The sequence below is a fragment of the Eleutherodactylus coqui genome, chromosome 2, assembly GCF_035609145.1.
Source record: "Eleutherodactylus coqui strain aEleCoq1 chromosome 2, aEleCoq1.hap1, whole genome shotgun sequence".
NCBI classification, from domain to species: domain Eukaryota; kingdom Metazoa; phylum Chordata; class Amphibia; order Anura; family Eleutherodactylidae; genus Eleutherodactylus; species Eleutherodactylus coqui.
Window position 1 is genome coordinate 485,747 of NC_089838.1, and position 144,179 is coordinate 629,925.

Below are 144,179 nucleotides of genomic sequence, written 5' to 3' on the forward strand. Positions count from 1 at the left end.
TCGGCAGATTGCAGCTATTAACCATTTAAATGCCCCGAACATCCAGCACGGCCCCCCTGTAGTGAGATTGGCCGCGTCCGTAAGAGTCCGATCTATCAAAGTAGCGCATTATTTACCGCACGATGAACGTCGTCCGAAAAAAAAAACAACGCCAGAAATGCATTTTTTCAGTCACCCTGTCTCCCAGAAAAAACGCAATAAAAAGCGAACAAAAAGTTGTATGTATTCCAAATTGGTACTATCAGAAACTACAGGACATCCCGCAAAAAATGAGCCCTCGCTCAACTACGTCGACGGAAAAATTAAAAAATTATTGCGCGCACAAGATGACTGCAGAAAATATTGAAAAAAATTAAATGTCTTTGAAAATAAAAGAGAGTTGTGTAGTAAGAAAAAACCTCGAGAAGTTTGGTATCGCAGGAATCGTACCGACCCGCAGAATGACGTTATCAGGGCATTTTTGTTGCAGTTTGTGTGCCGTACAAACAGAACGCACTGAAAGATGGCGGAATGTCGTTTTTTTTTCATTTTACTCAACTTATAATTTTTTTTGAAGTTTTTCAGTACATTATGTGATACATTAAATGGCACCATTGAAAACTACAACTCGTCCCGCAAAAAACACCAAGCCCTCATACAGCGACGGCGATGGGTAAATAAAGGAGTTACGATTTTTTGGAAGGGGGGAGGAAAAACGAAAATGGAAAAAGAAAAAGGGGGCCGCGCCATTAAGATTAGTGCTCTACTTTTAGTGATAAAAATGGGCGAGGGGGCGTTAATCACTCCCACTGGCGAGAACTACCATGAGTATAACCCTATTTATCTGCCATGTTTTCCCCGCTTCCAACAGGAAACAATCTAGGGTGATATATCGCGTGCCGCACCAAGACAGAAGTGGCTGTGGTCACCGAAGCTTTATTAGACACTGTGATACACACAGCTAGACGATAATCTGGTGGTTAGTGCCCACGGCTCCTGGCATCCCCCCAGCTCAGATCTGCTCTGATCACAGCACAAGCATTAGTGGACGTCTGCATTGGTGATTGCAGAGACCTCCCTTCAGACTGAACAGATTCACAGACACCAATGTGCCTGCTTGTTGTTCTCACGTGGCTGCTGACTTATTGAGCGGCGTCACATATCGTTACAACTAAATGTTAGATGAATTAGATAAGGCCGTCTCTCATCATGACTGTCTGAACCCTCAACATGTCTCTGCCGTGATCATGGGCTCGCCAGCTCATCAGGATGGCATGCAGACACAGCAGCCTTAACGGTGGGCTGTACAAGCAGCACATGCACACACACAACCTCTCAGTATCAGTACAGCCTGATGTCTGGCAGAGCTGCGCCCAGTGTGCTGTATCAGTGAATGTGTCCATTATAGCGCCCCCACATGATATCTATGTGGTATTACTGGCCATGTTGCCATAGGTTTGCAGACCCTGACACAACGACCTACATTAGAGGGTCCGTACTTATATTAAGGAGCGTAAGTCGGGATCCCCCCGTGGGTCCTGCGGCTCTAGTCATCATCTAGATACATGTGTGATATTTTAGTGCTTCCCGCCAGTGACATCAGTCAAGAAATAAAGGGGAATCCATGTGTCTCTGCGACCGGCTGATTTCATTGGGTTCGTTCGCATTCACGGATTTACCTGCGCATTGCATTCACACAAACCGCAGCTTGCGCTATTTTCCTGCTCATTTCCGCACCAAAAGTTCCCATAAACGTGAACGGGGAGGCGCCAAGGCATGCAAAATACGTTAGGAGATTAATTAGCCATTTCATTGGTGCAAATGCACACGCCAGACGCGCAAAAGAAGTGTAATAAAATACGGTAATGCATGTGCAAAATAAGCATTCTGCGTTCCGCAAAACGCTACGCTCATGCCTAACTAGGACTTTTCTAGCTGCAGCACAGAAGGGACTTATAGCTCGGGCCGGGAGCTGGATTCTAGGCACCCCCACCCCACCATGTGACCTGGTAATCATGGCGTCTCCTGGCATAATACAACGGCGCGGCCTCTTCCTGCCCACGCTGATAAGCTGTGATTACGGTAATATAGTGGACGCTTCCACCTTCTGTCATGTCACCTAATATGGGAACAGATGAGATGCTGGCGTTACACCAAGATGGCTGCCCTGGCGCCTCATCACCTGACCATTCCATACTTTGTCCCACACGGCCGCAATTATTTACAAACAGCAAACACAAAAACAATCTTGTAAAGGGTATGAATACTTTATACACCTTGATTAAAAACCTGTATCCCCCCCCCCCAGGGTGGTTTGTGTCCTCCTCGCCCTCGGGGGGCGGCCTGGCGGTTGGAGGGCTCTGCGCAGAATCCTGGCTGCTCCTAGACTTGCATCCTGCCGTGGGATCTGTTGATCAGAAAGGATAACGCTTCTCCTGAGGCGTCTTTCACATGAGCGCATACTGGCCACCGTTTGCATGGCCGGCCGATATATGCTACGTTGGGGGAGAAAAACGGGCGCACAAATCAAACGTTTGTGCGCCCGTGCATATGGCCTGGTGAGGCCGACCTCACCGGGGCATCTCCCATTTCCCCTCCCTCCCCATCACAGGCTCACCTCTCATTCCTTCCCACTTGTTCTGTGCAATGGGAGGGGGTGAGGGCGGATCCGCCCCGCCCCCTCTCATTGATGGCTATGGACAAGGGGTGGGGACAGGTTGGGTGCTTAGCTCAGCCCCCGCCCCACCCCTTGTCTATAGCATCAATAGGAAGATTCGGGGCGGACCGGCCCTTGCCCCCCACCCCCATCCCGCCCCCTCCAATTGCACAGAACAAGCGAGGAGGAACGAGAGGTGAGCCTGCACTGGGAGGAGGCGAACAGAGGGAGGGAGTTTAGCAACCGCTGCCATGGTTTCTCATCAGAGCCCATGCAGCGGCCGACGTATTCCGGCCCAAAAGATAGTTCCAGGACTATCTTTTGGGCTCGACAAAAAACGCCCGGCGCTATATTGGCCGGCTGGCGCTTTTACGTCACAGGAATACGGCCATGTGACCAGCGCATTTCAGCCGGCCGTGAAAACAGCGGGCCGATATGTGCTCATGTAAAAGAAGCCTTAGGGAGAGCACCTAGAAAGCTACCCATGCTCCTCTGGGAAATATGCAAATGCCAAGATGGAAGAATACCTCTACCGCGCCACCTATTGGAAGGCAGCATTCCTGCAAGTCAGTGTCAGATCTTTTAACACGCCTTGTAAGAACAGCGGGGAATTATGCGCCAAATCTGGAATCTTTTCCAGAAAGAAAAGATAAGCATACACAGACAGCTATGTCGGGTGATTGCCCGTCATCAGTGGGCAGTAGTGAAAGTCAATGGGGCCGCCAAGATACCCGAGCGACACTAGGGTTGGGACATCGACACAAAAATATCGATAGTCGATAGTTTGTTCAGCGATAGTTGATACTATCGATTATTGTAAAATATTGGTGAAAAACTATCGATATATCGACTTTTTAAAATATATATATATATATAAAGATGAAAGCCCTCACTCACTGACTGACTGACCGACTGACTCACTCGCCACTAATTCGCCACTTTCCTGATGTCATAGAAACATGAAATTTGGCACGAGCATTGATTATGTCATAAATAGGAAAAGTTAATAGGTCCCAACTCGATTATTCAATTCTAAGCGCCAAAGAATTAGCGTCCAAATTTTACGTACGGAATCTAAATCTCTCACTTCCCAATGTCATAGAAACGTGTAATTTGGCAGGAGCATTGAATATGTCATAAATAGGAAAAGTTAATAGGTCCCAACTTGGATTATTCAATTCTAGCGCAAAAAAACTGGCGTCTAAATTTTACATACGGAATCTAATTCTCTCACTTCTTGGTATCATAGAAACATGAAATTTGGAACGGGCATTATGTCATAAATAGGAAAAGCTAATGGGTCCCAACTCGATTATTCAATTCTAAGCGCAAAAGAATTAGTGTCCAAATTTTATGTACGTAATCTAATTCTCTCACTTCCTGATGTCATTTTATATAAAGGAAACGTCGCATGGTTGCCTCCCCGTGGTATTTCCTGGGTAACGCAGAGAACTATGCAAAATGGTGAACATATGTTTTTCCAGTATCTCTAAAGTAACCACGACTTCATAAGATTTTCCGTGTGAACACCAGATAAACACCAGTACCAAATTAACTCGGGCGAAGCCGGGTATATCAGCTAGTCTATATATATAAAGCTGAAAGCCCTCACTGACTCACTGACTGACTGACTCACTGACTGGCCAAAAGTTCTCCAACTTCCCAATGTCGTACAAACATGAAATTTGGCGCAAGCATAGATTATCTCCAAAATAGGAAAAGAAATTGGGTCCCAACTCGAATATTCAATTCTTTCTGCAAAAGAATTGGCGTTAAAATTTTACGTACATAATCTAAATCTCTCACTTCCCAATTTCATAGAAACGTGAAATTTGGCAGGAGCATTGATTATGTCATAAAAAGGAAAAGCTAATGGGTCCCAACTCGATTATTCAATTCTAAGCGCAAAAAAATTAGCGTCCAAATTTTACGTATGGAATCTAATTCTCTCACTTCCTGATGTCATTTTATATAAAGGAAACATCGCATGGTTACCTCCCCGTGGTGTTTCCTGGGTAACGCAGAGAACTATGCAAAATGGTGAATATATGTTTTTCCTCAGTATCTCTAAAGTAACCACGACTTCATAAGATTTTCGTGTGAACACCAGATAAACACCAGGACCAAATTAACTCGGGCGAAGCCGGGTATATCAGCTAGTCTATGTCTATATATATATAACTCGGGCGAAGCCGGGTATATCAGCTAGTCTATGTCTATATATATATAACTCGGGCGAAGCCGGGTATATCAGCTAGTCTATGTGCATATATTGTGATTCGGGCTCCATGGAGTCATTGTTCCTGCTGTGTATCAGCTAGCGTATATAAAATAAAACAGGTCTGGATAATAAAGCAACAATCAACAGAAAAAAATATAGTTTTTTTTTACACTTTAAACTGCTGAATTTCTTATTAACTTCTAACTATTAATAAAAGGAAAACAGATTAACGTTCCGGATGGAACCTAGAATTACAATGAGGTCTATGAAGAGAAGTGTTATCATGGGCCCCGATCACCGTTATCTAATGAGCCAACAAACAAGGTCCTGCCAGAAGATGGAGCTGACGGGAGGTGACCAACGGTCTCCATGGCAACCTGTAAACAATGCAGGGCCTGGTAACGCGAACACTATTGTAATTGCGTTAGATGGGCCTCCTATCTTTTCTATGGGCGCTGCGTTCGCATTAGACGCTGAACGCACAACATGTGGCGTCTCCTCTTCTGGCCGCGACCTTCGTGCGTTCAGTGCAGCCCTCCATCTTTCATTTAGACAGCATTGCCCACAGCCATGGCGTTAGATGCCAGCGTTCAGAGCCTCGTCTGACGCCATGAACAGACACACATGGAGGAGGGGCCGAAGACCCCACTATTCTGAGAGTCGCTGGCCTGGAGCAAACCTGATTCGTCACAAAGAGTCACCTGACACTTTCCAAAAGTTTCTAGAACTTGTTTATAAGTTCATTAGTGCCGCGAGCAAAACTCCATCCTGTACAACACAAAGGAGAGAGAGAAGATCCGGTCACCGGACCGCAAGACGGGCTGCTGCTTTACCGAAATCCACATTGTATCGCCTTACACTATCGGTCACCGATATATCGGACATAGCCGTATCCAGGGAAAGCATCAGCCATCCAGCGATATATCCATGTCCCAACCTTGAGCGACACCCACCTGGGTATTTCCATCAGCCCCATTGAAGTGAATGAAGCGCTGACCTGCATGCTGACGTCACTGCGACCCCTGCAGGGCGGGCAGGATGAGGCACAGGAGTCCCGTCCGGCGTCTCAGCAGTGAGACCCCCGTGGATCAGCAGGCGCCCCCTGTAGATATCTATCTCATATGTCCGTCCGATGCCGCGTGTCGGCTCATCCCGCAGTCGTGTTATCCTCCGGTTGGACTGGCCAAGGTTCCTGTCCTTCCTAACGAGGGCGATGAAACGTATTTTGTATCTTGTATGATGATTGGCGCTCGTTTTGTTTTCTTTCGCACAGCAAGTGTTTTTATGATCGTCGAAAGCCGTTTGTCTCAAAAACGTGAAAAAACTGATTTCAGTCTCTTCTCGCACCGAGCAGCATTGGGGATAGTCTATGTGCACAGAGGTGATACTAGTGTTGGGGTGGGAAACCCCCAATCTATCAATGTTTGTCTAGAAGGCGGGGGGAGGTAAGGACACTGCTGAGAAACGGCTGTGAGTAGTGAACCATAGAGGAGCTTACCACCCAAGAGTTAGGTACCCGTATGACGCTGCCATCTACATTCCACCTACATAATACCGCCAAGTAGTGCTCATATCATAATAACACACCACCTCCAGATAATGGTCTTAGACAGAAGCTAAATAACACCGCCACACACAATGTCCACATTATACCCAGAACCTAAATAATACCACCAATGAGTTAAATGCTCGTCGGGAGGTCCGCTATGGGGGGACTACTAACACTGGGGCTAGTAATGGGGGTTGCTATGACTACTGGGACCACTAATGGGCGACACTATTACACTACTGTGGCCACTACGGTACTATGAGGCTCACTATTACTATTGGGGCCACTAAGGGGCACTTTTACTACAGAGGTCACTGCTACTACTAGGGCCACTATCGGGGACTGCTATTATTGGAGCAACTATGGGGGTCACTATTACTACTGGGGCCACTATGGCGGACGCTGTTACTATTGGGGTCACTGTTATTACTGGGGCTACTATGGAGGGCATTATTACTACTGGGGTGACTAATGGAGTCACTACTGTTACTACTGCTGGATTAAGGAGTCACTAAGACTGTGAGGGGGTCACTAAAGGGTACTATTATGGGTGTGGCTTTGCTTAAAAGGGGGTATGGCCTGTCATAAACATTGTGCGCCCCTACAGTTGTCAATCTTTTCATTGTTCAGAAGTTGGAAGGCATGTATCTGTAACCCCAGAACTCCTGGCTCGTGAATAGAATGCGAGAACTACAGTGAAGACTGACACTATGAAAGCCAAATTCATAGAAGAGAAGTAGCAGTGGTTGTGTGAAGGGGGCAGGGTGTAGCGGTTGTATGCCAGCGAGCTCCTGACTTTCCAGGGTGTGTTCTGCTTCCGTGACAAATGATGCCATTAAGACCACAGGAAAGGACTTTCTGTTTTTAAGGTGGACTGTGAGACTACGGTGGCGCTCCACCCCGAACGGCAGCGCTGAATTCCTGTCTGATGATGCGACGTCTGCTGTAAAACATCCATATGGGTATTTATGGTGCGGCCGCCCCCCTATTAGTGCAGCGAAATATTACACCGCGCCCGGGATATACCAGCATGCAGACAGGAAACCTTACTCAGCTCCTGCACGCTACTAGGCGGATCCACGCCCCAAGGCTTTGTCACTCGCCTTTCCCAGACTCCTGAGCGGCAATGTCTGAGGAGCAGCCAATCAAGCAGCATGTGGAAGTCACAGACTACCAGCGCTCAGAGCGCATCAGAGAAGAGGTGCGGCCATCTTGGTTTGTCTGGGACTGGAGAGGCGCTTGTAGGGTGCATTCACACGGGCGAGAAAATGGTGCGAGTTTGTGCGTTGTGAGACATACAATGAGGTATTTATATGGGCAGCGATGCTGCAAGATGTAAACCGTCACAGCATGATCAATGTGCGTGCGACAATAGAACACGCAGATGCGCGGTCCCCACCCATCGCACACGACACGGAGGAAGTGTCCGTGTGCTGCACCATGCAAGTCGCGCTCGAGAATGTCCGCCATGACTCGCTCTCACCTCTGTGAACGCACACTAAGCCTTTCTAAGTTTAATAGGCGAGCTTTAAAAATAGAATATACTGCAATGCTGAAATACTGCGGTACGTTGTAGAAGCGATCAAATGATCACAAGTTCAAGTCTCCCAGTGGGACAATTAAAATTAAATTAAACATTAAAAAAAGTGCAGACAAAAGTTTCCAATTTTTCACACAAAGTCTAAACAATAAGAAAAAACCATAATTAGTATGGCCACATCCAGAGAAGCCCGAAGTGTCTAAGAGTGCATTATTAATCCCACACAATAAAAATACAAGGTCACAAAGGCATTCTTAATTTTTTTAGTCCTCACAAACACAACTACAGCCCATTCCACAAAAACAAGCCCTCCCACCGCCCCATCGACAAAATCATGTAAAACACGGTCTGGACAGACAAGAATGAAAACACAGAAAATAGCTGGGAGTTAAAGGGATTGTTCAAGATTCCAAAAACAGCTGCTTTCTTCTAGACGCAGCACCACACCTGTCCGTGGGTTGTATCTGGTACTGCAGCACAGCCCTGTTCACGTAATTGGAGTTGAACTGCAATACCTGGCACAACCTGTGGACAAATGTGGCACTGTTTCTAGAAGAAATCAGCCATGTTTTTTCAAATCCTGTACGGTCAACTGATGTGTGAGCAATAGGTATAAAGGAGGGGATCACACAGAAGACCCCAGTACAGAAACAATCAAATGCTGACAACAGGGTCTGGTGGGGGGATGTCACCAGGTGGAGGGATAACAACGGGGTCCGGTGGGGGGATGTCACCAGGTGCAGAGCCGACAACGGGGTCTGGTGGGGTGATGTCACCAGGTGTAGAGCCGACAACGGGGTCTGGTGGGGGGATGTCACCAGGTGTAGAGCCGACAACGGGGTCTGGTGGGGGGATGACACCAGGTGTACAGCCGACAACGGGGTCTGGTGGAGGGAAGACACCAGGTGTAGAGCTGACACAGGGTCTGGTGGAGGGATGACACCAGGTGTAGAGCCGACAACGGGGTCTGGAGGGGAGATGTTACCAGGTGTAGAGCCGTCAACGGGGTCTGGTGGGATGATGTCACCAGGTGTAGAGCCATCAACGGCGTCTGGTGGGGGGGATGTCACCAGGTGTAGAGCCAACAACGGGGTCTTGTGGGATGATGTCACCAGGTGTAGAGCTGACAACGGGGTCTGGATGTGGAATGTCACCAGGTGTAGAGCTGACAACGGGGTCTGGTGGGATGATGTCACCAGGTGTAGAGCCGTCAACGGGGTCTGGTGGGATGATGTCACCAGGTGTAGAGCCATCAACGGCGTCTGGTGGGGGGGATGTCACCAGGTGTAGAGCCAACAACGGGGTCTGGTGGGGGGGATGTCACCAGGTGTAGAGCCATCAACGGCGTCTGGTGGGGGGGATGTCACCAGGTGTAGAGCCAACAACGGGGTCTGGTGGGATGATGTCACCAGGTGTAGAGCTGACAACGGGGTCTGGATGTGGGATGTCACCAGGTGTAGAGCCGACAACAAAGTCTGGTGAGGGGATATCACCAGGTGTAGAGGTGACAACGGGGTCTGGTGGGGGGATGTCACCAGGTGTAGAGCTGACAACAGGGTCTGGTGGGGGGATGTCACCAGGTGTAGAGCTGACAACAGGGTCTGGTGGGAGGATGTCACCAGGTGTAGAGCTGACAACGGGGTCTGGTGGGGGGATGTCACCAGGTGTAGATCCGACAACGGGGTCTGGTGGGGTGATGTCACCAGGTGTAGATCCGACAACGGGGTCTGGTGGGGTGATGTCACCAGGTGTAGAGCTGACAACAGGGTCTGGTGGGGGGGATGTCACCAGGTGTAGAGCCGTCAACGGGGTCTGGTGGGGGGATGTCACCAGGTGTAAAGCTGACAACAGGGTCTGGTAGGGTGATGTCACCAGGTGTAGAGCCAACAACGGGGTCTGGAGGGGGGATGTCACAAGGTGTAGAGCCGACAACGGGGTCTGGAAGGGAGATGTTACCAGGTGTAGAACCGACAACGGGGTCTGGTAGGGGGGATGTCACCAGGTGTAGAGCCGACAACGGGGTCTGGTGGGGGAGGGATGTCACCAGGTGTAGAGCAGACAACGGGGTCTGGTGGGAGGATGTCACCAGGTGTAGAGCTGACAACAAGGTCTGGTGAGGGGATGTCACCAGGTGTAGAGCTGACAACAAGGTCTGGTGAGGGGATGTCACCAGGTGTAGAGCTGACAACAAGGTCTGGTGAGGGGATGTCACCAGGTGTAGAGGTGACAACGGGGTCTGGTGGGGGGATGTCACCAGGTGTAGAGCTGACAACAGGGTCTGGTGGGAGGATGTCACCAGCTGTAGAGCTGACAACGGGGTCTGGTGGGGGGGATGTCACCAGGTGTAGATCCGACAACAGGGTCTGGTGGGGTGATGTCACCAGGTGTAGAGCTGACAACAGGGTCTGGTGGGGGGGATGTCACAAGGTGTAGAGCTGACAACGGGGTCTGGTGGTGGGATGTCACCAGGTGTTTAGAGCCGAGAACGGGGTCTGGAGGGGAGATGTTACCAGGTGTAGAGCCGACAACGGGGTCTGGTAGGGGGGATGTCACCAGGTGTAGAGCCGACAACGGGGTCTGGTGGGGTGATGTAACCAGGTGTAGAGCTGACAACAAGGTCTGGTGAGGGGATGTCACCAGGTGTAGAGCTGACAACCGGGTCTGGTGGGAGGATGTCATCAGGTGTAGAGCAGACAATGGGGTCTGATGGTGGATAGTCACCAGGTGTAGAGCTGACAACGGGGTCTGGTGGGGGGATGTCACCAGGTGTAGAGCTGACAACGGGGTCTGGTGGGGGGATTTCACAGGTGTAGAGCTGACAACGAGGGTCCTGTGGGGGGAGCTCACCAACTAATCAGTACGGACATTGCAGCTTCTGGACCTTCCAGAGTCCACTGTTGGCCATATTATTAGGAGATGGAAGCCATCCGGTGTGTGTAGTGCCACCACGTTCAGGGAGACTTCGTAAACTGACAGAATGTGGACAACGAAGCCTTGTAGGAGCTGTGAAGACATCACACACATCGTCTGCCCTCGCTCAGGAGGTCTCACAGGACATTGGAAGATCTATTAGTACCAGAACCATCCATAGGGAACGGCATGTGAAGGGTTACCATGGACGAGTGGCTGCACAAAACATCACAACAGTGAATGCACAGCAGCGCCTGCGATGGGGCTCGGAGCGACGGACTGTAAGTGAGTGGAAGCAAGTGTTGTGGATGAATCACAGGACACCATCTTCTGGTCGGATGGCGCCATTTCGGTTTGGTGGTTGCCTGGAGAGCGGTTTCTTCGTAACTGCATCATCCCAACAGTGAAGTATGGAGGAGGTTCTGTTATGGTGTTGGAGGGGTTTCTGCTAGGAAGGACTGGGGTCATTGGTTATAGTAAAGTCCACCCTCACCACCAATGGGTACAGAGACCACCCAGACAATGTGGCATCGCCTCCCCCTGTGGTAATACTCTGGTACAGCTCCATGTCTCCACCAACAGGACGAGCGCCATGTCATACGGCACACAGGGTGGAGGAGCAGAACGTCTGCACACTTCATTGGCCCAAAGTCTGGATCTCAATCCCATCGAGTGGGAGGAACTAGACCGCCGTATCCGTGCGCCCTTCATCCATCACCCCCCATCACTATCTGAGGCTCCTCCAGGAATGTAGGTAAATCCCCCCACACATCTGTGTGATCTCATCAGCTTCTATGTGTACCCCACCATCAGAGTTGGGGTTACTTCCAGGGAGGCTAACCTGAACAGTTTCCATAACAGAATTTTACATGGACAGGGATCGGCAGCGGTGAATGTGCCCTAATGAGACATTGCCCCTGTGCCCGTTACTTCAGTGCCCTGTGTGTGAGCCTCGCACGCTTTACCCTGACCTTATAACAACTCGATTATTCGCCGCGGTTGAAGATGGGCGAGTTCTTCGGGTTGCAGATATTTTCCTTGCTGCCCCCCTCCTACAAGCGGATCACGCCTGCCGCAGTCCTACACAATGACACAAGTGTTCTTGGCCGCTGCAGACTCCTTCATGTTCCCAGTGAGGTCCCCGACACCTTCTTAAGGGAGCCTTGGAGGATGCTGACGTCTGTTCCACTCTAACTACTAGTCGTCTGGTTCCAGCACGGCCCTGGTAGGGAGGGGCGACGATAATTTTGGGATACAGTGTGCCCCTTGTGGAAACACCAACTCCATAAAAACACTATTGCGAATGCCCGGGTGTCTGCAGGCGAGCAGAAGCCCTACGCTGCTACTACAGCTAGAATACTAATTCATCATCAGCCAGAGAAGCTGAGAACGTGGATGAGATACATGTGATGAATCACCCTCTCATTGCGCTCTTACCGAGGGCTCATTTTTGGGCATGGAGGAGGGCAATTGAATGTAAGAATAATAAGGCAGATGTTCCTGAGGTCTACCTGATGCCTTAACCACGCCTCCTGCACACCTGTAATACCCAGATGTCATAACCACACCTACTGCAAACCTGTAAAATACCCAGACGCCATAACCGCACCTCCTTCACACCTGTAAAATACCCAGATGCCATAACCACTCCTCCTGCACACGTGCATAATACCCGAATCCCATAACCACACCTCTTGTGCACCTGTAATACCCAGATGCCATAACCACACCGCCTGCACTACTATGCAATGCCCAGATGTATTGACCACTCCTCCTGCACACCTGTAATACCCAGATGCCATAAACACTCCCCCTACACACCTGTATAATACCCGGATCCCATAACCACACCGCCTGCACACATGTATATTGTCCTGATGTAATAACCACACCTCCTGCACACCCATATTATACCCAGATGCCATAACCACACCTCCTGCACACCGGTATAATACCCGGATGCCATAACCACACCTCCTGCACACCGGTATAATACCCGGATGCCATAACCACACCTCCTTCACACCGGTATAATACCCGGATGCCATAACCACACCTCCTGCACACCCGTATAATACCCAGATGCAATAACCACACTTCCTGCACACCCGTATAATACCCAGATGCCATAACCACACCTCCTGCACACCTGTAATACCCGGATGCCATAACCACACCTCCTGCACACCTGTATAATGCCCAGATGCCATAACCACACCTCCTGCACACCTGTATAATGCCCAGATGCCATAACCACACCTCCTGCACACCTGTATAATGCCCAGATGCCATAACCACACCTCCTGCACAGCTGTAATACCCAGATGCCATAAACACGCCCCCTACACACCTGTATAATACCCGGATCCCATAACCACACCGCCTGCACACATGTATATTGTCCTGATGTAATAACCACACCTCCTGCACACCCATATTATACCCAGATGCCATAACCACACCTCCTGCACACCGGTATAATACCCGGATGCCATAACCACACCTCCTGCACACCGGTATAATACCCGGATGCCATAACCACACCTCCTTCACACCGGTATAATACCCAGATGCAATAACCACACTTCCTGCACACCCGTATAATACCCAGATGCCATAACCACACCTCCTGCACACCTGTAATACCCGGATGCCATAACCACACCTCCTGCACACCTGTATAATGCCCAGATGCCATAACCACACCTCCTGCACACCTGTATAATGCCCAGATGCCATAACCACACCTCCTGCACACCTGTATAATGCCCAGATGCCATAACCACACCTCCTGCACACCTGTAATACCCAGAGGCCATAACCACACCTCCTGCACACCTGTATAATACACAGAGGCCATAACCACACCTCCTGCACACCTGTATAATACCCTGATGTAATAACCACATGTACTGCACACCTATATAATACCCAGATGCTATAACCACACCTCCTGCACACCTATATAATACCCGGATGCCATAACCACACCTCCTGCACACCTGTATAATACCCAGATGCAATAACCACACTTCCTGCACACCCGTATAATACCCGGATGCCATAACCACACCTCCTGCAGACCTGTATAATGCCCAGATGCCATAACCACACCTCCTGCAGACCTGTATAATGCCCAGATGCCATAACCACACCTCCTGCAGACCTGTATAATGCCCAGATGCCATAACCACACCTCCTGCAGACCTGTATAATGCCCAGATGCCATAACCACACCTCCTGCACACCTGTATAATGCCCAGATGTAATAACCACATGTACTGCACACCTATATAATACCCAGATGCCATAACCACACCTCCTGCACACCTGTATAATACCCAGATGCAATAACCACACTTCCTGCACACCCGTATAATACCCGGATGCCATAACCACACCTCCTGCAGACCTGTATAATGCCCAGATGCCATAACCACACCTCCTGCAGACCTGTATAATGCCCAGATGCCATAACCACACCTCCTGCAGACCTGTATAATGCCCAGATGCCATAACCACACCTCCTGCAGACCTGTATAATGCCCAGATGCCATAACCACACCTCCTGCACACCTGTATAATGCCCAGATGTAATAACCACATGTACTGCACACCTATATAATACCCAGATGCCATAACCACACCTCCTGCACACCTGTATAATACCCAGATGCCATAACACCTCCTGCACACCTGTAATACCCAGAGGCCATAACCACACCTCCTGCACACCTGTATAATACACAGAGGCCATAACCACACCTCCTGCACACCTGTATAATACACAGAGGCCATAACCACACCTCCTGCACACCTGTATAATACCCTGATGTAATAACCACATGTACTGCACACCTATATAATACCCAGATGCCATAACCACACATACTGCACACCTATATAATACCCAGATGCTATAACCACACCTCCTGCACACCTGTATAATACCCGGATGCCATAACCACACCTCCTGCACACCTGTATAATACGCAGATGCCATAACCACACCTCCTGCACACCTGTATAATACGCAGAGGCCATAACCACACCTCCTGCACACCAGTATAATACGCAGAGGCCATAACCACACCTCCTGCACACCTGTATAATACGCAGAGGCCATAACCACACCTCCTGCACACCTGTATAATACGCAGATGCCATAACCACACCTCCTGCACACCTGTATAATACGCAGAGGCCATAACCACACCTCCTGCACACCAGTATAATACGCAGAGGCCATAACCACACCTCCTGCACACCTGTATAATACGCAGAGGCCATAACCACACCTCCTGCACACCTGTATAATACGCAGAGGCCATAACCACACCTCCTGCACACCTGTATAATACGCAGAGGCCATAACCACACCTCCTGCACACCTGTATAATAGCCGGATGTAATAACCATACCTCCTGCACACCTATATGATACCTAGATGCCATAACCACACCTCCTGCACACCTATATAATACCTTGATGCCATAACCACACCTCCTTCACACCTATATAATAGCTAGATGCCATAACCACACCTCCTGTACACCATTATAATACCCATATGCCATAACCACACCTCCTGGGTATTATACAGGTGTGCAGGAGGTGTGGTTATGGCATCTGGGTATTATACAGGTGTGCAGTACATGCGGTTATTACATCTGGGTATTATACAGGTGTGGTTATGGCATATGGGTATTACAGGTGTGCACAAGGTGTGGTTATTGCATCCGGGTATTATACAGGTGTGCAGGAGGTGTAGTTATTGCATCCGGGTATTATACAGGTGTGCAGGAGGTGTAGTTATTGCATCCGGGTATTATACAGGTGTGCAGGAGGTGTAGCTATTGTATCCGGGTATTATACAGGTGTGCAGGAGGTGTGGTTATGGCATATGGGTATTATAATTGTGTACAGGAGGTGTGGTTATGACATCAGGGTATTATATAGGTGTGCAGGAGGTGTGGTTATGACATCAGGGTATTATATAGGTGTGCAGGAGGTGTGGTTATGACATCAGGGTATTATATAGGTTTGCAGGAGGTGTGGTTATGGCATCTAGGTATCATATAGGTGTGCAGGAGGTATGGTTATTACATCCGGCTATTATACAGGTGTGCAGGAGGTGTGGTTATGGCATCTGGGCATTATACAGGTGTGGTTATTACATCTGGGTATTATACAGGTGTACAGGAGGTGTGGTTATGGCATCTAGCTATTATACAGGTGTGCAGGAGGTGTGGTTATGGCATCCGGGTATTATGGAGGTGTGGTTATGGCATCTGGGTATTATACAGGTGTGCAGCAGATGTGGTTATGGCATCTGGGTATTACAGGTGTGCAGAAGGTGTGGTTATTGCATCTGGGTATTATACAGGTGTGCAGGAGGTGTGGTTATTGCATCTGGGTATTATACAGGTGTGCAGGAGGTGTGGTTATCTCATCCTGGTATTAAACAGGTGTGCAGGAGGTGTGGTTATCTCATCCTGGTATTAAACAGGTGTGCAGGAGGTGTGGTTATGGGATCTGCACACCTGTATAATACCCAGATCCCATAACCACACCTCCTGCACACCTGTATAATACCCAGATGCAATAACCACACCTTCTGCACACCTGTAATACCCAGATGCCATAACCACACCTGCTGCACACCTGTATAATACCCAGATGCCATAACCACACCTCCATAATACCCACCTCCATAATACCCGGATGCTATAACCACACCTCCTGCACACCTGTAATACCCAGATGCCATAACCACACCTCCTGCACACCTGTATAATGCCCAGATGCCATAACCACACCTCCTGCACACCTGTATAATAGCCGGATGTAATAACCATACCTCCTGCACACCTATATGATACCTAGATGCCATAACCACACCTCCTGCACACCTACAGTATATAATAGCTAGATGCCATAACCACACCTCCTGCACACCTGTATAATGCCCAGATGCCATAACCACACCTCCTGCACACCTGTATAATAGCCGGATGTAATAACCATACCTCCTGCACACCTATATGATACCCAGATGCCATAACCACACCTCCTGCACACCTATATAATACCCTGATGTCATAACCACACCTCCTGCACACCTATATAATAGCTAGATGCCATAACCACACCTCCTGTACACCTGTATAATACCCAGATGTAATAACCACACCTCCTGCACACCTGTATAATGCCCAGATGCCATAACCACACCTCCTGCACACCTGTATAATAGCCGGATGTAATAACCATACCTCCTGCACACCTATATGATACCCAGATGCCATAGCCACACCTCCTGCACACCTATATAATACCCAGATGTCATAACCACACCTCCTGCACACCTATATAATACCCAGATGTCATAACCACACCTCCTGCACACCTATATAATAGCTAGATGCCATAACCACACCTCCTGTACACCATTATAATACCCATATGCCATAACCACACCTCCTGCACACCTGTATAATACCCAGATCCCATAACTACACCTCCTGCACACCTGTATAATACCCGGATGCAATAACTACACCTCCTGCACACCTGTATAATATCCGGATGCAATAACTACACCTCCTGCACACCTGTATAATACCCGGATGCAATAACCACACCTTGTGCACACCTGTAATACCCAGATGCCATAACCACACCTCCTGCACACCTGTATAATACCCAGATGTAATAACCACATGTACTGCACACCTGTATAATACCCAGATGTAATAACCACATGTACTGCACACCTGTATAATACCCAGATGCCATAACCACACCTCCTGCACACCTGTAATACCCAGATCCTATAACCACACCTGTTGCACACATATATAATAACCAGATGTAATAACCATATGTACTGCACACCTGTTTAATACCCTGATCCCATAATGACACCTCCTGCTCACTTGTAATACCCAGATGCCATAACCACACCTCCTTTACACCATTATAATACCCATATGCCATAACCACACCTCCTGCACACCTGTATAATACCCAGATCCCATAACCACACCTCCTGCACACCTGTATAATACCCAGATCCCATAACCACATCTCCTGCACACCTGTATAATACCCAGATCCCATAACCACACCTCCTGCACACCTGTATAATACCCAGATCCCATAACCACACCTCCTGCACACCTGTATAATACCCGGATGCAATAACCACACCTTCTGCACACCTTTAATACCCAGATGCCATAGCCACACCTTCTGCACACCTGTAATACCCAGATGCCATAATCACACCTCCTGCACACCTGTAATACCCAGATCCCATAACCACACCTCCTGCACACCTGTATAATACCCGGATGCAATAACCACACCTTCTGCACACCTTTAATACCCAGATGCCATAGCCACACCTTCTGCACACCTGTAATACCCAGATGCCATAATCACACCTCCTGCACACCTGTAATACCCAGATGCCATAACCACACCTCCTGCACACCTGTATGATACCCAGATGTAATAACCACATGTACTGCACACCTGTATAATACCCAGATGCCATAACCACACCTCCTGCACACCTGTAATACCCAATGTAATAACCACACCTCCTGCACACCTGTATAATACCCAGATGCCATAACACCTCCTGCACACCTGTATAATACCCAGATGCCATAACCACACCTCCTGCACACCTGTATAATAACCACACCTCCTGCACACCTGTATAACACCCATTTCCCTTTATCCACACCTGTAGGAGGTCTCCATTACGCCGTTATAACTGTCGGACCCGCCCCCAGCCGCTACGTTCTGCCGCCAGAGTCGCTCTACACAGCTCTAAAAATAATACATCAAAAAGGTTTCTTCACCAACCCGTCTGCTTGTACGTTGCGCTGCGGATGACGAACGGTTCCGGTGACTGGAGACCCGTTATCAGGCTCATGTGCTTCAGAGATCCTACTGTGGAGGGGTGGCGGGGGTCTGCCTATCAGGACCCTCATCTACTCACCAGAGCTCACCGCTGGGTGACTGCGTATTATACCCATGGCTCATGCCAGCTGCGCTTTAGGGTGCGCTCCCACATAACAGGGTCGCACTTCCATTGGAGTCCAGCCGGTACCAGTTACCACCACTATGTGGATGGCTCACGTCTCACCTGATCCTTGAGTACCGGGCAAGCAGTGTGCTGCATGCGCACGTTCACGCAACGCCCGGGGGACGCGGTGAAACGAACAGATTAATGAATAAGAGGAAGCGGCTGAGTCATTACGTGCCTGCGGCTGGAGGTCATCCTGCAAGCATCATCCGTGTGGTTGGTGATCTAGTCAGCGACCGGCATCATCCAACCGCTGATGAACTGCAGCTGCATCCCCCTCCTCTGCTAGATCCGTGGTCCCTGGTCAGTTGCTCTGCAGCGCTTCGACAGGCCGGAAGGTGAACTGCTGTAGAGGAACTTTTTGGGGGCGGAAGAGGTTTGTGAACATTTAAAGAAAGTCAAGGAACCTGATCCCTTAGATGGGTGACCAGATGTAACCCCTTCATGCCCACCTGATGTAAGGGTGTATGGGGCCAAGTCTGCTGCCAGCAACTGTCAAGAGTTACTGCGTTAGACGGTGGGCTGTCAGCAGGAGGCGCTGATGAGCTCGGATGGCAGCGCAGGCCTATAGAGGGCCTCCAGGCCTGCTGAGCATGGATGAATATCAAGCCTTACCCGTGGCAGGGCTTCTCAGACAGTATTAAAAAGAACTAGATAGTGCAGTACTAGAAGTACTGCAGTGTACAGTGCAGCCATTACATGATCGCTGCGGGGGGCGCTAATGGTAAAAAGATTAAACAGTTAAAAATATATAAATAAAAATTAGAAGTGTTCAAAATTCCCCATGAAATAAATCTGAGCAGTTAAACCCCCCATAGTTGGCGGCATCTCCATAAGACTGCAGAGCCCAACTGATACAAGGGGCCACCACTCATGATCGCCGCCGATCAGCTGATTGCATCGTGTCCATTGGTCACATGACTTCCTTCATGCGATGCCGCAGCTCCCACTGTAATCAGCTATGGTTGTCCCTTAGGGCATATTCACACAAGCAGCTGTGCTCGGCGTAACATGGAACACGCAGCCAATAGCCACCTGTGATTCCTACGGGCTCGGCTACCTGCACCCAGAGCGCGGCCCGTATATTGCATATTGCGCAGGTGTTTATTTGCAGCGCATACAAGACGTGCGTGCGATTCCCGCTCGTGTGAAAGCAGCCTTACGCTGGCTGTCCACGGGCGAGCTGTCATGGTGAGGTCTGTGGGCCACTTGTCACATGACACAGTTCATAGGCGAACTATGGAAAGCGCAGCCAGGCCCACGAGCGAAGGATCATAGCGATTCTCCACCTGTGGGATTCAAATTCCGGCATGCTGCGATTTGCCGCGGTGAGCCCATCTATTGGACCTGTCAGCGCTGCCCCCTGGTGGCTAGTGATGTTCCGTCACAGCCGTGGACGAGAGCCGGAGGAGACTTGGACCTGTGATGCCAGTTCGGCACTAGAATCGCTAATCATGATCGGAGGCCAATGAGATGACAGAAGGAACGCCCTCCCTCCGTGGACCCTCAGAAGCTAACAGCAGGGAACCCACCACTGTTACAGCAGGCGGCGCTATCATGGTGTACACCCAGGGGGGGGGTATCGGCTTCCCAGCCATGGCATATATTTACACGCTGGGGCAGTAAAGAGTTAAAGGGGTGTCCAGCCTTGACCTATGCCGACGATAGGTCATCAATAGCGGATCAGCAGGGGGATCCGCTTACCGCTAAGACATAAACTATAGATAGCCTATTATTATCTGTGACCCCGGCCCCCTGCTGAACAGACGTTTGTCAGGAAGCAGACAGCTCCGTTCTTCCTGCAGTGGCCAAACTCGGTATTGCAGGCCAAGTTACCAGTTACATGAGTGGAAACTTTGCTTGCAATACCAAACCTGGCCACTGTAGTAAGAATGGAGCTGTCAGCTCAGTGCACAAGCATGCTAGCTTTAGCAAAGAGCTGTTCTTTTGGGGAAGGTGGTTCCAAGCAACTGACCCCCGATCTACTATTAATTACCTGTCCTGAGGAGACGGCATAAATAGTGCACAACTGGGCAACCCCTTGCTAAGCACAATGGTCTGCAACAAGAACGCTGCCTGGAGCAGTCTGGGTAAACGCCACAGATATTTATTGAATGTTGGGGGGTTTGAATACTTTTGCAAGACACCGTCCAGAGAGGATAAACCGAGAATTACTGAGACAAACATCATTTTGACCCAATTGTTCGGTTTTATTATGAAAATCTTTATACAAAGAGTTGCTGCAGCGGCGGCCGAGAACCCATAAGACGGGATCTGTGTGCGTCCGTCCTCGTGCCTCCAGCAACATTCATACAGCGCCACCTACTGGGAGTGAATGGGAAGGACGGGGTGAGCAAATTTAAGGTAGAACTGCACCTTCCTAAATGTTAGCTCTGCCTGACGTTTTGATTGCTGGGGTCCGACCGCTGAAGCCCCGCTGATCGCTAGAAGCAGCAGCTTAAGGGGGTTTCCAGGCACAAACACTACTGATGACCTCTCCTCTACATAGTTCATTGCCGGGGGCCGTCGTGGCCCTTCAGCTTAGCGTGTGCAGATTGACAGCACCGCTATACACACGGGTCAGAGCGGAAGCCGCTGCCCCAACCTGTGTGGTGGCCGCCGCTTGTAACTGCAGGCACGGCTCCCACTGATTTCATCTATTACTCAGGGGTCAGAGCAGCAGACTGCGCTCCAAGTCCCGTGTATAGCGGAGCTGACAGCATGCGCCTGCTCAACTGATCCCCCAGGGACCCAAGAGGCGGACCCCCGGTAATGAAGTATGATGACCTACCCCGAGGAGAGCTCATCAAGGGTTTGTGCCAGGAAAACCCCTTTAAGCAGAATCGCAGAAAAACGGGAGATCCTGCGAGAGAAGAAGATTCCAGCATCGCAGTAAGAAAAACCGCGGGCGTAAACAGATCCGCCGCGAATATGGGGTCCGGATTCACATCCCACAATACGCAACAGTCGCATGAGAAAAACCGGCCGTGTAAATACGGCCTAAAAGAATGGCGCTTCTGTCCTGGCGGGGGAGGAGCCTACACGAGTATTAGGGCCTATCAGAGTCCGCTCACATGTAGCAGGAAATGGGGCGCTTCTACCGCAACTGAAAATGTGCCTAATATCGGCGTCCGGGGGAGGGGAGGGGAGGATGTAGGATCGGCGCAGATCATGTCAATTGAAGGGAAAACAATAAAAAATCCATCAGCTATGGAGACCCCAAACCGCTCCGTAACGCGCAGATGATGGTGGTCTTGGTACGGATGCTGTGCTACATGTAGACGTCCCCTTACGCTACCGTCACACGGGCGAGCGCGGTATCGGACAGAGAAGCCCGGCCCGATGTATCGCACTCGTTTACCCACATCTGCGACGAGTCCTTCATGCAAAAACATCACTTCTGGGAAGCTGCGATCCCCGCTGATTGTTTGATGCCGCTGATCTCAGCGGGAAACAGCGCATTGCACAACGCATGATCGGCGCACTGACAAGGGGCGATGCGTTCCGAGGGACACAGTGGCTTCTCACCGCGCAGCGTCGTACGACTGCAGTCAGAAGAAGGAGTTCATATTGGCACGTTCTAACTGGTGGCGTTCCTCAGAAGGCAGCGCCCGTTGTGCTCAGTGGGACAGTAAAGCTCATCGCACGCCAGTCTAACGCGGGGCTTAGGATGAACAACGCTGATCCTCTAACCCCTCAAAGCCGCGCCGGAGGATCGCTACTTCACAGAACTTATGGGAAGCACTAGTGCCAGAAAAACACCTCGCATCATCGGGAAACACACGTTGGCGGGTGCGAGATCGTGCTCGCCCGTGAGGAGGTAAGAGGGGGTTCACACGGGACGCCGCGCAGCAAGTCTGCCCGCCGCTTCTGATCCCGGGATTAGTCAGCCATGTTGATGAGATTTTGCAAAAATCTCATCCACACAGGGGGTCAATCCGTCGCGGCAAAGCCGGCCGGAACTGGCAACGCGGCACAGAATTGACAGCTGTGGCACGTCAATTTTTTTTCCCCGTTCCGGCCTCTGTTCTCTATGGGAGAGAAAGCCGTAACAGAATGCCGGCAGCCGAACCGCTCCACAACCTGCAGCGAAATGCTGCAGGTTTTGAAGCTGAGGCTCTACCACGGAAATCTTGCAGCTTTTCGGTGTGGCCAAGCCGCAAGATCTCCGTCCGGGGGGAACCCAGCCTTAGGGGATCAGTTTCCTGTACAGATGGGAGGCTACAGAGAGTCCCAGCAAACATTGGCTGCTTTAGGACCCTGCAGTCGACACAGGTTGCCAAAATGAGCAGCCTATATTCTGCTTAAAGGGGGTTTCCACTGAGATGCTCCTGGGTAGTCTACAGGCTGCTCAGATCAGGGTCCCTACATCTGGCCCCCTCAGTAGCGATCCGAAGTCTATCAGAACGCTCCGTACGTGAAGCAACGCCCCGCCGTCCTCTAGCGAGGCCCTAATAGACAAAAGTAGGTTGGCCCACATGAAGTATTCCACGGCACCGATGGACGGTTTGTTCTAAGTGCGGCTCTCTGCCGCCGCCGCTCAGTGCGATCAGTTCTAAGGCAGGACGGCGGCCTCCGCCGCTAGCTCTCGGACAGCGGTTGCATCTGGATGATGCTTCTGGTCTTCAGCTGAGACTGGGCGATGTCGGCTAGTGCTGTCTGGATCTTTTCGAGCAGCATGTCCCCTCGGTACACCACCTCCTCCAGGCGGGCCGCCGCCGCGTGGTTCTCCTCTTCCAGCTGGTACAGGCTGGCGGCCTGAAACGAGACGGTACAATAATGCGGCAACGGTAATAGGCGATAATGAGCTGAGTGACCCGGGGGGGGGGGGCTCATTAGCTACGACCGCGGTTCATTTGTCCCAGAAAGAATGGCGCAATAACTACATTATATGATGGGAATAAAATGCCGGAAAGGAACAGAAATGGTCTCCGAGCTTCGGCCCCCGTGTCAATAGGGGCGGCCCCCCGAGCTAGGCACAGCGGTCCACCTGCACCGACACAGTGTGACAAGAACCCCAGCTGTAAAGAGTGTTCACATTCACTGACAGAAAGCAGAGGTGTGGAAGTTGTGAGGCATTCAAAGACCCCGATTCATCGAAGCGCTTCTACTAATATTATAGCGTGAAGAAGGGCACTTTCTACATGCCAAAACAAAATGGCGAGCGTTGAGGGCCTTTACGCCATTTTGGACGCTTTGTAAATATAAGGGGCGCGGCTCCGGCAGAGTTACTAAAACATGTCAGACAGCTTATGGCTGCTCACAGCTGGTGCTCAGACTGCTGGCGGTTTATAGTTGGAGGTCCGGCGATCTCTGACAAAGGGGTGGGGCTTCTTACTCCGCATTGCAACATATATACACCGTATTTCGGGTGCCCCAAGAGATCTACGATGCCGCGAGTTTAGGTTAGTGGATCCAAGGTCGGACTGTGACCCACCCGTAACCGGAGCACAAGGCCCCTCGTACAGCGCGCTCACCCTCACCTGTAAGCGCCCGGTCCCACACAACAGTCGGCCCGCGCCCCCCCACTGACGCAGGTTCGTGCGGCTTGCTAATGATTTATGTGTTTACAAGCTGCCGTATCAACAGTTGATCGTGGGGGTCCGCTGCGGATCAGCTGATTGAAGGGGCAGCAGCGCTGGGTAAGTGCCGCAGCCTCTTCTCAAACCCGCGACGTCCCAGTCGTCAGTCACATGGCCCGAGGGCAGCTCAGACCCACTCAAGTGAATAGAACTGAGCTGCAGTACCAAGCACAGCCACCATACAATGTACAGCGCTATCCCTAGCTCACACACCGCTGTCACTTCAATTAGCTGCTCGGCGGCGATCTTGAGCAGCAGATCCCCAATCATCGACTATTACCGCCACAGGACGTAAAGTCACATCCTGGCAGGAGGGAACTTCACGGACGCAGACTTACATTCTGTAGATGGCGCACGATCAGAAGTGATCCCACTCAGAGGGAGCCGGCAATGACCGACAGCCGACCTCCCAATACAACACAGGGGATGGTTGTGAATGGGCCCCAACACCGGGGACACCCGCAGAGCGTCTCACCTGCAGCGCAGCTGTCGATTCCTCACTGGGCAGAGATTCAATGAGAACATCAATGTCCTTTGCGGTGCGAGCGATGAGGGCGGCGAAGAGCTGGGCGTATTCTGGGAGACGGAGAAAGAAAGCAGAGAGGTCACACGAGAACGGGCGTACAACACCATCAGTCCCATGTAATACAGAGCTGACAGGGACCGCAGAGCGCCCCCTAGGGGGAGGACACAGACACTCATCTGTACAAAGTCAGTTTATATCAGCTTCTGGGAGAGCTGAGTGCTAACCAACATGGCCGCCCTTATAGAGCCCCACAGCGGAGCCACCCAACCTTCCCAGACTCCTGAATGTGAGGGCGGCCATGTTGGTTGTCACCCTGCTGAGAAAAGCAATTAAAAAATATAAATAACTTGACAAGAAAGTAAAACTGGCAGATGGGTCGGTCCGGAACGCCGAGAGGAGATTACAGCCGCCTGATTGGGTGGAGATCCCTGACCTCTACATGGCGGAAGAGCGGCGACCTGCAATGTGGCACCACAGAGACTCTGCACTCACCTTCCGTGGGGTTGGAGGGCTGATCCTTGTTTACTGCAGTCTGAATGTTATTGAAGGAGGCGGGAGGAGCACATTGCTGGAGCACACCGATGGCGTTACAGAACTGATCTGCAAGCTGCAAACAGACATACATTACTGATCCTGTGTTATACCCCAGAGCTGCACTCACTATTCTGCTGGTGGGGTCACTGTGTACATACATTACTTATCCTGTACTGATCCGGAGTTACATCCTGTCTTATACTCCAGAGCTGCACTCACTATTCTGCTGGTGGAGTCACTGTGTACATACATTACTTATCCTGTACTGATCCTGAGTTACATCCTGTATTATACTGCAGAGCTGCACTCACTATTCTGCTGGTGGAGTCACTGTGTACATACATTACTTATCCTGTACTGACCCTGAGTTACATCCTGTATTATACCCCAGAGCTGCACTCACTATTCTGCTGGTGGGGTCACTGTGTACATACATTACTTATCCTGTACTGACCCTGAGTTACATCCTGTATTATACTGCAGAGCTGCACTCACTATTCTGCTGGTGGAGTCACTGTGTACATACATTACTTATCCTGTACTGACCCTGAGTTACATCCTGTATTATACCCCAGAGCTGCACTCACTATTCTGCTGCTGGTGGAGTCACTGTGTACATACATTACTTATCCTGTACTGATCCTGAGTTACATCCTGTATTATACTCCAGAGCTGCACTCACTATTCTGCTGCTGGTGGAGTCACTGTGTACATACATTACTTATCCTGTACTGATCCCGAGTTACATCTGTATTATACTCCAGAGCTGCACTCACTATTCTGCTGGTGGAGTCACTGTGTACATACATTACTTATCCTGTACTGCTCCTGAGTTACATCCTGTATTATACCCCAGAGCTGCACTCACTATTCTGCTGGTGGAGTCACTGTGTACATACATTACTTATCCTGTACTGCTCCTGAGTTACATCCTGTATTATACCCCAGAGCTGCACTCACTATTCTGCTGCTGGTGGAGTCACTGTGTACATACATTACTTATCCTGTACTGCTCCTGAGTTACATCCTGTATTATACCCCAGAGCTGCACTCACTATTCTGCTGCTGGTGGAGTCACTGTGTACATACATTACTTATCCTGTACTGCTCCTGAGTTACATCCTGTATTATACCCCAGAGCTGCACTCACTATTCTGCTGGTGGAGTCACTGTGTACATACATTACTTATCCTGTACTGCTCCTGAGTTACATCCTGTATTATACCCCAGAGCTGCACTCACTATTCTGCTGGTGGAGTCACTGTGTACATTACTTATCCTGTACTGATCCTGAGTTACATCCTGTATTATACTCCAGAGCTGCACTCACTATTCTGCTGGTGGAGGCGCTGTGTACATACATTACTTATCCTGTACTGCTCCTGTGTTACATCCTGTATTATCCTCTAGAGCTGCACTCACTATTCTGCTGGTGGAGTCACTGTGTACATACATTACTTATCCTGTACTGACCCTGAGTTACATCCTGTATTATACCCCAGAGCTGCACTCACTATTCTGCTGGTGGAGTCACTGTGCACATTACTTATCCTGTACTGATCCTGAGTTACATCCTGTATTATACTCCAGAGCTGCACTCACTATTCTGCTGGTGGAGGCGCTGTGTACATACATTACTTATCCTGTACTGCTCCTGTGTTACATCCTGTATTATCCTCTAGAGCTGCACTCACTATTCTGCTGGTGGAGTCACTGTGTACATACATTACTTATCCTGTACTGACCCTGAGTTACATCCTGTATTATACTGCAGAGCTGCACTCACTATTCTGCTGGTGGAGTCACTGTATACATACATTACTTATCCTGTACTAATCCTGAGTTACATCCTGTATTATACTGCAGAGCTGCACTCACTATTCTGCTGGTGGAGTCACTGTGTACATATATTACTTATCCTGTACTGCTCCTGAGTTACATCCTGTATTATACCCCAGAGCTGCACTCACTATTCTGCTGGTGGGGTCACTGTGTACATATATTACTTATCCTGTACTGCTCCTGAGTTACATCTGTATTATACCCCAGAGCTGCACTCACTATTCTGCTGGTGGAGTCACTGTGTACATACATTACTTATCCTGTACTGATCCTGAGTTACATCCTGTATTATACTCCAGAGCTGCACTCACTATTCTGCTGGTGGAGTCACTGTGTATATACATTACTTATCCTGTACTGACCCTGCGTTACATCCTGTATTATACTGCAGAGCTGCACTCACTATTCTGCTGGTGGAGTCACTGTGTACATACATTACTTATCCTGTACTGCTCCTGAGTTACATCCTGTATTATACCCCAGAGCTGCACTCACTATTCTGCTGGTGGAGTCACTGTGTACATACATTACTTATCCTGTACTGACCCTGAGTTACATCCTGTATTATACTGCAGAGCTGCACTCACTATTCTGCTGGTGGAGTCACTGTGTACATACATTACTTATCCTGTACTGATCCTGAGTTACATCCTGTATTATACTCTAGAGCTGCACTCACTATTCTGCTGGTGGAGTCACTGTGTACATACATTACTTATCCTGTACTGCTCCTGAGTTACATCCTGTATTATACTGCAGAGCTGCACTCACTATTCTGCTGGTGGAGTCACTGTATACATACATTACTTATCCTGTACTAATCCTGAGTTACATCCTGTATTATACTGCAGAGCTGCACTCACTATTCTGCTGGTGGAGTCACTGTGTACATACATTACTTATCCTGTACTGATCCTGAGTTACATCCTGTATTATACCCCAGAGCTGCACTCACTATTCTGCTGGTGGAGTCACTATGTACATACATTACTTATCCTGTACTGATGCTGAGTTACATCCTGTATTATACTGCAGAGCTGCACTCACTATTCTGCTGGTGGAGTCACTGTATACATACATTACTTATCCTGTACTAATCCTGAGTTACATCCTGTATTATACTCGAGAGCTGCACTCACTATTCTGCTGGTGGAGTCACTCTGTACATACATTACTTATCCTGTACTGATCCTGAGTTACATCCTGTATTATACTGCAGAGCTGCACTCACTATTCTGCTGGTGGAGTCGCTGTGTACATACATTACTTATCCTGTACTGATCCTCAGTTACATCCTGTATTATACCCCAGAGCTGCACTCACTATTCTGCTGGTGGAGTCACTGTGTACATACATTACTTATCCTGTACTGATCCTGAGTTACATCCTGTATTATACCCCAGAGCTGCACTCACTATTCTGCTGGTGGAGTCACTGTGTACATACATTACTTATCCTGTACTGATCCTGAGTTACATCCTGTATTATACTCCAGAGCTGCACTCACTATTCTGCTGGTGGAGTCACTGTGTACATACATTACTTATCCTGTACTGATCCTGAGTTACATCCTGTATTATACCCCAGAGCTGCACTCACTATTCTGCTGCTGGAGTCACTGTGTACATACATTACTTATCCTGTACTGCTCCTGAGTTACATCCTGTATTATACTGCAGAGCTGCACTCACTATTCTGCTGGTGGAGTCACCGTGTACATACATTACTTATCCTGTACTGATCCTGAGTTACATCCTGTATTATACCCCAGAGCTGCACTCACTATTCTGCTGGTGGAGTCACTGTGTACATACATTACTTATCCTGTACTGACCCTGAGTTACATCCTGTATTATACTGCAGAGCTGCACTCACTATTCTGCTGGTGGAGTCACCGTGTACATACATTACTTATCCTGTACTGATCCTGAGTTACATCCTGTATTATACTGCAGAGCTGCACTCACTATTCTGCTGGTGGAGTCACCGTGTACATACATTACTTATCCTGTACTGATCCTGAGTTACATCCTGTATTATACCCCAGAGCTGCACTCACTATTCTGCTGGTGGAGTCACTGTGTACATACATTACTTATCCTGTACTGCTCCTGAGTTACATCCTGTATTATACTGCAGAGCTGCACTCACTATTCTGCTGGTGGAGTCACTGTGTACATACATTACTTATCCTGTACTGATCCTGAGTTACATCCTGTATTATACCCCAGAGCTGCACTCACTATTCTGCTGGTGGAGTCACTGTGTACATACATTACTTATCCTGTACTGACCCTGAGTTACATCCTGTATTATACTCCAGAGCTGCACTCACTATTCTGCTGGTGGAGTCACTCTGTACATACATTACTTATCCTGTACTGATCCTGAGTTACATCCTGTATTATACCCCAGAGCTGCACTCACTATTCTGCTGGTGGAGTCACCGTGTACATACATTACTTATCCTGTACTGATGCTGAGTTACATCCTGTATTATACTCCAGAGCTGCACTCACTATTCTGCTGGTGGAGTCACTGTATACATACATTACTTATCTTGTACTGACCCCGAGTTACATCCTGTATTATACTCTAGAGCTGCACTCACTATTCTGCTGGTGGAGTCACTGTGTACATACATTACTGATCCTGTACTGATCCTCCAGAGCTGCGCTCACTGTTCTGCTCGAGGAGTAGTAGTGAACGTACAATGCCCATATAATGAGCCACGTATAACAGATAGCAGTACTATATGTACACAGTAATTTCCCCTATCACACTACGCCCCCCTCCGGTGCAGTTACGACGGCGGTAGTAACCGATAACTCCGGCGGCACCGGGGAAATCACTCACCGAATTCAGCGCGTCCTGCAGCTGCGTCAGGCGATCCGCCATCTTTGATTCGGGTAAAACTGAAACTGCACCCAGATACGCGACGTGCCCTCCTATTGGCCCGTTGCTTTTAGGCGTGTCTGAAACGCATGGCGTATGTTTTACGACAATGTATGTTTTTTCTGTAATAACTTTATTGATAGCACGCAAAACGAGCAGTGGGTCTGTGTGACTGGGAAGCTTGTATTAACCCAGTCGGCGCCATAAAGGGTAATATTGGTGTTATTGCTGCGCTGATAATGTGTCACGTGACTCTTATATCTCTGTATCTGCTGCGTGGATATAATCCTCCTTTAACCCCTTCCTGCTAGGCCCCTTTATAATTGCCTTTATTCCTCCCACCTTGTATTTTGCGCTGACGGCTCTACGCGGTTTTTGCAGACAAGTTGTATTTTAACGCGCCGTATAATGTACTGGGAACGTAAACAATTTATAAGCGGGGAGAAATGAAAATGCAACTGTACAATTGTTGGCGACCGCCTACAACACGAAGAGCCTTTATTCTGCGGGACGCGCGATTACCGCGATACCACATTGATATATTTTACAACGGTACGACTTGAAGAAAAAGCAAACCTTCGCCGTCTTTTGACCCCCGTAACGTTTTATTTGGCATGGGGCTGTGTGGCGCCTCACTTGTTTTGCGCGGTGACACCATTTACGGTACACGCCACTTTTGGCTCGCTGTAAATCCCATTTGTCGGTCCTCGTTTCATGGTAGCGCGCTCGCCGGTGTGAAGGCGCCCTTACATGATCTACATGTGCTTCTCTTAGCGCGTGGTCCTTGTACACGCAATATCCATCACGCGTCAGCCAGAAATTACATCAGAAAACCACGTAAACCGCGTTCGGCCTCCGCGGAGGAAAGATGCGACAGCTACTAGTAGTGCCTGACGGCCGGAGCGTTGGCCGCAGACGCGCACTGAACGGCTCCTTTATAGAGCCCCCCAGCTAGCGGCGTGTGGTCTTCAGAACCGCCACAATTCACTGTCCACAGACATCCGAGGGGCCAGGGGCCCCAAGATGGCCTTCACCGCACCGTAACTCCACCAGCCGGATAGGGAGGGTCAGCAGTTCATGCTGCTTGCGCCAAATTCTGCCCTCCCATCAGCAACAGACATCTGGACCCATCCGACCAGGAGATGTTTTTTCGCTGCTGACCCCCCCGCTCCGCAGCCCTGCCTTGTGTCGTCGCCCGCCCCTCTGCACGCTCGCCCCTCTGCACATTCGCCCCTCTACACGCCCGCCCCTCTGCACGTTCGCCCCTCTGCACGCCCACTCCTCTACGCACGTCTACCCGTATACATGCCTGACCCTCTACATGCCCGACCCTCTACATGCTCGCCCCTCTACATGCCCACCCCTCTACACACCCGCTCCTGTACACACGCCTGCCCCTCTACACGCCCGCTCCTCTACACGCCTGCTCCTCAACGCACGTCCGCCCCTTACACACCCGCATCTCTACAGGCCCGCCCCTCTACACGCCCACTCCTCTACACACGCCCGCTCTTCTACACGCCTGCCCCTCTACAACCCGCTCCTCTACACGCCCGCCCCTCTACACGCCCGCTCCTCTACACACGCCCGCCCCTCTACATGCCCGCTCCTCTACACACCCACCCCTCTACACGCCCGCTCCTCTACACACGCCGGCCCCTCTACACGCCTGCTCCTCTACGTACGCCGGCCCCTCTACACGCCCGCTCCTCTACACACGCCCGCCCCTCTACACGCCAGCCCCTCTACACACGCTCGCTTCTCTACACGCTCGCCCCTCTACTCGCCGGCTGCTCTACACGCCCGCTCCTCTACAAACGCCCACCCCTCTACACGCCTGCTCCTCTACACACACCCGCCCCTCTACACGCCCGCTCCTCTACACGCCAGCCCCTCTACACACGCCCGCTCCTCTACGCGCTCGCCCCTATACTCGCCGACTCCTCTATACGCCCGCCCCTCTACACGCCCGCCCCTCTACACGCCCGCTACTCTACACGCCCGCCCCTCTACACGCCCGCTACTCTACACGCCCACTCCTCGTACCTTTCTGGAAAATTCCTTTAATATCTGTTTAATAAAAAGTTTTGTAATGTTCTAGCAGACTTCATGTTCCAGCGGTCGAACATGCGCACCATGCAGCGAACATCAGCGGGGATCCTCTGCAGGGTGTCCAGGCGATCTCCAGGTCTCTCTACAGGATTGTGGGACATGATCAGACGTGGAGCGATCGCTCTCCCGCCGCCTCGGGATGAAGATGGACTCTGGACGATGGTCAGTACCAGCGGTGAGCGATGATCACAATATTCAGCTCAGTGCTGATGCCTCGCAGTGCGGGGGTCTTAGGCTGAAATCCCATCAAGGACAACATGTGCATTGATTCTAAAAAACGCCATGAGGACGAATAACCCCAAATAGAAGCTAAGAGCGCCATGCAGATGTTGTCCTTGCTCTGATTCAGCCATAGAGCTCCAGCACTGCAAGGTAGCAGTACTAACAACTGAGCCACCACTTTCCCTTCTCCAGAGGAGCAGAAGATGGAGAAGAATATCCCCAAATCGAAGCTAAGAGCGCCATGCAGATGTTGTCCATCGTCACCCCTGAGCCTAGAACCTCAGCGCTACAAGACAGCAGGCGGACGGCGCAGTCATTAGCCCCGGCCTCGGACAACATCTGCATGGTGGCTCAGCTCTTAGCGCTGCTGGTTCAAATTTCATCAAGGCCAACAACTGGATGGAGTATTTCCAGGCCAGCATTCGAGCTCCCCTTTACTTGCTGCCATGTTGTTACCGCCGGTCCGGCGGCCGACCGCCCTGACTGCAGGAGATGTCACTGCCTTAAAATGACAATCCTTCAGAACTCTGTGGAGTTTCATCTCCTTTTGAGCCTTTCTTCGTAGCGCCATTTTCTCTGCCCGGCCGCGTACCGGCTGTCACCAACACTTCTGACTGATACAAATGTAGCTTTTCATACAGTTTGCTGCTTCACTGTTTTTAGGGTGACGGAAAAGTGCAATGTACTGACGATGTTCACCATTCAGGACAGATATTGCGTTATTTTCACGTTTCTGGACGCGGCGATACAAAAAAGGTTGTTTTTTATTTTAAATATGGGAAAAGTGTTTTTTAACCCTTTAATATCCTTTATTTTTTTACAATTTTGACCTTTTTTTCAAATCCCCACAGGGAGGGTGAACTTCCGCTCATTGGATAGATCATACAGTATAATGCAATACCCCATAAGACAATGCTGGTCACAGGTAGAAGCGCCGGTCGCTCATGTATACAGACCTGCTAAAGGTGAACACACAGGGGGGAGGAAGCAGCGCCAGAGCTGCCAGGCAGACGCTTATCTCCGCTGATCAGTAGTTATGTACTGGACAGAATCTGCCTTTAACCCTTTTCTTGCTTCCTATCCCAGCCCGTCACTTCTTGACATGGAAAGAAAATGATGGTCTCTGCAGTGTGGCGGTCGCTGATCCTACTGCTTTGGCCTCTGTTGGGGGTCAGTACAATAAGCAGGTAGGGGCAGTTATAGCCCCCCTTGGCACGCCTGTCTCTGTGGGACATGTTATTGTGATGTAGATGAGACCTTACAATCCAGTACTGCCAGGGGAACAGGTATAACAACTTCTGTGGGCCATTTCCACCAGACATAATGAGCAGTCAGTGATGACTGTGGAAGATAGAAGGGGGGTGGAAAATGGACTGCGGCCCCATCTTATGGTTAGCAGAGCCAAACACATCAGCGCCTCTCTGCAGCACTACTTTTTACGAAATTCTCATGCTATGACATCACTGGATTGTCCTTGTACTGTGACATCACTGGATTATCCCAGTACTGTGAAATCACTGTGTGTATTATCCCTGTACTGTGAAATCACTGTGTGTATTATCCCTGTCCTGTAACATCACTGCGTGTATTATCTCTGTGCTGTGACATCACTGTGTGTATTATCCCCGTCCTGTGACATCACTGTGTATTATCCCTGTCCTGTGACATCACTGTGTATTATCCCTGTCCTGAAACATCACTGCGTGTATTATCTCTGTGCTGTGACATCACTGTGTGTATTATCCCTGTACTGTGACATCAGTGCGTGTATTATCCCTGTACTGTGACATCACTGTGTGTATTATCCCAGTCCTGTGACATCACTGTGTATTATCCCTCTACTGTGACATCACTGTGTGTATTATCCCTGTACTGTGACATCACTCTGTATTATCCCTGTACTGTGACATCACTGTGCATTATCCCAGTACTGTGACATCACTGTGTGTATTATCCCTGTACTGTGACATCACTCTGTATTATCCCTGTACTGTGACATCACTGTGCATTATCCCAGTACTGTGACATCACTGTATTATCCCTGTACTGTGACATCACTGTGTGTATTATCCCTGTACTGTGACATCACTGTGTATTATCCCAGTACTGTGACATCACTGTGTGTATTAACCCCGTCCTGTGACATCACTGTGTGTATTATCACAGTACTGTGACATCACTGTGTGTATTATCACAGTACTGTGACATCACTGTGTATTATCTCTGTACTGTGACATCACTGTGTATTATCCCTGTACTGTGACATCATTGTGTATTATTCCTGTACTATGACATCATTCTGTATTATCCCTGTGCTGTGACATCACTCTGTATTATCTCTGTACTGTGACATCACTGTGTATTATCCCTGTACTGTGACATCATTGTGTATTATTCCTGTACTGTGACATCACTGTGTATTATCCCTGTACTGTGACATCAATGTGTGTATTATCCCTGTACTGTGACATCACTGTGTATTATCTCTGTACTGTGACATCACTGTGTGTATTATCCCTGTACTGTGACATCATTATTATTCCTGTACTATGACATCACTCTGTATTATCCCTGTACTGTGACATCACTCTGTATTATCCCTGTACTGTGACATCACTGTGCATTATCCCAGTACTGTGACATCACTGTATTATCCCTGTACTGTGACATCACTGTGTGTATTATCCCTGTACTGTGACATCACTGTGTATTATCCCAGTACTGTGACATCACTGTGTATTAACCCCGTCCTGTGACATCACTGTGTGTATTATCACAGTACTGTGACATCACTGTGTGTATTATCCCTGTACTGTGACATCACTGTGTATTATCTCTGTAGTGTGACATCACTGTGTATTATCCCTCTACTGTGACATTACTGTGTGTATTATCCCTGTACTGTGACCTCACTGTGTGTATCATCCCTGTACTGTGACATCACTGTGTGTATTATCCCTGTACTGTGACATCACTGTGTGTATCATCCCTGTACTGTGACATCACTGTGTGTATTATCCCTGTACTGTGACATCACTGTGTATTATCTCTGTACTGTGACATCACTGTGTGTATTATCCCTGTACTGTGACATCATTATTATTCCTGTACTATGACATCACTCTGTATTATCCCTGTACTGTGACATCACTCTGTATTATCCCTGTACTGTGACATCACTGTGCATTATCCCAGTACTGTGACATCACTGTATTATCCCTGTACTGTGACATCACTGTGTGTATTATCCCTGTACTGTGACATCACTGTGTATTATCCCAGTACTGTGACATCACTGTGTATTAACCCCGTCCTGTGACATCACTGTGTGTATTATCACAGTACTGTGACATCACTGTGTGTATTATCCCTGTACTGTGACCTCACTGTGTGTATTATCCCTGTACCGTGACATCACTGTGTATTATCTCTGTACTGTGACATCACTGTGTATTATCCCTGTACTGTGACATCACTGTGTATTATCTCTGTACTGTGACATCACTGTGTATTATCTCTGTACTGTGACATCACTATGTATTATCCCTCTACTGTGACATTACTGTGTGTATTATCCCTGTACTGTGACATCACTGTGTATTATCCCTCTACTGTGACATTACTGTGTGTATTATCCCTGTACTGTGACATCACTATGTATTATCCCTGTACTGTGACATCACTGTGTGTATTATCCCTGTACTGTGACATCACTGTGTGTATTATCCCTGTACTGTGACATCACTGTGTATTATCCCTCTACTGTGACATCACTGTGTGTATTATCCCTGTACTGTGACATCACTGTGTATTATCTCTGTACTGTGACCTCACTGTGTGTATTATCCCTGTACTGTGACATCACTGTGTATTATCTCTGTAGTGTGACATCACTGTGTATTATCTCTGTAGTGTGACATCACTGTGTATTATCCCTGTGCTTTTCACCCTACGGGCATAGAACACTTTCTCTTGGGCACCGCTACACTCGGGAGTACGGAGCAGGGTTGCGACCGAATGAGGGGAAATTTCTTCTCCTTCGCCATCTTTTCAAAATCTGCGCCAGAGCATTAAAAAAACCCAGCGATGATGGCCTGCAGATCTATGGGGGTCAGAAGAGACCAGCAGCCCGCTGCGCCTCCATTCAGCGGCAGCGCGGGGTCACACCGGCATATGTTCATTCCAGATGACAGCGTATGGCTTCACGGATCCACAGGCTATAACGGGTTAACACGGTCAGTCTGATGCGCTCACGCTTTTGGGTTTTTGTGGGATGGATGGCGTCTTTCTGGAGTGGAAACAGTTTGTTATGTTTTCAGTCCATGGAAACCGTGTAGAAGCGCGGCGGCAGATCTGCGGGCGCTTGGGGCAAATACCGTTTAATGTAAGGGAAATAGCGCAAAACTACAAACACGACTGGAAAAAGAGTTCGCAGCGAGGAGGTTGGCTGGAAGCGTTTACAAAACGGGAGCGTGTGCCTAAACTGCCTGCGTTCTTACACCAAGTCTATGCGGTAGGGGCGGGCCCTTAGTGGTCCCTAGGTTGTGGAGGGCGGGGCTACACCTTTCGCTCAGCGGGACGCTGTTCCGGTTATGTTCCCATCATATGTGTTTCCTCCGTAGTATGTTATTACATCCCCAGGACGCGTACTATAATACAAGCGTGAATTATCGCATGGCTTCTATACACACGTATGACGCGTGCCGTATGCTGCGTGAACGGCCGCGTACAGCTGAGAACCCGCAGGGAGGCTGGCAGTGCCGGGCAGCAGGGAGGCTGGCAGTGCCGGGCAGCAGGGAGGTTGGCAGTGCCGGGCAGCAGGGAGGCTGACAGTGGCAGGGCAGCAGGGAGGTTGGCAGTGCCAGGCAGCAGGGAGGTTGGCAGTGTCGGGGCAGCAGGGAGGTTGGCAGTGTCGGGGCAGCAGGGAGGCTGGCAGTGTCGGGGCAGCAGGGAGGTTGGCAGTGCCGGGCAGCAGGGAGGCTGACAGTGGCAGGGCAGCAGAGAGGTTGGCAGTGTAGGGGCAGCAGGGAGGCTGGCAGTGTCGGGGCAGCAGGGAGGTTGGTAGTGCCGGGCAGCAGGGAGGCTGACAGTGGCAGGGCAGCAGGGAGGCTGGTAGTGCCAGGCAGCAGGGAGGTTGGCAGTGCTGGGCAGCAGGGAGGCTGACAGTGGAAGAGCAGCGGGTAGGTTGGCAGTGCCGCGCAGCAGGGAGGCTGACAGTGGCAGGGCAGCAGGGAGGCTGGCAGTGCCGGGCAGCAGGGAGGTTGGCAGTGCCGGGCAGCAGGGAGGCTGACAGTGGCAGGGCAGCAGGGAGGCTGGCGGTGGCAGGGCAGCGGGGAGGCCGGCGGTGCAGGGGCAGCGGGGAGGCTGGCGGTGCAGGGGCAGCGGGGAGGCTGGCAGTGGCAGGGCAGCGGGGAGGCTGGCGGTGCAGGGGCAGCGGGGAGGCTGAAAGTGGCAGGGCAGCAGGGAGGCTGGCAGTGGCAGGGCAGCAGAGAGGTTTGCAGTACCAGGGCAGCAGGGAGGTTGGCAGTGCTAGGGCAGCGGGGAGGCTGGCAGTAACAGGGCAGCAGGGAGGTTGGCAGTAGCAGGGCAGCAGGGAGGCTGGCAGTAACAGGGCAGCAGGGAGGTTGGCAGTGCCAGGGCAGCAGGGAGGATGGCAGTGCTAGGGCAGCGGGGAGGCTGGCAGTAACAGGGCAGCAGGGAGGTTGGCAGTAGCAGGGCAGCGGGGAGGCTGGCAGTGGCAGGGCAGCGGGGAGGCTGGCAGTGCCGGGCAGCAGGGAAGTTGGCAGTGTCGGGCAGCAGGGAAGCTGGTAGTGTCGGGACAGCAGGGAGGCTGAAAGTGGCAGGGCAGCAGGGAGGTTTGCAGTGCTAGGGCAGCGGGGAGGCTGGCAGTAACAGGGCAGCGGGGAGGTTGGCAGTAGCAGGGCAGCAGGGAGGTTGGCAGTGCTGGGCAGCAGAGAGGTTTGCAGTGCTAGGGCAGCAGGGAGGTTTGCAGTGCTAGGGCAGCGGGGAGGCTGGCACTGCCAGCCACCAGCACACACGTGACCTCCTGGACCGCTGCACGGAGCCCTGTCAGGAAGAGGCGCTGTGTGTGGCCGCCAGGGGGCGCTGCAGGCCCGGCCGGCCGCTCGGTGACAGCAGCTCCTCCACCCAGAGGGCGAGCATTGTGCGCACACGAGCCGGGGTGAGGGGTGATGCCCAGCGCCGCCATGCTGCCCGGGGTCGGGGTGTTCGGCACCAGCCTGACGTCCCGGGTGATCATCCCGCTGCTGAAGGACGAGGGCTTCTCGGTGCGGGCGCTGTGGGGCCGGACGCCGGAGGAGGCGGAGGAGCTGGCCAAGGAGATGGCAGTGCCCTTCTACACCAGCCGCATCGACGACGTCCTGCTGCACCAAGACGTGGACCTGGTGTGCATCAACCTGCCGCCGCCGCTCACCAAGCAGATCGCCGTCAAGACCCTGGGTGAGTGCGGGGCCGGGCTGGAGCCCTTAGATCCGCGGGCAGTGCCAGGCTGGAGCGCCCAGAGCCGCGGGCAGTGCCAGGCTGGAACCCCCAGAGCCGCTGGTAGTGCCAGGCTGGAGCGCCCAGAGCCGCGGGCAGTGCCAGGCTGGAGCCCCCAGAGCCGCTGGTAGTGCCAGGCTGGAGCCCCCAGAGCTGCTGGTAGTGCCAGGCTGGAACCCCCAGAGCCGCTGGTAGTGCTAGGCTGGAGCCCCCAGAGCCGAGGGCAGTGCCAGGCTGGAGCCCTCAGAGCTGTGGACAGTGCCAGGCTGGAGCCCCCAAAGCTGCTGGTAGTGCCAGGCTGGAGCCCCCAGAGCTGCTGGTAGTGCCAGGCTTCAGCCCCCAGAGCTGCTGGTAGTGCCAGGCTTCAGCCCCTAGAGCTGCTGGTAGTGCCAGGCTGGAGCCTCCAGAGTCGACGGACAGTGCCAGGCTGGAGCCCCCAGAGCCGCTGGTAGTGCCAGGCTTCAGCCCCCAGAGCCGCTGGTAGTGCCAGGCTTCAGCCCCTAGAGCTGCTGGTAGTGCCAGGCTGGAGCCCCCAGACTCGCGGGGTTACCGTTCACTCTCCAATATCTTGCACACCCTGGCGAGTATATGTGTGCGCACATACGAAAAAATACTCTGAAATGGCATTTCATTTGCGCTCCGCTCTTACGGTGGCATTTACGCCGCGGGTTTTTTCATGCGACCGCACATTTCATGAAAATATGCCCAGCGGGTCTGTTCCCTGCACAGATCCGCTGATGTGAATGAGCCCTCGGGTTAGTTGGCATCAGCGCTGTGAAGGGTGATCACGTGGGCATGTGCCTTTTAGCGTGTGTGCGGGTGGGACATGAACAATGCGCCATTTCTCCTCTGTATTTACATCCGTGTTCTTCAGTATCTACAGCGTTTTTCACGCACGTCAAAAAATAAATAAATGAAGGTCCAACTTATGCGCCATTTATGTTTCCCGCCGTCTGCGGCCGTGTGCGTTGGATTACGTTCACACGCAGCGACAGCACCAGAAACCGCAGCAGCGTCGCTGCCTCAAGATCGGCATCGGTGGAGGCGAAAAACAGACCGCTGCGCGCTCATAGGAAAACTATGACTGAACCCGCTGTAGTCGCGGATCGCCGCTCCCTCCGTATTCTGAGATACTGCGCCAAAGATTCTCAGGCGCATCTCAGATGGGACGACACGCAGACGGGCGCCATCATCCCCGAGGAGTCGCGCTGCCAATGTTTTTACTCAGACTGTCCAAAAAAAAAGAAAAAAGCGCGTGCGCACGCCGCCTCTCCGGTGAACGGGCGCTACTTCTATCCGATTTTACCATCTGAAAGTTGGACAGACCGAACGCTGGCGCGCCGTCAGGCGAACTTCACGCCGGCTGGGATTCTCAGCCCGATTTCGCGCTCGCCAACATGCAATTTCCCCGCAGGCGCGAGCCGTTTTTATAGGAGACCGCCCCCACCACTTCGGGGAAGTTTCCCTCACTGTTTACAGTCGGAGACCTCGCGGTGCGGCCGCCATTGCAGACCATGGGTGACGCGATGCCGGGGCGCGGCTGAGGGTAGGACGTGCCGCCATTACTTTCCTGCTCATGTGCGTATATGACTCCATTAAAGAACGGGGTTCATATTTGCGCGTCTCGCAACTCACAAATCTTGCGCAATTTTCTTGACAGTGTAGAAGCGGCCTGCGGCAGCCATATTGTCGCTGTGTATTGGGGCCGCCATACGCAGTTAATGTAACTCTACGGCCAATCACATGGCGGGATATTTTACAGCCATTTTTCAAAAACGCAGGATGACAGATTTTTGTGTTTTTGACTGTTTTTGTAATCTTTACTATTTGGCAAAATCGGATCGGTATTCGCTCAATAGACACAGCGGCAAATGTGGACCCGCCGGCGCCGTAGGGTGGAACGTCTTCTGAAGCCGCTCGACGGATGCTTCTCACATGACGGAAGCGCAGCACAGCGCAGGCTGGACGGGCAGGGAAGTCCCGGTCGGCCGATGACCAATTAATACACCTGCGACTATCTTTAGGTGCGCTGAAGTAACGCCACCAGTGAACGGATCCTCCCTCCTACACGTTCGGTGGGCGCGGTTACACGGAACACGTGTCGCTTACATGTGAAGGATAGTCGCCCCGTGTGGCGTCACCCGTAGGGCGTAGGTATTCACACAGGTGTATTTTCTGTCCGTGTTTTTCACGGGCGCGTCTGGCGTGATTTGCCCGTGTGGCTTTAGGAAAACCAATTTAAAGACTGCTGTAGTTTTCTAGTTCCTGGCGCTGGTTGATATGGCGCTAAACTTGGGCATGTGACAGCACCAACAGTGGCCCCCGCCAGGAGTGCTGCCCGCGGAGGGACTAGTTCTGTGACAGCACCAACAGTGGCCCCCGCCAGGAGTGCTGCCCGCGGAGGGACTAGTTCTGTGACAGTGGCCCCCCACCAGGAGTGCTGCCCGCGGAGGGACTAGTTCTGTGACAGTGGCCCCCCACCAGGAGTGCTGCCCGCGGAGGGACTAGTTCTGTGACAGTGGCCCCCCACCAGGAGTGCTGCCCGCGGAGGGACTAGTTCTGTGACAGTGCCAACAGTGGCCCCCCGCCAGGAGTGCTGCCCGCGGAGGGACTAGTTCTGTGACAGCGCCAACAGTGGCCCCGGCCAGGAGTGCTGCCCGCGGAGGGACTAGTTCTGTGACAGTGGCCCCCCACCAGGAGTGCTGCCCGCGGAGGGACTAGTTCTGTGACAGCGCCAACAGTGGCCCCCCACCAGGAGTGCTGCCCGCGGAGGGACTAGTTCTGTGACAACACCAACAGTGGCCCCCCGCCAGGAGCGCTGCCCATGAAGGGACTAGTTCTGTGACAGCGCCAACAGTGGCCCCCCACCAGGAGTGCTGCCCGCAGAGGGACTAGTTCTGTGACAGTGCCAACAGTGGCCCCCCGCCAGGAGTGCTGCCCGCGGAGGGACTAGTTCTGTGACAGCGCCAACAGTGGCCCCCCGCCAGGAGTGCTGCCCGCGGAGGGACTAGTTCTGTGACAGCGCCAACAGTGGCCCCCCGCCAGGAGCGCTGCCCACAGAGGGACTAGTTCTGTGACAGTGGCCCCCCACCAGGAGTGCTGCCCGCGGAGGGACTAGTTCTGTGACAGTGCCACCAGTGGCCCCCCGCCAGGAGTGCTGCCCGCGGAGGGACTAGTTCTGTGACAGCGCCAACAGTGGCCCCCGCCAGGAGTGCTGCCCGCAGAGTGACTGGTTCTGTGACAGTGCCAACAGTGGCCCCCCTGCCAGGAGTGCTGCCCGCGGAGGGACTAGTTCTGTGACAGCGCCAACAGTGGCCCCCGCCAGGAGCGCTGCCCGCGGAGGGACCAGTTCTGTGACAGCGCCAACAGTGGCCCCCGCCAGGAGCGCTGCCCGCGGAGGGACTAGTTCTGTGACAGCGCCAACAGTGGCCCCCGCCAGGAGCGCTGCCCGCGGAGGGACTAGTTCTGTGACAGCGCCAACAGTGGCCCCCGCCAGGAGTGCTGCCCGCAGAGTGACTGGTTCTGTGACAGTGCCAACAGTGGCCCCCCTGCCAGGAGTGCTGCCCGCGGAGGGACTAGTTCTGTGACAGCGCCAACAGTGGCCCCCGCCAGGAGCGCTGCCCGCGGAGGGACTAGTTCTGTGACAGCGCCAACAGTGGCCCCCGCCAGGAGCGCTGCCCGCGGAGGGACTAGTTCTGTGACAGCGCCAACAGTGGCCCCCGCCAGGAGCGCTGCCCGCGGAGGGACTAGTTCTGTGACAGCGCCAACAGTGGCCCCCGCCAGGAGCGCTGCCCGCGGAGGGACTAGTTCTGTGACAGCGCCAACAGTGGCCCCCGCCAGGAGCGCTGCCCGCAGAGGGACTAGTTCTTGAATGCCCTGCTTAGGTTCTCCTAGTATTCAGTTTTCCGTTTTTTATGTTCTGTTAGGTCCGTCCAAAGAGCGCCCGGCGGCGCCCAGTAGCGGTGGAGACACGGCCCAGCTTCCATGCTTTCACTGCGCTGGGCGTTTTGTGCAGATGTGAACGTGGGGCCTCCATGTGTGGTTGGTATCATATGGAGGGGTCCTTGATGGGTTCTACTCACTGCATATTACACACGCAAAAAACACGCTTGTAATATGTGGCGTATTTATGCTCATGTAGATGAGGCCTCAGAGTGCGTTCAGACGGCGCCGATCTGCAGGTCAGAAAACATATGATTGGCAGCAGAATATCCGTGGTGCATTAGGCCTGCCTGTCCACGGGCGTAGGGATACCGATCAGCGGACCCCCGCTGCGGGAACAGGAGCCTGCTGACGGATCTGACAGGCTCACCGCCGAGAATCATGGCACTAATCAGCATGCTGCGATCTGCCGGCCGCGATCGGGGAATCGCTATGGTTCTGCGCCCGTGGACAGCGGGGCTTAAGTGAAGTTTTATTCCTCCATCTTCAGTAAAGATGAAGACGCGCTCATCCATTGCTTGATGAAGACCGCCGGACGGTCGAAACGTCGCCTGTTCACTTTTATTGAAGATGAGGGAGCAAAGCTTGAATTTAATGCCCCACGAATATTCTGCCGCCGGCGACACGTTCCTGGAGCGGCGGGGCAGATAGGTAGCCCCCTGAGGAGGGGATTGGATCCGTTGTGAAGCAGCGGTCTGCAGCAGCGTCGCCCCTGCAATTAGAATTCAATTGAAAGAGTAAAATGCGCGCCACAATTTGCAGCAGATCGGCGCGGTGTGAACGCCCCGGGGGTGTCTTCACATGTAGCACCGCATGCTGCAGCAACATCCGCAGCGTTTCCACACACAAAACCCCCCATTGGTGCGGCTTTTGACTCGATGACTGGCGCATCACCTGGAGGCCGACGATGGCGCTCAGCAGCTGCGCTGCGCTCTGGTTACTGCAGTGAAGTATCAGGAGCCGAGAGGAGCGCAACGCAGGCTGAAATCCACTGCCGATCCACAGTTGATCTCAAGGCAAAATCCGCATGAATGTGTGTGACCGCCAGACACCCGTACCCGCGGCCGCCAGACACCCGTACCCGCGGCCGCCAGACACCCGTACCCACGGCCGCCAGACACCTGTACCCACTGCTCCGCCTGACCGCTGCTCCACAGATTAGCAGGTGGCTACAATGTAACGTATCACATCAGTCCGCAGGTTTGCCATTTGCTTTGCTTCTGTTCTCCCCCCCCCCCCCCCCCCCCCCGTGTCGTGATGTCCCACAGGGGGCTTCACCCCTGACATCTGTGTACCCCTGTGTTGGCACGTCCCGTGGGGGGCTTCACGCCTGACTTCTGTTCCCCCCTGTGTCGTGGCATCCTGCGGGGGACTTCACCCCTGACTTCTGTGTCCCCCCATGTCGTGGCGTCCCTCGGGGTGCTTCACCCCTGACTTCTGTGTTCCCCCGTGTCATGGCGTTCCTCGGGGGCTTCACCCCTGACTTCTGCCCCCCCCCCCCCGTGTCAGGGCGTCCCACGGGGGGCTTCACCCCTGACTTCTGTGTCCCCCCTGTGTCGTGATGTCCCTCGGGGGGCTTCACCACTGACTTCTGTGCCCCCCCCCCCCCCCTGTGTCGTGATGTCCCGCGAGGGGCTTTACCCCTGACTTCTGTGTCCCCCTGTGTCGTGGCGTCCTGCGGGGGACTTCACCCCTGACTTCTGTGTCCCCCCATGTCATGGCGTCCCTCGGGGTGCTTCACCCTGACTTCTGTGTCCCCCCATGTCATGGCGTCCCTCGGGGTGCTTCACCCTGACTTCTGTGTCCCCCCATGTCATGGCGTCCCTTTGGGGTGCTTCACCCCTAACTTCTGTGTCCCCCCGTGTCATGGCGTCCCTCGGGGGGCTTCACCCCTGACTTCTGTGTCCCCCCCCCCCCTGTGTCAGGGCGTCCCACGGGGGGCTTCACCCCTGACTTCTGTGTCCCCCCTGTGTCGTCGAGTCCCACAGGGGGCTTCACGCCTGACTTCTGTGTCCCCCTGTGTCGTGATGTCCCTCGGGGGGCTTCACCACTGACTTCTGTGCCCCCCCGTGTCATGGCGTCTCGCGAGGGGCTTCACCGCTGATTTCTGTGTCCCCCCTGTGTCGTGGGGTCCCACGGGGGGCTTCACCCCCGTGTTCTGTGTCCCCCCCATGTCGTGGCGTCCCTCGGAGGGCTTCACCCCTGACTTCTGTGCCTACCCCCGCCCATGTCGTGACGTCCCTTGGGGGGGTTTCACCCCTGACTTCTGTGCCCACCCTTGTCCATGTCATGGCGTCCCTCGGGGGGCTTTACCTCTGACTTCTGTGTCCACCCCCTTCCCCACCATGCCATGGCGTCCCTCGGGGGGCTTCACCCCTGACTTCTGTGTCCACCCCCTTCCCCACCGTGCCGTGGCATCCCTCGGGGGCTTCACCTCTGACTTCTGTGTCCCCCCATGTTGTGGCGTCCCTCCGGGGGCTTCACCCCTGACTTCTGTGTCCCCCCGCGTCGTGGCGTCCCTCGGGGGGCTTAACCCCTGACTTCTGTGCCTACCCCCGCCCATGTCGTGACGTCCCTTGGGGGGCTTCAACCCTGACTTCTGTGCCCACCCTTGTCCATGTTGTGGTGTCCCTCGGGGGGCTTTACCCCTGACTTCTGTGTCCACCCCCTCCCCCACCATGCCGTAGCGTCCCTCAGGGGGCTTCACCCCTGACTTCTGTGTCCACCCCCTCCCCCACCGTGCCGTGGCGTCCCTCGGGGGCTTCACCCCTGACTTCTGTGTCCCCCCGTGTTGTGGCGTCCCTCCGGTGGCTTCAGCCCTGACTTCTGTGTCCCCCCCGTGACGTGGCGTCCTGCGGCGGGCTTCACCCCAGACTTCTGTGACCCCCACCCGTGTCGTGGCGTCCCGCGGCGGGCTTCACCCCTAACCTGTGTGTGATTATCACTCAGTGTAGACGCACTGCGACCCAACAGCGAATACGAATGTGTTTGCTCTTCATCTGGCTGAAACAGGCAGTTGTTCCCTTATGACCCACTGCCTGTTGACTGTGGACGAACGATCCCCGGCCGCTCAGCCGCCCGCCAGTAGCAATGATGGTTCCCATGTAAAGGCACAGGAGTGACTATCGCTGGGACGGCCGGTCCTCATCTGACCCACAGGTCGTACCATGTAAAAGGGTCCGTAGGCCGGATTTCCATTGCGGAACCTGCAGTCGGCGTCCGCAGCAAATGGCGCGCATCGGAGGGAATGTGGTTACACGTTTTCCTTCACACGCGTGGAAACTAATTGCAATTTCCGCGAGCAGAGGAAAAATAGCAGCATACTCTGTGCAGACCATCAGCCCGTCCGCTATTGGCATCGTGGGGTCGCCGGCCAGAGCAGAGCTGGGGTCCGCTGTGAGCTCCCGAATGCCCTTGTGAAACTGGCCTTACTAAGACAGGTTGGTGGCCCGCGGAGGAGGCGAGCTGTTACTACTGTAGGTAGGTACTGTAGGTCCTCTGGAGATTATTGTGCTAGTAGAGAATCCGTGAATCGCCCTCGGCTGGCGGCTCAGACGCCCGGCGGGCAGCCGGTGCCTCAGGGTGATGGCGGCTTGTAGACCGTCTGCAGGCGATGCAACTCCTTACTGTTGTCTGCGACCTTCTTGTGGTTGTTCGCCTTCAGCCGTCCGTCCGCTGAGACGCCTCGTTACTCTGACCTTTAAGAAGAAACTTTGTAAGACGTATTTCAAGATGATCTCCAGTGAAGGAGCACAAGAGCCGCGGTGCCTTAGGCCCCGTTCACACAGGACAACCTGTCGGGCATAGGTGCCTAACAGTTCGCCCCAGCGATAACCGTTCCCGCCGGAACAGTCGCGGGCTGCGTGCCCACATGGCTTTCAGTCGGTCGTCCTATGGTGTTCTTGGCGTGCCGCAATTGCAAGTTATCCCCTATCAGCTGCATAGGAGATAAATTACTGACCGATGGGGGTCTCGCTACTGAGACCCCCGCTGATCTCGGGAACAGGGGTCTTGTGCCCCCCATCCTCCTCGCTGTGGGGTTTCTGCAGTGTGGAGGTCTACAAGTGCACTAGCGCTCCATTGACTATCAGTGGGAATGAGGAGATACCCAACGGCACCCACAGTGACAGTTACTGCGGGACACGAGATCGGCAGGGGCTTCAGCAGCAAGGCCTCCACCAATCGGCAAGCTGCCCCCTATTTCTGCAGTGGATATTCATATACGAGGGGTGCTGATGAGTCTTTGGCCTTAACCAGAAATAAACGAGATAGGAAGATGACACTTCCCATTTCTTCCCATCCTCTCCACTGATGCCAACACACTTCTTACATCGGGATTCCAAGTTCTGTAAGCCTTGCCAAAAGAAGGATTTGGGTTGTGCCTCAGACCAGTCATCCGTAGCAGCCATGGCATCAGGAATGGGGGGACATTTAGGTGTTTCTTCTGGAAACAGATGATAGTCGGAGGGAGCTAGATCTGGTGAATAAGGTGGGTGGTCAACCAGCTGGAAGCCTAGCTCCACCAGTTGTGCCATGGTCGCTTGTGCAGTTTGAGCGGAGGCGTCGTCTTGCAGGAACAAGATTCCTTTGGACAGCTTGCCGCACCTTTTGGCCTTCAGAGCTGCCTTCAATTGGTCCAAAAGTTCCATGTAATCCCTTGCATTGATGGGGGAACCATTGTAAAGGTCGTCCACTAGCAGCACGCCCTCCTTATCCCAGAACACAGACGCCATCACCTTAGTGGCTGACAACCACTGGGCCTCCACTCTGACTGCTCCCCCTAGTGGTGGCTGTATATATCTGTATGCAGTGAGCTCCCCCTAGTGGTGGCTGTATATATCTGTATTTAGTGAGCTCCCCCTAGTGGTGGCTGTATATATCTGTATTTAGTGAGCTCCCCCTAGTGGTGGCTGTATATATCTGTACACAGACACCATCACCTTAGTGGCTGAGGACCACTGGGCCTCCACTCTCTGACTGCTCCTTGGTATCAGGGTCATACACATAAATCCAGGTCTCATCCATAGTGACCAGTCCATCCAGGAAGTTCTTATCAGTCTGGAAACGCTGACAAATGGACCGGGAAGTTGTCACTCCATGCTCTTCTGATCTGTTGTCAGACATTTGGGGACCCACTTTGCAGATGGCTTCTTCATGGATGATGACACAAATACGTTCACCATAAACCCCCATGATGTCGGCTATTCCTGCAGCCGGCCGATTCTCCAGTATGAGGTTGTGCGCAGCATCGGCGATCTCCGGAACAACAACCCCTCTCGGTCGTCCAGGACGTTCCCCATCATTGGGGCTGAAGTGGCCCCCAGTCCATAACTGTAGGATATGAAGGGCATTGATCCCCCGATGTCTGCCACATATCACCAGGAGTATCCTGCGCCGACTTTATCACTCCTCTGCTCTGATTGGCTGTGAATATCGCCTTAGACTCCGCCATGTTGTTTTCCCGCGTGCCGAGATCACTGTGGCCATAAGCTACACACACCTATATTAGACACATAAGGCTTCATGGGATGTAACATTTGTTACCATAGAAACAAAAGAACACAAAGCCAAAGCCTTATCACACCCCTCGTATAACGCCAGGTTCGATGCGTATTTCACCCCCATTTTTGAAGAGATGAAATCTTTACTGAAAATCCACAGCATAAATGAACAGACTGCAGATTTAAAGGGGTTTCCCGGGCAAATACTATTGATGGCCTGTCGGCTGCTGCGGATCCCCAGTGACCAGCTGATCGCCCGGCTCACTGTCAGTTCAGCAAGGCGAGACGTAGTCATCGGGGTCGGAGACGAAGAGTAACAGTCGGCTTCACTCCCTTTAAGATCCACCCTGCAGGCCAGTTTACAGTATATGCGGTCCACGCCGCTTCTGCATCTACTTCTGACCCCACCGATCCCACGAGCGCGGCGCGGAAGCTTCCCATCATCCCATTCATTTCAGTGACTTTGGAGATCACCGAAGGTTTGCTTGTATTCGGCAGTATCCGGCGCTCTGCTTGAAGTTAGTGGAATGGTTGCGCGCCTGTAACCTTCCCTCATATGGGGACCCCCTTCCTTGGGATTGGAGGGGGTCAGATTGGTTGAATCTCCACCAATCGTATAGCTGTGGGGGGGGGGGGGGGGGGATAACCTTGACATCTTAGATAGCGATACGTAGGGGGTCACTCTCCTTATTTACACATTGCTGATCTCGGCTCCTTGGCAGTGTCTGTTTTTTTCAGTAACCTATGAATTGATTTATTGGATGGCGTATTATTAGACGTATCCTCTATACTATGAGAATTAATAGCTGATATTCCCGTCTTCGCCCAAGTTAATTTGGTGTAAATGTTTATCAGTCGTTATCACGGAAACTTTTCATGAACTCGTGGTTACTTCAGAGGAACCGAGGAATATAATACGCCTACACATAGAGGAGCGGTACATTCTCCTCAGTCTGCATGTACTGATGTCCCGCTGCAGAATGTGCCACCTCCCATTCTACTCACTTTATACCCTTAAAGGTAACGTCCCTTTTTATTAAAAATTACCCCAAGACTGGAGGTCACAGCCCCATCTTAGCCTTAAAGTCTCCATCCCTGCAGCCCCTGGCCACTTCCTTATATACATTACAGCCTTTCAGTATATATAAACATAGACGGGAGGTAGATTCTTCGCAGTATATACACACAGAGAGGTGAGGTAGATTCTCCTTAGTATATACACATAGAGGTGAGGTAGATTCTCCTCAGTATATACACAGAGAGGGGAGGTAGATTCTCCTCAGTATATACACATAGAGGGGAGGTAGATTCTCCTTAGTATATACACATAGAGGGGAGGTAGATTCTCCTTAGTATATACACATAGAGGTGAGGTAGATTCTCCTTAGTATATACACATAGAGGGGAGGTAGATTCTCCTCAGTATATACACATAGAGGGGAGGTAGAATCTCCTCAGTATATACACATAGAGGGGAGGTAGAATCTCCTCAGTATATACATATAGAGGGGAGGTAGATTCTCCTCAGTATATACACAGAGAGGGGAGGTAGATTCTCCTCAGTATATACACATAGAGGGGAGGTAGATTCTCCTCAGTATATATACATAGAGGGGAGGTAGATTCTCCTCAGTATATACACATAGAGGGGAGGTGGATTCTCCTCAGTATATACATATAGAGGTGAGGTAGATTCTCCTCAGTATATACACAGAGAGGTGAGGTAGATTCTCCTCAGTATATACACATAGAGGGGAGGTAGATTCTCCTCAGTATATATACATAGAGGGGAGGTAGATTCTCCTCAGTATATACACATAGAGGGAAGGTAGATTCTCCTCAGTATATACACATAGAGGGAAGGTAGATTCTCCTCAGTATATACACATAGAGGGGAGGTAGATTCTCCTCAGTATATACACATAGAGGGGAGGTAGATTCTCCTCAGTATATACACATAGAGGGGAGGTAGATTCTCCTCAGTATATACACAGAGAGGGGAGGTAGATTCTCCTCAGTATATACACATAGAGCTGAGGTAGATTCTCCTCAGTATATACACATAAAGGGGAGGTAGAATCTCAGTATATACACCTAGAGGGGAGGTAGATTCTCCTCAGTATATACACATAGAGGGGAGGGAGATTCTCCTCAGTATATACACATAGAGGTGAGGTAGGTTCTCCTCAGTATATACACATAGAGGTGAGGTAGAGTTTCCTCAGTATACACACACAGAGGGGAGGTAGATTCTCCTCAGTATATATACATAGAGGGGAGGTAGATTCTCCTCAGTATATACACATAGAGGGAAGGTAGATTCTCCTCAGTATATACACATAGAGGGGAGGTAGATTCTACTCAGTATATACACATAGAGGTGAGGTAGAGTTTCCTCAGTATACAAACACAGAGGGGAGGTAGATTCTCCTCAGTATATATACATAGAGGGGAGGTAGATTCTCCTCAGTATATACACATAGAGGGAAGGTAGATTCTCCTCAGTATATACACATAGAGGGGAGGTAGATTCTACTCAGTATATACACATAGAGGTGAGGTAGAGTTTCCTCAGTATACAAACACAGAGGTGAGGTAGATTCTCCTCAGTATATACACATAGAGGTAAGGTAGATTCTCCTCAGTATATACACATAGAGGTGGGGTAGATTCTCCTCAGTATATACACATAGAGGGTAGGTAGATTCTCCTCAGTATATACACTGAGGGGAGGTAGATTCTCCTCAGTATATACACATAGAGGTGGGGTAGATTCTCCTCAGTATATACACACATAGAGGGAAGGTAGATTCTCCTCAGTATATACACATAGAGGTGAGGTAGATTCTCCTCAGTATATACACTGAGGTAAGGTAGATTCTCCTCAGTATATACACATAGAGGTGAGGTAGATTCTCCTCAGTATATACACATAGAGGTAAGGTAGATTCTCCTCAGTATATACACATAGAGTGGAGGTAGATTCCCCTCAGTATATACACGTAGAGGGGAGGTAGATTCTTCTCAGTATATACACATAGAGGGGAGGTAGATTCTCCTCAGTATATACACATAGAGGGGGGGGTAGATTCTCCTCTGTATATATACATAGGAGGTGAGGTAGATTCTCCTCAGTATATATACACATAGCGGTGAGGTAGATTCTCCTCAGTATATACACATAGAGGGGAGGTAGATTCTCCTCAGTATATACACATATATGTGAGGTAGATTCTCCTCAGTATATACGCATAGAGGTGAGGTAGATTCTCCTCAGTATATACACATAGAGAGGAGGTAGATTCTCCTCAGTATATACACGTAGAGGGGAGGTAGATTCTCCTCGGTATATACACATAGAGAGGAGGTAGATTCTCCTCAGTATATACACATAGAGGGGAGGTAGATTCTCCTCGATATATACACATAGAGGTGAGGTAGATTCTCCTCAGTATATACACATAGAGGTGAGGTAGATTCTCCTCAGTATATACACATAGAGGTGAGGTAGATTCTCCTCAGTATATACACACAGAGCTGAGGTAGATTCTCCTCAGTATATACACATAGAGGTGAGGTAGATTCTCCTCAGTATATACACAGAGAGGTGAGGTAGATTCTCCTCAGTATATACACATAGAGGTGAGGTAGATTCTCCTCAGTATATACACATAGAGGGGAGGTAGATTGTCCTCAGTATATACACATAGAGGGGAGGTAGATTCTTCTCAGTGTATACACATAGAGGGGAGGTAGATTCTCCTCAGTATATACACATAGAGGGGAGGTAGATTCTCCTCAGTATATACACATAGAGGTGAGGTAGATTCTCCCCAGTATATACACATAGAGGTGAGGTAGATTCTCCTCAGTATATACACATAGAGGTGAGGTAGATTCTCCTCAGTATACACATAGATGTGAGTTAGATTCTCCTCAGTATATACACATAGAGGGAAGGTAGATTCTCCTCAGTATATACACATAAAGGTGAGGTAGATTCTCCTCAGTATATAAACACATAGAGGGGAGGTAGATTCTCCTCAGTATATACACATAGAGGGGAGGTAGATTCTCCTCAGTATATACACATAGAGGTGAGGTAGATTCTCCTTAGTATATACACAGAGGTGAGGTAGATTCTCCTCAGTGTATACACATAGAGGGGAGGTAGATTCTCCTCAGTATATATACATAGAGGTGAGGTAGATTCTCCTCAGTATATACACATAGAGGGGAGGTAGATTCTCCTCAGTATATACACACAGAGGTGAGGTGGATTCTCCTCAGTATATATACATAGAGGTGAGGTAGATTCTCCTCAGTATATACACATAGAGGTGAGGTAGATTCTCCTCAGTATATACACATAGAGGTGAGGTAGATTCTCCTCAGTATATACACAGAGAGGTGAGGTAGATTCTCCTCAGTATATACACATAGAGAGGAGGTAGATTCTCCTCAGTATATACACATAGAGGGGAGATAGATTCTCCTCAGTATATACACAGAGAGGTGAGGTAGATTCTCCTCAGTATATACACATAGAGGTGAGGTAGATTCTCCTCAGTATATACACATAGAGGGGAGGTAGATTCTCCTCAGTATATACACATAGAGGTGAGGTAGATTCTCCTCAGTATATACACATAGAGGTGAGGTAGATTCTCCTCAGTATATACACAGAGAGGTGAGGTAGATTCTCCTCAGTATATACACATAGAGGTGAGGTAGATTCTCCTCAGTATATACACATAGAGGTGAGGTAGATTCTCCTCAGTATATACACAGAGAGGTGAGGTAGATTCTCCTCAGTATATACACAGAGGTGAGGTAGATTCTCCTCAGTATATACACATAGAGGTGAGGTAGATTCTCCTCAGTATATACACATAGAGGTGAGGTAGATTCTCCTCAGTATATACACAGAGAGGTGAGGTAGATTCTCCTCAGTATATACACATAGAGGTGAGGTAGATTCTCCTCAGTATATACACATAGAGGTGAGGTAGATTCTCCTCAGTATATACACAGAGAGGTGAGGTAGATTCTCCTCAGTATATACACATAGAGGTGAGGTAGATTCTCCTCAGTATATACACATAGAGGTGAGGTAGATTCTCCTCAGTATATACACAGAGAGGTGAGGTAGATTCTCCTCAGTATATACACATAGAGGTGAGGTAGATTCTCCTCAGTATACACATAGAGGGGAGGTAGATTCTCCTCAGTATACACTGTCCTGTGTATCGCAGATACATGAGATTATGTTTGTGACACATTTTGCGTTATGATTAGAGTTGAGCGAACGTACTCTGCCGATCTTGATGCCCGTTTAAGCGTTAGCGTACTCGATGGTGCTCGTTACTCGAACGATCATCAAATCGTGTTCGACCCCGCCCCAGTCTTTGGCTCCTCCCCATCCTGACGCAGCACGTGTCATTGGCAAATTTTTTGTCTGGCAAGAAGAGGGGGTGGGGGGGGTGGGGGGGGGGCGAAGGGAACCAAGAAGAAGAAAAGAAAAAAAAAAGCTCGGCACCCGGCGGCCCCCATACAAAAATGCTCCAGTCTCCCATTGTAGTCAATGGGGTTCGTTACTCGAGTAGAGCTCTCGAGTTTTACGAAAAGCATGACTCGAATAACGCGGACCCGAGCATTTGGGTGCTCGCTCATCTCTACTTATGGTACATTTTTGAGTGTTTTGCGTGTATTTAGAGAAAAAAATGTAAAATTTACAGAGAACTATCATTTTTCATAATGTGAGCCGTTGTGATCCTGCAGATATTATAACGCCAGTACTTGGTAACTTTCTTATTTATGAGATGATCTGCCTGACCTCCGAGATGGCGGGGAGCGCATGGCGGTACTTTGTCCCAGTGATGCCTGCACACCACACTGATGGGTCTCCGCTGTCACTGGGGTGTCACATCTGGGGGCTCCTGCATGGCGGGGGGGATTCTCATTAGGGACATAGTAAATTGTCCTGAGATGGTTAGGGCTGCCTGGACGTTTATAGTCTATGGGCAGTCCTGAAGTGGTTAACAAACACAGGCATGGCTGCCCTTATGTGGTCACACAGGGTGCTGGTCACCAGTTTGTAGGGTGGGCAACAGGTAAATGTAGGCTGAATTATCCTCCTCCTGACTTCATCTCTTCCCCTCTGATGTACGGACACACTGCTGTTAACCCTTCAGCGCCATGCAACACAATCACTTAGTTTTGCTACTGAATATAATGAACTTGGTTCTGGTATTGTATTTATGTACTGAATGGGCTCTGGGGGTGTATTTATGTTATTAGCTTGGTTCTTGTGCTGTATCTATGTATGGGCCTGGTTCTGGTTCTGTGCCTATGTTACTAGCTTTGTTTCTGGTGCTTTACCTATGAAACTTAGCTTGGTTCTGGTGCTGTACCTATGAAACTAGCTTGCTTCTCGTGCTGTACCTATGAAACTAGCTTGCTTCTCGTGCTGTACCTATGAAACCAGCCTGGTCTGGTGCTGTACCTATGTTTCTAGCTTTGCTCTGGTGCTGTACCTATGTTTCTAGCTTTGCTCTGGTGCTGTACCTATGTTACTAGCTTGGCTCTGGTGTTGTACCTATGAAACTAGCTTGGTTCTGGTGCTGTACCTGTGTTACTAGCTTTGTTCTCATGCTGTACTTATGAAACTAGATTGGCTCTGGTGCTCTGCCTGTGTTACTAGCTTGTTCTGGTGCTGTACCTGTTTCTAGCTTGTTCTGGTGCTGTACCTATGTTTCTAGCTTGTTCTGGTGCTGTACCTATGTTTCTAGCTTGTTCTGGTGCTGTACCTATGTTTCTAGCTTGTTCTGGTGCTGTACCTATGTTTCTAGCTTGTTCTGGTGCTGTACCTATGTTTCTAGATTGGCTCTGGTGCTGTATTTGTGTTACTAGCCTGGCTCTGGTGTTGTACCTATAAAACTAGCTTGGTTCTGGTGCTGTACCTATGTTTCAAGCTTGGTTCTGGTACAGAGTTGTTCTGATGTAAGTATGTTGCTATGTTGCTGCTTTCTGTAAAAGCGGAATACAGGCAGACTGCCTAATATATATATTGGTTCTTTTGTTATGACAGGGAATGGGGTGCCAAAAAAAATAAATCCTACCCAGGGTGCCATCTAACCTGAGGCTGGCACTGAGCGCAGGTGTCAGGTATGAGTACAGGAACTTGCTTGACTAGTTTCCGAAACAGAAGGTTAAGTTAAGACTGATGTCCTATCTTAGAGATGAAAGAAGACGTGTGATGCCAGGTTACTTCCCCCCCCCCACCCCCCCCAGCTATGGCACAATACATTGATGCCAGGTTACCCCCCAGCTATGGCACAATACATTGATGCCAGGTTACCCCCTGGCTATGGCATTGATGTCAGCAGACTTGATCTTCTAGGAGTGATCTGCTTTCTTCGGCATGGTACATGGCGGAACCTTCCTCGCTGTGATTTTCCATCATTACCTGGGCACCGTTCTCCAGAGCTGCACTCTTGTATGCCCCTGCAGGAGGACAAGTGATCGGTACTAGTTGGTAGTTTGGAGCAAAAGGGGCCTTGGTTAATTGGGGTGCTGTAGTAGACGCCAGGACGTTACTGCTTCCATCGCACACTAGAACCTGGGGTTTCCCACAAGAGTCAGCGATGGCAGAAGAATGGTGTAAATCTATTAGTCTGCAGTACCGGCTGATCAGCTGAACACCGTCTGTAGTAGTCATGTCTCCGCAAGAAGAGATGTAGCCGGCAGCCGAGGGCAGAACTGCCAGAAGAGCAGACAGCTGAAATACACGACTGAGCGGGCAAATGTCCAATCAGATAGAAGTTAGTGAAGAAGCCACAAGTGGCATCATTATGGGGTTTCCCGTTCTGTGATGTCAGTATACAGGGACCTTTTCCATGTGTGTATTATTCCTGTCCTGTGACACCACTGTGTATTATCCCTGTCCTGTGACATCACTATGTATTATCCCTGTCCTGTGACATCACTGTGTATTATCCCTGTCCTGTGACATCACTGTGTATTATCCCTGTACTGTGACATCAATGTGTGTATTATCCCTGTACTATGACATCACTCTGTATTATCCCTGTCCTGTGACATCAATGTGTGTTATCCCTGTCCTGTGACATCAATGTGTGTATTATCCCTGTCCTGTGACATCACTGTGTATTATCCCTGTCCTGTGACATCAATGTGTGTATTATTCCTGTCCTGTGACATCACTGTGTGTTATCCCTGTCCTGTGACATCATTGTGTGTATTATCCCTGTCCTGTGACATCATTGTGTGTATTATCCCTGTCCTGTGACATCAATGTGTATTATCCCTGTCCTGTGGCATCACTGTGTATTATCCCTGTCCTGTGACATCAATGTGTGTATTATCCGTGTCCTGTGGCATCACTGTGTATTATCCGTGTCCTGTGACATCACTGTGTATTATCCGTGTACTGTGACATCACTGTGTATTATCCCTGTCCTGTGACATCATTGTGTGTATTATCCCTGTCCTGTGGCATCACTGTGTATTATCCCTGTCCTGTGACATCAATGTGTGTATTATCCGTGTCCTGTGGCATCACTGTGTATTATCCCTGTCCTGTGACATCAATGTGTGTATTATCCGTGTCCTGTGGCATCACTGTGTATTATCCGTGTCCTGTGACATCACTGTGTATTATCCGTGTACTGTGACATCACTGTGTATTATCCCTGTCCTGTGACATCACTCTGTATTATCCCTGTACTGTGACATCACTCTGTATTATCCCTGTACTGTTACATCACTCTGTATTATCCCTGTCCTGTCACATCACTGTGTATTATCCCTGTCCTGTGACATCAATGTCTGTATTATCCCTGTCCTGTGACATCACTGTGTATTATCCGTGTACTGTGACATCACTGTGTATTATCCCTGTCCTGTGACATCACTGTGTATTATCCCTGTCCTGTGACATCACTGTGTATTATCCCTGTCCTGTCACATCACTGTGTGTATTATCCCTGTCCTGTGACTTCACTGTGTGTATTATCCGTGTCCTGTGACATCACTGTGTATTATCCGTGTCCTGTGATATCACTGTGTATTATCCGTGTACTGTGACATCACTGTGTATTATCCCTGTCCTGTGACATCACTGTGTATTATCCGTGTCCTGTCACATCACTGTGTATTATCCTTGTCCTGTGACATCACTCTGTATTATCCCTGTACTGTGACATCACTCTGTATTATCCCTGTCCTGTGACATCACTGTGTATTATCCCTGTCCTGTGACATCACTGTGTATTATCCGTGTCCTGTGACATCACTGTGTATTATCCCTGTCCTGTCACATCACTGTGTGTATTATCCCTGTCCTGTCACATCACTGTGTATTATCCCTGTCCTGTGACATCATTGTGTGTATTATCCCTGTCCTGTGACATCACTCTGTATTATCCCTGTACTGTGACATCACTGTGTATTATCCCTGTACTGTGACATCACTGTGTGTATTATCCCTGTCCTGTGACATCACTGTGTGTATTATCCGTGTACTGTGACATCACTGTGTATTATCTCTGTACTGTGACATCACTGTGTATTATCCCTGTCCTGTGACATCACTGTGTATTATCCCTGTCCTGTGACATCACTGTGTGTATTATCCCTGTACTGTGACATCACTGTGTATTATCTCTGTACTGTGACATCACTGTGTATTATCCCTGTCCTGTGACATCACTGTGTATTATCCCTGTCCTGTGACATCACTGTGTATTATCCCTGTCCTGTGACATCACTGTGTGTATTATCCCTGTACTGTGACATCACTGTGTATTATCTCTGTACTGTGACATCACTGTGTATTATCCCTGTCCTGTGACATCACTGTGTGTATTATCCCTGTCCTGTGACTTCACTGTGTGTATTATCCGTGTCCTGTGACATCACTGTGTATTATCCGTGTCCTGTGATATCACTGTGTATTATCCGTGTACTGTGACATCACTGTGTATTATCCCTGTCCTGTGACATCACTGTGTATTATCCGTGTCCTGTCACATCACTGTGTATTATCCTTGTCCTGTGACATCACTCTGTATTATCCCTGTACTGTGACATCACTCTGTATTATCCCTGTCCTGTGACATCACTGTGTATTATCCCTGTCCTGTGACATCACTGTGTATTATCCGTGTCCTGTGACATCACTGTGTATTATCCCTGTCCTGTCACATCACTGTGTGTATTATCCCTGTCCTGTCACATCACTGTGTATTATCCCTGTCCTGTGACATCATTGTGTGTATTATCCCTGTCCTGTGACATCACTCTGTATTATCCCTGTACTGTGACATCACTGTGTATTATCCCTGTACTGTGACATCACTGTGTGTATTATCCCTGTCCTGTGACATCACTGTGTGTATTATCCGTGTACTGTGACATCACTGTGTATTATCTCTGTACTGTGACATCACTGTGTATTATCCCTGTCCTGTGACATCACTGTGTATTATCCCTGTCCTGTGACATCACTGTGTGTATTATCCCTGTACTGTGACATCACTGTGTATTATCTCTGTACTGTGACATCACTGTGTATTATCCCTGTCCTGTGACATCACTGTGTATTATCCCTGTCCTGTGACATCACTGTGTATTATCCCTGTCCTGTGACATCACTGTGTGTATTATCCCTGTACTGTGACATCACTGTGTATTATCTCTGTACTGTGACATCACTGTGTATTATCCCTGTACTGTGACATCACTGTGTATTATCCCTGTCCTGTGACATCACTGTGTATTATCCCTGCCCTGTGACATCACACTGTGCTATCATAAGAAAATAAGAAGCAGTGATTACACTATCAGAGCAAAAGGTTCATTTATTGTGGAGAACTGACCCCTTGTAGGGAGGCTCTAGTACCCTGTTGTATCGCCTCTAGCTTGGATACAAGATGTGATACGGGCAGGCATGGAGGCTCTAGTACCCTGTTGTACCGCCTCTAGCTTGGATACAAGATGTGATACTGGTGGGCATGGAGGCTCTAGTGCCCTGTTGTACCGCCTCTAGCTTGGATACAAGATGTGATACAAGCAGGCATGGAGGCTCTAGTACCCTGTTGTACCGCCTCTAGCTTGGATACAAGATGTGATACGGGCGAGCATGGAGGCTCTAGTACCCTGTTGTACCGCCTCTAGCTTGGATACAAGATGTGATACAAGCAGGCATGGAGGCTCTAGTACCCTGTTGTACCGCCTCTAGCTTGAATACAAGATGTGATACGGGCAGGCATGGAGGCTCTAGTACCCTGTTGTACCACCTCTAGCTTGAATACAAGATGTGATACGGGCAGGCATGGAGGCTCTAGTACCCTGTTGTACCGCCTCTAGCTTGGATACAAGATGTGATACAAGCAGGCATGGAGGCTCTAGTACCCTGTTGTACCGCCTCTAGCTTGGATACAAGATGTGATACAAGCAGGCATGGAGGCTCTAGTACCCTGTTGTACCGCCTCTAGCTTGGATACAAGATGTGATACAAGCAGGCATGGAGGCTCTAGTACCCTGTTGTACCGCCTCTAGCTTGGATACAAGATGTGATACGATTGGACATGAAGGCTCCGGTACTCTGTTGTACCACCTCCAGCTTGGATACAAGATGTGATACAGGTGGCATGGTGGCTTTAGTACCCTGTTGTACCACCTCTAGCTTGGATACAAGATGTGATACAGGGGGCATGCAGGCTCTAGTACCCTGTTGTACCGCTTCTAGCTTGGATACAAGATGTGATACAGGCAAGCATGGAGACTCCAGTACCCTGTTGTATCACCTCCAGCTTGGATACAAGATGTGATACAGTGGGCATGGAGGTATACAGATTCTGTATGGTATCCTGCAGCATATCGGGCGGGTGAAGTTGGCGTCCCAGACGGTCCCATACATGTTATATTGATGATACATCTGATGACCGGGCGGCCATAGCAGTGTGACCATGTTGGGGGGCTCCTGGGACCCCCTTGTGTGTGCGGCCGGGCATTATCCTGCTGGGAGCCGCCACGAGAGGAACACATGTGGCTGCAGGATGTCCTGAACATATTGCTGAGCTGTCATTGTCCTCGTACCACTACTGGGGGGGGGGCAGCTATCGTATGCGATGACCCCCCAGACCATCACACCAGCAGGGGGCAGCATTGAGGCGTCACCCCGAGGTCTCCAGAAGATATATTAAGTATCCAGGCAGCAGGAGATGCAATTAGGCTTTATATTCTTTATTGCTTCATGTTAAAAGAAACCCCCGCAATGTTTCGCCCCTCAATGGGGTCTTAAGCATGCTGCCTGGATACTTAATATATTTTCTGGAGCAAGTTGTGGTCTTTGCACTATACTCTTCGGGCTTCTATAACACCAGGGGGTCCCAGAGGTCTGCAGTTGCTGCTGCTTTTATTTATTGTACCCCGAGGTCTCCAGACACGAACACGGCCGTAGTCAGCGACCAAACTAAACCTGGATTCATCACTGCAGACACCCGGTTCCTTCGTAGCATCCAGCTTCATCGCTCATGACATCACTGCAAATGGAGGTGACGGCGGGGGTCAGAGGCCGTACATGTAATGGGGGCGACGGTGGGGGTCAGAGGCCGTACATGTAATGGGGGCGACGGTGGGGGTCAGAGGCCGTACATGTAATGGGGGCGACGGTGGGGGTCGGAGGCCATACATGTAATGGGGGCGACGGCGGGGGTCAGAGGCCGTACATGTAATGGGGGCGACGGTGGGGGTCAGAGGCCGTACATGTAATGGGGGCGACGGTGGGGGTCAGAGGCGTACATGTAATGGGGGCGACGGTGGGGGTCAGAGGCCGTACATGTAATGGAGGCGACGGCGGGGGTCAGAGGCCGTACATGTAATGGGGGCGACGGTGGGGGTTACAGGCCGTACATGTAATGGGGGTGACGGTGGGGGGTCAGAGGCCGTACATGTAATGGAGGCGACGGCGGGGGTCAGAGGCCGTACATGTAATGGAGGCGACGGCGGGGGTCAGAGGCCGTACATGTAATGGGGGCGACGGTGGGGGTTACAGGCCGTACATGTAATAGGGGTGACGGTGGGGGGTCAGAGGCCGTACATGTAATGGAGGCGACGGCGGGGGTCAGAGGCCGTACATGTAATGGGGGCGACGGTGGGGGTCAGAGGCCGTACATGTAATGGGGGCGACGGTGGGGGTCGGAGGCCGTACATGTAATGGGGGCGACGGTGGGGGTCAGAGGCGTACATGTAATGGGGGCGACAGTGGGGGTCAGAGGCATACATGCGATGGGGGCGACGGCAGGGGTCAGAGGCGTACATGTAATGGGGGCGACGGTGGGGGTCAGAGGCCGTACATATAATGGGGGCGACGGAGGGGGTCAGAGGCCGTACATGTAATGGGGGCGACGGTGGGGGTCAGAGGCGTACATGTAATGGGGGCGACGGTGGGGGTCAGAGGCCGTACATGTAATGGGGGCGACGGTGGGGGTCAGAGGCCGTACATGTAATGGGGGCGACGGTGGGGGTCAGAGGCATACATGCGATGGGGGCGACGGCGGGGGTCAGAGGCGTACATGTAATGGGGGCGGCAGTGGGGGTCAGAGGCCGTACATGTAATGGGGGCGACGGTGGGGTCAGAGGCATACATGCGATGGGGGCGACGGCGGGGGTCAGAGGCGTACATGTAATGGGGGCGGCGGCGGGGGTCAGAGGCGTACATGTAATGGGGGCGGCGGTGGGGGTCAGAGGCCGTACATGTAATGGGGGCGACGGTGGGGGTCAGAGGCCGTACATGTAATGGGGGCGACGGTGGGGGTCAGAGGCATACATGCGATGGGGGCGACGGCGGGGGTCAGAGGCGTACATGTAATGGGGGCGGCGGTGGGGGTCAGAGGCCGTACATGTAATGGGGGCGACGGTGGGGTCAGAGGCATACATGCGATGGGGGCGACGGCGGGGGTCAGAGGCGTACATGTAATGGGGGCGGCGGTGGGGGTCAGAGGCCGTACATGTAATGGGGGTGACGGAGGGGGTCAGAGGCCGTACATGTAATGGGGTACGACGGCAAGGGTCAGAGGCCGTACATGTAATGGGGGCGACGGAGGGGGTCAGAGGCCATACATGTAATGGAGGCGACGGAGGGGGTCAGAGGCCATACATGTAATGGGGGCGACGGCAGGGGTCAGAGGCCATACATGTAATAGGGGCGACGACAAGGGTCAGAGGCCGTACATGTAATGGGGGCGACGGCGGGGGTCAGAGGCCGTACATGTAATGGGGCGACGGAGGGGGTCAGAGGCCATACATGTAATGGGGGCGGCGGTGGGGGTCAGAGGCCGTACATGTAATGGGGGTGACGGAGGGGGTCAGAGGCCGTACATGTAATGGGGTACGACGGCAAGGGTCAGAGGCCGTACATGTAATGGGGGCGACGGAGGGGGTCAGAGGCCATACATGTAATGGAGGCGACGGAGGGGGTCAGAGGCCATACATGTAATGGGGGCGACGGCAGGGGTCAGAGGCCATACATGTAATAGGGGCGACGACAAGGGTCAGAGGCCGTACATGTAATGGGGGCGACGGCGGGGGTCAGAGGCCGTACATGTAATGGGGCGACGGAGGGGGTCAGAGGCCATACATGTAATGGGGGCGACGGAGGGGGTCAGAGGCCATACATGTAATGGGGGCGACAGCGAAGGTCAGAGGCCGTACATGTAATGGGGGCGACGGTGGGGGTCAGAGGCCGTACATGTAATGGGGGCAACGGCGGGGGTAACAGGCCGTACATGTAATGGGGGCGACGGCGGGGGTCAGAGGCCGTACATGTTATGGGGGCAACCGCGGGGGTCACAGGCTGTACATGTAATGGGGGCGACAGCAGGGGTCAGAAGCCTTACATGTAATAGGGGCCGTTAGACCAAATGTCCGTGAGACCATTCACTGGTCCCAACTCCCCCTAACAGACTGGTCAGACGCTCCTCTGTACTGGTGGTCTGTAGGGGGCGTCCTGAGCCCGGTCACCTTGTGTGCCCCCATCCACTGGTCTCAACACCTCCTATCAGTCTGGTCAGATGTTCCTCTTTACTGGTGGTCTGTAGGGGGCGTCCTAAGCCCGGTCACCTTGTGTGTCCCCATCCACTGGTCCCAACACCCCCTAACAGTCTGGTCAGACGCTCCTCTACACTGCTGGTCTGTAGGGGGCGTCCTGAGCCCGGTCACCTGGTGTGCCCCCATCCACTGGTCCCAACACCCCCTAACAGTCTGGTCAGACGCTCCTCTCTACTGGTGGTCTGTAGGGGGCGTCCTGAGCCCAGTCACCTTGTGTGCCCCCATCCGCTGGTCCCAACACCCCCTAACAGTCTGGTCAGACGCTCCTCTCTACTGGTGGTCTGTAGGGGGCGTCCTGAGCCCGGTCACTTGGTGTGCCCCCATCCACTGGTCCCAACACCCCCTAACAGTCTGGTCAGACGCTCCTCTCTACTGGTGGTCTGTAGGGGGCGTCCTGAGCCCGGTCACCTTGTGTGCCCCCATCCACTGGTCCTAACACCTCCTAACAGTCTGGTCAGATGCTCCTCTCTACTGGTGGTCTGCAGGGGGCGTCCTGAGCCCGGTCACCTTGTGTGCCCCCATCCACTGGTCCCAACAGCTCCTAACAGTCTGGTCAGATGTTCCTCTCTACTGGTGGTCTGTAGGGGGCGTCCTGAGCCCGGTCACCTTGTGTGCCCCCATCCACTGGTCCCAACACCTCCTAACAGTCTGGTCAGATGCTTCTCTCTACTGGTGTTCTGTAGGGGGCGTCCTGAGCCTGGTCACCTTGTGTGCCCCCATCCACTGGTCCCAACACCTCCTAACAGTCTGGTCAGATGCTTCTCTCTACTGGTGGTCTCTAGGGGGGGGGGGGCGTCCTGAGCCCGGTCACCTTGTGTGCCCCCATCCACTGGTCCCAATACCTCCTATCAGTCTGGTCAGATGCTCATCTCTACTGGTGGTCTGTAGGGGGCGTCCTGAGCCCGGTCACCTTGTGTGCCCTCACACATCCACTGGTCCCAACACCCCCTATCAGTCTGGTCAGATGCTCATCTCTACTGGTGGTCTGTAGGGGGCGTCCTGAGCCCGGTCACCTTGTGTGCCCTTACACATCCACTGGTCCCAACACATCCTAACAGTCTGGTCAGATGCTCCTCTCTATTGGTGGTCTCTAGGAGGCGTCCTGAGCCCAGTCACCTTGTGTGCCCCCATCCACTGGTCCTAACACCTCTAACAGTCTGGTCAGATGCTTCTCTCTACTGGTGGTCTGTAGGGGGCGTCCTGAGCCCGGTCACCTTGTGTGCCCCCATCCACTGGTCCCAACATCTCCTAACAGTCTGGTCAGGCACTCCTCTCTACTGGTGGTCTGTAGGGGGCGTCCTGAGTCCGGTCACCTTGTGTGCCCTCACACATCCACTGGTCCTAACACCCCCTAACAGTCTGGTCAGATGTTCCTCTCTACTGGTGGTCTGTAGGGGGCGTCCTGAGCCCGGTCACCTTGTGTGCCCTCATCCACTGGTCCCAACACCCCCTAACAGTCTGGTCAGATGTTCCTCTCTACTGGTGGTCTGTAGGGGGCGTCCTGAGCCTGGTCACCTTGTGTGCCCCCATCCACTCGTCCTAACACCTCCTAACAGTCTGGTCAGACACTCCTCTCTACTGGTGGTCTGTAGGGGGCGTCCTGAGCCCAGTCACCTTGTGTGCCCCCATCCACTGGTCCCAACACCTCCTAACAGTCTGGTCAGATGCTCCTCTCTATTGGTGGTCTCTAGGGGGCGTCCTGAGCCCAGTCACCTTGTGTGCCCTCACACATCCACTGGTCCCAACAGCTCCTAACAGTCTGGTCAGACGCTCCTCTCTATTGGTGGTCTCTAGGGGGCGTCCTGAGCCCAGTCACCTTGTGTGCCCTCACACATCCACTGGTCCCAACACCTCCTAACAGTCTGGTCAGACGCTCCTCTCTACTGGTGGTCTGTAGGGGGCGTCCTGAGCCCGGTCACCTTGTGTGCCCCCATCCACTGGTCCCAACACCTTCTAACAGTCTGGTCAGACGCTCCTCTCTACTAGTGGTCTGTAGGGGGGGTCCTGAGCCCGGTCACCTTGTGTGCCCCCATCCACTGGTCCCAACACCCCCTTAACAGTCTGGTCAGACACTCCTCTCTACTGGTGGTCTGTAGGGGGCGTCCTGAGTCCGGTCACCTTGTGTGCCCTCACACATCCACTGGTCCTAACACCCCCTAACAGTCTGGTCAGATGTTCCTCTCTACTGGTGGTCTGTAGGGGGCGTCCTGAGCCCGGTCACCTTGTGTGCCCTCATCCACTGGTCCCAACACCCCCTAACAGTCTGGTCAGATGTTCCTCTCTACTGGTGGTCTGTAGGGGGCGTCCTGAGCCTGGTCACCTTGTGTGCCCCCATCCACTCGTCCTAACACCTCCTAACAGTCTGGTCAGACACTCCTCTCTACTGGTGGTCTGTAGGGGGCGTCCTGAGCCCAGTCACCTTGTGTGCCCCCATCCACTGGTCCCAACACCTCCTAACAGTCTGGTCAGATGCTCCTCTCTATTGGTGGTCTCTAGGGGGCGTCCTGAGCCCAGTCACCTTGTGTGCCCTCACACATCCACTGGTCCCAACAGCTCCTAACAGTCTGGTCAGACGCTCCTCTCTATTGGTGGTCTCTAGGGGGCGTCCTGAGCCCAGTCACCTTGTGTGCCCTCACACATCCACTGGTCCCAACACCTCCTAACAGTCTGGTCAGACGCTCCTCTCTACTGGTGGTCTGTAGGGGGCGTCCTGAGCCCGGTCACCTTGTGTGCCCCCATCCACTGGTCCCAACACCTTCTAACAGTCTGGTCAGACGCTCCTCTCTACTAGTGGTCTGTAGGGGGGGTCCTGAGCCCGGTCACCTTGTGTGCCCCCATCCACTGGTCCTAACACCCCCTAACAGTCTGGTCAGATGCTCCTCTCTACTGGTGGTCTGTAGGGGGCGTCCTTAGCCCCATCACCTTGTGTGTCCCCATCCACTGGTCCCAACACCTCCTAACAGTCTGGTCAGACGCTCCTCTCTACTGGTGGTCTGTAGGGGGCGTCCTGAGCCCGGTCACCTTGTGTGCCCCCATCCACTGGTCCCAACACCTCCTAACAGTCTAGGGTCTCGCACTGTCCGCCGGCCGGGTGTCTCCGGTCTGGCTGTTGGGGTTAAGCAGGAAGGAAAGCGGTTACATATGAGCCATTATCTTATAATAACATGCATCGCTGCCGTCTGGTTCGCTTCCTCCTTCCTCATGGCATTACAGAAGCTGCTGGGGTGTGCCGTACGTTGCATCAGCCGCGGCGCGTGTCTACATGTCAGCTTCCTTAATTCAGATTCCTTATGATCGGTGCGGCTACACGCCGCAACCGGACAAAGTGCGACAAGTCGTTTCCTTCTCAATCGTCGTTCAGTGTTCTGCAGATCCGCCAGGTGAGCGCACAACCTTGGGGTGCGGCCGCACGCAGCGCAAATGCTGCAGAACCATTGGTGCGTATTGGGCCTTACAGCCAGTTGCGTTAGTGGTCACACCGGCTGCCGGCGGGTCGCGGCGCTGACTAGCGGTTACCGGGTGAGGCTGCTCTGTGTGCTGCAGTGAGGCGGGAGGAGCAGCAGGACGGAATCTGCTGGTTGAGTCACAATCACCACCAGTGGCCCTGCGACGCTTCCGCTGGCCCTCACTGTTTTCGCCGTGTGACGCAGCCGCAGGGCGCATTCATATGTGGTGGATCCGCAGCAAAATCTCTATCACAAGCCGCGCCATTTTTTTTCGGACTGAGGTGCAGATCCGCAGCGGATTTTCCGCTTCCAGTTGAAGGAATGAAGTCTGTTGACAAGGGCTTTGCTGCGGATATTTGGCTGTGGACAGTCTGCGCCACATCTTCTGCGTGTGAACTCTTCAGCTGCGCTCTCACGGGGCCGACCGTCCGCAGCAGCGAAATCCGCAGTGAATCTTTGCTAAAATCAAAGTCAAAATCCACACAATTTCGCCACACATTTTTGTGCAGATTTTTGCGCCCGCCGGGTCTGAGCGCAGCCTTAAGGCACCTATGGAAGAGCGTCTGAGGCTGCCGGGCTGCTGTCAGTCTCACATTGCACACACTTGCGGTGAGTAACCGGGTCGCCGCCTGCTTCCTGCCGCTTTCATCATGTTCTCAGTGCAAGCACAATGCAGAACCGAGCCGCCCCTCTGATTGGGTGCAGAAGTACAGAAAACTTTTTATAAAGTTGTGGGACATCTTAAAGGGGTTTTCGAAATTACTGAAAAATATTGCGGAAGTCGGTAAATGGTTCAACACGCGGCGAACCAAGGAAGGCGCGTCCGAATAGTCACACAGAAGAGCCAAAATAATCGTCCCATAATGCTGATGTGGCCCTCGTGAAAGTGAGTTCGACCCCCCGATCTAAAGGCACAAGTCGTGACCTCAGTAACCGCAGCGCCGATGAAGAGACCGCCGGCGCGGGGAGCGACTATGTAAAGTGCATGGGAAACTGATTAGCAGAACATTGAGAACACAACAGAATATTGTGCTGCGCCGTCCGACAAGCACGCCGCCGCGCGTCGCCGAGCCTTTACCGGCCCATCGTCTATGCAGAGGAAATAATTGGAAGTTGTTGTGCGGCTGCCAGGCAGACAGAACGCCTCCCGAAGAGTTTAATCAGGGTAATGTGACCTTCACTCCCCACCAAGGTCACACACCTCGCGGTAAGGTGGCGGCGCGATCAACTCCAGCGGGACGTATTCCAGCGGGATCTCCAGGACCCCAAAGACCTCATTACAAGCACTTGTTATTGCAGGCTCTCTGATCCGCAGCATTAAAGGGGCGGCGCTGATGAAACGTGGCATCAACAAGCCAGGGGGGTGGGGAGGACTGCGGGCCCGTGCTGAAAGAAGCCGCTTCAGGGTTAATATTGTTATTATATAGGTGTGATCGAGTGCTGAAAATTATAATGTGGGGTTAAAGGGGTTGTCCGGTTACCAGCTGACATCCCTTTAATAGGTCTGCTGTACTCTGTGATAAAGACAGCTATACTTGTTCCTCCGCCATCGCCGGGATCCAGTGCAGCAGCTCCGCTATAGTCTTGGCATTTGTTGTGACCGCGGCCTTCATAGGAAGTCAGGTGACCACTGCAGCCAATCGGAGGCTGCCGAATCACATTCCCGACCTCCTGGCATCATGGCGCTCAGGATGTGAGCGCCGGTTCCAGGAGAATGTGAAGTGATGTTGCAGCCTCTGATTGGCCGCTGCAGTCACCTGACTTTCGGTGACTGCCACTATTATTCCTTACTCCCCATGACCTCGCCTTCTCATTGACAGTATTACGTTCAATGCGCTCGATCCTTCTCTCCCTAACGTCATCTGATACAAGAAAGTCGGGAAGCCCCCATACTGTTGTGATAGTTGTAAAGTACAGCCGAAACTAGCAGGTTTGAGCGACTATTGCCATATATAGGGGTCTTAGGCAATGTTCACCTCTGCACTGGAGCCTCCAATGACGATCTGCACCAAACTACCAGACAGAATAGCTGGTGTAGTAAAATTCCAGCTGGCATGATAAAAACCCAGCAAACCTCCTTATAGTCAATGAGGTTTGTCTGGGGCGCCTCTCCTGGCCGGGAGGTGCCGGACGCTTCACTTTGCTCATTTTCGTTGTTCAGTTCACAAGTGAAATCTTCTGCGCAGATGAGAATGCTGCCTAAATGTCACCATGAAGCCCGTGTGTAGCGGCATGCAAGTCCCCATCATCTGGGTGGCATGTTCCGCAGAGTTCTCCAGTTTTCACAAACTTTTCAAATCAATACTTTTTTAGTGGCCAGCAAATAAGAACGAGGAGCGAATGCAAACCGCGTGGGAGACCCGGATCTTGGGAATTTCCATACACCTTATTAGAGGATTCTGGGTAAGGCGGGGAGGGTCTCTATTCAGGGGCCCCATGTTCTGGCTGGAGTCAAACTGATTAGAAATAGCGTCTCTCTATGGTTAATCCGTCCTGTTCTGCATTACACAGACAACCCCTAGATGTGAATGGGCTCTGTGTTAGGGCTCACACCCACCCCCGCATGTTTACTTCTTGCGCTGCGAGAGCGAGTGAGAACACTCGCCTCGCAAGAAAAAAGGAAAACGCGATATCGCCAGTGTCATCAATGGGGCCGGCGGCAGCAGCACTAGCCCCATTGAAAACTTAAAATATCGCGGACTTCTGCCACAGCTGTAACAGAAGTCCAGGATGCTATCCCATTGCTTTTTATGGGGTCGGCGCTGCTGCGGCCCCATTGAAAGCAGTGGTTTGTGGCAACCCCCACAGCATGATTTTCGGGGAAGGGCTTGAAATATAAGCCCTTCCCTGAAAATCATCCCTAGCTGGTTAAAAAAACAAAAAAAAAATCTTTACTCACCTCTCCGCCGCTCAGACGCATCCTCCATTAAAAAATCCCCGACTCCTGAAAGGGCTGTGCTGATTGGCTGAGCGCTCAGCCAATTACAGGCAGCGCTTAGCTATTTATTGATGAATAGCTGTGGCAGACGCCCGCGGTATTCTCCCTATGTTTTCTATGGGGCTAGCGCTGCTGCCGCCGGCCCCACTGAAAACGCTGAGTGATATTGCAGATTTCTTCTCTGCGCTGCGAAGCTTTACTGATTCATCGCATATGAGTATGAAAGCATTGAACACCATCGGTTTCATAATCATCGCTGTCGCATCGCAGGGGAAAAAGCGCAAGTGTGTGTGAGCCCTAATACTTCATTTCCCCTGTGGGGGCGCTGTAGGGAAATGGAACACTTATTGCTAGGTGTCGGCACAGATTACAGCTGATCGCTTTCTATAAGATTAGACTCTCTCTGCAGTTTTCTTCGCCCCACGCCGCCGTATCTGGCGCCATAAATGCTTCACCTATACAGAGCACTAGTCGCGTCCCCTTGCAGTCCCAGACTGTGGGGTTGTAGTCCTCGGCTGTGTGTTAAATCATTGCCTCGTGATGTATATTTGGCGCTGCCTCCGCCGCAGGGTGTGCGTACCCCACAGCGCTTCAAAACAGAATTTACTGGAAGAGCTGGTCCTGCGTGAACTGTCTTCCTGCCGGGTGCTCGGTGCGCACAGCTCTGCGTCTGCCGGGTCCTTGATGGAAGCAGGAATTATCAGCGGGGCTCCAGATATCCGTGGGTTTAGGTTGATGGCTGAACAAACCACCGTGTGGCGAACGATCGTTACGGAGATGCAGTCATACAAAGTTTAGTCCATATTAGTCCTTACAATCCTTCAGAACGGCCAATGGGCCGACCTGCTTGTATTGTGAACATGCCTTCACATAGCGATCTGACCGCACCGTAAGGCTTTACAGGGTTTGTAGGCTATTGCTGGCCGGTCCTCGGGATCAGTCCTCAGTAGTAGGGTCTGTGGCCCCTGACGCTGAGCCAGGCTGCTGCTCTTGTGTTCGGAGTTGGTTTCTGCAGGAAGCAGACGGGTCCGTCCTTACAGTAACATAGGATGTTGGCTGAATGAGGACGACGTCCATCCGGTTCAGCCTGTTTCACCCCTCTTGTTGGTCCAGAGGAAGGGAAAAAAATGCAATGAGTCGATTTAGCTTATTTGGGAGAAAAAAATTCCTTCCCGACTCCATAATGGCGGTCAGAATGATCCCTGGACCGACCTCTGATAGTTCCCACCTGACTGTAAGACCCGGATCGCCAACCCCGCTGGTCACCTAATGTCCATATCCTGTACTATCATAGCACCAGATTTCTTTCTGCTAAGCGCCTATAAATGGTTCTGACAGACACAGGGGTATAACGATGGCGCCCCGTCTCTGGGTGGCAGACAACGAAACAGTTGAAGCTTATGGTGCTTGTCACGATCAGACGCTCCTCTCTACTGGTGGTCTGTAGGGGGCGTCCTGAGCCCGGTCACTTTGTGTGCCCTCATCCACTGGTCCCAACACCCCCTAACAGTCTGGTCAGATGCTCCTCTCTACTGGTGGTCTGTAGGGGGCGTCCTGAGCCCGGTCACTTTGTGTTCCGTCACACATCCACTGGTCCAAACACCCCTTAACAGTCTGGTCAGACGCTCCTCTCTACTGGTGGTCTGTAGGGGGCGTCCTGAGCCCGGTCACCTTATGTGCGCCATCCACTGGTCCAAACACCCCTTAACAGTCTGGTCAGACGCTCCTCTCTACTGGTGGTCTGTAGGGGGCGTCCTGAGCCCGGTCACCTTGTGTGCCCCCATCCACTGGTCCCAACACCCCCTAACAGTCTGGTCAGACGCTCCTCTCTACTGGTGGTCTGTAGGGGGTCCTGAGCCCGGTCACCTTGTGTGCCCCCATCCACTGGTCCCAACACCTCCTAACAGTCTGATCAGATGTTCCTCTCTACTGGTGGTCTGTAGGGGGCGTCCTGAGCCCGGTCACCTTGTGTGCCCCCATGCACTGGTCCAAACACCCCCTAACAGTCTGGGCAGACGCTCCTCTCTGCTGGTGGCAGACAACGAAACAGTTGAAGCTTATGGTGCTTGTCACGATCAGACGCTCCTCTCTACTGGTGGTCTGTAGGGGGCGTCCTGAGCCCGGTCACTTTGTGTGCCCCCATCCACTGGTCCAAACACCCCTTAACAGTCTGGTCAGACGCTCCTCTCTACTGGTGGTCTGTAGGGGGCGTCCTGAGCCCGGTCACCTTATGTGCGCCATCCACTGGTCCAAACACCCCTTAACAGTCTGGTCAGACGCTCCTCTCTACTGGTGGTCTGTAGGGGGCGTCCTGAGCCCGGTCACCTTGTGTGCCCCCATCCACTGGTCCCAACACCCCCTAACAGTCTGGTCAGACGCTCCTCTCTACTGATGGTCTGTAGGGGGCGTCCTGAGCCCGGTCACCTTATGTGCGCCATCCACTGGTCCAAACACCCCTTAACAGTCTGGTCAGACGCTCCTCTCTACTGGTGGTCTGTAGGGGGCGTCCTGAGCCCGGTCACCTTATGTGCGCCATCCACTGGTCCAAACACCCCTTAACAGTCTGGTCAGACGCTCCTCTCTACTGGTGATCTGTAGGGGGCGTCCTGAGCCCGGTCACCTTGTGTGCCCCCATCCACTGGTCCCAACACCCCCTAACAGTCTGGTCAGACGCTCCTCTCTACTGATGGTCTGTAGGGGGCGTCCTGAGCCCGGTCACGTTGTGTGCTCTCACGCATACACTGGTCCCAACACCTCCTAACAGTCTGGTCAGATGCTCCTCTCTACTGGTGGTCTGTAGGGGGCGTCCTGAGCCCGGTCACCTTGTGTGCCCCCATCCACTGGTCCCAACACCCCCTAACAGTCTGGTCAGACGCTCCTCTCTACTGATGGTCTGTAGGGGGCGTCCTGAGCCCGGTCACGTTGTGTGCCCTCATCCACTGGTCCCAACACCCCCTAACAGTCTGGTCAGACGCTCCTCTCTACTGATGGTCTGTAGGGGGCGTCCTGAGCCCGGTCACGTTGTGTGCCCCCATCCACTGGTCCCAACACCCCCTAACAGTCTGGTCAGACGCTCCTCTCTACTGATGGTCTGTAGGGGGCGTCCTGAGCCCGGTCACGTTGTGTGCTCTCACGCATACACTGGTCCCAACACCTCCTAACAGTCTGGTCAGATGCTCCTCTCTACTGGTGGTCTGTAGGGGGCGTCCTGAGCCCGGTCACCTTGTGTGCCCCCATCCACTGGTCCCAACACCCCCTAACAGTCTGGTCAGACGCTCCTCTCTACTGATGGTCTGTAGGGGGCGTCCTGAGCCCGGTCACCTTGTGTGCCCCCATCCACTGGTCCCAACACCCCCTAACAGTCTGGTCAGACGCTCCTCTCTACTGATGGTCTGTAGGGGGCATCCTGAGCCCGGTCACGTTGTGTGCCCCCATCCACTGGTCCCAACACCCCCTAACAGTCTGGTCAGACGCTCCTCTCTACTGATGGTCTGTAGGGGGCGTCCTGAGCCGGTCACGTTGTGTGCTCTCACGCATACACTGGTCCCAACACCTCCTAACAGTCTGGTCAGATGCTCCTCTCTACTGGTGGTCTGTAGGGGGCATCCTGAGCCCGGTCACGTTGTGTGCTCTCACGCATACACTGGTCCCAACACCTCCTAACAGTCTGGTCAGATGTTCCTCTCTACTGCTGGTCTGTAGGGGGTCCTGAGCCCGGTCACCTTGTGTGCCCTCACACACCCACTGGTCCCAACACCTCCTAACAGTCTGGTCAGACGCTCCTCTCTACTGGTGGTCTGTAGGGGGCGTCCTGAGCCTGGTCACGTTGTGTGCTCTCACGCATACACTGGTCCCAACACCTCCTAACAGTCTGGTCAGACGCTCCTCTCTACTGATGGTCTGTAGGGGGCGTCCTGAGCCCGGTCACCTTGTGTGCCCTCACGCATACACTGGTCTAAACACCTCCTAACAGTCTGGTCAGAATGACCTAGATAAGCAGTTTGTTTAAACAACCATGCTTCTTCCAATGAAGCGCCCCCTCACAAAGTCCATTAAACTCCTGATATACCGCTGTAGTAGTTAGCCCCGGCATCCAGGAGGATGAACGGCCGGGAGGTGAGTTGTTTTTTGCAGCATAATGTTGACTCTGTATTACAACCGGAGCAGTAGGTGCGCATTGTGGGCAGTTAGTTGCCCAAACCATAACATGGTGGCCCAGGGTTACTTGCTGGAGCCTTGGACGGATTGTTGGCTTTCCTGCCGGTAGCTGTCAGGGTTCTGTCGTGGAGTACGAGCTCTCGGCGCGGCACGCGGAGAAAGTTGCCGGAACAAAGGTGGAAATGGTTTACTAGGCAGTGAACAAAGCAACATCCTGAAAGTAATGAAGGCCGGGGGGCGAGCGCTTGTTCTGTGGTGTTGAAGAATTACAGGCACGGCCCGCGGGTTTCTACATGACGGTTCTGGTTGACAACAATGTTATCAAGAAAGTCGCCAAATGTCGCTGCGGTCCGATCGCTCGCTGTTTGTAAGAGATAATTGATCTTTTTAGTAAAAATGGATCTGGTTCGGCATTTTCATTTGTCAACCAACGCAGGAAGTTTTGGGAAAGATGACTTATTTGTGCCAAGTTTAAGATCCTCTTCCATGGCTCACAATCTGGCACCAATGTCCACCCGATGGTCAGTCCGTGTAAAGGGACAGCACGCAGCCAATCAGTAGGCAGGTGCTGATCTATCCGCTGATTGTTGCTGTCCACTTGTTGTCTGTGGAGGCCAGGATTGGAGATAACTCTGATCCCAGCCATTTATCCCCTTAGATGCAATGATTAACCCCTTCCCTCCCAGTACATAAACTTACGTCCTGGTAGGGAGGTAATTCCCTCCCCTGGAGCTAAGTTGCATCCTATGGTTGATCGGGGCTCAGAAGACTTTCTGGAATACTGTGGTGGATTTCTTTGCAGCCTGCCATTGGGTATGGGGATTGTAGCCACCATCTTGGACCTACATTACAATGTTGGGTGCATGGACTGAGCACTTTGGTTGTTACTGCAGCCCCCCCCCGGAGCCTTTGGTGTGCACTTCTCTGTCTGCTTCTCCCACTGAGCAGGTCCTGCAGTATAGTACTGTTTGCCGGGACTCGGACCATGAGGCGGCTTGTACATCCTGACTGCAGAGGGCAGCCTGCCCCAGCTTGTTGTCCATATCCTGTGAGCCCGCTGCCCGGATCGGAGAGGGCGTTGTGTTATACTGATGCTTCATCCAGTGACAAAGGAATCTTTTGGGAACCTTTCACCAGGTTCTGCTAACTCCCATACTTGGTTCTTTTCTCTGACTACTTGGTAGTTTAGAATCTGGTGTCTCTCTTGGGGGACTTGTGCCACAATTTTCCAGTACTAGATCCTTGCTCTTAAAATACAGTCTTGCAATTCTAAACAGCCCATTTGAGGGCAGCCATAATGCTGATGTGACCATCGGTGAAAATGAGTTTGACACTCCTGATCTACTGTATATGGGGTATGGCAACATGGGGCATCTCCACAGCGGATTTCCTTCATATCCATTGAGTATTTGTACAATTAAGGAAAGTGCATTCCGTGAAGGCGTACTCCAAGCCCCCGGCGCCAAGGCCTCGTCTCCGTGAATAGACCGTGAATTGGTAAGATCAGGAACGTCAGCTTTCCTGAACGATTGAATCTTGGAGCCTCAAGTAACCCCTAAATGTGTTTAGACCCCTAAACTCATCCAGACCCCAGATCAGAACCCTAAACTCATTCAGATGCCAAACTAGAACGCTAAAGTCATTTAGGCACCAGGCCCCTAATCCCATTCAGACTCCATGTCAGACCCCTAAAGTCATTAAAGGGGTTGTCTCGCGCCGAAACGTTTTTTTGTTTTTTTTCATAGGCCCCCCGTTCGGCGCAGGACAACCCCAATGGATGTGTTAAAAAAAAAAAAAAAAAATACATATTACCTACCCGAATCCCCGCTCTGCGACGTCTTCCTTCACCAAGATGGCCGCCGGGATCTTCACCCACGATGCACCGCGGGTCCTTTCCCATGGTGCACCGTGGGCTCTGTGCGGTCCATTGCCGATTCCAGCCTCCTGATTGGCTGGAATCGGCACACGTGATGGGGCGGAGCTACGCGATGACGCGTAAAAGGGGGTGGAGCCAGAACACCAGAAGAAAGCGAAATTAGACGGATCCATGGCGACGGGGACGCTAGCAACGGAGCAGGTAAGTGAATAACTTCTGTATGGCTCATATTTAATGTACGATGTATATTACAAAGTGCATTAATATGGCCATACAGAAGTGTATAACCCCACTTGCTTTCGTGAGACAACCCCTTTAAAGGGGTTGTCCCGTGCCAAAGCGGGTTTTTTTTTTTTTTTTGCATAGGCCCCCCCCCCCCCTACCCGTTCGGCGCAGGACAAACCCAAGGGATGTGTTGAAATTAAAAAAAAATTTTTACTTACCCGAATCCCCTGTCTGCAACTTCTTCCTCTTTTCCTCCAAGATGGCCACCGGGATCTTCACCCACGATGCACCGCGGGTCTTCTCCCATGGTGCACCGTGGGCTCTGTGCAGTCCATTGCCGATTCCAGCCTCCTGATTGGCTGGAATCGGCACACGTGATGGGGCGGAGCTACGCGATGATGCGTAAAAGGGGGTGGAGCCAGAACACCGCTCGTGCCCGGACCGACCAGAAGGGAGAAGACCCTTCTGCGCAAGTGCGTCTAATTGGGCGATTAGATGCTGAAATTAGACGGCACCATGGAGACGGGGACGCCAGCGCAGGGAAGGTGAGTATATAACTTCTGTATGGCTCATATTTAATGCACGATGTATATTACAAAGTGCATGTATATGGCCATACAGAAGTGCTGAACCCCACTTGCTGCCGCGGGACAACCCCTTTAAGTCCCCTAAACTAACTTTAGGACAGACCCCTAAAATTAATTAGACCCCAGATCAAAGAAGAAAAATGATATACGGACCTCTTCTGGGTCCGCACCACACACCACATCTTAACCCTGGCCTGACAGTAGGTCGTTCAGCCCTCCTCTCATGCATCTCTGATGGCAGATTTTCGGGTCAGGACAGCCGGCTCCCTCGGTCAGATTCAGGTTACAGTCTGCCGGCTCATGTGCTGCTCTGAGCACCAGCCATTGAGGACATTCTTATGAATTTCTCAGTTCTAACTTTACGGGAAGTGATATTACCTGCGGCCTCCGCTTGCATCGTTCCTCATTGGATCCACCAGTTTGCCTTTCAGGATGGTCACACGGCTCCTCTGACTGCCCGATGCACCCTGTGTGCTGGGACTGCGTCAGCATTGTAAGATGGTCAGTAGGTTCATGTACGCAGCGCTGGTTAGTCATCGACCAGCACCATGGTGTCTTAGACTACTTTTGCGCAGTGTGCATCAGGTACTGAGAGAACGCTGTGGTCTACCGGGAAGCTAGAAGAGGAGCCTGGGATCCAGTGGATCCATGGCGGAACGGAGCACCAGATCGTATCACTCTTCCGCTGTTCCCTAGCCCTCAGATTTTGTCCCTGGGAGCAGAGCGTCTCCTTAAGGTGCTCCGGGGTTGGAGATGCAAGAAAAGCACAAAAGAAACGCTCGAGTGAAAGCAAATGATTTGGTGCCCTTGTGGGATCCAAGGAGACAATGGATAGAAGTGTATAGGCACCACAACACCAAGAAACTCCTCGAAAGCGGCGCCAGGTGTCGCAATGAATGCGAGAATAGGTGCAAAATACTGGCGCTACTTTTTCCCGAAAACCAGCAAGTATGACACATTTCAGGAATGCAGCCCCTTCCTCGAAGCCCCACGTGGTACCTAAGTAGACTTGGTTGTGCCCACAACTTCTATTGTGCCCAAGTAGTCACTGCTGTGTACCACCCATCATTTTTGAGGAAGTTGCTGCGTCCCCGAAACGCGTCCTCCTTACTGGTTTTAACAAATAAGAGAGGTCAGGTTTATGGGTCAGGGTCGCACCATCTCCCAGGGTAAGAAAATATTACCTGCCGCAGGTCCAACGCCAACAACCCGCTGAAACCAGTAGCGATAACCTTCCGTTCATGCATGCCCACTGGAGCCAATCACTGGTCTCGGTGGTCACATGACCGCTGAGCTCACCATCATAATTGCTTTTCTTGTCCTTTTAACCACAAAACGTAACAATTCTAATATTTTGTATGAATCGGTCAATATTTGTCGCAAACCTAAAAACCATCTAAACGTTTTTTCCCTGTAAGACTGCTGTGTGGTGTATATAAATATATATGTATATGTATGTCTAATGCTTCTGTTCTTGTCCTACAGGGATTGGCAAGAACGTCATCTGCGACAGAACAGCGACACCCCTTGACGCATTTCGAATGATGTCGGCTGCCCACTATTACCCCAAGCTTATGAGCATCATGGGAAATGTCTTGCGGTTCTTGCCGGCTTTCGTGAAGATGAAGCAGCTGATCCAAGAAGGATACGTGGGGGAACTTCAGGTGTGCGAAGTCCAGGTCCACAGCGGGAGCCTACTGGGAAAGAAATACAACTGGAGCTGCGACGATCTGATGGGCGGCGGCGGGCTGCATTCTGTCGGCAGCTACATCATAGACCTCTTGACCTTCCTCACCAACCAGAAAGCAGTGAAGGTCCACGGACTTCTGAAAACCTTCGTGAAGCAGACGGACCACATAAAAGGCATCCGACAGATAACCAGCGACGACTTCTGCACGTTCCAGATGGTCCTGGAGGGTGGAGTGTGCTGCACGGTGACCCTCAACTTCAACGTCCCCGGAGACTTCAAGCAAGATGTAATAGTTGTGGGGTCATCCGGTAGACTCATTGTAACGGGGACGGACCTCTACGGACAGCGGAACAGCTCCTCAGAGCGGGAACTGCTTCTGAAAGACTCCACGCCCGTCAGCAACTCCCTCTTGCCTGAAAAGGCTTTTAGCGACATTCCCTCTCCGTACCTGCTAGGGACTATCAAAATGGTGCAAGCGGTGCGGCAGGCGTTCCAAGACCAGGAAGACAGGAGAACGTGGGATGGCAGGCCGCTGACCATGGCGGCTACCTTTGACGACTGTCTCTACGCTCTTTGCGTAGTGGACACAATAAAGAAATCCAACCAGACTGGTGAATGGCAGAACATAGTCATCATGACGGAGGAGCCGGAGCTAAGCCCTGCGTACCTGATAAGCGAAGCCATGCGCCGCAGCCGGATGTCGTTGTACTGCTAGTGGACAGGGCCAGATGGGGAGATGTTGGCATTTGTAAATACGTGCTGCGTTGAGCGGGCATCCGTGTGCCTCGGCAGATGGCACAGATCTAGGGTATAACTTATGCATCTTTTTTATTACTGCTGTAGTCGGAAAGAATCTGGCCTTTCCACGGCAGGGAAGCTGTGAACACTTATCAGAATGTATTTTAGCGTGGGCTGATATGACGCCGTTCGTCTTTGAGCTCTAGAAGTGGGACGCCGTTGCGCATTTTCAAGGAAATCTGTTTTACCTGTAGAAAATGTCAATGTCACTTCTATACTAAGCGCTGAAGGCGGTGGTCCGCGTCCCGTATACGGTGTGTCGGCTGTTTACATGCTCCCTATACGCATAGTCCGCTACGGCTTATTTTACAAAGCACATTGCACAAGACTCTCACTTGAATGACTGTTCCTTGTCAGTAGTCTACTGTTTAGGACGTGAACCGCCATCGGAACCCGCGGTCTAGTTGTACTGTATAATAGTATGCATTAATGATCTTCTGGACCATTGTAATGGCTTCTAACAGCTTTCCAGGATTGGGACCCTCATAATTTATTGCTGAAGCCCCCATCCTTTCCAAGTTCCTATTTGGAGGGAGCCTGTAACGCTGAAAATGCAGTTAAATCTGTGGATCATATGTTATAGGGCAGGAGGAGCTGAGCAGATTGATATATATGTTTATGGGGAGAGACGCCGTAGAACTAGTCATACATTTATTTAAAACCTCTGCTCGTTCTGGGCCGAGTAGTCCAGTGGGCAGTCTAGGGCTCCTGCCCCGCCCACTGGACTCCTGCCCCGCCCACTGGACTCCTGCCCCACCCACTGGACTCCTTGACCCCAGATGAGCAGAGTGAATAAATAATTGAATCAATTACTAGTTCTACTGAATCGTCTCCCATATATATATATATATATATATATATATATAATCGATCTGCTCGTCTTGTTTTGCTCTTTTTCATGGTTCCGGTGGATTGGACAACATGTTCAACAGGATAAGTTCCCTTTAAATTCTATCATGCAGCTACACTGTGTGTATCCTTTCTGACTGATCTAGATTTCAGTTGCCTCCACCTATATAATATAAAGAATATACCTATTCCTCCTGCCCTGACCTATTGGTAACATTAGTAGCAGAGTACCGAATAAGTGCTGCGCGCTATGAAAGGACCCTACAGAGGGATAACCTCTGGGGGGCAGAAGTCCGACAGGTTGTCCCTGCGATAATCATTCCTGTGCTTTTACACAGAAGCGAGCATCGCTCAGTGAGTGGAGCATTCCGGCCCGCTTACCTCCATTCACAGTCCATAGATGGACTGCCTGTTTACACTAGCCAATCCGTCTGACCAATGGGAACAAGTTCTTATCCGTGGTTCAGTCGGGGCATGCATGTACAGGGAACGATAAGCGTTCACATCCCGCTGGATGCAGGAATCGGTTTATCGGCCCTGAGCGCTCCACAAGGCATATCCTACAGTTAAAGCAAACTTCCTGTTTCAGACCAAAATTCTGACTTGGGACCGGAGAAGGACCGGGGTGCAGATGGCCTCCAGTTGTACTCTGCCGGTCCGGATCAGGTTATTGACTGACGCAATCTTCACACTACCTAATCACCACAGTGTATTGGTAATGTTAGACTACCAATGCACTATACCCGCCTTCTGATTGGCATGGGCTGCTCATTTGATCAGTTGTGGCCAGTCAGAGAGCCGCGCACACTGGGCTTTAGGTTGTTAGAAAATTGCAATGGCCGGCCATCTAGGACACAGAACCGGAAAGTTGGAGGGATGACAGAGAGGAACAACGGCACGTGATATACCGCCCTCCCGCTCCGGTCCCAGGACAGCATTTGGTCCTGAAACCATAGGGGGGTTTTAAGGTGGCCACACATTACATAGAAGTAGGCCGATGGTTGGAGCAGTTGATGGAACGATCATCTGGTGAACATTCGTATCGCAGATGCGGCAGTACACATTGTAGTTCCTAGTGGCGTCAGAATAGTTCTGACTGGTCCCGCATGGTCAGTGACACCGAGCAACGGACGGAAAGCTCGGCGCAGACATTTTTCACAGATTGTTAGTGGATGAAAGATCTTTTGCTCGACTGTTGGACAAACGTTTCAAACATGGCCGACTTCTCAGACGATGACTGTCATTGGTTAGCTTAAATGTCACCCAAGGAACAATGGCTTTGGTTGAACTTGTCCTTTTTCATCTACTGTAGTGCGACGAGGCACCATGACTTGGAAGATTTAGCTCCCACTACGAATACCAGCGGTCACAGTAGAAGATGATCCCCAAAGAGAATGTACCCGACAACACAGTAGAGCGCCGCACCCCTCTGGCATTACTCAGAGAATTGCATCCCTGGACTTTAAATGCGTTTATCCCCTATCCACAGATCAGGGGATAAATGTCTGATCGCTGGGGGTCCGACCACTGGGACATTCTACACTGCCGCACCCGTCAGTTGTGCTCAGCAATCTCCCGTCGTCCCATAGAAGTGAATGGAGCAGTGGGCATGCGTGCTTCATTCACCCGGGTGCACCAGTCTTGGGATCACTGGGGGTTCCAGCGGTCGAGCCCCCCATGATCAGACATTTATCTGTGCATAGGAAATAAATGTCTTGAATGGAATATTTATATAATGTCAGAAAATAGATGTATTGGGCCTTCTCATCTCGTACAGCGGTGGCGTATCACCAGGACGTGATGTCACATCGCTAGGATACGTTTTTTACTTAAGGGCGTGTGCCGGGTGTTTAACGTGCTCAGAATATGGTGCAGAACTGTACTTGGAGGTCTGCCACGGCCCTTGCAGCATCCTCTGTGACAACTCTGAGCTCACTGAGAACCAGGATAGGTGTCAGGATTCAGTCATTGCCCTGAACACAAATAGAGTGACATTACTTGGCCCCGCTTCAAGTCAAGCAATTTGCAGATGATAATCATTTTTGCAGTAGACTTTAGTTAAACATTTTGCACCGCTTGTCTCCTGCAGCTTCTACATATCCTTGTATAAAGAAACTGCAGCCTGAGTCTTAATAGGAGATCCGTCGGTGAGGCTGGGTGGCTGTTTTTTAAGGCCCATTTACATTAAGCGATGATCACTCAAAAGTCGCTAAAAAGTGATCATTTGGGCGATATTCGTTGCGTCTAAACACACGGCCATCGTGCACTTTTTGTGCACTGCTAGCTGATCGTTAAATTCAGGTCAACCTAAAAATCATCCTGCGGTCTTATCAGGTCCGCACGCTGAGTTCTCCACAGAGAGTGCTAATAGCATTGTTACCCGTCGGAGAACAAAGGAGCTGAATGCAGATAAGAGCCCTCCGGCTGTTAACTGCATCAGCTAAGGCTTCATTTGCTGAGCAGCTACTAAATGGGCTTTTAGCCGTGGTCATAAATGAGCTAATAAGAAGGTGCAGGTGATGAGAGAACAGAGGGATACCCAGCCGTCCAGCCTCACTTACGGATCTCCTATTAAGACTCAGGCTGCAGTTTTTACGTACAGGAATAGGTAGAAGCTGCACAAGACAAGCGTTGCAAAATTTGTAATGAAACCCTATAGCAAAAAATGATTGTCAGCCCCAAAATGCATGCAAGTGACAGAAAAAACCCTCCCCCAAAAAAGGTGTCCGTCGCCTTTAAGCTCATGTCGGTGCCTTGAACCTTCTAGTGACCACTGAGGCCGTGTTGGCACCGTTGCGCTGCATCCTATTAGACGTGTGATTAGTTTTACGCCCATTTTTCTCTTCAGATGGATCCAATCCTTATACTGTGCGAACTGATTGGATCCGTCCGCCGATGTTCAGGTGATATTGGGGTGAAATATGTCTTCTGTAGAACAAAGCCTTGATGTCAGCAGAGCGGTCCGCAGGTATCGGTGCTGCACATGCCTCAGGCCACCAACGTACAGGTAGGGGATTTATGGGCATTCCCCTTTTTAAATGGGCTTTCATTTGGAGAGAAACACTTGAGCAAATAGTCTGGTTTATCTGCAAGTCGTGGCCAAAAGTTTTGAGACTGACAGAAATGTTGGTTTCCACACAGTCTGCTTCTTCGATGTTTCTGGATCTTTTAGTTGGATGTTTCTATAGTTATTGAAGCCCAATTCTAAGTATTTCATACAACTTTTACTGACAAATACCTCAACTTTATTCAATATTTACAGTGATGACCCTTAATGTTTAAGACTTCTGCAATCTGCCCGGGCATGCTGGATATCGGCATGTGGGCCAAATCCTGACTGATGACAACCCGTTCCTCCTAATCAGTGCTTGGAGTTCTGGGTTTTTGTTTGTCCATCCTTTTTGAGCACTGACCACAGGTTCTCAATGGGATTGAGATCCGGGGAGTTTCCTGGCCATGGAGCTCCATCATGCTGGAGCAAGCATTGTTCATCACCACATTGCTCTTGCAGGAGGTTCAGATTCCATTCTTCACGATCTCCTTGAAGTACTTGATGATCTGCTTGATTTATGGCCGGTTTACAAGCAGCAATGCCCTCGCCTGTGAAGCCCTTTTGATGGAAAGCAATGTTGTCTGCACGTGTTTCCTTGGAGGTAACCATGGTGGACAGAAGAAGACAATGATTTCAGCCACATCTCCCTTCTAAAGCCACCAGTCTGCTCCTATAATTAAGTCAGCATGACAGAGTGATATCAGCTGCCCTGTCCTCCTGACCTAACGAGGAGATCACTGAAGTGTTCGCAGGTCGTTTTGTGTCAGGGCGGAAATTCAGTGGAAATGGAGTTTTTCTGATTAAGCTTATTTTCCTGGCGAGGAATGACTTTGTAATTTATTTCATTTCCTCTGATCATCTTCATAACAATCTAGAGTTATCACTATAAAAACTGAAGCAGAAAACCAAAACTTGTGTCAGTCTCCAAACTGTTGGGCGTTACTGTATACCTATATATCTAAGGAACCTGCGGAGCAGCCGGCGGGCGGTCCAGACCTTCATTCTGTATACTCTGCAGGAATAGAACGTAGCTGGCCTTCTGTCATGCGTTGCAGTATATAAGCTACTACTAGTAGGTGCGGGTTGGCCTCGGGCACAGGCATGTGAGTCGTGCTCCGGCGGGGCTCTTGTTTAGTGACTTGTAGAGTGAACCTGTGATCTAAGCATTTACAATAGCGCTAATATCACCTAGAAGTAGTATCATGGGGCAGTAGACTGATTCGCTGATTCATTTCGCTGTCCATAATTAGTTCTTGGTCCCATCTGTATTCCCAACCGTGGCCGGTCCGATTCCGCTAAGTGGGGGGTAATCTGCTTGCTTTGTACTGCAGAGTAATGTGCATCTCTAGCCGAGTCTTACAGATCCGCCCAGGCTGGTATTTACTCAGTATGGCTGCTTCTAGAGATATTGCATGGCTTCAGGCTATATATGAGCTGCGATAACACAAGAGAAACGATAGATTCTGGAAGAAAATCCCCACTTGTCTGTAAATGGCAGAAAATGGCGAACGACTCTGTGAACTAGTGTGGAGGTGACGTAATGCGTGCTTCAGACTTGTACCGCTAGAATATTTGCAACTTTGTAATAAACTTAACGGCCCCTTTATTAAAGCCCCCCTCCCCCATCTAGTGGCGTTGGACTCCTTTGGCCCTCAGAGCCGCAGTTCATTGTGATGTAGATTCTACCAGGTGATGAAATGGCTCTGCAGGAATATTGGCCCCTGCGGACAGGAAGCTTCTTGTAGATAGAAGTGCTGATGTGTTCTGACCAGCTGACAGGAAGGGGTCAGCGATTCATGCTGCTTGCACCAAATTCTGACCTCCCATCAGCAGCAGACATCTGGCTCCATCTGCCCCGGTGATGGTTTTCCGCCTCTCAGTGAGTCTTGTCCCCTGGAATCTCATCTTTCTGTTCCTCTTAGACACAATGCGCTGGACCTCGTCATCTGCTGTTAACACCCATCCGGGTAAGGACCGGCGGGTTGGTACATTTGGACAGGGTAGTTTCCGGTGCTGTATCCCGCTGCTCCTGGCTGAGTAGTACCTGCTGGTCAGAACGAGTCCTGACCTCCTCCTCCGACCCTTGTTGGTGACAAGCTGCTTCCGTCCACGGGATCCGCTTCTGCTGGATGTTTGTCTCGATCACACCATATTTTTCACACCATTACACAGGAACCCCCCCGCGGTTGGCAGTGACATCTTGATCTAGCACCAGTGACCGGCCTCGTTGGAAGTCGCTCCGATCGCTGGATTTTCCCATCTATTGTGGATTCACACTGAAACTGATCCGCGGAAAACTTGTCATGTGACTTTATGCCGCACTCCGGGGTCACGGGGGGAATTACCATCCAGGGGGCGCCAATCATGAGGGAGCCGGGCTCTAATAAAGGGGACATTCAGTGTGTATTACCTTTAACAAGCCGGCCCTACCTGGACCCATTTATTTTTACTCTGATGCATCATGAATTGAAAAAATAGGCACTTTTTAGGGATTTTGTACATTTGGGGGTTTAATCGCCCTAGTCATGTTTTTATTTATTGGCTCCCAAGCACTGTTTTTATGTGACCTTTAGGCCTCATGTCCACTAGCAAAATGGAATTGCGGAATCCGCAGCGGATTTTGCCCATAGGGAATCATTGGCCATCCGCGGTCCATTAAATTGATTTTTGCACCCGCGGATGGGATTTTAATAGAATTGCGTTTTTCATAGATTTTAATAGAATTGCTCCATTTTACCGCGGATTCTGCGCGGATCGGCCATATTGCTATCACATTGATAGCAATGTGTGCGGATATCGCAATGCAAAAGACATAAGCAAATCTGCGGCATATTCTGTGCGGATTGTATTTTTCTAGTGCACATGAGGCCTCGGCTGTTTTTTAATGGTTTATTTTTGTTTCATGGACATGGATTTTCTTTTTTTGTCTGTTTTATTGGGGTAATGTGTAAAAAAAAAAAAAGTTAAATTATATATATTTTTTAAATTATTCTTTAAATGTGCTCATTTCCCCTTTAAGACATAGTGTGTTCAGTCACCAGTGATGGTTTTTTCTTATCTTTATGTGTTTTTAACATATTACATCCTCCGTGAGGTCAAGCAATCCTATAACATCCGATCTCTGAGGTCGTTTACCATATCGGCAATGTGACCATGTGACCTCAGGCTAAATCCAGCCGGGCCGCTGCAGAAAGAAGATGTGTAACCTGGGACATCATTAATAAGAGGACGTTTAATTAGCAGTTAATTAGTGTCATTTCTCTCATAAACTGCTGTCGGCTTTCTATTCTATTTATCAGACTTTGAAGAGTTAATGAATGTATCATCATGTGTGATGGCAATCAAGCCTTTACTGAACAGACGTGTCTACCCAATGAAGTGTTCTGCCTGTATCCGCTCGGCGCCCTTACAGACGGGTAGGACGTTTCCGGTTTTCTGTGAACGTTTGTCTTAAGGCCGCATGGTTAATAAATCATGGAATGGACACAATAAAGCCTGCGCTTATCTGGTGTTGAAGTCCAAGTTTCTTTGTAGTCATTTGCCGTAGCTTCTCCAGTATTACGTTCTACACGGCCGAGTCCCATTATTATGACCACCTCCTACTGTCAGCGGCGGCAGTGCCCATGAAGCCAGAGATGGGTATATAAGGGTGTGACAGGCCGCCTGCTCACAGATCACTCGTCAGCGGTAGACCGGCAGTTTATCAAAAGGGATGATTATTGGCTTTCGGGCCGAGGGCGGCGCAGTTTGTGAAATGTTCACATTCTACTATTGCAGAAAATAAGCCGTCGCAGCGCCCTGTCCGTGGAAACATAAAAGCCTCGTGGGACTTGGAATGCAAGGATTAAAGAAAAATAATTATGGTGCAAAAGTGGAAAAACCTAGGAAAAAAGTAATGATTTTGGAACTCTCGTAATTGTACCGACCCGCAGTCATTGGGACGGCACAACTAACGCTGTGAAGACAAACTGGCTGAACTCGGGGCTTTTCTCTGTGCCGTCTAATAAAAAGTTAATAAAAGTTATAATACATTATATGAACACAAAAATGGTAACAATAACAACTAGTTTGTCGTAAAAACAAGCCCTCATACGGCCGTGTCGACAGAAAATACAAAGTTACTGCTTTTGAAAAGTGCAAATGAAAATCCCCCCCCCAAATCCTTACCAGTGTCACTAAAGGGTTAATGAACCTCCCATAAATATAACACAATACATAACCCGAACCCGATGGGCATCATAAATAAAAGGCCAAAGCCAATACCTCAAACACATATAAGGGCAGACAGTGACGTTAAAGTGCTCCCCCAAGTGGAACGAAGTGTAAGTACAGGTGAGCGTGCAACATATAAAGCAGTAGAGGGATAAAAGAACAAAGTAAACAAAAATCCATCAATTATATAGAAAGATATTTGTATAAAGGACACCAAAATGTACAAATACAAAGCCCACAGTGTGCGGCTCCAGCCAGACGGAAATACAACCCATTCATCTGAGTGAGTGCATTCATGTAGGATTGTTTTTTTTTTTTTAGGATGAATAGCGTAGTGACCGAGGCACAAGGCGCACCACTGAGGAGATGGCGGGGTAGCTGTTAGGGTTGTCACGGTGGCACTACCAACTCCTTCCCTGACGGACGCGTGTGACCCTTAGCCAAGGCACTGGCAGGCCTCTCCAGGCAACACTAGAGCAGTGGTTACCTGAATAAATGGTGTAGTGGACTGGAAGAATCTTGTCACGGGTGACGCCACCATTCCTTACTCCCAGGGATATCTGACGGGAAATAAGAGTCCACACACGGTTAACTTGATAAACTCAGTTGCTGGGAACGGTCAACAACTGGAACTTTACTTGCAGATAAATATCTCGGTATAAGCTCACAATTTTCTGTGGGTAATTTCACACACCAGTGCAGGAAAAACAATGACGGAGGTCACAGAGGAAACAGAATGATACCGGGCCTACAGTCCTAGCTATCTGTATGACTCCGCTCCTGGACACACACACTGCAGGACACAGGATGACACTGGGCCTACAGTCCTAGTTATCTCTATGACTCCGCTCCGGGACACAGGATGACACCGGGGCTACAGTCATAGTTATCTCTATGACTCCGCCCCTGGACACACACACTCTGGTACACAGGATGACACCGGGCTTACAGGCGTAGTCATCTGTATGATTCCGCTCCTGGAAGTGGAGTCATACAGATTTGCACTGGGAGCACTGGCCCTTTAACAAATAATGCAAGAGAAATCATAGAAGATGATGGGGGGAAAGCTGAATCTATTAAATACTTTTTTCTCAAGTGTATTCGCGAAGGAAAAAGAAATGTCACACGAGATGCAGGGGGATGAAATGAACCCCCCACAAAATATCACCTGCCTAACACAGGAGGTCAAAAAAGATTAAAATCGACAAATCGTCTGGCCCAGATGGAATACATCCAAGGTTTCTAAGGGAACTAAGTGATGTGATAGCTAGGCCGCTATATCTAATATTTATGGATACTACCAAGACCGGGGTTGTACCATTGGATTGGCGCATTGCCAACGTGGTTGCAATTTACAAAAAGGGGTCTAGAAGAGAGCCTGGTAACTACAGGCCGGTAAGTCTCACTTCAGTAACGGGAAAAATATTCGAGGGGTTTCTCAGAGAGGCCATCCTAGAATACCTCAAGGAGAACAACAGCATTACTTCTCACCAGCACGGGTTCATGAAGGGTCGATCATGTCAGACCAATCTGATCAGCTTCTACCATGAAGTAAGCTCTAGGCTGGACCTGGGAGAGTCTATTGATCTCGTATATCTGGACTTCTCTAAAGCATTTGACACCGTGCTGCATAATAGGCTAATATACAAAATGAGAAGCTCGGATTGGGTGAAAACGTGTGTAATTGGGTAAAGAATTGGCTCAGAGATAGAAAGCAGAGGGTGGTAATAAACGGTTCGTACTCTGATTGGGCCCCCGTCGCTAGTGAGGGGCCATAGGATTCAGTATTAGGCCCCATTCTGTTCAATATATTTATCAACGACCTGATAGAGGGGCTGCACAGTAATATATCAATATTTGCAGATGATACAAAATTATACAATATAATTAATACAACGGAGGACAATGTGCGGCTACAAACGGACCAAGATAAGCCGGGGGCTTGGGCAGAAAAATGGCAAATGAAAATCAATGTTGAGAAATGTAAAGTTCTGCACATGGGCAGGAGAAACGGACGTCACCAATATACACTAAATGGAGTACTGCAAGGGAAAAGACCTGGGGTACTAGTGGGCTGTAGACTTAACTGGAGCAACCAATGCCAGTCAGCTGCTGCAAAAGCTAATAAAGTCTTGGGGTGCAGTGACCCCTTAACTCTCCAGGACGTACATTTATGCCCTGCAGCATTGGGGTATGTATGAAGAGAGATTGTGGGGCGACCGCTCCATACAGCGCGGGTGTCAGCTGTTTATTACAGCTGACACCTGCGGGCAATAGCTGCAATCATCCTCTCGGCTGATCAATGCTATTAACCCTTTTAAATGACAGCTGCATTTGAATCTCACAATGTTCAAAGGTCCTGTACGGCCCTGCCGCAATGAGATTGCAGGGAGCCGTGTGGGTGTCATGGCAGCCGGGGCCCTCTGAGAGGCCCCATGGCTGTCTTGGCAGACTGCCTATCAAGCCGTCCCCGTGGGGTGGCCTGATAGTCTGCCTGTCAGATCACAGAATGAGGTGGTATTAGTGTATCTTGACGCCACCAGGAAGCCCTGGTGGAGTCAAGATTGACAGATGGTAACGCCCCATGAACGTGATTGGCTGCTGATGTGTGTTGGCTGCAGGTCCTGGCAGCCCACTAACCAAATGTTGTGGCACCAATCCAGGCCGCCCTGTAACTGAGTTGGTTAGCGGAGCCTGCTGCATCGGAAAGCCACTTTCCCATCCGCAGGTACAGGAGACGGCACCGCGCTGTGTGTGGAAGAGCACAGCAGGGTGGCCATGAGGCAGTGCACAGTGCCGTTACTGTCCCATCCTCCAGATGTGTATAAGATTCCGCTTGGCTGCAGGGAGGACTCAGCGACAGCGTTCCACTATGTGCCAGACGCCGACCTGCCACAGCAGCAGAAGACCGCCGCGCTACTGCTGGACACAAGGATTCCCCGCACACAACCTTTGGACAGCAGGGAGGCCCCATCGGTGGGGGAGTGACAGTTACAGCCACCGCCCACACACAGCTGGGAGGCCGTGGGAGAGGCGGTGACCTGCTGTTACAGCACTGGAGCAGAGCGGCATCAGCAGGGGAACCGGCCGCAGACACCATCACAAGGAGGGCGTCGGAAAAGACAGTGACCTGCGCTAGCAGTGCTGCAGCAGAGCACCGGCTAACATACACGGACGGCTATTCACTTCCAACGCCGCTTCCCACTGTACTGTACTGCAGTTTAGCTCCTTCCAGGACCTTAACATCTTGACCCAATCGGGAGCAAGGGGTGTGACAGGGGCATTCCTCCTGTCAAACTCCTGGCTTTCGGTGGCGTCAAGATGCACTAATACCGTATGAGGTAATACTACAGGAGCGATCAAAGCATCGCAAGTTGTGGTCCCCTAGGGGGGGGGCTAAAAAAAAAGTAAAAACAAGATTAATAAGTAAAAGTTTTACTAATTGTAAAAAAAAAAAGTAATAAAAGTTAAAATCATCCCCTTTTGCCATATGTACAAAAAAAACTAAATCATAAAATAAAAATACATATTTGGTGTCGCTGCATCTATGAAAGTCCGATCTATCAAAGTTTCGCATTATTTATCCTGCATGCCCAGAACAAATGCAATAAAAAGCGATCAAAAAGTCATATATTTTCCGAAATAGTACTAACGTAAACTACAGGATTTATCGCAAAAAATGAGCCCTCGTCTACGGAAAGATAAAAAAGTTATCGCGTGCAGAAAATGATTGAAAAAAATGTCTGAAAAAAACTGAAGTAGTGCAGCAAAAAAAAAAAACTAGACAAGTGTGGTATCGTAGTAATCGTACGACCCATAGAATCAAGGTATGAGGCCATTATTGTTGCAGTTTGTGCGCAGTAGAAACAAGACGCACCGAAAGATGGCGGAATGTCGTTTGTTTTGTTTTTTTTCATTTTACTTTACTTAGAATTTTTAAAAAGTTTTCCAGTACATTAAATAGTAATAATGAAAACTACAACTCATCCTGCAACAAACAACCCCGTACAGCGACGGCGATGGGTAAATAAGGGAGTTACGAAAAACAAAAATAAAAAAAAGAAGGGCCGCGTCATTAAGGGGTTAATACATTCAGGGACTGTCCGGCAGGTTAAAAGTTACAATGTTAAATCTATGGGTGGCGCTGCTGTGCTTCAGGCATGTGCTGGAATGAGTGAAGCGTTGCTAAGCAACACAGCATACACTGCTAAGCTGCAACATGCACTGCCCAACCAAGAGTGATAGAGAGAGAGCAATAGAGAGGGAGCGATAGAGAGACAGACAAAGAGAGAGGGAGCGATAGAGAGAGACAGAGGGACAGAAAGAGAATGAAAGAGACAGAGCGATACAGAGACAGAAAGAGAGAGAGACATAGAGATAGGAGAAAAATGAAAAAAGAAAAATGTTCTGCGCCCCAAGGGGTCACATAAAGGCGCAGCGACAATCCTTGGAGCTGCGGGCAGAATCCGCTGAAATAGTGGGAAATGAAGGCAGAAATAATCCAGCGACGATATAAAATCCTCACGTAGAAACGTCTGAACATAAACTACATGCAAGAGCGCCTTGCGGGACTCAGTCTGAATAGCGGATGCCCCTCTGGTCTGAGTTTTATGAGTGATCTATCCTTCATTATTTCATTACATTGGGTGCAAAAACATCAAATAATCAGATGAAGGCGAAGAGACGGGCAACCAAACCAGCAGGAAAAGCCAAAAGGCCTCATGTCCACTCAAAAAATGCAATCCGCGCAGAAGCTGCAGTGGATTTCCACGGCGGATTCCGCGCGGATTTGCTTTAAATGGTCTTTTTTTGCATGCAGATATCCGCACACATTGCTATCAATGTTGCCGATCCACGCAGAATCTGCGGCAGAATGGAGCATGCCGCGTTTTTTCTCCCGCGCATGAAAAACGCAACTCTTTTAAAATGCCATCCGCGGGTGCAAAAATCAATTTAATGGACCCGCAGATGGCAATGATTCCCTAGGGTCCTGTGATAGCCATAGCAGTGCTGTTTGTACAATGGCCGAGCCGAGCGTGCCAAAGTGAGGGAGACCACGAGGGTTGTAGAAGGGTTATGAGGAGAACTACAGAGCCCAGCTACACCCCTCAGTTTGTGTGGAGAACTACAGAGCCCACCCCTCAGTCTGTAAGGAGAACTACAGAGCCCAGCTACACCCCTCAGTCTGTGAGAACTACAGAGCCCAGCTACACCCCTCAGTCTGTGTGGAGAACTACAGAGCCCAGCTACAGCCCCTCAGTCTGTAAGGAGAACTACAGAGCCCAGCTACAGCCCTTAGTTTGTAAGGAGAACTACAGAGCCCAGCTACAGCCCTCAGTCTGTAAGGAGAACTACAGAGCCCAGCTACACCCCTCAGTCTGTGAGAACTACAGAGCCCAGCTACACCCCTCAGTCTGTGTGGAGAACTACAGAGCCCAGCTACAGCCCTCAGTCTGTGAGGAGAACTACAGAGCCCAGCTACACCCCTTAGTCTGTGAGAAGAACTACAGAGCCCAGCTACACCTCTCAGTCTTTGTGGAGAACTACAGAGCCCAGCTACACCCCTCAGTCTTTGTGGAGAACTACAGAGCCCAGCTAAACCCCTCAGTCTGTGAGGAGAACTACAGAGCCCAGCTATACCCTTCAGTCTGTGAGAAGAACTACAGAGCCCAGCCACAGCCCTCAGTCTGTGAGGAGAACTACAGAGCCCAGCTACACCCCTCAGTCTTTGTGGAGAACCACAGAGCCCAGCTACACCCCTCAGTCTGTGAGGAGAACTACAGAGCCCAGCTACACCCCTCAGTCTGTGTGGAGGACTAAAGAGCCCAGCTACAGCCCCTCAGTCTGTGAGAACTACAGACCCAGAACATGGCTGACCACTGCCTACCAGCAGAGATACCATAGAGATCATTACCTGACAGCTCCATCATCTCTGACTCTCCTCCGTATGTTTGGGTAAGGAAATCCTCCTCTGAGTCCCTGAGATATTTGTGTCACTATGGTAACTTAGATAAAACTACCAGACCCTCCTGACTGAGGAGACACAAAGCCTCTGTGAGATACCTGTGTGTGACGCCATGAGGAGGAGCGCTCTGTGAGATACCTGTGTGTGACTCTGAGGAGGAGCGCTCTGTGAGGTACCTGTGTATGAGATCATGAGGAGGAGCGCTCTGTGAGATACCTGTGTGTGACGCCATGAGGAGGAGCGCTCTGTGAGATACCTGTGTGTGACTCCGAGGAGGAGCGCTCTGTGAGGTACCTGTGTATGAGATCATGAGGAGGAGCGCTCTGTGAGGTACCTGTGTATGAGATCATGAGGAGGAGCGCTCTGTGAGGTACCTGTGTGTGACACCAGGGAGGAGCGCTCTGTGAGGTACCTGTGTGTGACGCCATGAGGAGGAGCGCTCTGTGAGGTACCTGTGTGTGACGCCATGAGGAGGAGCGCTCTGTGAGGTACCTGTGTGTGACACCAGGGAGGAGCGCTCTGTGAGGTACCTGTGTGTGACGCCATGAGGAGGAGCACTCTGTGAGGTACCTGTGTATGAGATCATGAGGAGGAGCGCTCTGTGAGATACCTGTGTGTGACGCCATGAGGAGGAGCGCTCTGTGAGGTACCTGTGTGTGAGATCATGAGGAGGAGCGCTCTGTGAGATACCTGTGTATGAGATCATGAGGAGGAGCGCTCTGTGAGGTACCTGTGTGTGACGCCATGAGGAGGAGCGCTCTGTGAGGTACCTGTGTATGAGATCATGAGGAGGAGCGCTCTGTAAGGTACCTGTGTGTGACACCAGGGAGGAGCGCTCTGTGAGGTACCTGTGTGTGACACCATGAGGAGGAGCGCTCTGTGAGGTACTTGTGTGTGACGCCATGAGGAGGAGCGCTCTGTGAGATACCTATGTGTGACACCAGGGAGGAGCGCTCTGTGAGGTACCTGTGTGTGACGCCATGAGGAGGAGCACTCTGTGAGGTACCTGTGTGTGACGCCATGAGGAGGAGCGCTCTGTGAGGTACCTGTGTGTGACGCCATGAGGAGGAGCGCTCTGTGAGGTACCTGTGTGTGACGCCATGAGGAGGAGCGCTCTGTGAGGTACCTGTGTGTGACGCCATGAGGAGGAGCGCTCTGTGAGGTACCTGTGTGTGACGCCATGAGGAGGAGCGCTTTGTGAGGTACCTGTGTGTGACACCAGGGAAGAGCGCTCTGTGAGGTACCTGTGTGTGACGCCATGAGGAGCGCTCTGTGAGATACCTGTGTGTGACGCCATGAGGAGGAGCGTTCTGTAAAGTACCTGCGTGTGATGCCATGAGGAGGAGCGCCCTGTGAGGTACCGGTGTGTGACATCATGAGGAGGAGCGCTCTGTTAGGTACCTGTGTGTGACGCCATGAGGAGGAGCGCTCTGTGAGGTACCTGTGTGTGACTCCGAGGAGGAGCGCTCTGTGAGATACCTGTGTGTGACGCCTTGAGGAGGAGCGTTCTGTGAGGTACCTGCGTGTAATGCCATGAGGAGGAGCGCTCTGTGAGGTACCTGTGTGTGACGCCATGAGGAGGAGCGTTCTGTGAGGTACCTGTGTATGAGATCATGAGGAGGAGCGCCCTGTTAGGGACCTGTGTGTGACATCATGAGGAGGAGCGTTCTGTGAGGTACCTGTGTGTGATGCCATGAGGAGGAGTGCCCTGTTAGGTACCGGTGTGTGACATCATGAGGAGGAGCGCTCTGTGAGGTACCTGTGTGTGACGCCATGAGGAGGAGCGCTCTGTGAGGTACCTGTGTGTGACGCCATGAGGAGGAGCGCTTTGTGAGGTACCTGTGTGTGACACCAGGGAAGAGCGCTCTGTGAGGTACCTGTGTGTGACGCCATGAGGAGCGCTCTGTGAGATACCTGTGTGTGACGCCATGAGGAGGAGCGTTCTGTAAAGTACCTGCGTGTGATGCCATGAGGAGGAGCGCCCTGTGAGGTACCGGTGTGTGACATCATGAGGAGGAGCGCTCTGTTAGGTACCTGTGTGTGACGCCATGAGGAGGAGCGCTCTGTGAGGTACCTGTGTGTGACTCCGAGGAGGAGCGCTCTGTGAGATACCTGTCAGGACAGTGTCCGGGATATGGGGGTCCCTGAGATATCCCGCAACCCCTGTCCCTGCCTACTTGCCCCCCTGGGCTAACCCCCAGGGCGACAACTGGGCGACGGTCCCTACCCTCACTAGGGAAGCGGGACACGGGAGACAAACAGACACTGAGACAAACAACGGTAGAATGGTCAGACAATCCGGGTCGGCAACAAGAGGGTACGCAGTACAGAGGGGTCAGGCAAAACGTAGTCAAGTCCAAAAGCAGGTGTCAGAAAAGCCGAGGTCACAAGAGCAGTCAGGATAAACGCGGGTGCAGCTGGAGAACCAAACTAACACTGGCAAGGCCTGAAAGGAAAACACACATATTTAAATGCTGTCAGTGCTCCCGCCCCAGAAGCTGATTGGGGCGGGGAGCCTGACAGCAGCAGGGCTAATCAGGGAGGTGCTGGGGGCACGCCCCCAGTCTTGCAGCACAGACCGTTACTAGGGAAGCCAGCCTGGTAGTCAAGTGACTAGAAGCACCAGCTGCCTCCCTAGCAACCCGGCGGCGACCAGTCTTACAGCGGCCCGGGGAGATCACCAGAACCGGGGCTCCCCTACGCCGCACTCCTGTAGCCCGGGTGGCAGGACCGGTGGTGCGGGCACGGGGGCCCCGAGAGTTGCAGGTTCTGACAGTACCCCCCCTTCTACGGGGGGACACCGGACCCCCATGGCCCGGTGCGGGCTTAAGCGGGAAAGCCCTGTGGAATGACTGGACTAGGCGTGGCGCATGAACGTCCCTGGCAGGGACCCACGTCCTATCCTCAGGGCCAAATCCTCTCCAGTGGACCAGGTACTGCAGCCCACCTCTAACCCGTCGGGCATCCACAAGCCTTTCTACTTCATACTCCAGTTCCCCCTGTACCAAAGAGGGAGGAGGCGGGTTCTGGGTGGGGAGAACTGGAGTCACATACTTCTTAAGCAAGTTCTTGTGAAAAACCTTGTGGACCTTCCAGGGGTCAGGAAGTGCCAACTTATATGCCACCGGGTTGATAACCTGAGAAACCGTAAATGGGCCAATGAACCGAGGAGCAAGTTTCAGGGAGGGAACCTTAAGTCTCAGATTCTTGGATGATAATAAAACCTGCTCCCCGACCACAAAAGGTGCAGAGATAGTCCGTCTTTTATTTGCGTATTTACGCAGTTTCTCTTGGGAACCCTGAAGGTTCTTACGAACCTGGGCCCAAACTGTGCACAGTTCTTCAGCGGATATATCAGCGGCCGGATTGTTCGAGACAAAAGGAGTAGAAAGCGAGAACCGGGGATGAAACCCATAGTTACAAAAAAAAGGTGACAGTTGGGTCGACGAGTTACCATGGTTGTTAATAGCAAATTCGGCGAGAGGTAAGTAGTTGGCCCACTGATACTGGTTATCAGAGACAAACAGTCGCAGATACTGGATAAGTTCTTGATTCATCCGTTCCGTTTGTCCGTTACTCTCGGGATGGAAAGCGGAGGAAAAGGACAAATTAACGTTTAGATTTTTACAGAAGGCTCGCCAGAAGCGAGCGACGAACTGAACCCCTCTATCTGACACAATATCCTCGGGGATCCCATGTAACCGAACAATCTCCTTGATGAACATCTCAGACAAAAGTTTGGCGTTAGGCAACTTGCCAAGCGGAACAAAATGAGACATTTTAGAGAAACGGTCAACTATTACCCAAATGACCGTATTCCCCAGCGAGGATGGCAGATCAGTAATAAAATCCATGGACAAATGGGACCATGGCCTGGACGGAATGGGCAAGGGCAGAAGAGGCCCCTCAGGACGTCTCCTGAGGTTCTTCCCCCTTGCGCAAACCGGGCACGCGGACACAAATACCCGTACATCCTTGGCCATGTGCGGCCACCAATAGAGTCTGGCCGCTAACTCCAGAGTACCCCTGATGCCGGGGTGTCCAGCTAGGACTGAAGCATGTGTCTCCTCTAACACTTTCAATCTCAGTGATAACGGGACAAATAATTTACCTTCCGGAAGGGCTTCAGGAGCCGATTGTTGAGCGGCGTAAATGAGAGGTGAAAGGTCGGAGGAGACAGCCGCGAGGACCACCCCAGGGGAGAGAATGCTCTCAGGCTCCGGCTCGGAAGGTTCCGGAGAACCAAAACTCCTAGACAGGGCATCAGCCTTGACATTCTTAGAACCGGGTCTATAGGTAACAACAAAATTGAACCGAGAGAAAAACAAGGCCCAGCGGGCTTGCCGAGCATTTAACCTCTTAGCGGAATCTAGATAGGTGAGGTTTTTATGGTCTGTGAGTACCGTGATCTGGTGATGGGCTCCTTCCAAAAAATGCCTCCACTCTTCGAAAGCCCACTTAATCGCCAGCAATTCCCGGTTGCCTATATCATAGTTCCGTTCGGTGGAAGAAAACTTCCTCGAAAAATAGGCACACGGTCTAAGGTTGGTGAGAGTGGAGGGACCTTGGGACAGTACCGCTCCCACACCAAACTCAGAGGCATCTACCTCCACCACAAAAGGGCTGGACAGATCCGGTTGTACTAGGACAGGTGCAGAAGAGAACGCCGCCTTTAGGGTATCGAAGGCCCTCAGAGCCTCAGAAGACCAGGTCCTCACATCTGCCCCCTTTCTGGTGAGGTCAGTTAGAGGTTTAGCCACCACGGAGAAGTCTTTAATGAATTTGCGATAGTAGTTGGCGAAGCCGAGGAAGCGTTGAAGGGCTTTCAACGACCCTGGCTGGGCCCACTCCGTGATGGCCTTCACCTTTTCAGGATCCATCTGGAAGTCGCATGGCGTGATGATATACCCCAAAAATGATATCTTTTGTACCCCGAAAACACATTTCTCGAGTTTAGCAAACAGCTTGTTATGTCTGAGTCGAGCTAGCACAGTCTGAACGTGAGTATGGTGACTCGGCCAGTCGGAGGAAAAAATCAAAATGTCGTCTAGATATACAACCACGAACACCCCCATGATATCCTGAAACACTGAGTTCATGTACCCCTGAAAAATGGCGGGGGCGTTACACAATCCAAAAGGCATAACTAGGTATTCAAAATGCCCGAGGGGCGTATTGAAGGCGGTTTTCCACTCATCCCCCTCCCGAATGCGGATGAGGTTGTATGCTCCCCTGAGATCAAGTTTAGAAAACCATCGGGCACCAGCGACCTGGTTGAGGAGGTCAGGAATGAGTGGAAGAGCATACTGGTTTCGGACTGTGATTTTATTTAGCTCTCTATAGTCAATACAGGGCCGGAGACCCCCATCCTTCTTCTCAACGAAGAAAAACCCGGCACCCACCGGGGATTCTGAGGGCCGGATGTGCCCCTTGGCCAGACTGTCGTGGATGTAGTCCCTCATGGATTCTCTCTCTGGGACCGTAACGTTATAAATGCGGCCCTTAGGAAGTTTGGCCCCAGGAATCAAGTCTATTTTACAGTCCCATTCCCTATGAGGGGGCAGAGCTTCAGATAGTTGTTTGGAGAACACGTCAGAAAACTCGGAGAGGTATTCTGGTAGGGGGGTCCCCTCGCAGGTGGAGATTCCCACCTTCACCGCACAAAGGTGGTTGACACAGCGGGGACCCCACTTTACCAGTTCCAACGTGTCCCAATTTACTACCGGGTTGTGCTCCCGGAGCCAGGGGAGGCCTAGGACGACGTCCACAGACAAATCTCTCATCACTAGAAAGGTGCAGGTTTCCACGTGTAAGGCTCCTATCGTAAACCTTACTTCAGGGGTAACCAGATTAACCACCCCTGCTTGCAATGGAGTGGAGTCCACTCCTGAAACCAGAATCGGAGTCTCTAAACGTAACAAAACTCCGGACAGTTGAGCAACGAAATTAAAGTTAACGAAATTAGCCGCAGCCCCAGAATCAACAAAGGCTTGCCCAGTACGGTGGAAAGCATGAAATTCTAGGGTGCAAGGCACTAACATCTTGGACAACACAGGGAGTACCTTGGCTCCTAGACAGTCCCCCCGACAACTGCCTAGGAGCGGGAGTTCTTCCTGCCGTGGCTTCTTAGCGCAGGTAGCAATGCGGTGACCCGGCTCCCCACAGTAGAAGCAGAGGTTCTTCTTCAGGCGGTGTTCCCGTCGTTGCTTGGGGGTCATGGCTCCCAGCTCCATGGCCTCGGTGGTGGGAGGGTAAAAGGTCGGGTCAGTCGAAGAAGTAGACGTGGGGAGTGGGGTGGTCCGAGCGGCGTGTCTGGCCCTCAAACGTCGGTCGGCTCGAATAGCCAGCGACATGGCTTGCTCCAGAGTTCTAGGCTCTGGGTGGGCCACAAGTAGGTCCTTGAGACCCTCAGACAGGCCGGTCAAAAATAAGTCTTTTAGGGCGGCATCGTTCCACCGGGATTCCGTACAATGTTGACGAAATTGGGAACAGTAGTCCTCCGCCATCTTACAACCCTGGCGCAGGGCCAGAAGTTTGGAGACTGCGTAGCCCGCCCGGTCGGGTTCGTCATAAATTTGACCCAGGGCGGAAAAAAAAGCGTCAAGGGATAGTCGGGCTGGAGAGCCAGCTGGTAGCGAGAAAGCCCAATTTTGGGGCTCTCCCCTCAGGCGGGTAATTACGATTCCCACTTTCTGGTATTCAGTACCAGAGGAGTGGGGGCGGAGATCAAAGTAGAGCTTGCAGCTCTCCCTAAATGCAAAAAACTGATCTCTCTCTCCGGAGAAGCAATCCGGAAGCGTGGCTCGAGGTTCTGACATTGTTCCTGGAGCGGACGAGGGCTGCATGGGGCCTGCAGCTGCCACTTGTTCCCGTGGCTGCAAGCGGGCGGTTAGGTCCTGGGCAAGGGTCGTAAGGACCTGGACCTGGTTCGCTACAGCCGCCACGGCCTCCATCGAGGGGCTCAAAGTCGCCGGGCGGATGCAAGGGTCTGACCTTCGTTCGGCCAGTGTTACTGTCAGGACAGTGTCCGGGATATGGGGGTCCCTGAGATATCCCGCAACCCCTGTCCCTGCCTACTTGCCCCCCTGGGCTAACCCCCAGGGCGACAACTGGGCGACGGTCCCTACCCTCACTAGGGAAGCGGGACACGGGAGACAAACAGACACTGAGACAAACAACGGTAGAATGGTCAGACAATCCGGGTCGGCAACAAGAGGGTACGCAGTACAGAGGGGTCAGGCAAAACGTAGTCAAGTCCAAAAGCAGGTGTCAGAAAAGCCGAGGTCACAAGAGCAGTCAGGATAAACGCGGGTGCAGCTGGAGAACCAAACTAACACTGGCAAGGCCTGAAAGGAAAACACACATATTTAAATGCTGTCAGTGCTCCCGCCCCAGAAGCTGATTGGGGCGGGGAGCCTGACAGCAGCAGGGCTAATCAGGGAGGTGCTGGGGGCACGCCCCCAGTCTTGCAGCACAGACCGTTACTAGGGAAGCCAGCCTGGTAGTCAAGTGACTAGAAGCACCAGCTGCCTCCCTAGCAACCCGGCGGCGACCAGTCTTACAGCGGCCCGGGGAGATCACCAGAACCGGGGCTCCCCTACGCCGCACTCCTGTAGCCCGGGTGGCAGGACCGGTGGTGCGGGCACGGGGGCCCCGAGAGTTGCAGGTTCTGACAATACCTGTGTGTGACGCCTTGAGGAGGAGCGTTCTGTGAGGTACCTGCGTGTAATGCCATGAGGAGGAGCGCTCTGTGAGGTACCTGTGTGTGACGCCATGAGGAGGAGCGTTCTGTGAGGTACCTGCGTGTGATGCCATGAGATGGTGCGCCCTGTTAGGTACCGGTGTGTGACATCATGAGGAGGAGCGCTCTGTTAGGTACCTGCGTGTGATGCCATGAGGAGGAGCGCCCTGTTAAGTACCGGTGTGTGACATCATGAGGAGGAGCGTTCTGTGAGGTACCTGTGTGTGACACCGAGGAGGAGCGCTCTGTGAGATACCTGTGTGTGACACCAGGGAGAAGCGCTCTGTGAGGTACCTGTGTGTGACTCCGAGAAGGAGCGCTCTGTGAGATACCTGTGTGTGACGCCATGAGGAGGAGCGTTCTGTGAGGTACCTGCGTGTGATGCCATGAGGAGGAGTGCCCTGTGAGGTACGGGTGTGTGACGCCATGAGGAGGAGCGCTCGGTTAGGTACCTGTGTGTGACGCCATGAGGAGGAGCGCTCTGTGAGGTACCTGTGTGTGACTCCGAGGAGGAGCGCTCTGTGAGGTACCTGTGTATGAGATCATGAGGAGGAGCGCCCTGTTAGGGACCTGTGTGTGACATCATGAGGAGGAGCGTTCTGTGAGGTACCTGTGTGTGATGCCATGAGGAGGAGTGCCCTGTTAGGTACCGGTGTGTGACATCATGAGGAGGAGCGCTCTGTGAGGTACCTGTGTGTGATGCCATGAGGAGGAGTGCCCTGTTAGGTACCGGTGTGTGACATCATGAGGAGGAGCGCTCTGTTAGGTACCTGCGTGTGATGCCATGAGGAGGAGCGCCCTGTTAAGTACCGGTGTGTGACATCATGAGGAGGAGCGTTCTGTGAGGTACCTGTGTGTGACACCGAGGAGGAGCGCTCTGTGAGATACCTGTGTGTGACACCAGGGAGGAGCGCTCTGTGAGGTACCTGTGTGTGACTCCGAGAAGGAGCGCTCTGTGAGATACCTGTGTGTGACGCCATGAGGAGGAGCGTTCTGTGAGGTACCTGCGTGTGATGCCATGAGGAGGAGCGCCCTGTGAGGTACCGGTGTGTGACGCCATGAGGAGGAGCGCTCTGTTAGGTACCTGTGTGTGACGCCATGAGGAGGAGCGCTCTGTGAGGTACCTGTGTGTGACTCCGAGGAGGAGCGCTCTGTGAGGTACCTGTGTATGAGATCATGAGGAGGAGCGCTGTGTTAGGTACCTGTGTGTGACATCATGAGGAGGAGCGTTCTGTGAGGTACCTGCGTGTGATGCCATGAGGAGGAGTGCCCTGTTAGGTACCGGTGTGTGACATCATGAGGAGGAGTGCTCTGTGAGGTACCGGTGTGTAACACTGAGGAGGAGCGCTCTGTGAGATACCTGTGTGTGACGCCATGAGGAGGAGCGCTCTGTGAGGTACCTGTGTGTGACTCCAAGGAGGAGCGCTCCGTGAGATACCTGTGTATGAGATCATGAGGAGGAGCGCCTTGTTAGGTACCTGCGTGTGACGCCATGAGGAGGAGCGCTCTGTTAGGTACCTGCGTGTGATGCCATGAGGAGGAGCGCTCTGTTAGGTACCTGTGTGTGACTCCAAGAAGAAGCGCTCTGTGAGGTACCGGTGTGTGACATCATGAGGAGAACCCCAAGGTGGGAACATTCTACATGCTTCCAAAACTACACAAAGCTGGCAACCCAGGAAGGTCGATTATCTCAGGTGTGGGAACCCTCACTGAAGGAATCTCAGGATGGGTGGAAGGCATCCTCAAACCACTGGTGAGAAACACAACCAGCCACCTGCAAGACACCATGGACCTACTGAACAAACTGTCAACCATAGGTCCCCTCCCCAATGGCACCATCCTGGCCACTATGGATGTGGAATCCTTATATTCCAACATCCCACACGAGGATGGACTGACTGCCAGGCGCACCTTGAGGCCAATGGGGTTGCCTCTGATGCAGTGCTGCAACTCACAAGATTCATTCTCACACACAATTATTTCTCCTTTGGCAAAGAGAAATTCCTGCAACTCACCGGAACTGCCATGGGCAGTAAAATGGCACCGCAATATGCCAACCTTTTTATGGCAAAACTGGAGAGTGACTTTCTGGCCTCTTGCCCCAGTAAACCATTGGCCTACTTCCGCTACATTGATGACATCATGATCATCTGGACCCACACCAAACAAGAATTAATAAAATTCCATGAAAGATTCAATGCATTCCACCCCACCATAAGACTGACATTAAGCTACTCGTATACAGAAATCAACTTTTTGGACACCACCATAAAGATTGTAAACAACTCAATACAGACATCCCTATACCGAAAACCGATTGATCGGCCCACATACCTCAGATGGGGCAGTTCCCATTCTAAACACATCAAAAAGTCCATCGTCTACAGCCAGGCCATCAGATACAACCGGATCTGCTCCAACCCAACAGACAGAGAGGAACATTTGTACCATCTTAAAAGAACATTTATAAATCAGGGCTACCATCCCACCTCAACTGATGACCAAATCACCAGATCCACCAGGATACCCAGAAGTCAACTACTCCAATACAAGGAGAAGGAAAGAAGCAATCGTGTGCCTCTAGTAGTGACCTACAATCCGCAACTAGAGGTACTAAGGAAAACTGCAAGAAAACTCCACCATACCCTGCACAAGGATGACCGTCTGAAAACCATATTCCCGGACCCTCCGTTCTGTGTTACAGGCAACCTCCTAACTTGAGGAACTTTATAATCAGGAGTGCATTACCCTCTGACACACAAAAAGGAACTTATCCCTGTAATGTAAGGAGCTGCAAGACCTGCTCACATGTACTGACTGCGGACAGGATACGGATCCCCAACACACAGCAGGACTATAAGATCCCTGTAATGTAAGGAGCTGTAAGACCTGCTCACATATACTGACTACGGACAGGATACGGATCCCCAACACACAGCAGGACTATAAGATCCCAGGGACATTTACGTGTTCCTCGTCCAATGTTGTGTACCTGATCATGTGCAACAAATGTCCTGTTGGGGGTCTTTATGTTGGAGAAACAGGACAGAAACTGAAAGCCAGGATGAGATCTCATCGCCACACGATTGAACACAGAAAAAGAGAGTTACCTGTGGCCGAGCACTTCTCTAACCATGGACATGACATGAAGGATATGAGAGTTTTGATATTGAAGGGGGGTTTCAAGTCACAAAACCACAGAAGAATTTGGGAATATAAATTGATAACAACCTTTGACACGCTGAATACTGGGTTAAATTATTCCCCAGGATTTATGCGTGAATGGGAAGTGTGAGACATTATACAGAGAAGACCCCCATCAACAGTAATTCAGGGACCATTAACTTTCCCTCCCTTATCAGTGTTTAGCTAAAAATGTTTGTGTATCTCTTGTAGAAAGTCAAGCCTGATGACCTCCCCCTTCCCCAACAGTAATTTAGGGACCATAAAACTTTCACTCCGCTATCAGTGCCTAGACAAAAAAAGTTTGTTTGCTGTTGCAGAATTCCTTTTAAGTGCGAACCAATCACATCCATATCTGTGCCTTGTCATAAGTATATATATATATATATATGTGTATCCGTATCTGTGCCTTGCCATAAGTATGTATCTTATAAGTGTGTATAAATATGCATGCCTCTTCAGATCCAATCCATAAGCCTGAAGAAGAACCCTGCGTTGGCTCGGAAGCTCGCTATTATTACATCATGTCTTTTTGTTAGCCATTAAAAGGTATCATATCTACAAGATTACGTGGTTTCTCTTGCTGAGAACAATCACATCATGAGGAGGAGCGCTCTGTGAGGTACCTGTGTTGGACATCATGAGAAAGAGCGCTCTGTGAGGTACCTGTGTGGGACACCAGGAGGAGGAGCACTCTGTGAGGTATCGATGTGTGACACCAGGGAGGAGCGCTCTGTGAGGTACATGTGTGTGACACCGAGGAGGAGCCTGTGTGCGACACTATGAGGAGGAGCGCTCTGTGAGGTACTTGTGTGTGACATGTTGAGAAGAAGCGCTCTGTGAGGTACCTGTGTGTGACGCCATGAGGAGGAGCGCTCTGTGAGATACCTGTGTGTGATGCCATTAGGAGGAGCGCTCTGTGAGGTACCTGTGTGTGACGCCATGAGGAGGAGCGCTCTGTGAGGTACCTGTGTGTGACGCCATGAGGAGGAGCGCTCTGTGAGATACCTGTGTGTGATGCCATGAGGAGGAGCGCTCTGTGAGATACCTGTGTGTGACGCCATGAGGAGGAGCGCTCTGTGAGGTACCTGCGTGTGATGCCATGAGGAGGAGCGCTCTGTGAGGTACCTGTGTGTGACTCCATGAGGAGGAGCGCTCTGTCAGGTACCTGTGTTGGACATCATGAGAAAGAGCGCTCTGTGAGGTACCTGTGTGGGACACCAGGAGGAGGAGCACTCTGTGAGGTATCTATGTGTGATATGAGGAGGGGCGCTCTGTGAGAAACATGTGCGTGACACCGAGGAGGAGCCTGTGTGCGACACTATGAGGAGGAGCGCTCTGTGAGGTACCTGTGTGTGACATGTTGAGAAGAAGCGCTCTGTGAGGTACCTGTGTGTGACGCCATGAGGAGGAGCGCTCTGTGAGGTACCTGTGTGTGACGCCATGAGGAGGAGCGCTCTGTGAGATACCTGTGTGTGATGCCATGAGGAGGAGCACTCTGTGAGGTACCTGTGTGTGACGCCATGAGGAGGAGCGCTCTGTGAGGTACCTGTGTATGAGATCATGAGGAGGAGCGCCCTGTTAGGTACCTGTGTGTGACATCATGAGGAGGAGCATTCTGTGAGGTACCTGCGTGTGATGCCATGAGGAGGAGCGCCCTGTTAGGCACCTGTGTGTGACGCCATGAGGAGGAGCGCTCTGTGAGGTACCTGTGTGTGACTCCAAGGAGGAGCGCTCTGTGAGGTACCTGTGTATGAGATCATGAGGAGGAGCGCTCTGTGAGGTACCTGTGTGTGACACCAGGGAGGAGCGCTCTGTGAGGTACCTGTGTGTGACGCCATGAGGAGGAGCGCTCTGTGAGATACCTGTGTGTGACGCCATGAGGAGGAGCGCTCTGTGAGGTACCGGTGTGTGACATCATGAGGAGGAGCACTCTGTGAGAAACCTGCGTGTGACGCCATGAGGAGGAGCGATCTGTGAGGTACCTGTGTTGGACATCATGAGGAAGAGCGCTCTGTGAGGTACCTGTGTGTGACTCCGAGGAGGAGCGCTCTGTGAGATACCTGTGTGTGACGCCTTGAGGAGGAGCGTTCTGTGAGGTACCTGCGTGTGATGCCATGAGGAGGAGCGCTCTGTGAGGTACCTGTGTGTGACGCCATGAGGAGGAGCGTTCTTTGAGGTACCTGCGTATGATGCCATGAGATGGTGCGCCCTGTTAGGTACCGGTGTGTGACATCATGAGGAGGAGCGCTCTGTTAGGTACCTGTGTGTGACGCCATGAGGAGGAGCGTTCTGTGAGGTACCTGTGTGTGACACCAGGGAGGAGCGCTCTGTTAGGTACCTGCGTGTGATGCCATGAGGAGGAGTGCCCTGTTAAGTACCGGTGTGTGACATCATGAGGAGGAGCGTTCTGTGAGGTACCTGTGTGTGACACCGAGGAGGAGCGCTCTGTGAGATACCTGTGTGTGACACCAGGGAGGAGCGCTCTGTGAGGTACCTGTGTGTGACTCCGAGAAGGAGCGCTCTGTGAGATACCTGTGTGTGACGCCATGAGGAGGAGCGTTCTGTGAGGTACCTGCGTGTGATGCCATGAGGAGGAGCGCCCTGTGAGGTACCGGTGTGTGACGCCATGAGGAGGAGCGCTCTGTTAGGTACCTGTGTGTGACACCATGAGGAGGAGCGCTCTGTGAGGTACCTGTGTGTGACTCCGAGGAGGAGCACTCTGTGAGGTACCTGTGTATGAGATCATGAGGAGGAGCGCCCTGTTAGGTACCTGTGTGTGACATCATGAGGAGGAGCGTTCTGTGAGGTACCTGCGTGTGATGCCATGAGGAGGAGTGCCCTGTTAGGTACCGGTGTGTGACATCATGAGGAGGAGTGCTCTGTGAGGTACCGGTGTGAAACACCGAGGAGGAGCGCTCTGTGAGATACCTGTGTGTGACGCCATGAGGAGGAGCGCTCTGTGAGGTACCTGTGTGTGACTCCAAGGAGGAGCGCTCCGTGAGGTACCTGTGTATGAGATCATGAGGAGGAGCGCCTTGTTAGGTACCTGCGTGTGACGCCATGAGGAGGAGCGCTCTGTTAGGTACCTGCGTGTGATGCCATGAGGAGGAGCGCTCTGTTAGGTACCTGTGTGTGACTCCAAGAAGAAGCGCTCTGTGAGGTACCGGTGTGTGACATCATGAGGAGAACCCCAAGGTGGGAACATTCTACATGCTTCCAAAACTACACAAAGCTGGCAACCCAGGAAGGTCGATTATCTCAGGTGTGGGAACCCTCACTGAAGGAATCTCAGGATGGGTGGAAGGCATCCTCAAACCACTGGTGAGAAACACAACCAGCCACCTGCAAGACACCATGGACCTACTGAACAAACTGTCAACCATAGGTCCCCTCCCCAATGGCACCATCCTGGCCACTATGGATGTGGAATCCTTATATTCCAACATCCCACACGAGGATGGACTGACTGCCAGGCGCACCTTGAGGCCAATGGGGTTGCCTCTGATGCAGTGCTACAACTCACAAGATTCATTCTCACACACAATTATTTCTCCTTTGGCAAAGAGAAATTCCTGCAACTCACCGGAACTGCCATGGGCAGTAAAATGGCACCGCAATATGCCAACCTTTTTATGGCAAAACTGGAGAGTGACTTTCTGGCCTCTTGCCCCAGTAAACCATTGGCCTACTTCCGCTACATTGATGACATCATGATCATCTGGACCCACACCAAACAAGAATTAATAAAATTCCATGAAAGATTCAATGCATTCCACCCCACCATAAGACTGACATTAAGCTACTCGTATACAGAAATCAACTTTTTGGACACCACCATAAAGATTGTAAACAACTCAATACAGACATCCCTATACCGAAAACCGATTGATCGGCCCACATACCTCAGATGGGGCAGTTCCCATTCTAAACACATCAAAAAGTCCATCGTCTACAGCCAGGCCATCAGATACAACCGGATCTGCTCCAACCCAACGGACAGAGAGGAACATTTGTACCATCTTAAAAGGACATTTATAAATCAGGGCTACCATCCCACCTCAATTGATGACCAAATCACCAGAGCCACCAGGATACCCAGAAATCAACTACTCCAATACAAGGAGAAGGAAAGAAGCAATCGTGTGCCTCTAGTAGTGACCTACAATCCGCAACTAGAGGTACTAAGGAAAACCGCAAGAAAACTCCACCATACCCTGCACAAGGATGACCGTCTGAAAACCATATTCCCGGACCCTCCGCTTCTGTGTTACAGGCAACCTCTCAACTTGAGGAACTTTATAATCAGGAGTGCATTACCCTCTGACACACAAAAAGGAACTTATCCCTGTAATGTAAGGAGCTGCAAGACCTGCTCACATGTACTGACTACGGACAGGATACGGATCCCCAACACACAGCAGGACTATAAGATCCCAGGGACATTTACGTGTTCCTCGTCCAATGTTGTGTACCTGATCATGTGCAGTAAATGTACTGTTGGGGGTCTTTATGTTGGGGAAACGGGACAGAAACTGAAAGCCAGGATGAGATCCCATCGCCACACGATTGAACACAGAAAAAGAGAATTACCTGTGGCCGAACACTTCTCTGACCATGGACATGACATAGGAGATATGAGAGTTTCAAGTCACAAAACCACAGAAGAATTTGGGAATATAAATTGATAACAACCTTTGACACGCTGAATACTGGGTTAAATTATTCCCCAGGATTTATGCGTGAATGGGAAGTGTGAGACATTATACAGAGAAGACCCCCATCAACAGTAATTCAGGGACCATTAACTTTCCCTCCCTTATCAGTGTTTAGCTAAAAATGTTTGTGTATCTCTTGTAGAAAGTCAAGCCTGATGACCTCCCCCCCCCCAACAGTAATTTAGGGACCATAAAACTTTCACTCCGCTATCAGTGCCTAGACAAAAAAAGTTTGTTTGCTGTTGCAGAATTCCTTTTAAGTGCGAACCAATCACATCCATGTCTGTGCCTTGTCATAAGTATGTGTGTATATACATATATATCCTTATCTGTGCCTTGTCATAAGTATGTATGTTATAAGTGTGTATAAATATGCATGCCTCTTCAGATCCAATCCATAAGCCTGAAGAAGAACCCTGCGTTGGTTCGGAAGCTCGCTATTATTACATCATGTATTTTTGTTAGCCATTAAAAGGTATCATATCTACAAGATTACGTGGTTTCTCTTGCTGAGAACAATCACATCATGAGGAGGAGCGCTCTGTGAGATACCTGTGTGTGACGCCATGAGGAGGAGCGCTCTGTGAGGTACCTGCGTGTGATGCCATGAGGAGGAGCGCTCTGTGAGGTACCTGTGTGTGACTCCATGAGGAGGAGCGCTCTGTGAGGTACCTGTGTTGGACATCATGAGAAAGAGCGCTCTGTGAGGTACCTGTGTGGGACACCAGGAGGAGGAGCACTCTGTGAGGTATCGATGTGTGACACCAGGGAGGAGCGCTCTGTGAGGTACATGTGTGTGACACCGAGGAGGAGCCTGTGTGCGACACTATGAGGAGGAGCGCTCTGTGAGGTACTTGTGTGTGACATGTTGAGAAGAAGCGCTCTGTGAGGTACCTGTGTGTGACGCCATGAGGAGGAGCGCTCTGTGAGATACCTGTGTGTGATGCCATTAGGAGGAGCGCTCTGTGAGGTACCTGTGTGTGACGCCATGAGGAGGAGCGCTCTGTGAGATACCTGTGTGTGATGCCATGAGGAGGAGCGCTCTGTGAGGTACCTGCGTGTGATGCCATGAGGAGGAGCGCTCTGTGAGGTACCTGTGTGTGACTCCATGAGGAGGAGCGCTCTGTCAGGTACCTGTGTTGGACATCATGAGAAAGAGCGCTCTGTGAGGTACCTGTGTGGGACACCAGGAGGAGGAGCACTCTGTGAGGTATCTATGTGTGATATGAGGAGGGGCGCTCTGTGAGAAACATGTGCGTGACACCGAGGAGGAGCCTGTGTGCGACACTATGAGGAGGAGCGCTCTGTGAGGTACCTGTGTGTGACATGTTGAGAAGAAGCGCTCTGTGAGGTATCTGTGTGTGACGCCATGAGGAGGAGCGCTCTGTGAGGTACCTGTGTGTGACGCCATGAGGAGGAGCGCTCTGTTAGATACCTGTGTGTGATGCCATGAGGAGGAGCACTCTGTGAGGTACCTGTGTGTGACTCCAAGGAGGAGCGCTCTGTGAGGTACCTGTGTATGAGATCATGAGGAGGAGCGCCCTGTTAGGTACCTGTGTGTGACATCATGAGGAGGAGCATTCTGTGAGGTACCTGCGTGTGATGCCATGAGGAGGAGCGCCCTGTTAGGTACCTGTGTGTGACATCATGAGGAGGAGCGCTCTGTGAGGTACCGGTGTGTGACACCGAGGAGGAGCGCTCTGTGAGATACCTGTGTGTGACGCCATGAGGAGGAGCGCTCTGTGAGGTACCTGTGTGTGACTCCAAGGAGGAGCGCTCTGTGAGGTACCTGTGTATGAGATCATGAGGAGGAGCGCTCTGTGAGGTACCTGTGTGTGACACCAGGGAGGAGCACTCTGTGAGGTACCTGTGTGTGACGCCATGAGGAGGAGCGCTCTGTGAGATACCTGTGTGTGACGCCATGAGGAGGAGCGCTCTGTGAGGTACCGGTGTGTGACATCATGAGGAGGAGCACTCTGTGAGACACCTGCGTGTAACGCCATGAGGAGGAGCGATCTGTGAGGTACCTGTGTGTGACACCAGGGAGGAGCGCTCTGTGAGGTACCGGTGTGTGACATCATGAGGAGGAGCACTCTGTGAGACACCTGCGTGTGACGCCATGAGGAAGAGCGATCTGTGAGGTACCTGTGTTGGACATCATGAGGAAGAGCGCTCTGTGAGGTACCTGTGTGGGACACCAGGAGGAGGAGCACTCTGTGAGGTATCGTTGTGTGACATGAGGAGGGGCGCTCTGTGAGAAACATGTGCGTGACACTGAGGAAGAGCCTGTGGGCGACACTATGAGGAGGAGCGCTCTGTGAGGTACCTGTGTGTGACATGATGAGAAGAAGCGCCCTGTGAGGTATCTGTGTGTGACTCCGAGGAGGAGCGCTCTGTGAGGTACCGGTGTGTGACATCATGAGGAGGAGCACTCTGTGAGACACCTGTGTGTGACGCCATGAGGAGGAGCGCTCTGTGAGGTACCTGTGTGGGACACCAGGAGGAGGAGCACTCTGTGAGGTATCGGTGCGTGACACCGAGGAGGAGCCTGTGGGCGACACTATGAGGAGGAGCGCTCTGTGAGGTACCTGTGTGTGACATGATGAGAAGAAGCGCCCTGTGAGATACCTGTGTGTGACGCCATGAGGAGGAGTGCTCTGTGAGGTACCTGTGTGTGACGCCATGAGGAGGAGTGCTCTGTGAGGTACCTGTGTGTGACTCCGAGGAGGAGTGCTCTGTGAGGTTCCTGTGTGTGACACTGAGGAGGAGCGCTCTGTGAGGTACCTATGTGTGACACTTGGGAGAAGCGCTCTGTGAGGTACCTATGTGTAACACCGAGGAGGAGCGCTCTGTGAGGTACCTATGTGTGACACCGAGGAGGATCGCTCTGTGAGGTACCTGTGTGTGACATCATGAGGAGGATCGCACTGTGAGGTACCTATGTGTGACACTGACAAAGTACGCTCTGTGAGGTACCTGTGTGTGACATCATGAGGAGGAGCGCTCTGTGAGGTACCTGTGTGTGACACCGGGGAGGAGCGCTCTGTGAGGTATCTGTGTGTGACATTATGAGGAGGAGCGCTCTGTGAGGTACCTGTGTGTGACACCGAGGAGGAGCGCTCTGTGAGGTACATGTGTGTGACATCATGAGGAGGAGCGCTCTGTGAGGTATGTTTGTGTGACACCAGGGAGGAGCGCTCTGTGAGGTACCTGTGTGTGACACCAAAGAGGAGCACTCTGGGAGGTACATGTGTGTGATATCATGAGGAGGAGTGCTCTGTGAGGTATGTTTGTGTGACATCATAAGGAGGAGCGCTCTGTGAGGTACATATGTGTGACATCATGAGAAGGAGCACTCTCTGAGGTACCTGTGTGTGACACCGAGGAGGAGCGCTCTGTGATGAACATGTGTGTGACACCGAGGAGGAGTGCTCTGTGAGGTACATGTGTGTGACATCATGAAGAGGAGTGTTCTGTGAGGTACCTGCGTGTGACGCCATGAGGAGGAGCGCTCTGTGATAAACATGTGTGTGACACTGAGGAGGAGCGCTCTGTGAGGTACATGTGTGTGACATCATGAGGAGGAGCGCTCTGTGAGGTACATATGTGTGACATCATGAGGAGGAGCGCTCTGTGAGGTACATGTGTGTGACATCATGAAGAGGAGTGCTCTGTGAGGTGTGTTTCTGTGACATGAGGAGGAGCGCTCTGTGAGATACCTGTGTGTGACGCCATGAGGAGGAGCACTCTGTGAGATACCTGTGTGTGACATCATGAGGAGGAGCGCTCTGTGAGGTATGTTTGTGTGACATCATGAGGAGGAGCGCTCTGTGAGATACCTGTGTGTGACACCAAGGGGGAGTGCTCTGTGAGGTACATGTGTGTGACATCATGAGGAGGAGCGCTCTGTGAGATACCTGTGTGTGACACCAAGGGGGAGCGCTCTGTGAGGTACGTTTGTGTGACGCCGATGGGGAAACAGCTTTTGCTCATGGCATTAGGTGTTCTCGGTGTTCTAGTACTGGAAGACTTGTGTGATGATCCCTGGATACCATTTTGGTTCTCCCGTAGATGATTGACACTAATTTACCTTATTGTTGGTTTCCTGTAGTCAGACACCACACTCCAGCCATGACCACCCTAATGGACTGTAGCCAGAGTTTTAGCCGCATGCGCACATAGCAGTGCATATAGTCCTACTTCTCATGGGGGGTTTCACTGACAGACATCCCTGCTCCCCCTCTACTTTGCTTCAGATAATGCTGGTCATGGATGGAGGTCGACGCTCATCAGCTGTCATTCCTGTGATACATGTTTTATGTTTTACCTCAGGTTAGTGCACCGCTACAGAGGCATTGGCCCGGGTACAAGAGTTCAGCTTGGACACCCCTGCGCTCCATATTACCGCCATACCATGACAGGATAAGATTGCCATACTGTGATTGTTTATTGCATATCGTGACTAAATAATGCCAGCATACTCAGCCTACATAACACCGCCAAGCCCTGAGTGGGTCACACTGCCATAACACGACCGTCTAACACTACCATACTGGGACAAAAAAGTACCATCCTACAGTTGATGACTAATGCCTCCATTCTGGGAGTGACTACTAGGATAGAATTGGAGGGATTGTGCGCAGTATTATTTTTTATTTGACCTGATGCTCTCCAGGATCAAAAAGAATTAATTATTAGTTTGAACGCTGGAAACACGGGGGCGAAGTTGGGCTGTGATGCTTCCAGGTTAGGTGACTGAGCAGCGGTGACTGAAATTCAAACTTTCACTGTCGCTTAGTCACCCGGCAGCATTAAAACCCAACTTCTCTGTGCCTCCAGCACTCAGACAGACCGGCGGCTGGGCTCTGATGCAGCAAGATGGGTGACATCAGTTTCCTGCTGACAGTAGCGCTGGTTGGCCAGAAGCTCAATAGTAAGGGAGGTACACCACAGGCATATTATTTGTGACCCAGCTTAGGGGCCGGGCCACAATTGTAACCCCTGCGACCGCTATAGCTATGCCAATGCCTCAGGTTCTTCGGCACTGTGATGGATACACTCTGACAAGCTTCTGCTCTCAGCTAAAAAGTTATTGTTTTCTCATGAAAGTGACATTCAATAGAGGTCCATGGAGAGTTACACCATTCTAAGGCAGTAGTCTCCATCTTCTATTGACTATTTGTTGTATAGAAATGAAGGTGATACAGCTCTCATCATATACAAATCATATATATATATATATATATATATATATATATATATATATATATATATATATATATATATATATACACACACACACCACTGTCAAGCATGCAGATGGAAACATTAGGTTTTGGGGGGTTTCTCTGCTAAGGGCGCAGGACTACTTCACTGCATCAATGCGAGAATGGACGGAGCCATGTACCGTAAGATCCTGAGTGACAACCTCCTTCCCTCCACCAGGACATTAACAATAGGTCTTGGCTGGGTCTTCCAGCAGGACAATGACCCAAAACATACAGGCAAAGCAATAAAGGAGTGGCTCAAGAAGAAGCACCTTAAGGTGATGGAGTGGCCTAGCCAGTCTCCAGACCTTCATCCCATAGAGAACTTATGGAGGGAGCTGAAGATCAGAGTTGTCAAGCGACAGCCTCGAAATCTTAATGATTTAGACATGATCTGCAAAGAGGAGCGGACTAAAATTCCTTCTGACGTGTGCGCAAACCTCATCATCAACTACAAAAAACGTCTACTATGCTTGGTAACACAGGATCAAATACTTATTTCCTTCACTGTATATATTAAGGAGAATCTAGCTCACCTCTCTGTATATATACTGAGGAGAATTTACCTCCCCTCTATGTGTATATACTGAGGAGAATCTACCTCCCCTTTGTGTGTGTATATACTGAGGAGAATCTACCTCACCTCTATGTGTATATACTTAGGGGAATCTAGCTCCCCTTTGTGTGTATATACTGAGGAGAATCTACCTCACCTCTATGTGTATATACTGAGGGGAATCTACCTCACCTCTATGTGTATATACTGAGGAGAATCTACCTCACCTCTATGTATATACTGAGGAGCATCTACCTCACCTCTATGTGTATATACTGAGGGGAATCTACCTCACTTCTATGTGTATATACTGAGGAGAATCTACCTCACCTCTATGTATATACTGAGGAGCATCTACCTCACCTCTATGTGTATATACTGAGGGGAATCTACCTCACCTCTATGTGTATATACTGAGGAGAATCTACCTCCCCTCTATGTGTATATACTGAGGAGAATCCACCTCCCCTCTCTGTGTATATACTGAGGAGAATCTACCTCCCTTCTATGTGTATATACTGGGTAGAATCTACCTCCCCTCTATGTGTATATACTGCGGAGAATCTACCTCCCCTCTATGTGTATATACTGAGGGGAATCTACCTCCCCTCTATGTGTATATACTGAGGAGAATCTACCTCCCCTCTATGTATATACTGAGGAGAATCTACCTCACGTCTATGTGTATATACTGAGGAGTATCTCCCTCCCCTCTGTGTGTATATACTGAGGAGAATCTACCTCACCTCTATGTATATGATGGGATGAATCTACCTCACCTATATGTGTATATACTTAGGAGAATCTACCTCACCTCTATGTGTATATACTGAGGAGAATCTACCTCCCCTCTGTGTGTATATACTGAGGAGAATCTACCTCACCTCTATGTGTATATACTTAGGAGAATCTACCTCACCTCTATGTGTATATACTGAGGAGAATCTACCTCACCTCTATGTGTATATACTGAGGAGAATCTGCCTCACCTCTGTGTGTATATACTGAGGAGAATCTACCTCACCTCTATGTGTATATCCTGAGGAGAATCTACCTCACCTATATGTGTATATACTTAGGAGAATCTACCTCACCTCTGTGTGTATATCCTGAGGAGAATCCACCTCACCTCTGTGTGTATATACTGAGGAGACTCTACTACCCCTCTATGTGTATATACTGAGGAGAATCTGCCTCACCTCTATGTGTATATCCTGCGGAGAATCTACCTCACCTCTGTGTGTATATACTGAGGAGACTCTACTTTCCCTCTATGTGTATATACTAAGGAGAATCTACCTCCCCTCTGTGTGTATATACTGAGGGGAATCTACCTCCCCTCTATGTGTATATACTGAGGAGAATCTACCTCCCCTCTGTGTTCATATACTGAGGGGAATCTACCTCCCCTCTATGTGTATATACTGAGGAGAATCTACCTCCCCTCTGTGTGTATATACTGAGGAGACTCTACTTTCCCTCTGTGTGTATATACTGAGGAGAATCTACCTCCCCTCTGTGTGTATATACTGAGGAGAATCTACCTCCCCTCTGTGTGTATATACTGAGGAAAATCTACCTCACCTCTGTGTGTATACTGAGAATCTACCTCCCCTCTATGTGTATATACTGAGGAGAATCTACGTCACCTCTGTGTGTATATACTGAGGAGAATCTACCTCACCTCGGTGAGTATATACTGAGAAGAATCTACCTCACCTCTATGTGTATATACTGAGGAAAATCTACCTCACCTCTGTGTGTATATCCTGAGGAGACTCTACTTCCCCTCTATGTGTATATACTAAGGAGAATCTACCTCCCCTCTGTGTTCATATACTGAGGGGAATCTACCTCCCCTCTATGTGTATATACTGGGGAGAATCTACCTCCCCTCTATGTGTATATACTGAGGAGAATCTACCTTCTCTCTATGTGTATATACTGAGGAGAATCTACCTCACCTCCATGTGTATATACTGCGGAGAATCTACCTTACCTCTGTGAGTATATACTGAGGAGAATCTACCTCACCCCTTTAGTATATACTGAGGAGAATCTACCTCACCTCTGTGTGTATATACTGAGGAGAATCTACCTCACCTCTATGTGTATATACTGAGGAGAATTTACCTCACCTCTATGTGTATATACTGAGGAGAATCTACCTCCCCTCTATGTGTATATACTGAGGAGAATCTGCCTCCCCTCTATGTGTATATACTGAGGAGAATCTACCTCCCCTCTATGTGTATATACTGAGGGGAATCTACCTCACCTCTGTGTGTATATACTGAGGAGAATCTACCTCACCTCTATGTGTATATACTGAGGAGAATCTACCTCACCTCTGTGTATATACTGAGAAGAATCTACCTCACCTCTGTGTGTATATACTGAGGAGAATGTACCTCACCTCTGTGTGTATACTGCGGAGAATCTACCTTACCTCTGTGAGTATATACTGAGGAGAATCTACCTCACCTCCTTGAGTATATACTGAGGAGAATCTACCTCACCTCCTTGAGTATATACTGAGGAGAATCTACCTCACCTCTATGTGTATATACTGAGGAGAATCTACCTCGCCTCTATGTGTATATACTGAGAAAAATCTACCTCCCCTCTCTGTGTATATACTGAGGAGAATCTGCCTCAACTCTGTGTGTATATACTGAGGAGAATCTACGTCCCCTCTGTGTGTATATACTATGGAGAATCTACCTCACCTCTATGTATATACTGGGGAGAATCTACCTCACCTCTGTGTGTATATACTGAGGAGAATCTACCTCACCTCTGTGTGTATACTGAGAATCTACCTCACCTCTATGTGTATATACTGAGGAGAATTTACCTCATCTCTGTGTGTATATACTGAGGAGAATCTACCTCCCCTCTATGTGTATGTACTGAGGAGAATCTACCTCACCTCTGTGAGTATATACTGAGGAGAATCTACCACACCTCTATGCATATATCCTGCGGAGAATCTACCTCACCTCTGTGTGTATATACTGAGGAGACTCTACTTTCCCTCTATGTGTATATACTGAGGAGAATCTACCTCCCCTCTGTGTGTATATACTGAGGAGACTCTACTTTCCCTCTATGTGTATATACTGAGGGGAATCTACCTCCCCTCTATGTGTATATACTGAGGAGAATCTACCTTCCCTCTATGTGTATATACTGAGGAGAATCTACCTCTCCTCTATGTATATACTGTGGAGAATCTACCTTACCTCTGTGAGTATATACTGAGGAGAATCTACCTCACCTCCTTGAGTATATATTGAGGAGAATCTACTTTCCCTATATGTGTATATACTGAGGAGAATCTACCTCCCCTCTGTGTGTATATACTGAGGAGAATCTACCTCACCTCTATATATATACTGAGGAGAATCTACCTCCCCTCTATGTGTATATACTGAGGAGAATCTACCTCCCCTCTGTGTGTATATACTGAGGAGAATCTACCTCACCTCTATGTATATACTGAGGAGAATCTACCTCCCCTCTATGTGTATATACTGAGGAGAATCTACCTCCCCTCTATGTGTATATACTGAGGAGAAACTACCTCACCTCTACGTGTATATACTGAGGAGAATCTACCTCACCGCTATATGTATATACTGAGGAGAATCTACCTCACCTCTGTGTGTATATACTGAGGAGAATCTACCTCACCTTTATGTGTATATAATGAGGAGAATCTACCTCCCCTCTATGTGTATATACTGAGGAGAATCTACCTCACCGCTATATGTATATATACTGAGGAGAATCTACCTCCCCTCTATGTGTATATACTGAGGAGAATCTACCTCACCTCTATATGTATATACTGAGGAGAATCTACCTCACTTCTATGTGTATATACTGAGGAGAATCTACCTCACCTCTATGTGTATATACTGAGGAGAATCTACCTCACCTCTACGTGTATATACTGAGGAGAATCTACCTCACCGCTATATGTATATACTGAGGAGAATCTACCTCCCCTCTGTGTGTATATACTGAGGAGAATCTACCTCACCTCTGTGTGCATATACTGAGGAGAATCTACCTCACCTCTATGTGTATATACTGAGGAGAATCTACCTCCCCTCTATGTGTATATACTGAGGAGAATCTACCTCACCTCTGTGTGTATATACTGAGGAGAATCTACCTCACCTCTGTGTGCATATACTGAGGAGAATCTACCTCACCACTGTGTGTATATACTGAGGAGAATCTACCTCACCTCTGTGTGTATATACTGAGGAGAATCTACCTCACCTCTGTGTGTATATACTGAGGAGAATCTACCTCACCTCTATGTGTATATACTGAGGAGAATCTACCTCCCCTCTATGTGTATATACTGAGGAGAATCTACCTCACCTCTGTGTGTATATACTGAGGAGAATCTACCTCACCTCTATGTGTATATACTGAGGAGAATCTACCTTTCATCTACCTAGCCAGTCTTCAGATCTTCATCCCATGGAAAACTTATGAAGGGAACTGAAGATCAGACTTGTTAAGCGACAGCTTTGAAATCTTCATGATTTAGAGATGATCTACAAAGAGGAGCAGATCCCCTTCTGACGTGCACAAACCTCATCAACTCCAAAGACCGTCTGACTGTTGTTCTTGGCTACAAGGCTTTGGCCACCAAGTATTAAGTCTTGTTCGCCGGGGGGATCACATACTTATTTCTCTGTGCAAAATGCAAATAAATATATATAATTTAGAAAATGGGATTTCCTGGATTTTTTGGATATTCTGTAACTGTTAAATTTAACCGATCCTAAAAATTATAGACTGTTCATGTCTGACAGCGGGCAAACTTACAGAATCAGCAAGGGGTCACATCCTGAATTCCTTCACTGTAGAGCATGCTGGTATAACCTGGGGATCTCCTGTATATGATTGCACACTTTACACACAATTAAAAAATGCAGTTTTTAGAAGAACACACGGCTGCTGCTTCAGTCCACATGCAGCTTCTGTGGTCTTTGAATTCTGCATGCAGTTCTTTAATGTGGTTTTTTAAATTTTTAAAATGAAACAAAAAACATGAAGACCACCTAAGGCCGGGCTCACCGCCCGTAAGCATACACTGCTGAGCGGAGCCGCTGGTGGCCTGCCCGAGCGCTGCGTATCACAGCAAAGTTGTACGGCACGTCAGTGTATCTCACGCTCACTTCCATGTGCCGTCTGCAGTGAGCAGTGGTCGGCGGGAGTCGCTTCAGTTGGTGTGCCAACTCTAGACTGGTCACGGTGGTGGCTACTCTGCCTCTAATGGTAGCTTGTGCGGCAGGCGGGATTATAAAGGGGGTCTTGGCAGAAGCAATTAGTAGATAATGTAAATTCTTTGTGACGCCAGTGCCTTAGGATGAATTGGTTGTTGTGTTGAAATGAAGAGACCGGTCCGTAGATGTAACAGTAAACTGAAGGCACACAGTTTACTTACACTTGAGGACTGCGTGCAAGGCTGACACTTTTCTTATAGCAAACAGTAAAGTCTTCAGCAATTTCTTGAACACATGAAATAACATATAGTAATTCCTTGACCCGTTCCTTAAGAATGGGATGAGGCTGCCAGGTAAGTAAAGTGGTCCTGAACTCCTGGCAGGGTTGAAAGAGACCCCTCTCCTGCTCTGTGCTCTGTCCCATCAAGTCTCCCGCCTCCTGTACTCCTCCAGCACTTGCTTGCTCCTCTCCTTACATCTCAGCTTCTTTCTGCCTTCCGGGGCTCTCCGTCTGCTGACTCATTAACCCCTCCCCCCACTAGCTCACTTTCCCAGGTGCACTTGACTCCTCCCACTCCACCAATCCCCGGGGTTCACATAGTCTCTGCATTCGCAGATCACATGGCCAATTTCCTCACTAAGATAAATCCTATCATGAGGAGGAACTGACCAACCAAGAAATTAGCTGCAGGTGGCCAATCAGAAGGGGCACTGTTGCTAAGCAGATCACATTTAATCCATTATGCAGGGGAAAAAAAAAACTGTGTTTTTCTCCTGAAGGGTGCCACCTATGTCCCCCTAAAGGCTCATAGCGAGGTCCTTGGGACCTATTATGCTGATGCCTGCCCTGTATGACCCTCCAGGTCACTACAGTTGACCTATTTGTTTTTTCTTTTGTTTATATTTCCTGCGCCGTCGCTATGCAAAGCATGTATATACTGCCCATATGCAAGGTAATTACATATGAGCGGCGTTCATCATGCGTCAGTAGAGAACAATAGGCTCTCTCGCGCGTAATATTCCACAAGATAGTACATGCGTTCTTTTTTGCGCTTGCATATTACGCAATTCCTACTCACAAATGGGAGAGGAACTGCTTACGGCAATGTACTTGATTGTCATCAAATTATCGCGAATGAAATGCACATACAACGCACGCATAATACGCGGTAATCATACGCCTGTGTGATGCCGGCCTAATGGGCTACTGTGAGGTATGGCACGGCTACCATAATCATGTGGTTTTGCAACACTGCTGTGTAGTTTGTAAGTGGAAGGGTTAAATTCTGTCAGCATATAGGAAGCTGAGTGCGGAAGGGGGCTATGAAGCGGGCTTTAAAGAGACTATCACAACCCCACAGGGGCCTGTAATGCACAACAGCCTGGCTAAACCAGAGCAGGAAATATTTACAATAGGAGATAAGGACAGGAACAGCCTTCACACCCAGTGACTTCTCCTCCCCCCGATGGAACGGGCTACCACCAGACCTATCTTTTGGAGCCAAATTTAAAAAAGGAACTTCTCTCAAACAAAGGGGAAAATGCAATTTGGAAATTATGACTTGACTAATCTGTACATCGCAGCCCGTCAACAAGGAAATTTTGTGAGACACTCAGAGACCCCGGGAATTGCATTTCTATGAACATGTGTATCCGAACACATTCGTGTGTGGTTACAAACTGCATGTAAAATCATGAGGAAACTTAGCCGGCATGTTTTCATTGTGAGTCCCACACTAAGTTATGAAGGAAATATCGATTTCAGTGCCCATGCTCTCCCGTGTAAGCCAGACCCTCAAGGGGGCTGGAAGGAGCTGAATGGGAGTTACTTTGCCGAGGGTTTAAAATTCACAGATGGACTGCTATTCAGGGTCAGCCCCTTGGAGTGCACCCTGCGTGCGGACTGCCCTATAATCCTGTGTAACTCCACACAAAGAATGGTAACTCTATATTAATCCTTTTACTTTAATACTCTCTGCGAATGTCTTATGTAAGCATCTTGCCTCTAACCTTGTAATATCATTTTGTGTATTTTTCTGTAAATAAGCACTGCTACTTTTTATAATTAAACTTTCAATTAATTAGTGAACCTCGTCCATATTAACATGAAACCATATCTCTAAAGACATAATTGTAGGTCATTAGCATTCGGGTCCAATGCCCGTGAATGCTGGTGGTGGCAGTGATATTGGGCACAGGGCTAGGCAGATTGCTGTAGAATTGTAGCTGAAGGTGATGGTTGCATGGCGGTTAACGTGCAGAGTCCCGGAAAGTTGGGTACCAATCACTCCACATTCTAAGCCTCGCCTACGTGAGAAACACCACACTGTGCCATTGACTATGCCTAGGGTGACACTAATGCAAGCTTTCACGACAATGGTGCAATGTGAGCGGCAGTCTTTGCAACAGACGGCTATACCACAAATCTGCCTCAGTGAGAAACTGTCATTGTCGACATCGGAGTATCCAAATCTCTCCGTACACTTCACTAAGGCTGACAGAAGGAGAATCATTGCATTCAAAATGTGGCGCTTGTCATATAAAGAGATTGAGGAAGTGTCCTCTAGCTGTACAGTATCAATCATCTGCCGTTCAGGACCCTAGGAAAGCTGACATCCTTCCCCCTTGAATCTACAGTGATGATAGATATTAGATATATATGGGATAGATAGGTATATATTGTGATTCAGAGACCTCAGGCTGTCAGACATTTTGTGTGTCAGCCTTGGGCCTATGTCAGCTTCCATGGTATGTAGTAGCTAGCACTGGTGATTTGTCTGGGCCCTGGAAAAGCTGGATAAATTACAATGTTCTCATCCCCCCTTCCTCTCTTGTATTTGGCAAGCCTTTGATATACAAGAGGACAGAAAACCCCTTGTCATACTGCCCATAAACTAGCTAATGACAGAGATACTAAATTGACCCCATGCTGGTGTAGAGTGACGTCTTGGATGGTTCACGCAGACATCCTGGTGCCAAAATCACATCTGAAGGGAATCTTTTAATAAAGGATATTTGCATACGAAGGTCCTAGCCAGATATGAAACATACTTTCAGAATCGGGCTGAAAGCAAAACACATCTACATACATTGAGGTCTGAGTAGGAATCATGAGTAGGAATATGCCCGATCAGATAACCTCGTGCGGAGATATGACCGAAAGTAACCAATCCAAGCCTCCCTTCTCTGTATGACTTCAGAGGGGCGGGGAGAAGGTGTGTACTGAAGGACCCTTTATAATGTGGGTCCGCACAGGCCCAAATTGTCAATCCACTGGGCTATTCTACGGTATATTGGCTGTCCCTCTGTTTCTGGGTCCCTGCCTATCAGAACATTGGACCGATATCCAAGTCTGGTAACTTTCTGTTATTTTATTCCTGTTTATTATTCATACTGTAATCCTGGACTTCCTTGGAACGACCTTTTTTGGATATCTTTTGTACATACTATATTATTACACTGCTAGACCTTTTCTAGATAAATCTACACTTTATCAGTTCAGCCTTGTCTGTTTTAAAAAACGAACTGTAAACTCTGAAGATTGTGTTCCTAATTCATAAATCGGGTTCCAGTTTACTGATAAGAAAGTGGTGGTGACAGCGTTTACCTGCATGAGCATTGTAGAGCTCGGGAGTGCGTTAGAACGGATCAGGTGGATGATTCAAGCTTTCAATTCGCATGCGTGCAGGATCATAGGAAAGCTGGGTACAAATCAGCCTGTATTCTAATGACCTCAAGCTCCCTAGAGTGATCGATCGCGGCTCTGCCATGATGGTTGGTAGCGATCAGTGAGTTAGGGGACAGAGGCGGGATTGATAGGTATCATCACCTCTCTCTCTCCTGTCCAGTATGTGACAGTGCAGGGGGAAATTATTAAGAATACCATGGACAGCTAGGGTAACATACAGAGAGGTGTTGGCTGGCATAAACCAGGGACACGCTAGAAGCTAAAGTCACTAGACTGCGACTCACTTACGTACAACGCATTCATGCGCACAGACTTGCTAGAGAAGTCAATAATGTTTGGAATGACCATTGGAACCAGAAGAAAGGGCCGACAAAGAACACGTTGGCTCAACACCATCAACATGGATTGGATTACCAATATGTGCATCAAGCAGTTCAAAACAGCAGTACTTGACAGGGAAGCATGGAGAATGTTCACCTGTAAAGTCATCGAGAGTCGGACGCGACTAAAAGGATAGATTGATTGAAGAACTTATGGCAAAAAAAGTATCCACCAAAATATCCAAAAGACATCTGACTCACGAAAGGTAACTGAAAGCGCCATCAATGCCTGTCATAAATTATTAATGACAGCACCCATATAGTATACATTACTACATGAGGAAAGCGGGTAATAATGCAATACAGACAACCGGAGGCAGAACATGTGATGGCTTGTCAGGAGCCGTTACTCTAGAATAGGGGCTGAGTATACACATAGAGTATGCACTATAACTGAAGACCAAAGACAAGACATCTGTTCCCATCTAGGAGATTATAGAGTTAGCAGATGGCTTTCAGCTGTGGGCTGTACAATGTCACATGTGCTGGAACACGCCCTATAAGATACACTTTCAGTTTTGTTTCTTGTAAATACTGAAGTCATGGCGTCTGCCGATCTGAGAGACGAGCTGCTCTGCTCCATCTGCCTGAGCATTTTTACAGACCCTGTAACCCTGAGATGTGGACACAACTTCTGCCGGGTCTGTATGGATGAGTTCCTGAAGACACAAGATAGGGCTGGAGTTTATTCCTGTCCCGAATGTAGAGCAGTGTTCCAGGAGCGGCCGGCGCTGCAGAGGAACGTAACTCTACACAATGTAGCAGAACGTATCCAGTCTACTCAGCCGAATCAGGAGGAGATCACTGGGATCCGCTGCACTTACTGCATTCACTCTCCTGTACCGGCTGTTAAATCCTGTCTGCTGTGTGAGGCTTCGCTGTGTGATAACCACCTGAGAGTTCACAGCAAGGCAGCAGAACACGTCCTCACTGAGCCCAGCGCCAACCTGGAGGACAGGAAATGTTCTGTCCACAAGAAGATCCTGGAATATTACTGCACCGAGGACGCCGCTTGTATCTGTGTTTATTGCTCAGCAGGACACCATCGGGGCCATCAGGTGGAGATGCTGGATGAGGCCTCTGAGAGGAAGAAGGAGAAACTGAGGAATGTTCTCCAGAAACTGACCACAAAGAGAGAGAAAACTGAGGAAAGAGTCCGGAGTCTGGAGGAGCGATGGAGAAAAGATCAAGAAAAGGCATCTGGGGAAGTAGAGAGAGTCACTGCCCTGTTTATAGACATCAGGAGACATCTGGACCACCTGGAGAAGAGGGTCCTGAGGGAGATCTCCAGGCAGGAAGAGCTGATGTCACTGTCACTGTCTGATGTCATCCAGAAGCTGGAAGTAAAGAAGGACGAGCTGTCCAGGAAGATGAGACACATGGAGGAGCTGTGTAACATGACTGATCCATGGACTGTCTTACAGGAGCCAGACACCGGGGACTTGTGTGATCCTGAGGAGGAGGGAGGTGAGGAGGCCGTAGGGGGACATGATGGAGGTGATGGGGACACAAGGGGTCCTGATGGAGGTGAGGAGGCCATAAGTGGACCTGATAGAGGTGATGGGGACACAAGGGGTCCTGATGGAAGTGAGGAGGACACAGGGGGACCTGATGGAGGTGATGGGGACACAAGGGGTCCTGATGGAGGTGATGGAGACACAAGGGGACATGATAAGACATATGATGTAGATGTGGATGGAATTACACGGATGCTACATGCAGGTATCGCTGATCTAACAAAATATCTACAGACCATCTCACACACAAAACCAAAAATGCTGAGGACACAACCCCACAGCATCCGATCTCCACCCCGTCGCACACAAGGTTTACCTTCCTCAGGTACAGAATATGGGGGTGATGGTGTAACTGTCAGGACTGGGGGTGTTGGGGGGAAGGTAATGGCTACAGGAGGTGCAGGGATCTATGGGCAGGGTCCTGCAGACATATTACTGGATGTAAACACAGCTGGTTATAATCTCCGTATATCAGACGACCTGAAAACCGCAACCTGGACAAAAATATCACAGAATCGTCCAGAAACATCCGAGAGATTCCAGGAATATCCTCAGGTCATGAGCAGGAGGGGATTTTCCTCCGGACGGCATTACTGGGATGTGGAGATCAGGAGATCACGGAGGTGGGCGGTGGGGATGTGTTACTCCAGTATAGACAGGAGGGGGGATCAGTCAGACATTGGATGTAATAACAAGTCCTGGTGTTTATATGGAGAGTGGGGTCATAATAATCAGTATTCAGTGATACATGACAGTAAAAATATCCAGTTACGTCACCAGATCTCCAGTGATAGAGTCAGGATCTGTCTGGATTATGAGGCCGGGCAGTTGTCCTTTTATGAGCTGTGTGACCCCATCAGACACTTACACACCTTCACAGCCACCTTCACCGAACCGCTTCATGCTGTGTTATGGGTATATAGAGGTTATATAAAGGTATCGGGGTAGCAGCACCTGTGAGGCGCTGACATCATAGAAGAAATCTGCTCGGAGACTGGTGACATCACAGGGAGCAGAGAAGATGAAGAACAGTGGCCGCATACAAGAGGTCTCATAAAACAACAATAATCTTTATTCCTCCATGATCAATCCACTAAAAAAGTGGGGAAGCTAAATTTCAAGCTTAAAAAAGACCTCATGTGGGCCGAAATGTAGCCTCCCCACTTTTAATGGATTGATCATGGAGGAATAAAGATTATTGTTGTTTTATGAGACCTCTTGTATGCGGCCACTGTTCATCTTCTCCTGGATTGCTTGTAGAGTCTGGAGGCTCAGGCTCTTATTTTTGTGGCTTGCTCTCTTTTCTGGAATCACAGAGAGCCGAATCTGATTGGTGGAGCATTTAGCTTATAGGGTGGAGCAGTGGGCGGAGGCTCGTGAAGGATCTGGTTACCTCTCTTTCCGAGTGTGTCTAGATGAGCACTTTTTGTCTTTTGCCACAATTTTCGTAACTGTAGCAAAACCACAACATTTTTAATAAAACCACTACAAAGCTCCTCATTCTTTCATTATTATTTGGCTCCCCAGAAACTTTAGGCCATACAGTTGTCCCTGTAAGATCATGGGTGACCATATCTATCCTAAAACCTTAGGGCGATTTCACACGGGCGATAAAATTGCGCGATTTTCATGCAATGCGAGAGTGCATGAAAACACAGATTTATAAAACCCATGCTTTTCAATGGTTTCCTTCACATTTGCAATGTTTTCACTCATGTGATGCCGCATGTCCTATTGTAGCGGCCCGAAGTCTATATTTCTGGCCCCTCCATAATTGTCATACATGTCATGTCTTTCATGTGGATGCACTGTGGAAAGGGTCTAGTCCTTCTGTTATGTGTATTGCACAGCTGCAGCATGTAAGAGGTTAATGTCTGAAAGCGGCTGTGATATGTCTGGAAATGTATCAATATCTGTCTCCTCGCGTGATGTCTGTACCCTATAAAAGTGAGTGATTGGGGTGTGGTAGGGGGGTTCCTGATCTTCAACGGTTGAGAGTGGAGTGGAGTGCCAGCCACATGGGGGTACTTTCAACCTTCATGTGGTGAAGAGCTAAAAGAAGAGGAGAGGTATCCTGAAGTCCTCTATCCCAGGAACCACCTCTAAGGTATGTGTGAAGTGAGGAGTCCTCTGTGCAGACTTGTCTACAAATACTGAGTGAGTGTTCCTACCCCCATCCTCCTCCGGAGTGTTCCCCTTCCAGGAGCGGTACCTTACAGATAACATGGACTGCAGGCCCGGTGTCATCCTGGGTCTCCTCCCTGACCTCACAGTTTCTGTCTTTACTGCACTGGTGTGTCAAGCTGTAATCTGAAAAGCTTCAAGTAAAGTTCACCGGTCATTGCCTGTTCCCAGTGACTGAGTTATCAAGTCTCAACTGTGTGTTTGGACTCTCTTCATTTAACTGTCGGGTACAAGCTACGGTGAGAAGGAACGGTGGCGTCACACGTGACAAATCTACAGTCTACCACACGTATACAGGTAACCGCTGTCCCAGCATTGCCTGGAAGAGGCCTAGCAATACTTGGAGTGAGGTTACGTAGGTTCCTCCAGGGAGGAGTCTGGTAGAGCCACCGTGACAAGTGCCAACTCTACCCCAGCAGCTCCTCAGTGTGGGCCTCGTGTCTGGGTGGCTGCTGGGACGCTGCACTATCTTTCTGCCTTTCGCAATTTTTTACAACACGTCTCCCTGTGGAGCCTTTGTTTTATCACTTTGCATCACACGAACTTGCGATTTTCATGCGATGCAATGAGTTTTTAACATTAGAAAGTCCTAATGTGTTTCTCGCGAGAAAATCGCAAGCTGCAGCAATGTTATTTTTAGTTTCAATAATGTTTTTATTAATTGCGAAGTCAGGTAAGTTACATTTTAACAAACTTTCAACATGCATGTTATTCATACAGAGTACATTTCAATACAACATAATCTTTGGTGCCAGACTAGTCGCAATCGTTTTAATATAACCTGGAGGAGGGGGGGGGGGGGGGGGGCAGGGAAAGAAAGGTGGGGGTGGGGGGGGGGGAGAACTTGGAGGGCTGCAATGTTATTTTTGAGAAAGCATCGAAGCAAGGGAGACCACACGATCTCAAGATGGTAGTCACAGGTGGCTCTACAAACTCTCCCGACTATGGCGGCAAAGGTATTCCACTCAGAAGTAGCACCCTCACACAAAATTCCCAGCAATGTAACGTTGTACAATAAACAGGGTTTGTCACTGTGATGCCAACACTCCAATCCAAGACTAAGGTAATCAATGGTGGTAAATAATTTTAAACAAGTCCTGGATGAGATTTTGGAAATAAACTGGGAGTGTGTAGTTCACTTTCAGTAACTTGATTTACACAGCATTGTAAACAGCAGAACAATTCTTTGTACAATGGAACTGAAGCAGATGAATAGCACAGACAGAGATATATACTTTTTCTGAGTAACTACAAATTTTCCTCCTCTCACTGTCAGGGAGCAGGGGTCTGGGTAACTGGAAGTCCCTGAAACTACCCACAACCCCTGTCCCTACCTACTGGCCCCTCTAGGCTAGGCCCTAGGGCAGTGGTGGCGAACCTATGGCACGCGTGCCAGAGGCGGCACTCAGAGCCTTCCCAGTTGGCACTCGCAGCCGTCGGCCGCTCACCACATTAGTAAATACCGGCAGGGGTGCCGCAGCTGTGAGGTCAGTGTGCAGCCGGGATCCTCCTTCCCCCTCCTCTGACGTCTCCTACTTGGTTCCGCGAGAGCAGGGGAGGGGAGAAGGTGTCCGGCAGCACGTCACATTGTGCTCCTGGGATCAGTGGCAACAACAGCACCAAGCAGAGGGGGGGGGGGGGATTTGGGTCTCAGAGGCAGGCGCTATTACTACAGGGACAACTATGGGATGTCACTATTACTACTGGGGCCACTGTGGGATGTCACTATTACGACTGGGGCCATGGTGCGGTGTCACTATTACTGCTGGGGCTGCTCTCGTGAGTAACCCTTACTGCTGGGGCCGCTCTGGGGGGGGTCAATATCACTGCTGGGATATGTTTACACGAGGTGGAAAAGCTGCAGAATGTCCTCAGCAGGAAATTTCCGTGACAAATTTTACAGCATTTCCGCATCCAAAAGAAGTCAAAATCTGCACGCTGCCTATTTTGAAACAGCCTTGTCCTTTTAAGAATGGCGGGGGTAAAAATAAGCCTCGGCCCCTGACATGTTGGCGCCTTACAATAAATAAGTGGGTTTTGGGTTGCAGTTTGGGCACTCGGTCTCTAAAAGGTTCGCCATCACTGCCCTAGGGCGACAACTGGGTGACAGTCCCTAGGCTCACTAGGGATGCGGGGCAGGAGAAGACTCACAGACAAATACAGGTAAACACAAAGGCAGGTCAGGCGATCTGGGCTGGCAACAGGAGAAGGCGAGGTACAAGGGGTCAGCTGAAGGCAAGTAGGTCAAAACAGGGCATCAATCCAAGGGTGCGCAGGTGTAGCTGGAGACCAAACATACACTAGCAAAGATCTGAAGGAAACTAGCAGTTAAATGCTGCCAGAACTCCCGCCCCAGCAGCTGATTGGGGAGGGGAGTCTGGCAGCAGCAAGACCCAGACATCACACAGCGAGTGCAGAGCGGAGACCCAGACCTCAAGCAGCGAGTGCAGAGCAAGCACGCCCTGGTGTCATGGCAACGTGAATGCAGGGTGGGACAGCACCCGCCGCGTCTCTGAGCACAGGATCACGTGCCCAGAGCCGGCGTTGAAGATTACTGCGGCCAGGGGAGGTCACAAAAACCGGGGCTCCCCTGCGCCACAGCCCGGGTGATAGGACCAGCTGTGCGGGCACAGAGACCCCGCTGGTCCTGACAGTACCCCCCCTTCTACGGGCGGACACCGAACCCCCACGACCAGGAGCAGGCTTCAGAAGAAAGGCCCTGTGAAAGAGTCGGACCAGTAGTGGTGCATGAACATCCTTAGCCGGGACCCATATCCTATCCTCAGGGCCGAACCCTCTCCAGTGGACCAGATACTGAATCGAGCCCTAAACCCATCTGGTATCAACGATTTTCTCCACCTCATATTCTAATTCTCCTTGCACTAGTGTAGGAGAGGGCGGTCACGGGTGGGCAAAACCCGAGTCACAAAAATTTTGTTAACAAACCTTTGTGGAAGACGTTGTGAACCTTCCAAGACCCAGGAAGGGATAATTTATATGCAACAGGGTTAACAACCTGAGACCATTGAAAATGGACCAATAAATCGAGGAGTCAGTTTTAAGGACGGAACCTTAAGTCTCAAAGTCTTAGAAGACAGTAAAACCTGCTCCCCAACCACAAAAGGTGCAGAGATAGTGCGTCTTTTCTTAGAATCCTGAAGCAGTGTCTCCTGGGAACCCTGAAGGTTCTCATGAACCTGGGTCCAAGCTGTGCCCAGCTCATCAGTAGATGTATCAGCAGACGGAGTGTCAGAAGCAGAAGGTGTAGAGAATGTAAACCGGGGATGGAAACCATAATTACAGAAAAACAGTGAGAAAGATGAATGAACATGGTTATTGATGGCAAATTCGGTGAGAGGTAAGTAGTTGGCCCACTGATACTGATTATCAGAAACAAAAAGTCGCAGGTGCTGGATCAATTCCTGATTCATGCGTTCAGTTTGTCCGTTAGACTCAGGATGAAAGGCAGAAGAAAAAGACAAGTTAATATTTAGGTTACTGCAGAAAACTTGCCAGAAGCGGACGAACTGCACCCCTCTAACCGAGACTATATCCTCCGGAATCCCATGTAGCCGAACAACCTCCCTGATAAACGGTTCAGATAGTTGCTTGGCGTCAGGTAATTTGCATAGAGGAACGAAATGTGACATTTTGGAAAAACGATCCACTATGACTCAAATGACCGTGTTCCCCTGCGAGAGGCAGATCAGTTATAAAGTCCATGGGGGCTCATTAGACATCAAGAAGAACTGGAGAATGTTCAGAAAACCAAATGGTTCTGTGATATCGATGACCACAGTCACGGCCGGGTTTTCAATTGGCAGTTTTCCAAGAATAAAACTTCTGAACCGTTTGGAGTATTGTGAGGACAACGACGGCAAAGATGACGTGACCTAGGAATAGAGCGCGGTTTGGATTCCGCTCAAGAGGCCCTATCTCGACGGAGGAATCCACTATAACAGAAAGTGGTACCGTTCCATCATCTTCATCTTTTTTAGGTTGGACTGGAGCTGTGAGGATGAAAAGGAAAGATGGCCTGTCCGCCGAAAATCTCGTGGAGGACGGAAACACCATAGGTCCCGCTAGAGAGGGAGACAGGATCTCGACCCGATCAACGAAGAGACTACCACCGATAGACCAGCGGAGGTATCACACAAGGACATAGTGGTAAATAACTCCTCTAGGACATTGACTTCTACGGAAATATCTGTCCTATCTTAAGGTCTTTCTTTCTGCCCTAGATCTAGGACTGATTGGTTCTCCCTTAATTTGGATCTGCATCGGCTTTATAGGCATGTTAGACTTTTTTTTTTTTGCCACACAGGCTCCACCTGCTGCTGCGCAGACCAACCCCCGTGGGGGCTTTTCCTTGTTGGGTGTTGGTCTGCACAACAGAAGTCGGTATCAGCCTTCCACTACTAATCCTTACGTTGAAGTTTTTGGGAAAGAAGTAAATAAGGATGTTGAGAAGTTGAGAACTAAAATGTTAACTAGAAAACATAAGTCCAAGTACAACGTAACTGAAACTGAGAATGCCGCCCCTAATGCCTTGTCCGCTGACAATAGCATTGTAATCAAACCAGCGGACAAGGGAGGAGCTATAGTGGTCATGGACACAAGTATGTATGTCCAAGAGATACGGAGTCAATTGAATGAAGTAGATGTATATGAAAGGTTGGGGTTCAATCCCACCTCTAAATTTCAGACTCAATTGCGGATTATGTTTAATGAAGCTCTAATCCAAGGAATCATTGACTCTGATCTATTGAAATTTTTGGACATACAACACCCTGTAGTCCCGACCCTATACATCCTCCCGAAAATTCACAAGAACCTACAACACCCACCAGGAAGACCCATTGTATCTGGATGGGGTTCGCTCTTCTCTAATATAGCTTGGTTCCTAGATAGACTTCTACGGGGGTTTGCGGAAGATGCAACATCGTATATTTTTCGTCTGTTTTCTGTATTTTTATGTATATATGTGAATATCTTTTTCAAATGTTTTTCTATTTCTTCACAGCATCTTGTATCTGATGGCTCCGTATCCACCTGACCTCCTGCTGATGTCCATAAGATCTTATAATCTTGAATTAATTCGATCAATATGTGTAATATACATCATGGGTCAAATTATATATTACATATACCCTATTATGAATTCCAATTTGCAGATATCGTCTCTCTCTACATATGTGTATATATATATATACTGGATATGGCATGTCTATATGGCAGACGGTTGCTATGTCTTCTCATTTCTCTGGAGGACGCTCGGTATTGCTGCGATCCTCCTTTTGTCTCTAATCGCTAGATCTTTTAGATATGGACCTGCAATGGAATGGTATCCCGCTGCAATGCAGAGCTGTATCCTGACACAAGCGCAATACATTGATTGGGCCATTATACACTTAGGCTTTATTCCCAATTGATATAGCCCGTCTTTGCTCTTCAAGAAAGTGGCGCCGCACATGCGCTCTGAGGATTCTCGGGCACACACGCGGTTGATACACTTCCGTGCATGCGCGATAGCTCCATTGAGACGCAGCGGACATGCAGCCTTACAGTGCTTGGTGGATATACGGACTGCTATCAAGATACAAGTTAACCTACAGGTGGATTACTGTGACGTATGAACTACTGTGATTGGTAGATGCTAACGATAATTAGGCTATATATTACCTGGCATGTCGTATGTTTTATGACCATGAGGAAGGCTCTTCAGCCGAAACGTCGCTGTCATTGGTGATGGGTAAATAAAGACCGCTGGTTCCACTGCACCCGGATATGCTGCCGGTCCTGTTTATACAGTGGACTGTGCTTTGGTTTGAAGCCTCTCACTGGCGACTGCATGGAGGTCCGACCCTTGGAAGGGGGAGAATGTTTTTGCTTCATAGTGCTACAAATCACGTCTGTGAAGCCCATCCTTTCCTATTGGTTTTTTCGCATTAGTGATGTTTTGTAAGATGCTACATTGTGAGAATACAAAATCGTGGCGGGCTCCATACAGCCGAGATTTGCGAGGTTTTGTAGCCCATATTTCCCTATGGACTCTTCCTTTCTGTAGCATTGCACAAAAATGTGGTTTTCGTGCGGTGCGATGCAACCTTTAGAGTAGGAAGTCTTACCGTAAAAGCCCTAAAATAAAGCCTATCTGCAATAAAAAAATAATGCATCACCTAACAAGCTCTGTCCGCTCCGCCGCCGTGTCCCCTGAAGCTCCGGCAGACCTGCTTGTAGTTTTCCATCTGCGCTTCCTGGTCTGGAGGTTCAAAATCCCCCCTCCAGGAAGCGCTGGCTGTGATTGGTTCTGGAGAGCCACAGCTCAGCCAATGAGTGCCAGTGCTCGATGAACCAATCACAGCCATCACATTACATAGTATGTTAGGCTGAATGAAGACAGTGTCCATCTGGTTCAGCCTGTTTCAGCCTCCTTGTTGATCCAGAGGAAGGCAAAAAAAAACCAAGAGGCAGAAGCCAAATAGCCCTTTCGGAGGAAAAATTCCTTCCCAGCTCCATAATGGCAATCAGAATAATCCCTGGATCAACACTTGAGATCACCAACCCCGCTGGTCACCTAATGTCTATATCCTGTAATATCCTTCCGCTCTAGAAAGACATCAAGTCCCTCTTAATCTCCTCTATGGATCCTGCCATCACCATGTCCTCAGGCAGAGAGTTCCACAGTCTCACTGCTCTTACAGTAAAGAACCCCCTTCTGTGTTAGTGATGAAACCTGCTTTCTTCTAGACGTAGGGGATGCCCTCTCATTACTGTCGCAGTCCTGGGTATAAACAGATCATGGAGAGATCCTTGTATCGTCCCCTCATGGATTTATACAGAGTTATTAGGCCGGGCCTTAGCCGTCTTTTTCCTAAACTAAATAACTGCAATTTTGATGAGTCAAATGATGTCCTAAATCCCACAGCGACCCCAGCGGTAATAGTGACATCCCACAGCGGCCCCAGCAGTAATCGTGACATCCCACAGCGGCCCCAGCAGTAATCGTGACATCCCACAGCAACCCCAGCGGTAATAGTGACATCCCACACCAACCCCAGCAGTAATCGTGACATCCCACACCAGCCCCAGCAGTAATCGTGACATCCCACAGCGACCCCAGCGGTAATAATGACATCCCACAGCGGACCCAGCTGTAATCATGACATCCCACAGCGACCCCAGTGGTAATAGTGACATCCCACAGCGGCCCCAGCAGTAATTGTGACATCCCACAGCGGCCCCAGCAGTAATCGTGACATCCCACAGCGGCCCCAGCAGTAATCGTGACATCTAACAGCGGCCCCAGTAGTAATAGTGACATCCCACAGCGGCCCCAGCAGTAATCGTGACATCCCACAGCAACCCCAGTGGTAATAGTGACATCCCACACCAACCCCAGCAGTAATCGTGACATCCCACACCAACCCCAGCAGTAATCGTGACATCCCACAGCGACCCCAGTAGTAATAGTGACATCCCACAGCGGCCCCAGCAGTAATAGTGACACCCCACAGTGGCCCCAATAGTAATAGTGACACCCCCAGAGCAGCCCCCAGTATAATAGTGACATCCCACAGCGACCCCCAGTATAATAGTGACATCCCACAGCGGCCCCCAGTATAATAGTGACATCCCACAGCGGCCCCCAGTAGTAATAGTGACACCCCACAGTGGCCCCAATAGTAATAGTGACACCCCACAGTGGCCCCAATAGTAATAGTGTCCCCCACAGCTGCCCCAGTAGTAATAATGATCTCTCACAGTGGCCCCAGTGCTAATCATGACACCCCACAGTGGTCCCAGTAGTAATGCTATTACTACTAGGGCCGATATAGGGGACACTATTACTAATAGTATCCCCTATATCAGCTCCAGTAGTAATAGTGCCCCCCTGATACCCATATAGTTACTCCCTCCTCCTCATCGTAGCGCCGCTGCTCCTCTGCCTGGCGCTACTAGCAGCGCTGATCCCTGGTGCACACTGTGACGTTAGTGTGCAGCCAGGATCCTCCTCCCCTTCTCTCATGGTACCAAAGAGGAGATGTGAGGGGAGGAATATCCTGGCTGAACTCTGACGTCACAGTGTGCGCCGGGATCAGCACCGCTAGCAGCGCCACTGAGTGACTACCATCAAGGGAGCCGAGGCCTCCCAGTCGGTACCCACTACCATGGTGAGCAGTTGCCGGCATGGGTGCCATAGGTTCACCACCACTGTTTCAGGGAGCCTTTTTTTGGAGTGGGTGAGGAGGGGTGTCACAGCGGAGTCTCTGTTACATTGAAGAGGGTCCTCTTTTACTGTCAATGAGTTCAAATTCCTAAAAAAAAAAAATCATAAATTGTGTGCCTGTTTTGCCAACTGAAAGCAACAAGTTCGGATACGGCTTTAAAGAAGGACAAGTGGGTGGATACAACGCAATTTATTAATACCGATGAATAGATGACTATGATAAAACAAATTTACATAAAAGTAGGTGATATGGCGTAAATGTTTTGTAAAGAATTCTTAAACAAGGGTTTCATCAAGACTCCCATCACTAAGAGCCTCAAGTATACTTATCTGCTTTGTGTATCAGAGAACAGGGGGGTCCTTGGGAACCACACGGTGAGAGGGCATCCCCATCACAGGTCCAACATGCTTCCCCTCTGTACTACAATTTGTCTCCTGTTTTATACACTTTAACTGCTTGGCCATATGCCATCTGCTCCAAGCTTTTCGGCTAAGATGTTATCAATCTGAGACCCCCCACCATCTGAAGTAGCCAGCTTCACTGATGAAAGGTTCAGAATCAACAAGACTCAATTCCCTAGACAATGATATCACAGGATTAACAAGACTCAACAGATTCATGGCGATACAATGTATATGGGCGGAGTTTAAACAAGCCTACAAACGGAATTGTAGTTAATACAATTAACATTGTTCTGGATAACTAAGCCCACACCAAACAGGTTTAAAGTCCCCAGAGTGTTCATAGCATTTCGTAGTTAAGATTAAAAATGGAGGATAAAGGAACATAAATAGTCATTTATAAAGGCTTGCATTACAACAAGATACACAATGGAGGGCTACAAATAGCCAATTATATTTGCACCACAGTGCCCCATCTATAAAAGTAAAAAGTGGTGTACTCACCTCTCCTGGCTCCAGCGCTGCTTCCTCTGATCTCTGCTATGATGCTGTATTGACAGCCTGCAGCAGACTGTGTATAAGATGTCACAGGCTGCTGCAGCAATCAGACCACAGCGCTCGAACACTGACAGCTGTGATTGGCCGCAGCAGCACGTGGAATCCCTTAAACAGACTGCTACAATGTATCAACACTATCGCTGTGGGGAGCCGGGAGAGGTGAGTGCTTAATATTTCTATGCTTGGGGTGCAGGAATTAAAAAAAAAAATTAGGTTGACATCTGTGCTAGAACATTAAATCGGAGGTTCCATGGCAGATCCGCCCAAAATACTGCAAGAAATAGCGTGGCATGCAATGCTATCTCTCCGGTAAAATGCAGGGCAGCTGAGCGGGACCGGAACGGACCCTATTACAGTCAATGGGATACGTTCGGCGCTGTTTGTTTCCATCATAAGACGGATCCGTACGGCCAAGGGAATCCCCTTAACTGCTCCCCAAACGGAGCAGGAAAACAACTCCCCCCATCCCCTGACCCCAAAGGACCAGTATTACTTTGTGAGCATAGAGGGGTATTATTACTTTTCTGGGGCACAAAGTGGGCATTATTACTTTGCACGGGACACAGAGTGGAATTATTACTGTATGGGGCACAGAGGGGTGTTATTACAATGTGGCACTATTTCTCGTGTTGGTCACTACGAAGGAATTATTGCTTTGCGGAACACAAGAAGGGGCACTTGTACTGTGGGAGGCACTGAGATGGGCATTGGGGGTAACAGCAGGATGGAGACAGTGTGCAGTTAACTTGTTGCCTGAAGAAATCTTCATGGAAGTCTGGGCTGGATGGAGAAGAAAAGAGAAAGTGGACGACACCAATCAGTAAACATGTCACCTGTCATGGCTGGAGGTAACTGCTCTGTGATCTCTAGCACCGTGTAGAACCGCACGGCATATCTATAGTATGGTGACTGCATCATACAGCACACATGGGGCGAACACAAGGCCGCGGCCGAATCAGGCCCACCACCTCATTCTATGTAGCCCGACGGACGGGTGGCAGTGCAGTTTGACCACTAATGTCTCTCCCACGAAATCTGGGTGCGCCATTCTGTACACTGAGGGAAGAGGTCAGCGGTCACATACTCTGTACTGCTGCCACCGGACGGACCAGCAGGCTGGTTGAGTGGAGATGCTGCCTGGCCCAAGAGAAGTCGCTCTTACTACTGGAACTACTATGGGGGTCACTTATTACTACTGGGGGCTGATATGGGAGTAACTTATGACTAATGGGAATAATATGAGGTTCACTTATTACTACTGGGACTGATATGGGCGTCACTCATTACTACTGGGGGCAGATATGGGGTTCACTTATTACTACTGGGGGCTGATATGGGGGTCACTCATTACTATTGGGGCTGATATGGGGGCCACTTATTACTACTGTGACTACTAGAGGGGTCACTTATAACTACTGGGGGCAGATATAGGGGTCACTTACTACTGGGGGCTGATATGGGGGTCACTTATTACTACTGGGGGCTGATATGGGGGTCACTTATTACTACTAGGGGCTGATATGGGGGTCACTTATTACTACTGGGGGCAGATATGGGGACCAGTTATTACTACTGGGGGCTGATATGGGGGTCTCTTATTACTACTGGGGGCAGAAATGGGGGTCACGTATTACTACTGGGGGCTGATATGGGAGTAACTTATGACTAATGGGAATAATATGAGGTTCACTTATTACTACTGGGACTGATATGGGCCTCACTCATTACTACTGGGGGCAGATATGGGGTTCACTTATTACTACTGGGGGCTGATATGGGGGTCACTCATTACTATTGGGGCAGATATGGGTGTCGCTTATTACTACTGGGGGCTGATATGGGGGTCACTTATTACTACTGGGGGCAGATATGGGGGTCACTTATTACTACTGGGGGCAGATATGGGGACCAGTTATTACTACTGGGGACTGATATGGGGGTCTCTTATTACTACTGTGACTACTAGAGGGGTCACTTATAACTACTGGGGGCAGATATAGGGGTCACTTACTACTGGGGCAGATATGGTGTCGCTTATTACTACTGGGGGCTGATATGGGGGTCACTTATTACTACTGGGGGCTGATATGGGAGTAACTTATGACTAATGGGAATAATATGAGGTTCACTTATTACTACTGGGACTGATATGGGCCTCACTCATTACTACTGGGGGCAGATATGGGGGTCACTTATTACTACTAGGGGGCTGATATAGGGGTCACTTATTACTACTGGGGCAGATATGGGGGCCACTTATTACTACTAGGGGCTGATATAGGGTCACTTATTACTACTGGGACTGATATGGGCCTCACTCATTACTACTGGGGGCAGATATGGGGGTCACTTATTACTACTAGGGGCTGATATAGGGGTCACTTATTACTACTGGGGCAGATATGGGTGTCGCTTATTACTACTGGGGGCTGATATGGGGGTCACTTATTACTACTGGGAGCAGATATGGGGGTCACTTATTACTACTGGGGGCAGATATGGGGACCAGTTATTACTACTGGGGGCTGATATGGGGGTCTCTTATTACTACTGGGGGCAGATATAGGGGTCACGTATTACTACTGGGGGCTGATATGGGGGTCACTTATTACTAATAGGGGGCTGATATGGGGGTCACTTATTACTACTGGGGGCAGATATAGGGGTCACTTATTACTACTGGGACTACTATGGGGGTCACATGTTACTACTGGGGGCTGATATGGGGGTCACTTGTTACTACTGGGGGCTGATATGGGGGTCACTTGTTACTACTGGGTGCAGATATAGGGGTCACTTACTACTGGGGGCTGATATGGGGGTCACTTATTACTACTGGGGGCAGATATGGGGTCACTTATTACTACTGGGGCTGATATGGGGTCACTTGTTACTACTGGGGCTGATATGGGGGTCACTTGTTACTACTGGGGGCAGATATAGGGGTCACTTGTTACTACTGGGGGCAGATATAGGGGTCACTTTGTTACTACTGGGGGCTGATATGGGGGTCACTTATTACTACTGGGGGCAGATATGGGGTCACTTATTACTACTGGGGGCTGATATGGGGGTCACTTATTACTACCGGGGGCAGATATGGGGTCACTTATTACTACTGGGGGCTGATATGGGGGTCACTTATTACTAATAGGGGACTGTGTATTTGCGTGCGCAAAAAAGAACACATACGGGCCCATTGAAATGTTGCACACACATGCAGTGAATACACGGGTTTCCATGTACTTGCGCCGACCCATCCACTTCAATGGTGTGTAATGCCCACCAAAACAGGCCATGCTGCGTGTTCCTTCATGCGATCGCTCATCACATATAAATATACACTCATGTGAATGAACCCATTGGTCTATTCACTGCGTATTACATGTGTGAACTATACCATACAATTACAAGGCGGCCATAAGGCTGATGGGGCCCTCTGTGACACCCCTGAGTAGCCTGCAGAGGAGCTGGAGGGGCCCACGCTGACCACAGCTGCGCCCGGCAGGGGAACACTATGGCCAGACATTCAGTCCAGCCACCACTCCGCCTACACCATCAAAACTGCACGCTGAACGTCTCCCGCCTCCAACCAATCAGATTAGAGCTCTTACTTTCCTACCTGCAGATCAAATATTCAAGCTGTCATCTCATTGGTCGCAGCAGCACTGACAACCAATCAGATCACAGCTTTAATTTATCTCTTGTGAGAGAAACCTAAAACCGCAATCTGATTGGTTGCTAGGGGCAACGAGGCCTGCTCTACTCTAGGAGCCTCTGCTATTGTTTACATAGGTTACCATAACATACACCTTGACCGTAAAGCATATATGGGACTGACAGCCCTCACAGCACTACATTCACACTACAACTAGTTTCCGCCGACCGTTATTCAGGACCGGAAGTTATGTGTGCTGGGAGTTAAATGAGCCGGGTGCTGCGTTCCAACGACCGGAAGTTTACTGCGTGCTGTCTTCAGGGCTCGGGTAACTGTGTTTTGAGAGGCCGGGCAGGAAGTGCGAGCTGGTGTTGTCTCCGTTGTGGAGCCTGGACGGCGGCGTGATGCGGGGCTGCGGGCTCGTCGCCCCGCTGCTTCTGCTGGGTGTCTCCTGGGCCGCCGCGGCGGGTAAGAAGCCCCGTGCTGTGTGCGCCCACCGCCATCCATCCCTCCTGTCTGTTCGTGTTATACTACCCCCCCCCTCCCCAGCAGTACTACCACCCCCCTCCCCTCAGTGGCAGTACTACCACCCCCCCCTCCCCTCAGTGGCAGTATTACCCCCCCCCCCCCTCAGTGGCAGTGCTACCACCCCCCCCCCCCTCAGTGACAGTGCTACCACCCCACCCTCAGTGGCAGTACTACCACCCCCCCCTCCCCTCCCATCAGTGGCAGTACTACCACCCCCCCCCCTCCTCTCCCATCAGTGGCAGTACTACCACCCCCCCCCCCCTCCTCTCCCATCAGTGGCAGTACTACCACCCCCCCCCCCTCCTCTCCCATCAGTGGCAGTACTACCACCCCCCCCCCCTCCTCTCCCATCAGTGGCAGTACTACCCCCCCCCCCCTCCTCTCCCATCAGTGGCAGTACTACCACCCCCCCTCCTCTCCCATCAGTGGCAGTACTACCACCCCCCCCTCCTCTCCCATCAGTGGCAGTACTACCACCCCCCCCCCTCCTCTCCCATCAGTGGCAGTACTACCACCCCCCCTCCTCTCCCATCAGTGGCAGTACTACCACCCCCCCCCTCCTCTCCCATCAGTGGCAGTACTACCACCCCCCCCCTCTCTCCATCAGTGGCAGTACTACCACCCCCCCTCCTCCTCTCCCATCAGTGGCAGTACTACCACCCCCCCCCTCCTCTCCCATCAGTGGCAGTACTACCACCCCCCCCCTCCTCTCCCATCAGTGGCAGTACTACCACCCCCCCCTCCTCTCCCATCAGTGGCAGTACTACCACCACCCCCCCTCCTCCTCTCCCATCAGTGGCAGTACTACCACCCCCCCTCCTCCTCTCCCATCAGTGGCAGTACTACCACCACCCCCCCTCCTCTCCCATCAGTGGCAGTACTACCACCACCCCCCCCCCTCCCATCGGTGGCAGTACTACCACCACCACCCCCCCTCCCTCCCATCAGTGGCAGTACTACCACCACCACCCCCCCCCTTCCCTTCCCTTCCCTTCCCTTCCCTCCCATCCCTCCCATCAGTGGCAGTACTACCACCACCACCCCCCCCCTTCCCATCAGTGGCAGTACTACCACCACCCCCCCCCCTTCCCATCAGTGGCAGTACTACCACCACCCCCCCCCTTCCCATCAGTGGCAGTACTACCACCCCCCCCCCTCCCTTCCCATCAGTGGCAGTACTACCACCCCCCCCCCTCCCTTCCCATCAGTGGCAGTACTACCACCCCCCCCTCCCTTCCCATCAGTGGCAGTACTACCACCTCCCCCCCCTCCCATCAGTGGCAGTACTACCACCTCCCCCCCCTCCCATCAGTGGCAGTACTACCACCTCCCCCCCCTCCCATCAGTGGCAGTACTACCCCCCTCCCCTCCCATCAGTGGCAGTACTACCACCCCCCCTCCCCTCCCATCAGTGGCAGTACTACCACCACCCCCCCCCCTCCCCTCCCATCAGTGGCAGTACTACCACCCCCCCCCCCTCCCCTCCCATCAGTGGCAGTACTACCACCCCCCCCCCTCCCATCAGTGGCAGTACTACCACCACCCCCCCCCTCCCCTCCCATCAGTGGCAGTACTACCACCCCCCCCTCCCCTCCCATCAGTGGCAGTACTACCACCCCCCCCCTCCCCTCCCATCAGTGGCAGTACTACCACCCCCCCTCCCCTCCCATCAGTGGCAGTACTACCACCACCCCCCCCCCTCCCCTCAGTTGCAGTACTACCACCCCCCCCCCCTCTCCCATCAGTGGCAGTACTACCACCCCCCCTCCTCTCCCATCAGTGGCAGTACTACCACCCCCCCCTCCTCTCCCATCAGTGGCAGTACTACCACCACCCCCTCCCATCAGTGGCAGTACTACCACCCCCTCCTCTCCCCTCCCATCAGTGGCAGTACTACCACCCCCCCCCCCTCCCCTCCCATCAGTGACACTACCACCCCCCCCCCCCTCCCCTCCCATCAGTGGCACTACCACCCCCCCCCCTCCCCTCCCATCAGTGGCACTACCACCCCCCCCCCTCCCCTCCCATCAGTGGCACTACCACCCCCCCCCTCCCCTCCCATCAGTGGCAGTACTACCACCCCCCCCCCCTCCCCTCCCATCAGTGGCAGTACTACCACCCCCCCCCCCTCCCCTCCCATCAGTGGCAGTACTACCACCCCCCCCCCCTCCCCTCCCATCAGTGGCAGTACTACCAGCCCCCCCCCCTCCCCTCCCATCAGTGGCAGTACTACCAGCCCCCCCCCCCCCCTCCCATCAGTGGCAGTACTACCAGCCCCCCCCCCCTCCCCTCCCATCAGTGGCAGTACTACCAGCCCCCCCCCTCCCCTCCCATCAGTGGCAGTACTACCAGCCCCCCCCCTCCCATCAGTGGCAGTACTACCAGCCCCCCCCCTCCCCTCCCATCAGTGGCAGTACTACCAGCCCCCCCCCCCCCCTCCCTTCCCATCAGTGGCAGTACTACCAGCCCCCCCCCTCCCCTCCCATCAGTGGCAGTACTACCAGCCCCCCCCCCTCCCATCAGTGGCAGTACTACCAGCCCCCCTCCCCCCCTTCCCTCTCCTCAGTGGCAGTACTACCACCCCCCCCCTCCCCTCTCCTCAGTGGCAGTGCTACCACCCCCCCCTCCCCTCTCCTCAGTGGCAGTGCTACCACCCCCCCCTCCCCTCTCCTCAGTGGCAGTGCTACCACCACCCCTCTCCCCCCTCAGAGGCAGTGCTACCACCACCCCCCTCCCCCCTCAGTGGCAGTGCTACCACCCCACCCCCCCCCTCCTC

General features: G+C 50.8%; 3 protein-coding genes across 5 annotated transcripts; 2 read left to right on the forward strand and 1 right to left on the reverse strand.

Moving 5' to 3' along the window:
• Positions 1 to 21,145: 21,145 nt before the first annotated feature.
• On the reverse strand, positions 21,146 to 30,375 carry MED21 (mediator complex subunit 21). The gene is made up of 4 exons (XM_066590128.1): positions 30,297 to 30,375; positions 25,557 to 25,671; positions 25,014 to 25,114; positions 21,146 to 23,714 (listed from the first exon to the last, which is right to left on the reverse strand). Exons 1-4 carry the CDS (start codon positions 30,336 to 30,338, stop codon positions 23,538 to 23,540), a joined length of 435 nt encoding a protein of 144 aa, XP_066446225.1. The 5' UTR covers positions 30,339 to 30,375; the 3' UTR covers positions 21,146 to 23,537.
• A 2,180-nt stretch (positions 30,376 to 32,555) lies between these two features.
• LOC136610935 (glucose-fructose oxidoreductase domain-containing protein 1) lies at positions 32,556 to 86,873 on the forward strand. Of its 2 annotated transcripts, none has more exons than XM_066590130.1 (2): positions 32,556 to 32,609; positions 78,461 to 86,873. In XM_066590130.1, the coding sequence occupies exon 2, from the start codon at positions 78,517 to 78,519 to the stop codon at positions 79,378 to 79,380; it is 864 nt and encodes a 287-aa protein (XP_066446227.1). In that variant the 5' UTR covers positions 32,556 to 32,609; positions 78,461 to 78,516; the 3' UTR covers positions 79,381 to 86,873. The 2 variants fall into 2 exon arrangements, with proteins under 2 accessions (XP_066446227.1, XP_066446226.1); XM_066590129.1 differs by lacking the exon at positions 32,556 to 32,609 and adding an exon at positions 38,806 to 39,128.
• Positions 86,874 to 124,861: 37,988 nt separating this feature from the next.
• Positions 124,862 to 126,900, forward strand: LOC136610937 (E3 ubiquitin/ISG15 ligase TRIM25-like). Of its 2 annotated transcripts, XM_066590132.1 has the most exons (2): positions 124,862 to 125,943; positions 125,974 to 126,900. In XM_066590132.1, the coding sequence occupies exons 1-2, from the start codon at positions 124,869 to 124,871 to the stop codon at positions 126,789 to 126,791; spliced, it is 1,893 nt and encodes a 630-aa protein (XP_066446229.1). In that variant the 5' UTR covers positions 124,862 to 124,868; the 3' UTR covers positions 126,792 to 126,900. The 2 variants fall into 2 exon arrangements, with proteins under 2 accessions (XP_066446229.1, XP_066446228.1); XM_066590131.1 differs by having other exon boundaries at positions 124,862 to 126,900.
• Positions 126,901 to 144,179: the final 17,279 nt, after the last annotated feature.

What these genes read in the sequence shown, in the direction of transcription:
- MED21 (XM_066590128.1), bottom strand. Translation starts at nt 30,338, where the DNA reads ATGGCGGATCGCCTGACGCAGCTGCAGGACGCGCTGAATTCG. An exon ending in TGCAGGACGCGCTGAATTCG is followed by an intron (nt 25,672 to 30,296) that starts GTGAGTGATTTC and finishes GTCTGTTTGCAG; the next exon opens with CTTGCAGATCAGTTCTGTAA. An exon ending in GCCCTCCAACCCCACGGAAG is followed by an intron (nt 25,115 to 25,556) that starts GTGAGTGCAGAG and finishes TCCGTCTCCCAG; the next exon opens with AATACGCCCAGCTCTTCGCC.
- LOC136610935 (XM_066590129.1), top strand. Translation starts at nt 38,861, where the DNA reads ATGCCCAGCGCCGCCATGCTGCCCGGGGTCGGGGTGTTCGGCACCAGC. An exon ending in GATCGCCGTCAAGACCCTGG is followed by an intron (nt 39,129 to 78,460) that starts GTGAGTGCGGGG and finishes CTTGTCCTACAG; the next exon opens with GGATTGGCAAGAACGTCATC.
- LOC136610937 (XM_066590131.1), top strand. Translation starts at nt 124,869, where the DNA reads ATGGCGTCTGCCGATCTGAGAGACGAGCTGCTCTGCTCCATCTGCCTG.